This window comes from Temnothorax longispinosus, chromosome 5, assembly GCF_030848805.1.
Source record: "Temnothorax longispinosus isolate EJ_2023e chromosome 5, Tlon_JGU_v1, whole genome shotgun sequence".
NCBI lineage: Eukaryota > Metazoa > Arthropoda > Insecta > Hymenoptera > Formicidae > Temnothorax > Temnothorax longispinosus.
Genome location: NC_092362.1, coordinates 14,287,707 through 14,392,245, shown reverse-complemented (window position 1 = coordinate 14,392,245; position 104,539 = coordinate 14,287,707). Strand labels below are relative to the sequence as shown.

At 36.4% G+C, this 104,539-nt stretch overlaps 2 protein-coding genes across 7 annotated transcripts; both read left to right on the top strand.

Annotated features, from left to right (window-relative positions):
- The first annotated feature begins 18,678 nt into the window (after positions 1-18,678).
- LOC139813803 (sodium-coupled monocarboxylate transporter 1) lies at positions 18,679-46,859 on the top strand. 5 transcript variants are annotated; one of them, XM_071779554.1, is made up of 6 exons: positions 18,679-18,820; positions 37,084-37,486; positions 38,062-38,236; positions 39,165-39,319; positions 39,792-39,932; positions 44,170-46,859. In XM_071779554.1, exons 2-6 carry the CDS (start codon positions 37,131-37,133, stop codon positions 45,320-45,322), a joined length of 1,980 nt encoding a protein of 659 aa, XP_071635655.1. In that variant the 5' UTR covers positions 18,679-18,820; positions 37,084-37,130; the 3' UTR covers positions 45,323-46,859. The 5 variants fall into 5 exon arrangements, with proteins under 5 accessions (XP_071635655.1, XP_071635656.1, XP_071635659.1 ...); XM_071779555.1 differs by having other exon boundaries at positions 37,068-37,486; XM_071779558.1 differs by lacking the exon at positions 18,679-18,820 and adding an exon at positions 28,089-28,141.
- On the top strand, positions 18,680-65,597 carry Dip-b (Dipeptidase B). 2 transcript variants are annotated; one of them, XM_071779560.1, is made up of 9 exons: positions 47,639-47,783; positions 47,988-48,286; positions 52,934-53,215; positions 56,709-56,817; positions 60,912-61,059; positions 62,712-63,058; positions 63,544-63,822; positions 64,306-64,545; positions 64,629-65,597. In XM_071779560.1, exons 2-9 carry the CDS (start codon positions 48,270-48,272, stop codon positions 64,776-64,778), a joined length of 1,572 nt encoding a protein of 523 aa, XP_071635661.1. In that variant the 5' UTR covers positions 47,639-47,783; positions 47,988-48,269; the 3' UTR covers positions 64,779-65,597. The 2 variants fall into 2 exon arrangements, with proteins under 2 accessions (XP_071635662.1, XP_071635661.1); XM_071779561.1 differs by lacking the exons at positions 47,639-47,783; positions 47,988-48,286 and adding an exon at positions 18,680-18,820.
- Positions 65,598-104,539: the final 38,942 nt, after the last annotated feature.

Below are 104,539 nucleotides of genomic sequence, written 5' to 3'. Positions count from 1 at the left end.
TTTTACTTTTACGAATGTTATTTAGCTTTGATATCTATAATGTATTTGATATGTAATTATCATTATACATATACGTATTATAAGTATTGTTCTTTTTATATTCTACTAAATGTACAACTCATACGAATATGTCTAAATGCCTTTTATATTTTGTTCATGTAAACATCTCTGATGTACTGAGATTCTACTATCGGATAACGAAGTATAAATGTGACATTCAAATGCATATATTTTAAGTATAATATATTTTATTAAAATAAATCTGAGCTTTGCGTAAGCGTAAATATTTTTTACAATTCAAATTTATCTACTTTGATATACGAATATACTCCATTTCTGCTGATATTAAAACAGATAATCATAAAAAAGAATAGAAAATAACTTTCAAATTTAAAAATTGCAAACTCATGAAAGTGTTTTCATTTTAAACTTATACAAGCTCATGTTTTGTGCATTATCTATCGCGAGATATGTTTCTTTACGTCTCACGAAAAGTGCATGCAATCGATTCTCTTATAGGAACAGCACTCGCCGATAATCTTAGTAGCTCATCCGAGCAGAACCTTATTGATCCTTGTTTATAATCTAATTCCGTTGAAGAAAACTCATCAGTATTATTTTATCAAATAAATACTGGATTCTTTTACACTTTTCTTTAATAAAAGTTACTTCGATCGCATGACTAGTTCGAAGGAAAGAAAGACCCTTTCCGTTGAAAATGGACAGTCAATAAAAAGATTACCGTCGAAAACTATTATTGAGAAAAATTCGACGACATCTTTCTGGTTCAATAGTACTTCTCTCAACCCGCAGAAGAGACATTTCTTTTTTGCAAAAAAAATTACATCTTATTTCAAATGATGACAGGTACTTTTACGTTTGTATGGATATTGAATTTAATTAATTGAAGCTTGTTTCTATGATTTATTCCAACTATTTCTTCTTGCAGAAATGCTTAACTCTTTCAGCAGATCTAAATGCAAATATGAAAGATTCACAAAACTTTCAACGTTTGAAATATTTTTTTCATATATTTTATGGTTTCGACGATATTCGCAAGTAATCAAATATCTCGATTTAGCATCGAGGGACTATTCCAATTCCTAAACCTATATATAAACGGATACATCAAATATGCACAAGAAATATATGTCTCTTATTTTGTAAGCCGCATCATATATACAAAACTCATAAAAAAAATTGGAAAAAATAAGTCCGACCTTTCTCTTCTTAAAATAGCGCCATTATCATGTTTCTTTTAAATCACAGCTGTCATAATCAATAAATCTTGATATCTGATTATTATCACACTTTAACATAACATTTTGTTATTAAATTTCAACACAAAGACAATCTGTCAATAGATTAATTATAGAACGCATAAGTATGAAAGATTCAGAAAACTTTCAATATTTGAAATACATTTTTTCATGTGTTTTATGGTTTCGGCAATATTCAAGTAATCGAATATCTCGAGTTAGCTTAGATCGAGAAACTTCTAAACCTATAAACGGGCCCAGAAAATATGTACCTCTTATTTTGAGTTATCGCACCATACATCTTACTTTAGTATTTTTAGTATCCACTTAGTATTTAATATTAACAAACTCTTTGCTTCCTTTTTTAATTAAAAAATATATAAACTCAGATAATAGTGTAACATGCAAGGATTTTTTAAAACGATTATAATACAACTATCTTAATAAGTAAACGATTTAATTTAACGATTTGGAGTGCCATCTCATTCGAGGCATCAATCGAAAGATTTGAAATCTTTCGATCATTAATTGGATGTAGATCGGGCAGATTGAGAAGATAAGCGCTTATTCCCCTCCTACCTTCCTGTTTCTGCCACGTCAACTCGATACTTGCTCGTCTGTCACCCTCTTACCTTCCTCGGTCCTTTTGCCCGTCTCTTTGCCGAAAGTTTCTCGTGGGTAAGTTCGGGATATCGTCGTAACTCTACCGGTCGACATGCAAGTCCGTGCCTCCTTTTGCGCGTTGGCTCGGTTATTGATGAAAGACATGTACGTGTATCGACATTGTTCTCACTCGAGGACACGCGGCCATCGTAGTAGAGAAACTACTAGTTACGAACTAGTTCTCCCTTTCGGTCCTGTCTTTACATCGAGATACAGGTACGCGCATTGACTCGTCCTTTCCTTGAATGCTACCAAATTCGATTGCAACAAAGTGCCAGTCGGCAATTGTGCTGATTCGTCCGTAGTGTCTACGAACATCAAGCGGGACGCCTTCGATGTATTTGAACTTTGGCGACGTGGATATTGTCCGGGATTAATAATAAATTAATCTGAGAATGCTTGAAGAAACTTAATTAACAGAAGGAAAGAACTGTAAAAGCCTACGATTGTTGATGAGTTGAGAAACGATTACTTCAAATAATGCTACAAATATTTATTAAAAATCAACTCCGTAATTTTATTACGTTATTAAAAAATCTATATAATAATTTCAATCGATTATTTCCCAATGTGCAAAATAAATATAAAAATATGCAAATCTCACGAATATCAATCAATCAATGCTTTAACACCTTGAAACATCCATGTTTAAATCCGAAGAATTTATAAACTCCGTCAGTTATTATACTTGCAGATGTTGCCAAGAATATCAGAATGTAAATACTGCGCCCGGATATGTGAGACAAAATTAGATCCAGGTAGTCTCATACAGTTTTCATTAAGTACGAAATGTATAATAAGTTACGTGATGCATTCATCTATACACAGTGATATGAATTCGAAATGTAATTGGCTCAAATATTAGCTTCAATTTATTTTCCGTGATTTTCGACATAGACGCTTCCATAATTAAACGATACGTAAGAGCGATTAATTTTTCAAACATTACTTTTTAAAGAATTTATATTTGTTGTAGTTATACAGAAAAAGGAGTATTTAGTTACACTTTCATAACCAGGATATTTGATATTTATTCAACTAATACGCACATTGCATATGCCATACATGTGTAAAAAAATATTGCATATCGGATTTCGTATATTGTAATTCTAATTGGTACACAAATTTCACAGCTGGCTTCTCGGAAATACGCGCGAATGGTAGAGGCAATAACACAAACAGGGCGCGCATATTTTAATTAGCACCTGTCAAGGAAAATTCCGTTCTGCCTATTATGCCAATATTTTACACGTGCTAAAACTGTTTGCAAACATCCGGGTCCCATAGCCTGAATATATTATAACATGAAAAACAAGAAATATCACAGTAAATAGAGATTAATATCATAGTAACATTGGAAATGTAATAAGATCTAGCTATTTGTCATGGTAATTTGATCATTCACTCTGTTTGATGACGAAGGTATCAGAAATGATATCAGAATACATAATTCCTTAATATTATGTATTATCGAGAAAGAAGAGCGACGATGTGGTATACCTAACTGGATCATCTCATTAAACTTTCAACTGCTCTTTAATCTCTCGATAACTCGCACGTTGACCGCCGTCTTTGATCAATAGAGATAAAACATAAAACTGTAACGACAATATATCGCCATTCTTCGTGGTGGAAAACATTCTAAAATATTATTAAAGCATGCAAATAAATATTCTTTCTTTTTGCTAAAAAGAAAATGATAATACAAACGGTTTATTGATCTATTTAATACAATCTTATGCAATTCGCTTCCAGTAAATATAGATCATAATCTCTTTATATTGATCATTGCGCCATCCTTATGCAAGCCTTGCCAGTGCGGTAGAAACTTGTATACATTTCCGCAATAATCTTGCGTAGTATTATAAACATAGTATAAGGCCTGTTCGTTTTCGCTGCACTTCTGAACTAGGGCAATAAGTTAGAATGAAAGAAAATATATTTGTTTTCTAACTTATTGCACTATGTTGCACTAGTTCAGAAGTGCAGCGAAAACGAACAGACCTATTGTTTGCAAATATTCCTGTATTCCTGTAAAATATTCCTTGACAGTTATGTTTGTATCAATTTTGCGAATAGTCTGTTATAATATGCTTCCAGAATGGTGAACAGTTGTGTGTTACTTAAAAGCTAATTGTAAGTTTTTTAACATTCCAATTACAAAGTTGATATTTTTTAAAATTATTAAAATCACGTTACATTCATGTGCCGATAAGAATAATTCAATTCGTAAGACCAATAAATTGACACAACTTCAAAGAGACGAAAGAAGATACCCATGTATCAGCAAGAGAGTTGTATATGTGTTTAAGAGATACTATTCTACTATCCTTTCCAGCAGAATTATTCCGAGAGGCGAAAAGGCTAAGGTCAAAATGCATTTATATCGTCGGTCAATAACTCATCCGTGTTTATAAATGTAGCTTGTTAAAAATTCAGTTTTATCCTGTACGCTAAAAACTTTGCTATCTAAACAATTGGGCATCAATATGGATGCTATGGTTTTTAATGAAAATATAGGAAGCATAGAGGCGTAATGAAGTGCGTTGTTTTATATTCTTTTTTTTTCACGCAAAATCGACGCGACGAGATTCATCCATTTTCACATTCGTGTGAGATAAATTTTCGATACGATACTATCGAGATAGAATAACAATAATATTGGGATCTACCTTTTATACATATGTGGAAAAGCAAAATCTTTTCTCAATTGTATAAAATACATCTTCGAAGAAAGGTCTCTTTTATTAAAATATTCAAAATTGCGGGAATTTATATTTTTTTAATCTCATTGCTATTAAAGATTACAGTAAGCTAATTAAATGAGAAGTAATGTTAATTGTTAATCAAACCATGGTAACAAAGATGGGAAACGTTAGAACGCGAAATCTCTTTCCTTTTCCGTCTTTCCTCGCTTCTCTCTCTCTTTTTCTCTCTCGATCCATTATTGCATCCTTGTGTCTCGAAGCTTCAGATACACACTCGAAACAAATCATCCGTTTCCGCGTCTACTACGGAATTTACTTCCGCAATTGCACCGCAATCGTCGTCGAGCTCGACGATGCCTGTTTCGTGGGTGTGATCGTGATCGATCTTTCGGTGTAGTTCCGCGGATGCACCGAGGATTCCCCAACATACCTCTTCGTGGTCCCTGTAGAGCGATCAGATCGCAGTCGATACTCGTACCTATGTAACAATGTAACAGACCGATTGCGCTTTCCCGTGGCGTACATAAGTCGCCGTCCGTTCTAAGAATTTCGAACATCCTGCTAAGCGGGATTCCTACTACGATTCCGTCTTTCGATCCGTATGTGCCCTTTCACACGTATGATGTACACTAGATGTGCCTAATGTGCTATCGCGACATAAGCCCCTCCAATCTGTCGCGCGGATAAAAGGTAGAAAATTGAAGCCCAATTTCGATAGACGCACTGACGAAGTACCTATAATACTCCACTGTCGAATGCAGGTAGAAATGCCATTAGACGGAAAACGGCTCTCTTCCGCCGCAGAAAGAAATTGTCGAGTGCATTTACGGCAAACGCCTTGTGCTCGGCCGTCTTATCGCGTTTGAGCTCCATTTTGCCGAAATCACGACCAAACGTGATTCCAAATTACACGCGACGCTTCGCTCTTGAGCTAGAAAACTTCGTCTCTATAGTTTCACGTTTATAAAAGAAAAGAAACCGTTCGGCGCTACAATGGTTCTTTCATAGAATATATTCCGATATTATTTTACTTGATCAAAGCAAATATCCAGCCGTAATAACAAATTATAGTATTAAAGTAATATATTCTGCGTGAAAATGTCACCCCCGCAATAACCTCTTAATGACTTCATAAAACGCGGCAGGGTCTGCACATTCAAAGCATCTGCTATTAACTCTGATTCTCGCGCAACTGCCGGGCGGATCAAGACCTTTTTGCGGACATTTTTCGCCCGCAGAAGCAGTGGCCGTGGTTAATTTGCCATTAAGGACATAACGAGAAATAAGAGAGGCCGTGGGACAATAGTCCGAGGGTTGTGCGGCATGCCTGCTTCTCTCGAGGATAACGATAGCACACGTGGCCCACTTTTCACCCTTGACGGCAAAGCATATCCGCGTTGTCGCGACTATTTGCCGAAGGGCAAGGGGGTGTTCTTCAGGAGAGCGACATTATTTTTCAGGACGATACTGGCGACGATGCGTCGGTCGGTCGACCAACACACCACCAACACCCCATCCCACATGTTGCACACCCTTTCGCCGTGCGACGATGCAAGCAGAATGCCTTTAACGAGAGAACCCCGCCCTTGTGACGTCATAGTAGAGGGCGCCCCTGTGTGCGTATATTGCGTTCACACGCAGCCACCTAAGCCAATATACGTCTGGGCGTACGCCTTAAGATATCCCTTTCATCTCTTTCATCTTTCGTTATTTAATCATTTCAGCCTTTTTCCACCTTTCGACTCGCTGCTCGTTTGAGTTATATCACTATTTATTCTTTACTCTACTATTTACTGGGATTAATGGAAATACATTATTCACACTTGAAATCGATCTCTTATCCATCGTCTCGACCGATTTTAAAGTCGAACGTTTCTTTAATTTCCTTCGTGAAAAATTATCGAAAACATATATCTTAGCTATCCTGTACGTAGAACAAAATCCATCAAAATGTTAAAATCTTAAAGTAATTAATTTGTTGTACTCCATTAGAGAGAAAGAGAGAGGGGAAGGGAGGGAGAGAGAGAGGGGGAGAGAGAGAGAGAGAGAGAGAGAGAGAGAGAGAGAGAGAGAGAGAGAGAGAGAGAGAGAGAGAGAGAGAGAGAGAGAGAGAGAGATCACGTAAGTGAAGGAGATATATATCTTGCTGCAGACGCTGACTCACTATTCATTCCCAATGTAATCTCTTTTTTGCTGCGACATTGCCCTCATTTAATATGACTCTTTCGTCGCCTCCACGCCAGTCGCGACATCGTGATCTTTTCAGTGCGGTTCTCCCCATTTTTCAGCTATATAAGAACGCGCCGAGATTCGAGATTCATCTTGCTTTAATCGTTGTTTATGCGACGCTTTAGCATCCGTTTACTCGCGTCAATTCCGACGCTGTTCTCTGCCGTGATACTCTTCATCTTTTCGCCCTATTCGGATCTACTTTCTGATCCTGATTGCTTTCTCTCTATCAGCTCGCTCACACGCGATCACGCTAATGCTATTTATTTGTCGATATGGAATCATTCCCTCTCCCGTTTCGGTTACATTTCTCCACTTCCTCATATATATATTCGCCAAAAATGATTTTTCTTATGTTGGTCCATTTGGATCGGTTCCGATTTCGCTCGCTTACACACACGTAGCACTCCGATAAACCTTCGAGAAGCGCATTACGGATATTTATTTCCCTTCAGTTTCCTCTCGCTCGCTCATTTTAATATTCCGCCTATAAATCGCTCCACTTGTTCTAACCCGCCTGTCTCGCATTATCCGCACCTTAACTTCAAAACGCCCTGTTTTTCTCTTTAGATTACGTCCTTGTCGAATTTTTGAGCGTGCAAGCGCGCCGCGCCGAGGCTATAAATTCGCTCTTCTCTCTCTCTTTCAATTTCTTTCTCTGTCTCTCATTTATCCGCATCAATCGTTATGTTCTTACCTCTACCACTGTCCCTTGATTCTCTTCGTCCTTAACCCTTAACTGCTCCGTTATTCGTAACTTTCTTTCTCTTTCTCTCCTTCTTATCGTCCCGGTGGATTTTCGAGTGCTAACGCCATTTATTTGTCTTACTTTCTCTCCAGTGTGCCAGCTACTCTCCGTATGGTAGACAACCCTTCGCCACCCGCGCGCGTTCCCCGTTCGCTTTGCTTCAAAGTTTTCCTATAGGTATACACACCATACTGTTCACTTGTCTTTCACCTTCCCTCTCGCGTATGTATCCTCTTTCTCTCGCTCCTTTTAGCAAGCTTCTCTATTTTTCTTCTTCATTGTTGGAACACCTCTCGCTCCTTCTCTCGCGTCTTTCTTCTCGCTTTTTCGCACACCCCTTTCTTTTCCTTCTCTCTCTCTCCCCCCTCTCTTCCTCTTGCTTTCTCGCAATCTTTGCGTACGTATGCGCCTATCCATGTGTGCGCGGCTGAACCGCGCAGGGGCGGTCGAGATGGCAGGATCGTGTGAATAGGGACAGGGGTGTATCGACCCCTGCCAGATTCGCGATTCTTTCTGCGACAGAGAGGGCAAGAGTGCAAGCGAGAGGAGTAAAATGGAAAAGGAGCAAAGGCGAGAGAGAACGCGGGAAACAGAGAAAGAGAGGGTGCAAGACGAAGACAGATCGCCGTGGGTCGAAGTGTGACCGAGTGACTGTGGTAGGGGTAGCAATGACGTCATGGATGTGCGAAAGAAAGGGTACGGGGCACAGAAAGAGAGGTAGAACAGAACTTCGCCGACTAGGCCGACGCACACATCGTCATAGCGGTTCGTATAGAAAGTACACGCGATGTCTGCATGTGTGCTCGTCTGCCCGGCACCGCAATTCTCGATCGTGAGCATCGATTTTACATCATCGTTGCGCGCGCCGTGACGCACGATGCCGAAATACGAAGATATCGAATTTGTCGAGGAAACATATATCGGCCTCCTGGGAAATTGTTGAACGTCCGTGGTACTACGTTTATTATTTAGTCGCGCAAATTTATAAGATACAACTGTGCCACGAAGATTTACGATTATGTACTTGTAATCCAATTTAAATTATAAAATGCAGCTGTTCGATTAACGAAATGTAATTGCACTGACGGAGAATCGCACCAAATTAAAATACCCAATAATATTTTGTTATTTAGGATCAGATCTGCTTTCGAATCAATAACATGAATATTATTCATCATAAACAATTATTTCTCATGCAATTATATCTTTGCAAATTACTTTACCAGTAAACTTATAAATTTTTAATACTTCGTAGATGAAGTTTTGAACCTTCAAAGTTATCTTGGAACTCCAAGAAATAATTAATAAAGCTCCAACATTATTGTGGGAATTATATACGTATCAAACTGACACAGTAACGTAAACACTCAGTAATGCAAGCTTACTGTTGCTAATATAATGTGGTGACTTTCTAGCATATATATCACACTTTACCTTATAAATGAAGAGTATATATATATATATATTTCTAAGTAGAGTTAAACTACCTTCGCACCAAAACTTAGAACTTAGTTATCATTGTAATAACAAAACATCAATATTACTTGTTATCTCTCCATAATGTGATTAATTTAAATGAAGCGTTAATTTACAATACATTTTTAGAAAGTGTTTATTTTACGCAATGTATAAATATGTATCTGAAATATGTATAAATATCTTTAAAAAAATATGTGTGTGTGTGTTGCGTAAAACCTACAAATTTTCATAAAATTATCATTTATATTGTGACAAATATACAGTTTGTACTATAAAGAAGAGAATAAAATGGTAAACTCTTACATCAAATACTGATATTAATGATAATTAATACAATGAATGCTATCCAAGGTTTCCTGTGATTTATGGAAGCACATTTGTGAACCCTGTGTAAATCTTACGGAATCCATTATAAAAGATGCATTTTCCTGATTATGTTTCATTGCACATGCACAGGAAAGTATACAGTATGCACGACAGAGGGGTGCTATTAACAGACGTAGTAACAGTAACATTAGCAATCCGCGAAACAGTGCGTGACTGCACGTAGCTATTTTGAGCTTCGCTCAGAAGCTAAAGTTCAACATAGCGGATGAAGTTCGATAGAACAACGCGTGGCAAACACCGTGATGCATTATGTATGCAGCGACATAAACCGCTACGTCCTGTATTTCTTCAAAAACTCAACGATTAATCCTGACGAGAGATTAAAACCACAAATAAATATTATTATATCATTCTCTTGTACAAAATTATGTATTTCCATCTTATTGCAGCGTCATAAATTTTAATATTTTTTCTGTTATCCATCTAATGTAAACTCTTTTATTTTATATTATTATATAACAGGATGCAAAAAGTAACCTAGTATACATGTAAACCAGCATACATGTATTGATCATTTTTTATGTTGTGTGTATATAAAGGATGAATTTTATCGCCGAAAATGAGATTTGTATAATATATTTAGCATAAAATCAGTTTTTGTATGTGTGCGCGTGTGTGCTATCTGATTACTTGTAAAATTTTTCTATCGATCATTTCGGCTCATCCATCATAGGTAGATTTTTAAGAAAATGTTTGGATTCTTACACTGTAATTTCAAAAAAGGCGTACGAATGAAGAAGTTCTGTTACAAATAAAACAATCATTTCAAAATAGATCGTAAAAAGTTCCAGTAGAATTCTTTATATTAAATCCATACAAGAACAAGCGTTTTCAGAGCGGGAATACATCCGACGATCCTCTCTTAACCTTTCTCGGATAGAGCTTCAGATATATTTACGCGTGATCCAACGGGATCTCTTATAGCAACGGCTATATACTTTCCATAAAAATAAAATGATTTATGAGCAAAGTATATATGTATCTTTCATCTTTCATTTACCTTAAAGTATGATGCCTTAAAACATGACGCTGCATTTAAGAAAAGCTTTAGAGATACACTAAATGTGCGCATATTCTTGCACGTTTTTTTACTTTCGCGTATATTTAAATTACTCTTTATATCCGTTCATTATATAATTTCAACGATTCTTATATGTATAACAAATAAAATGAGATTCTTGAAACGAATTATGAATTATTCTCTTGTCGATATGTCCTTCGTTTCAGGACTTGGTACGCGAAATATCCATTAAAGATATTCTCCACGAAATCTCTACACTCGCCATCAAAAGGGGATCGATATGTATTCCAGCAAATTGCTTAAATTCATGCGATAGTACAACCTTTCACTGAACAATCCTAGTGATGAATACCATGCGATACCTGCATAGCTATGTTCCTGTAGGCATCATAAATCGTGATACATCGCGCACAGCGGTACTATGCCTGCGCGGTCAAGCGTGTCCCCAAATGACTATTCTCACGGGGAAATAGCCACGATCGAAGTAATTTGATACGATTTAATAGTAGCTCCTGTTACCGTTAAATTTCGTTGTTTAAACGAATTATTGTCAAATCTAATAATGGAGTATCCCGATAGGTCGTCAATTGCGCAGAATTGATTTCGCGTTGCATTTGTATTACTCAATTTGCCTTTTAACTGCACAATTCGGAAAATACATGTACACGCTCAGTTGCGCGCTTGTTATAAGAGTGTTTACGGACATACACAAATGTTCTTTAAAGTTATAGTTGAATAATCTTCTTTAATATTTTCAAAACGTATAAGGTTATTTCGCAATGATAAAAATATTTTATAATTAATAGCAAAAATAAATCAGTATCTAATAAAAATTCAATCATTTAAATATATAATTATAATACTATAAAAATATATAGCTGTATAAAGATATTGATATATTTTTAGATTTCAGAGAAATTTTATACTAGATAAATCGCTTTATCTTTAACATATGAAATATGTCCAAGATCTAAACATAAGCACAAGATAATTTCCACTTGATTCGCGTCAGATGCAAGTAACATCACATGTTAAGCCCTGTTAATTGCGTTCTAAATGAAGAAACAATAAATTGTTGGTATTATCCAAGCAAGGAACGCAGCAGTGTACGACAGGAAGGACAATGGCTCATCCACTATCCACAACACGTGACTAGATGGGATTTATAAGGTTGTAAATTATGTCTGTAACAGAACAGTAGTCGATATACCCCTAGTAACATGCGCGACTGGACGCTGACATGAGTTGCTTCACAAACAATGCGTATTATAGTAGAATAGAAAGTAATAATAATATAATTTTATTTTCACATAATTAAAATACCGCGTCATTAGGATTAGAATTTCCATGCTAAAGGTCGCCCATGATTTTCAAATTCCATTTAAAAAATGTAATTATACAGTTACAAAAATACATATACGTATATATATGTATGTATGTATACTTTATATTAAAAAATAAAAAATCTAATATTTCTCGATCATATGATTCAATAAGAAGCTCAGTGTTGCCAAACTGTCGAAGATTGGGATATGATGACTGATAACACATATAGTCTAATTTTTCCTGAGAAAAAATTAATTTTTAATATCAAGTGACAAAATCTGGCTGCGGATTTGGAGTTTCTGCATGTGCTCTCTATTTAGCATATATATAATCGCGCGTATTGTCAACAGAGAGCTGTCGTTGCCATCAGTGCGACGTGTGGCAACGTCAGGCACGAATGCTCATGGATACGCTCTACCGGTCGCAAACGTTTCGGAATATAAGCACGGAGTATACCTCAGGAAGTCATCTTCACTCCCTCTTCGCAGCATGAGAAATCACGAATGACAATTACAGATGACACCCGCACATAACCAACAAATTTAACTTAACGCGGCGCAATTAACGCTGACGGATAAAATTGCTGGAAATCTCAATTAACTTTTGAGTAATGTAACGTAGAATAATGTCCTACATATTTTGAAAAACTTGCTTAATATATTTTAAAATGCAATAAAATATGATATAAATTCTTAGAAATTACAATTAAAATTCAATAAACGCAAAAAATGTGGTACTACAAATAACTGAAATCGATATAATCGTAAATTATTTAAAGCATAAATATAAATGTAAATTTTCAATCGACTATTAAAAACCTCATTGAACATACATATGCAACAAAAAATAGTAATAACCAAGCATATAGTGCATCTCTATATTCGGACAAGAGATTGATAAATCTAAATATTGTAAATTGTTGAACAAAATTGTTGAAAATGCATAATGCATAGCGTAACACAGTCAAGATAATATTAAATTGTTGTAGCATCTCTCTCTCTCTCTCTCTCTCTCTCTCTCTTATATCCTTTTACATCATAGTATGCTTCAACTTCAAAGCGAAGCATATTATGATTGTGTGTCGACGTCTTTATCAAAGTACGAAAACAATAATTCTTCCTTCTTTCTTTTATTCTTTGTAATCATGGTGCTTTAATGATGAAAAAAAAGATAATATGATGTGATAATATGATAATAATGATTATATAATGTACGAATTTCATTCTTCACAAAATACAAGACAAAATAATTGATCAGTAGTTTAATAAGTCGCAATTATAAGAGTTTACATACCTTTAATTTAATATTTTAATTTTCTAGTGAGATTTCCTTTTTGTAAATAGTATTGATGCATTATGCATGGTATTGACATAATTATATAATGTGTTTTGTACAGTTACATAGTTAGTTATACAGTTTAATGATAAATCGTGATACTACTATATGTATTTGATTTCGATTGTTTGTGGCTATATTGCGGTATACACATCGGTTTTGTATCATATTTCCGTTTTCTGGGTGCAGCTGTGACATGCTGTGCGTTATTCCGACCGACGAAACTGTGTGTTACACGATTTGAATTTCCTAAATAAAGAGAATATTTGTTGAAATAAAAGTTGAATATTATAATAAAGAAAATGTCAAGCATGCACCATGAACTGAAAAATGTACATTCTCTGGCAGCGTTTTTGTTATAAATAGTGCAAAAAAGTTGATTCTTTTCATAAGCTATAATACTGATGGCAATCCGTGAAACGTAATATCGTATATATACAATTGTAACAGCTCACAATCAGTATAAACGTTACAATGTACGTGCGATTGTAACGATTTTTGCTACACAAAATTTTGCAATTTAATTTTCAGCTACAACATGTACGTTAAGTAGGGTGTAATAGCAAATGTATACTTCAATACGCAACTCGTGAATTTGTGTCCCGGTGAGAGCCGAGACCCATTTTGCGTGGTCGATTGCTGACGTCATAGCTGTACTATATGTACGTAAGAACATACACTCGCTTATATAGCGCGGTAAAACGATGAATGGCCGAACGTATGTACATTCAAATAGATGTTTTTATTTTCAAAGTTTTGCAAAATATTCTGTACCATGATAAGTACAGGTCACAGGATATAATGCTATTACGGATTTTCGCTAGAGAGGTCATGCTAGAGAGATCTGTTTGTAGTTGTAGAACACAGCAAAATTCAATAATTCAATACCGTGCAGTATTTATGGCCGTATTTATGTTTGCCGGATGGTAAACATAAAAGTATACACTTGTTGCAAAATTTTGAAGTATTAAATAAAGCGATACGACCAATAGATAATAGTAACGAAGGAGCAAGTTCTTCTTCTTCTATATCGTTATCATAGTGTGAATGTGGCGCAATATGCAGCCGGTGTATGCATGTAACTCAACCTTATCGGATTTAACCACCTGTGCGTAATGGTACCTGCTGCAGGCAGCATTCGATTATCTATCTGCAAACTCCATGTATCTACAAGCGCAATTAATCATAAGCGCCAAATATAAAGCACGTGACGAATTGACGTCATGGGAATCTCCTAATGCTGAAACAAACAGTTGCAATCTCTCGCTGCCGCCGTTTTGGCAGGAGTTTTGGGACACGCCGACGTCTCTGACTACGACTATTGCTGTCTTTTACGCAATGGTCCATTTTCGAGCGCGAGTATTTATAGAACATGTAAGGTACCTTACTTACTATCATCTTCGGCTGCAGTGCGGCAATTGTCAGGCGCGCATAATGGACTATTTACCGGGTACGGATATATAAAATCTGAACTTCCGGGCTTACGAAATCACTGTACGTAAAGATATCGGCGCATCTGTTACACAAGCAAACGTGAAGTAAGCGCAAAACAACAAAGTCACGAGGTGGAAAGAAGCGAGCGTTAACGCGAGGCTCAAATTGGTGCAATCATAGGATGTAACGACAAGTAAAACTACAAATTCAATGCTACTTGCATAAGTGTCTATTGCTACACAGAGAAAAATAATCATTCTACAGCCAAGAAAAGCACTTACTTATTTTATTTTACTTCTTTTAAGTAAGTTTTTTTACAACCAAGAATATTTTCTTACTAATAGTTTTCAAATATCTTAACACAAGTCGAGAATATTGTTTTGAGTAAATGTAATTCTTACAATGACTTTGTGGTAGATTTGCGAATATACAAGCTTACCATTTACTCTTAATCTGCAAATCTACCATAAAGTCATTGTAAGAATTACATTTACTTAAAACAATATTCTGGTTTTCAAAGCCTTATGTCAAAATATGTAAAAACTATTAGTAAGAAAATATTCTTGGTTGAAAGAAAATTTACTTAAAAGAAGTAAAATAAAATAAGTAAAATGCTTTTCTTTGCTGTAGAATGATTATTTTTCTGTATGTACTTTGACGCATAAATCTCACATTGATTTATCGTTTCTATATGTAACTATCATGTATAATCACGAGTAAAACTACAACCCACTCTCTAATGTAGCATTAAAGTGTTTTCGATAATAAATCGATCATGACAGTTATCTATATCTATCTATACGAAAATCTATCCACTGGTCCAAATGCTTTGTTGATACTGCAACGAATAGTATGCAAACTTTATCACGGAGCTAATATTCGTTACGCAAGGGTGACTCACAACTTGCCAAATCCAATCCCCATAATTCTACAATTATATTATGGAAATATAACTTTCGCTCAAAGTGGATTACGTGATTGAGAGTCTGTTCACATCCGCTACTTCGTTCGCGAAATTTCGCGCGCTACTAAATGCGCACGTTAATTAAATAATCCGGTTATCCGTACTGAGCATTCTGTACATTGTTGCAACAGATTTTCCGCGTTGAATGAATCGTAAAACTCTCAGCATCAGCAGCATCGGTACGGATATCACGAAATTCCAGAAACGTGTCAATCATCTCCGAAATTGCGGCGTCGAAAAGGAGGAACCGCGTGAATGAGCCGAAGAACAACGAAATTTGGTGAATTCATAGGCACCAGCCGCTCCATTTCGCTCGCCAAGCGCTTCCTAAACTCGTATCAATCTCCATTATTATACATAACTCGGCACAGTTGGGCTGCTGAGATGCGAGTTACTTTCCACTTCAGACGCGCGTTTTAGGTTTCGTGAACAATGCAGCCGCTATCCTTGAGGAGCGTTTGCGCATCATTTGCGATGCAAGCGTTCTGAATCTTTCAAATTTTTCCCTAGCCAGAATACAATAATCCCAAATTTTTAAGTATATACCATAGCCTAAGAATTTTCAAGTAAGAGGAAGTTAAATTTTCAAGTAAGAGGAGAGTTAAATTGAAGAACTTGACATTTCATTTCTGGATAATAAAACTATGACATACTATAAACTAACATAAACAAAAAATCAATGATATGTAATTCATTGAATAATATGATGTATGTTTTATCGCTTTTATCCTGATTCTTTTTCATTTAAACAATGCTTCTTTTTTTGGCGTTTAAAATGTACGATCATAATTTAGAAAGAGAAAAAAGAAAAGAAAGGCAAACAGAAAAATAAATAAAACGAGAATATTAATCGGCCTGACTGGCAAACAGAAAAATAAATAGACAAATTGTAAATCGAAAAACAGGCAATGAGATAATAAGAATCACAATGTTAATTACAATACTTAATAGCTGGAATCATTTTGTAGTATCTGACAATAATTACGAATTCCTTCCTTATCAGAGATAAACTAAATAATGATGATGAATCGATGAAGATTTAACGAGACTGTGTAATTAGTATGTGCATACATACATATATATAAGTAATGCAAGTAAATGCAAAGTGATATCAGTTATTTGAAAAAGTAAATAAAGTCTGATACGTATCTGTAGACACTTGTATTTGCTCATGTCATTCATATATATGTACAAAAGGTAAGTGATTGCGTACTCTTTATTCGTTCAATCTTTATTAATTTATCATGTTTTTGCCGTCTCTTTCTACCACTGATAACATATTACCACTGATAACATCTAGAATCACGTGCTACAATTTGCTCAAATGCACAAATTATTTGCACAAATTAACGCGATCTTTTTGCCGTTCGTTTGCATGACTATGTCAACGTTATTAATTGAAGACTGTACGATGATAGTCTTTCTTGTAAAATTCCATTCGTGATCAGTTATGTGAGTTTATCTTTTCAAATATATCAGCTAAATAATTTTTCTAAAAAAGAAATCAAATCTCTCTTAGGGAGGTATAGCTAATTTAATATTATTTTAAGTTTAGAAGTACCAAAAATAAATAAAGTAAAATAAATACATATAAATGTGATTCATTCTTCTCTCTTTCTTTCTGTCTCTCAATATTAAAAGCTTGTAATAAAATTGATTGGAATAAAAAATTATTTAAATAATCTTCAAATAATTTTTAATAAAAATAAATAAGGTTGTTAAAATTTATATTAAAAATAGAACCGGATGCTGAAGAAAAATTGGCTAAAGGCAATCTTAAAACTGGCCCTGAATAGAATACCTATATGAATGTGCAGTCTACTTGAAGATGCGTTGGCCGATTTATATAGCAGTGCGAGAAATAAAGTTCCGCGATTCACTTCAACGAGCTCGTACAATGAAACAAAAAGAAACTGATAAGCAGTCACGTAGCTGTGAGAATTCACTATTGACAATCAGAACTAACTATTTTAATTCCACAATGTATTTATAGATTTTTTTTATTCTGTTCCCGCACGGATGAATATAATCCGCCGAAGGAAAATTGTTCCCCGAACAATTTCTAACAATTGTTGCTATTCGATCAACCGTAAGAATAAAACTCTTTTCGAGATATAGATTGATCATGCGCGCGTATCATTGCTTTCAAATTGTCTCGTTATATTCGTATGACGAATAAAGTCAGCAATTAATTAAATCAATAACAACATCAACAATTAAAGTTTCATAAATTAAAATATGTATGTATATAAATGTATATAAATTATCATAATTATAATAATATAGTAGAAAAGTGATTTTGTTATTACATTTTGATGAAAATAGACCATAAATTGTCATCAAACTCGCGAAAACTGCATGGAAAAAAAAAGATTAGCTACTATAGCTAATATAGTCATAATATATGGATGACTAAATTTTTTGCAACAAGAGCTATAATTTAGCAATAGTAGCAAAATCTTTTGTTCTCGCTGCAAAAAATGTAACTTTTAAAAAATATAAAATTTAGCTAAATCTTTTTCCGTGTGAGTCATTCCAGATATGTGGCCTATAAAAATAGCAACACATGACTGATAAGTATTTACTGACGTAATACAGTTTCTGAAAAATAAAATTATCTGTCATATATCATATATGTATACAAATGACATATATGTATATGTATTATATATACAATTTAACATTCGATATTGTTAATCTATCAATCAGTCGTTCTGCATCCGACGTCATCAATGGACGCGCGCTAGCCAGCTACTGATACTTTTTAAATGTAGCAGCCGTACTGTGTGGACTTCCCAGTATTACGTCGGCGGCTGACCACGTCGCATGGACTGCGAATTCGCTTCGGAATCGAATTCAGCTGATCTGCGAAACGAAACGTATAGAGCGTCGAGTGCTGTGAATGAACTTGTGAACGTCATATGGTGATTGAATGACGACCAGTCAGTTTAGATTTTCCACGACGTCTTATCCTTCATCTCGATCGGAAATCTGATCGAATTCACTTGGCCGTAATTTTACGTCGACAGACAGTCAATCGCGAAGCCGACATCTGCGTGTCCATAAGTGTTGCTCAATCACCCAAAATTTATCACCGTCGTGACAAAATAATGTAATGCTGTTTACGAAATAATGCTTACGTAATATTAGTATTATCAGACCAAGTGAAAGAAACGCGTACCGACCTTGGCAAACAACACACAATATCCAGAATATGTGGATAACGCAGATATTCCATCCGACATCACCAAATATGTGATATTACAGGTAATGCAAACTTTTTATCAACAAAAAACAAGTTCCATACATTACATACATTAATGAAAATTTTATAACGCGTCGATCTTATCTCCTAAGGATTTTAAGAAATCCAATATCGTGTTAAAGCACAATTTAACAGCTTAATCCAAATGAATAATAACTTGCAAAATTGCATCTAAGTTTAAAAACTTTTCGACAGCAAGTTTCCGCGTAAAAGGCAAAAGATAAAACTTGTAATTTTGCACTTGTAGAAAAACGTTCCATTATAATATTAGGCGAGCGTTCCACGCTAGAATGTAAACGTTAGATATAACAGCAAAAATAACGGAAATTGAACTTATTCTTTTTTCGAACCATCCGGACTATCTTTTTCAAGTTGGTCCATTGAACAAGTCTTGCAATAGTAGGATTCTTAATAATGATATTCAGCAATGTAATGACTTTCACAGTATATTATTAATTTTACTACGATTTACACCCTTTTTGTGAATCGTGATAAAAGAAGGGCGGGAAGGGTACTCGTTTGCTCCTTTTAGTAAATAAGTAAAAGTCCCGTTGACAACTCACCTCCCGTTGATAAAATCTAAATCAAATTTACGAACTGTTGTGAGGTAAATCCCTGAAAATTTAAACTTTAAATTTTTATTTGTTATACAATTACAATACATACTAATGGGGCTATTCAGTAATTCTTAATGACAGTTTCGTTAGCGTTATATATTCCGTTGCGCAGATATTATATATAGTAAAAAAGCTGCGCAACAACAATATAACGATAACGACACTGTCGTTAAGAATTACAGAATAGGCTTATAAGAAAACTCATATGAGATATATGTATTAGTTTCTGCCTAGTAACGTTACCAGATTAGCAATAGTTAGCAGTTAATAGTTAACAGTTCCTTACGCAACTGTTTGCCGCTATGAACAATACGTAATATAGCGCTATTATTTTTCAACACTTTTTATGCAAACTCAAGATCGTCTTAATTGTCTGTAGAAGCACTGATATCATGTTGCTTCAAAATTCATAATTGACAATTTCACAATATACACAACTTTATCTGTCTGATAATTTCAATATTAGAATAAAATATAGTTTCAAAGAAAGATAATTTTTAAGCACTTTTTTTTAGTATCATGGCAACAGATAAGCGGACAAAATCTCTGCGTTCAACCCAGATGTTTCATATATGTATACATAAGATCTCACATTTAAAAAATGTAAAGATAACCCATGCTATATATCTACTACTTTTTTCATTAAATATATATACACAAGTATTGCATTGTAATTATATATTTTTACTATTATATCGGTGCTATTATGTTTTACGTTGTATGTAATTCACTGGCTGAAGACCGAAATGTATGAGTTTCATTATAATTGCAAATCTGTTCGATCGCTGGATATGAATTCATTCAAGGAAACGCTCGGATATTACCCATTTAGCATCAGAAACGCGATCGGACTATGGCTGTATTTGAAAACGCTGTGATTATTCGTATCACGATCATGCATTTTTATCGACGATACCCGAGCAGCATCAAGAGAGTTCGAGCGAGGTGTCCATTGATCTAACTGTTCGACATTAATAAGAAAAACTTACATAACTCTTTATGAAACAAATATGAAAACATCAAAGGCGGAGAGAAAAATATTTGTCATAAAGCTATTTTCACAAATGAGTGCACACTTGCATAGCTTTGATATATTTTGCATCCATATATATATATATATATATATATACACACACACATCACACACCGACAATATCATATACATTCTATGGTCAAACAAACTTAAAAGGTACTAATTAAATAAAGTTATTCATAGACGGAATGGGTTCTTGCTGGTATAAATTCTATGATACAACCTATAAATACCTATACAATAATTGTTAGGTAAATAGGTAAAAACACGCAAAGATCTCTTAAGAGTCGTGCGATTGTGCAATACACGGAACAAAAGTCGACCTTTGATAAATGTATCGACCTTGCTTCTAAGTACGGTGATTCAATCATGTTTCATGTCGCTTAAGATAGATATGTTACTTGTTTTCGCGTTGCAAAATTGTTTTGCCAGACGATAAAAATAGTCCTTACCGCCAGCGAGGTCCACGTTCGAATGAAGACTTAAGCGTGCTCACACGTAGAAGTAAACTGTCTTTTAATACCCGGATTCATCTAGCTTCGTTTTTTCCCGAACCCAGCTGCACGTCAGACTATAGAGATACGTGGAAGAAGAAGGGGGGAAGGAAAGAAGAAAGACTAGCCGAAGGGGTATCTTCTCGCAAAACTTTCTGCAATAATCCGGCGCAAAAAACGCAGCATCTGACGCTGTCAAAAAGTCCCTAATGCGAATTGGGGGGACCTTGTAATACGGCAGGACGCGACCCGTGCCGCCACGCTCGGGTTTTTTGCTGTAGCAACGGAGAACGCTTTCCTTTACCGTCATCAGCAACTACCGCCACGAGCGACACGGAGAACAGTCCGGGTCATGGCAGCTGGATTTGCATTGTAAAGTTTCCCGTCTCTCGCGTCCTACGTGCGCAATTTCGCTCAATTGCGCCGTCGCTGCTGCTAGCTCTTCGAAGCTACCGGGTAAAGCTAGTTACAAAAGCTCTTTCGCTTCTTCCCACCCTCGTCTTCCATCGTCTTCCACGATCTGATAAAGGTTCATGCATTCCACTCCCAGAGGGCCCTCGTCCCGATTCAGTAAAATGCGCGCAAGAGTTTTGGTAGCGTTACAACGGAAAACCATAACGTTAATGTCAATTACTATCTTTAACGTCAATCATTCTTCCAATTAAGTCCCAATTATGCTCTAGATTAAAATTTTCTTAAAATAAGATTCATATAAAGTCAAGATAAAAAACAAAATAATTTTCAAGAAAAACGTCGGCTGTGAATTGGTAATAGAATTCGTAGCTGAAGCAAGCTGTAATAATTTTAGAATGCATGTAGTAGTCACGCGCGATCAATCACGATAAATTCCAGTTGAATTAGAATGCAAGGTATCAAAGAAACTCAGGTGACAAGATTTAATCTTGTACAACTTCACATGTTAATTGGATGTCTTCATTTAAGTAACTGATCGATATCACGTAAAATTAACGTTGATTTAACGTCGGTTCTCGATGTCATACAGAAGATAAACAGTACAAATAAGAAAGTTTTTTACTAGATAAGAAAACTGAGTATGTTTCATGATACATTGTATCATGAAAACATCGACGATGTTGATTTAATACATGCATATATGTATATAGAGACATATAGCTACATATAGTGTTATAATATTAATTTTTAATTCAAGTATATATATCTGGTAATTTCTCAAAAAGTCATTTTGGTTTAATAAATCAAATAAAATAGTATTATAAACTCGACTGTTCATTTTTCTTAAATTATATCATTTAAAGAGCGAAGAATGAGCTCAGCTTTTATACTCAGTTTTCAAATAATTGTCCATTGCTTTGTAATAATGCGATATATAAAAATAGAGACACGGCAGTGTCTCGTGCCAAGTATACGCGAAGCGAGACCGCACCGTGACTCTTTTACGCGACGCGACGAGTTGCGAGTACCCGAAATTTTGAGATCTCGTATGCTTTTACGTGATACTATATAATTAAAGATTTTATAAATTTCAAAATCTTTTTATATAAGATAAGTAATTATTAGTATTATTATCGTACACTTAATATCAAAGGTATGATTGAACTGATTTTTACTCTTTTTTACATAACAAATTTAAAATGTCTTTATTTTAGCTAATAAAATTGATAATATCACTCCGTTATGTTTAATTAACTATGAGAAGAGATCATATCATATTATTCGAGAAAAAATTAATAAATGTGGAAACGGTACAAGTGTTCATTAATTATCTACTGATTGTTTAATATATAATTATCTACTACAATATACAAGACTGACATGCGGTAACGAAATGTATGGGTCAATTGATGATAAACTTCACGTGGTAAACAATTTTATCTTATTATGCATGATCATCCATTTTTCACGGAATTGTCGACGGATATATAGACAGGAAGAACCACAGCGATTAGATCAATTATATCATGCTTGACGAAACATACATCGGGCAACGCGACACAATGTAATACACTAAATATGCACAAACACACGCGCGTATTTATGGGTAATTTGTGCAAATTGGTAATTAAAGGAAATTGTATTTATGTCGAACACAGGAATCGCAATTACATTTAAATTGTAGAATCCATAGTACTATGCAGTGCTACATTGCACCATTGTATTTCCAGAATTTTTTGTTATTAAAACATTTTTGTTTTATAACGTTTGCTCTTCTCTTGAATTTTGTAGTTTGACACTTTTGCAATTTAATCTTGAATTATATTAAAAATGATGTCCTCTCTCTCTTTCTCTCTCTCATTCGAGATATCACCAAAAATTTATAAATTTAAAGCAAACTTATTTTTTTTCTTAAACAAAGACACAACACTGTCATCTTATCCCTCGCGTAGATCGCAAAAAGCAAAACTTCTTTGTACGGGCTAAAAGCAGGAGAGGGTGGAGTTTTTCAACGTGCTGGTTCGCGAGCTAGTTCGTTGATCGAAACAGTAGTGTTCGAAACTTTGTTAATTCCAAAACTTTGTAATTAATCCACTGACAGGCTATCCTTGAGCTATATTAGTGTGAAAAATATGCTAAAACACGGTGGATATCTTGATGATATGAATTGACAATCAAGATAAGCAGGTAATAAATTTGCAAAACGGGCAAAACAATAAATTTTTGAGGTAATTATGCAGAAGCCAGCGACGAGCAACATACGCTTATACTCGGTAGCAAATATGTCGCAATTATTTGACAAATCTTATATAGTATATGACCATGACAAACGCCACGTTAATATACATTGTCTCATTCGCACACGGTCAGATATTTGTACGCTCGACAAGTATCTGTCGAGTAAATACATTATTTGGAACTGTTGTAATGGTTAGGTAACATGAACTCGGTATGGAGTCAAGTGGACAAATTACTTGCTACAAGCTACCTGTCGCGTGCAAAACATCTGCCTACCTAAAATTAACGACGGCTACGCACAAGTAGGGTTGCGAGCCAAACAAAATTGATAGGTCTTTCTTTATTTGCGCGATAAATAGAAAGGTCTTCTATTTTCAAACACATATTTTCAAACACATATGAATTCTTCTACTATGCTATATCTCAAATGTCAATACAATTCCAGTCTGCTTTTGTAAATTCCTATCTTTCTTCATAAAAAATGAAAGATATTACTTTGCCGCTTTCGTACTAGGAGCACAGGTCAAAATAAATTACAGCAATCGAGAATAAGCGAAATTAAATTTAAGATGTTTAATATATAAGATACTTTTTTAGAAATTACTATGTTATATACATATAAAATATTTTTGTAAGCAATATTCTTTTTAACGTTAGGAAAAGATTTCTCTATAAGTTTTGAGTGCTCTAATTTCGAAACACAGAACAACACAATATATAAATCTACGAGAATTTGTAAAAGATACCGCTACGAAGGATATATAAGGATATAAACATCCTTATTCCATTGTGGATTCCGAAACGTCGCAGTAACTATAAGGTATATACGCTATAGGAAGTCATGCAGTTTATGTGATATTTCAAACAACACGGCCGCGCGCAAAATTCACCAACGAATTTGAACATTTTGTAACAGCTAGCTTTTTTGTCATGAAATCAATCTGCAGTGTGCAGACCGATGGAGCGTGTACGTCAGCGAACCGAAACGGCGATCGATTCTCCGTTCGGACGAAATGTAAATCGTCAGGCAGTCCTGCCGAATATATATATAGAGGACACTTCGTGTTGGCTGAAAGTCTGGCACAATACTTCTCATGTTCCGTTATTCAACGATATACAATATGTTCGCCGTACGGTACTGATACTATGCGACCGATTGACTTTCATGAACACGTCAATCACGGCGTGTGACTCATGTAACATCGTCGCGCGGGAACTCGCGCGAGATGCGACGGTAATAAAAATAACCGCAGAAAATTGTGGTTATCGCACTTAATTGTGCACCGTTCTGAGAAACTTACGGCGCCAATCACGTTAATCAATAGGCCGAGATATATTACCGGCGATGAACAAGGAAATATTTACATAACGCAGGCTACAAACACTTTGTGACAATTTATTCGCTTATCCTCGAACGATCTCTGCAAAGACGTAATTTGGAAAAACCAACGTTCGATGCTTCGCAGAAATGCATGTATATGTAAAATACATGTATATATAAAGCGTTGTAAAAACATCCGGTTCTATTATTTTAATTATTATATTCCTGCAACAAAAGCTAAATTCTCCTACTAATAAATGTGTTTTGCTAATTAGTTACGTATTGCTGGACTTATTTTCTGCAAAATAAAAAATAACGAATAATTATGTAAAATCACATATATCAAATAAAAAATAACAAATGATTACGTAAAATCATATATTAGTATAATAAATATATGATTATTGCAACGAAATATTTTCCTAAATGCCTTTCATTTTATCCATACTCGACATATATTTATTATACCTAACATTCGAATAGAGTTAGTTCGAATAATGGTATTGAAACTACGATATCCAACATAATTTATCAGTTTAAAATTAATATCGAATTAATTAGAAATGATCTAATAACCAAAATATATCACATAATGCAAACATATTATATATTAATTTATCATTATAATTATTTAATGCAAATAAATGTAACGTAATACGATAAACTTGTTCAACATAACTTCTTTAATTCTACTCATTCAATTTCTATTTTTATTTCAATTCTACACTCACTAAATATCATTTCAAATATTTACAAAACTTTTCATAATATAACTTGGCAGAACAACGGCGATCAATAATCACTTCGTGAGTAACGCAAATTGTCATTTAGATGCTTTGTAGATTAAATCGGGTACTCTGAACTTACGTGTTCCGCCAGAAACTTGCTAATTTATGTTGTAACGTCACACGTGACGAGCATCCAAAGCTACTAACTTTAATAATTGTGATTTAATAATTGCTTTAACAGGAATATGCACAAAATATATTCAACATTAAAATCTTAAATTTTTATTTCTTTTTATTAAGTCTACATTCTATCTTCTATTCACAATTCTGAAGGATTATTTAACGTAAAAAAAAAGAAAATATAATTTTGAAAAATTTAAATTTTGCCTCAATAAACTCCGAATTAGAGAGAGCATTAATCTCAAATTGCATGAGAAAAGTCATAAATGGGCTATCTAGATTTTGTAATGTGTTTTCTCCACTATATTAGAAGGTAAATTATATACCAATTAAGGAAAAGAAAGCGAAGTTTTCAAGAGAAAGAAGTTATTAGGATCACATTGCGACTGTTGAAATTCCAATACGAACCGTAACAGAAGATGATAAATAGCATCACGGATCTGTCTTCTTATATCGACGTAATCATTGTTACTGGCAGAAACATATCACACTCACAATTTCATTCTACTTCCTTTATACGCGCCCTGTACATTCCCTTTTACATTCGCAAAGATAGCGCGCGAGGAGAGAGAGCAGCCATTACATACGCTCCATTTTTATCAATCCAAACGATTTACCACTGAAAGAACTGTAATGCGGAAAAATGCCTCGAGCGAAATTCTCAACGATTTCAACCGGGCGAACCATACTGAAATGCAACGATTGAGAACGATCGTCCTTTTCTCTCGTTTTTTCTTTTTGGTAAGATTAAAGGACTGACTGGTTTTTCGCCACGGGCAAGATCTGAATCAGAATTGCAACAACAATCGATTTAACACCAATATCTACATCGTGTCGATGATTTGATCGCGGATTACCAAGTTTGGCGGTAGTCTAATATAGTCAACTCTCTCTAGTCAAGTTAAGTTTATATTCCATGAAGTGCAGAGAAACTTGGTTTGCAAACCGGTTACTAATGCTAAATTTACTTCGCCAACTGTGCAAACTCGTTACTGAAACATCGGCACAGTCCACCAATCCCATTTATTTAGATATTAGAGCATTCGTAATTAAGCTAATATATATATATATATATATATATATATATATATACATGTATACATATATATAATCAAACGCTTTAATAACAAATGCAATTCAGTTTTTTTTTTAGTAAGATTATACCTATTGTATGTCCATATAACATAAACAATAGTATAAAAAAATACAAATGCTAAAAAATAACTAGTGCTCTTTGCATGAGTAATAAATCGGAAAAAAGATGTGATTATAATAACGTCACGCTATCAATTAAGAAAAAAAGGATTAAGATGATCTATCGTAAATTAGAAACAAGTATAACGAGGTGTAGAAACACAAGTAATATGATATAACACAGTAATATGATAAACAAAAACACTCTGTGATATTATTTGTTAATATAGATATCGTCTTATCAGTTTTGTTTGGTCTTTCACTTCTTAAATGATAGCGTTTTCCTGTTTAGCTATTACAAACATGCTAGTTTATTAATTCAAATATTACGAGCATTATTCGTTGACAGGCATCTTCACAATTTAAGTCATTTAATTGCACGCTAATTCCATGGATAAATTAATCAAATATTCTTGATTATTATCTGATACAAACTATCAAATACTATATACATGCTTTATGTCAAGTTCTAGGAAAGTTTTCACCTGACTCTAGAAACGTAATTTTCCACTAACAATTTCTACATATCTAATGGAATGTAGCAATAAATTTAATATTTATAAATATAATAAATATCAATTTATAATAAAACTGTTTATCAATTTAATTTTTATTAAAAGTTGTGCATTAATATCGATAAAATAATTTTTAAAATATCAAATGGAAAAACAGCGATATTTTATACAGCAAATTATATACACATTTTTTGCTGAATATATTAAGTTTTTAAATATTGCGACTATAGCATTGAAAGCAAAAATTACGTCACGATAATTTATGATATGCAGCTTTGCAAATATGCGGTAACTCATAAAAATGTAGCACATGAAAAATTGCTTAGATAGTCAAGAATGACATTTATATCCAACGCCTTATCCTACAATGACTCGTACTATAATAACCGCGAGTATGATTAACGGAATGCAACCATATTTGTGGTGCCTTGAGGTAACGATATCGACTAATGATATATCAATAATGTGAACGCGATATGACATGCATAAAAGAATATTTAGACGCGCAGCGCTGGGCAGTGGCCAGCTTTCTCACAGTACGGCTGACGGGCTGATAGCCGCGCACTTGAAATCCGCGATCGTTCACGAGGTAAAAGTGCCAATGCATCGAGTATGGAAAATTGCGTCATTTCGATACCTATTATTACGCCATATAGGCGCCATTTGCAATTAGTGAAGCACACGTGACGAAGCGTTCGTTGTTTGCAGTCGAATTCGAGAAACAAAGAATGGGCAGGATAGTGCATCGTTCATTTTCAAACCAGTTTAACTTAACGGTAATTTATTTCAGTCCTTCGACTGAAAGGTTTAGCGCAAAAAACATGTCAAAACAATTCTTCATAAAAATGTGAAGAAAGCCAGTCTAAAAAAAAAATTAATATCTTCAATCTTGAACTTTTTTCTTTTTAAAGACATGTTGCATTAAACTCTTAATTATACAATAAAATGCAGAATATGTTCATTTATTTTAGGATATAAGTTAATTAGTAAAATTATTATTGCGTCATATGTCTTAAAAAGTAAAGAATCAACATCAAAGATCTCTCAGTCAACACATTTCTAATCAAATATCTTGGTTATTTAAGAATTAAATGTCATAAATCGAATGATGTTTCGGAAAGACGGCGTCGCGACTCGTTATCAATCACGTGATTATCGGGAGAATCGCAACGTGAGAGTATAATCGTGCAACCACACCTGTCATACCATACTCTATTACGTATGCGACTGAGTCACGTTCCGAATCACTTTACAATTTTACGTATAATGAAATAGCATCTTTTTTTCGCAACGGCGACAGACATTTGCATACTCCGCGTGATAAATGCAGCTGAGAGTCATTTTAAATAGTTAATGAATGATTATCGTTATGTGCGCGACGTTCATCATTCATAAGTTATTTTTAACTTCTATACTATTATTATTTTCTGTAGTTTCAACGACTATTAACATGCGCGTTGTTTCTTTTCATGGAACAAGCTACAAACTTCCGGGTGCCATCTTTTTAGAAATCACACATTTACAATCTGACGTATTGTAGATTAGATCATAAAGAAGAATGTACATAATTAATTAAATTGCACATCGTCACATTGTCAACCGCAATTTAACCGCAACAAAGCCTAATATATAGATTTTATTAGATATATAAATTAGACAATAGTATCAAAGAAAAACACTAATTAAAGAAAAACACTAATTAAAAAGAGAATATTGCAATTATTATTGCCAATATCACGAATTTTCAGCTATAAGTCTATTGATTTTTAACTATGTTAAATATTGGTAAACAATTAAATATTTTATTTTATGTGTGTAATTTCACAAATAAACAACGCGTATTAACACGTATCCGATAAAAATGATGAGATGATACGAAGAACGATAATAGATTACATTTCTCATCCACGAAATTACCTATGTAAGTACCTACATGTTTATCGGTAATATCAATAATCACGTTTTGCTAATATATCACGTGAAAATGATTTATCTAAAAGATTTATCTAATCGTACATATATATCTGTCTACCACAGATATGTGTAGTTGATAAATCGATGCACATCGTTTTGTTTCTAAATCTTTGGATACTAAGTTGATTTCTTTTAAATAAAGCAAGAAAAAGCAAATTTTTATTTTTATCTGATAAAGAGTTAACAAAGAGTTGCTCTGGTAATATCAAAAAATTAAATTATTTTTATCAAATTTCTGTCCGTACATACACATATTTTTCATGAAACTCAAAAATAATGATTTGTGATCTAAATCTTATTTCTTTATTAACTTGCAGCAACAATCAATTAAATAGCAAAGTAGACTTTGTTCTATCATGAGAACGTGACGTCATGCACGTAACGATTAGTATATCGTTTCCGTGAATTAAATAGATCAAGGCTGTATTGCAAAATATATGTTGCAGATGCTGTAATTTGCAATTAGTCATAAGTATAATATTTTTGATGAATATTGTTTTCTTATGAAAAAGAAGATAATCTTTATGATGTGATACTTCATGGATATTAAATCATTTATTTCCAGAAGATTGAACTGTGCGACGCATATTTATTGTAAAAAAATTGCTTTGCGGTAACATAATAAATGACATTGTCAATAAATGGTCAACAAATATCATCACGATTCCACGAACTTAAAAAAAAAAAAGAAAAGAAAAAAGGAAAGAGAGAAAAGAAAAAATGAGAAAAATGTTATATCTTGCGATAGGAGATTTGATGCCGTGATGAGCACGTGCCGATTCGCTTGTTTGTATGCAATGGGTTTAAGTAGCAGAAAGCCGAAAGAATAGCACGATAGCACGAGCCACGTGATGAGGCGCCATATCATGTTTGTAAACGGCTTTTAACGCCTTCACTTTGTCGTTGCCTTCTAAATAATGATGAAGATTTCGCCAAATAGGTTCATTTTATTAACACGTCTTGCACTAGAGCATCTCTCTCGCACTGGCTCGTCTCTCTCAATCAAATTAAAAAAGTGCATTTTACTTAGAATATCGCCCTGCATTTTATTCCAATTTCTGTTTGCAAAATATTATCTATATAATATAAAAAAAAATAGAAAATTTGATAATAATAGACCGGATAATAACTGTTTTGTAAAGAAATTTATATTATCCTATAAAATCGTATAAATCTTTATATCGACATTAGACTATTGTAAGCATATGTAAATCGCGATCATAAATAATAATACGATGAAAGTGTGTGGATTCTCTAAACTCTGATAAACTCCGATTATTCCGCAATAACAGCTGAGGACGGTTTCAGAGTATGCACGCAAATATGGCGATAAATCTGAAGGTAACGGAAATGAGAATATATATGTACGCGGAAGCGCAGCATGATTTAAATCCGCTCGAGCCAGCGCGAGTGAATTAGGCTAATGGTGCGAGCGTGTTTTGTACTCTGCGTTATAATAAACTCAATAAAATCAATAAAATCTGAAGTAGTAGCAAAGCGGATTTTCCTCAGGCGGGAAAGAACGGAGGTAATGTACGCATAAAAAATTGCTCGTTGCGCAGAACTTAGCGAACATTGCGTTAAAACGTGCCGCTACTACAGATGTATACTCGCTACCGACGGTGTGAGAAAAAATTCTTGGCACGCTTCGTGCTGTAGCTAATATACGCTGCAACGGTAACTGGATATTCGGCTGCAAAGAATTCGCTTCGTACTCAGCTCACGGAACGGAACAACCCTGTAATCTGGATGTACAATCGGCAAAAGCAATTATCACCCCATTCATCCTAGTCTCCGAATATTTATTTTTTTAGCAATTAGAATGAGCAAATTTACAAAAGTTTTATAGCTGCTCAATAAATGTTATAACAGATATTTCAAATTCAATCATTGCTTTTTCTCTTTTCTTCTTTTTACACATACACTCGTCTTACTATTTAATAGTATATTTCATAAATTTATTATAGTATTATATGCGCGTTTATACATATATTTGAATTTTCCTCCTATGATATTTACAACATTGAATATGCTGCGATATTGAATGGATCACATAAGGAAAATTGTTAAGTCTAATGGAGTTTTTATATATCATAAAATTTTTACTTAAATGGTAACTAGTACTTTCATATATCACCTACTGTATGTAGTTATACCTTATATACTTATACGTATAATATATACTAATCGTAATTGCCTTGTTAAACTGATCTTTGATATATATGCTCGTGTTTATTCTCTCTATGAGATCTTTCCTTTCCGAGCTAGCGAAATATAGTTTGTTTAATAAATTAGGATAGCCCTACAACTCTGGCAACAAGTCGCATATTTATCATAGGTATCCCTGGACTTAAGCTTTCATGTAAAGTGATAACAAGTAGATGAAATTTGCAAACCAACCGAGTGTTTACCGAGTATTTCTTGCGGTACCGTATAACCGGTTTCGCAGAAGTCCTAACATATTTGCTCATAGATTGCTGCGCTATGACTTACGTTTCAATGTTGGCAGTAGCAATTCAGACAAACAGCACATCTAATGGATAAACGAATGCTATTTTGTGATAAGAATGTTGACATTGTAACATCACTTTACTCCAAATTGATATGAATTAACGTACGGATTAACGACAAATATCTGATGATTGCAAGATCATGCCGAGAGCAATAACTCGTGTCTGTTAAGAAAACATGAAACGTATCTTGTAACTAGTTTCTCAAAAACTTAGTTTATACAATATACACACGTAGAATTGCTAAAACGTATTACGTCATGATTTATTACCTTAGTTTCTTTACAATCAAGCAAATGTTTGGTTTGTTGATATACTAGCTTGAAATGTGTCTTCTCGTCTGTGGTAACAGTGCAAATTAAGAGTTATCTTGATCCTGACTTATGTGATCGAGTCAATGGAAAATTTTGAGGATTTGATATCATTCGCGATAGTCACAGTTGTTTAATTAAATTCGACCATGGTCGTACATAAAAGTGTTATATGACATATTATAGCAGTTAATTCTTAAGTATATAGGTATGGATTTTAACGAAAAGCCGATATATCCTATCCGATATAATGAATAATGGTGCTCAAAGTTAATAGATATAAAAATAAAGATTTAATACAGATAAAGGACTTTATCAAGGTGGTGATTAATAAAATGGAACATAAACATATCTGAAGTAGGCATGTTCATACTTGAAAGTTAATTTTGCCTCACTTTTAACGGTATCCTCTTCTTCATTTTTATCAGTATTTTTCTATTAATCGCATATTACGGAAGTGCTTCCGTTATTAAAACTCTCTTCGTTCTCTCCCGTCTCTTTTCCTCATCAAAAAATTTCCCATATCATTCGTTTATCATTCTATTAGGCAACACGAGATAGTCATTAAAATCGTTTGTTTTTCTTCGCATGACATTATCGTGAACGACATGGTACAAGGTACGCGAAAAAACGAATAAATTCAAATTTTATCACCAAAATGTTGATAATAACTAAAAAGCATTTCGTGCTTTTGCATTCGATTTGATTTATAACATTTAATGATTTATTATACTCTCTGCTTTAAGGTAACGAGAAAATCATGTTCTATAATCGAGCAGTATAAAATCAGTAAGTACACGCGAATAATATTCGACGTCAATGCATCCGCGCAATTTTGGTGCATCTGCGCAAATAATGTGTAGAAAAAATAGTGACTTACCGGCGCCAATATGCGCCCTAACAAGTTTTATCGACTGTCCCATTAATGGAATATTAAGTGATGACGTGAGTCTCGTGACATTCTTATTTTCTTTTTCATTATTTAAGTCAACAATGTCAAAACGAGTTCTCAGTCTGAGTCACAAGATAATTGCGACACCAGAAGCTATTCCACTTATTGTTGGATCCGTCATTATGACGTATCACCATTAACATATAGATAAAATCAAATACATTGTTATAAACTCATCAATTTGTTGTCAACAATGTAAGGAAGACTAATTCATGGCATTAATGTCGATTTATATATTTTAAGGTAATAAACTTTGAAGTCTTATAAGAATTATTGAAAAATAAAACTTTATGTGGTAAGCACGTAGATAAATTAACATTAATTTAGTAATAGATGGAAATATTTAAGAAATTAGGTAATAGAGAATAGTCAATAGAGATTGGCCGAATTATATATTTTTTATAGAAAATTGAACAAATCTCCTGTTGATGTCACAGATATATTATTAGACATCGGAAAAAATACATAGTAAAAATTAAACATTTCTTTGACCGATATCATTATTCGGAATATAATCCGAATTACATACCCTAAAATTGATAATCCGAAGGAGTCGTGAAACGGATAGCATTTCCCTGAATTTGTTTCGCTCGAGTTGGCAACAACCTCATTGGACGCTTACGGTTTACAGAGAAATTTAGCTGCGATTTTTGCACCTCACTAGCTTGCGGTTTTTCTTTTGTGCATTCATATGCATTCATACATCGGCGTCACACGACACAAGCATTTTACGAATTTCTTGCTGTACACTCTAAATGCGCCCTGTCATTTTTATCGACGATAACGAATGTCAGAAATGATTTTCGATTCTGTAAGAAGACAGAAAAATGGAATGAATACGATAAACTATAAAGCTGAAAAGACGACGGAAGAAAGGAGATCGGACATGAAATGAAAATAGACGTCGTGCAAGAATAGCAAAAGCTGAGTTTGCCAGGAACGCGGACAAACATGGAAGGAACTGTCACATTCCCAGAGAAAGCCGGCGAGGGAAAACGAGCTAAAAGCGAAACGGAAAATAGAACCAGAACGAAAGGGAGTGGATGACAAACGATAGAGAGAGACAGAGATAGAGAGAAGAGAGAGGTTCACGAACCCATTGTTTCCAAGTGCGATACAATGGAATCTCGGTTGTGTTAGCTCCACGAAGGCTGGCACTTCATTGGCCACTCGCGTTAACGCGTATACCACCCGGCCGAGTCCTCGTTGTCGTTTTGCACACCAAATGCATATCGCGTAAATGTGCATTGTATACTCAGCATTGTTCCATGCTGAGCGAACTATAGTATTGCACGGGATAAGAAACGAACTTGAATGGTGGAAAATGGAAAGTGGTCCACAAGCTCACGAAGAAGTTACTACGAAGAAGTACCGAGCACAATTCACTGCTTTCTCGTCTCAATTTTCCGAATCTTTGTAAACGCTCGGCTTGTGAACGAGAGAAAAGCATTGTTCGTCCTCAATATGTCAGAGAGTTGGCGGTTCCATAAGGTTTAATTGTGGCTTCTATTGCTATACGAATTTGTGGAACGCACATCCGTTTACCATGACAGAAAGCTGTCAATTTTTTTTAAGAGAGATAACTTTCCAATTTAATTAATGTTAATTAATTAAATTATTAACATTAACAATATAACTATCATAACTGATAAAATTGTTTTAAAGTCAAAATAAGTATTCGGCCGTTCTAGTGTGAACAAATCCAAGTTTCAGATGTGATTAGATAGCATAATGTATTCACAGATCTGTAATTGCATATAATTGTTAAACGCTTGAAGGAAATCATAGCATTAGTCATTCAGCAATACAAAGTTCTTAGGCATCATCTTCGCTTAAAAATTTTGTAAACAGCTTTATCAAAGTCGGGGAATTATAGGGATAGGATAATATAAGAATACCGTAGCAAATGAATAACAAATAACAGTTACTATTACGTTTCGTTTTTCAGTCTGTCTGTGTAGTACATCACAGCATATGTCAGAATTTAAGTACTTCACGGAAAGTGCCTATTATAAACGATGCTTTAGGAGAGAACCTTTTATCCAAGGAAATTCCCGGATTAACCGTTTCTTACAAACTATACGGGATTTTATGGCTCCTTCGTAATAAACGCGTTGAGGCAAAGTAATAAAAAGTTTGAGACACTAAAATAAAAGGACTTGCAAACAATCACCCTAAAACTTTTTGAGATATACTGCAATTGTTTTACTCTTTTTGGAAATTTCAATAAATTTAATTACATATTAGAATTATAAGTTATTTGTAGATTTCTCTTTTTTATAAAAAAAACGGTAATTTTAAAATATTTAACTCTTAAACAATGTAATGTAAATTATAATAAAAGATATTACTTTTAATATGTATACATATGTATGTATACATATATGTAACGTTCTGTTAATTTGAAATTTATTGACGCAACATCACGAAATTATTTTGCCAATTACATTTAAAAATCCAGGGCATCAATTTTATTGATTTGTTTATGAAGAATAAACAGCAATAAAACGTATAAATAAATCTCATATGACGCAACATACCAATTAATTTATATTAGTAACAAGGTTTGTCGAAAAGCTTTAATTATTTATATAAAAATTTATCGCATATACCTAGGCAAATCCTTCTCTATAGCAGGTATAATAGAATAGGTAATATTCTCGTGTATTATATAAACTGCGGTTGATTTGACGCTACAAATGCTTTGAAGCGTTTTTCCTCTCCTTCCTTCTCCATTGAAAGAAAGGAGAAGAAATGCTTCGAGGTATTTGTAGCGTCAAGTAGACCGCAGCCAATATATATAATAGAATTGTTATTCATATTCTCTCTCTCTTTCTCTCTCTCATATGCAAAAAAATCATACTTATTAGAACATTTTTAGCAAAATAAGCCGAGAACAATATTGTAATAGCGTGTCTGCAAAACTACAAGTACAAATGTCTACTTTTCCTTCTTTAGGAATGAATGCCTTCGTGGATAAACGTTGCAAGAATTGACGTAAGCATCGACACTATTAAAATTCGTAAGCATCTTTACGGCCTGTTGCATAAATTTATTCAACAATAGGTCACATTATAAACAATTATGCTCTTTAAAAGATCAGGTGTCTTCTTCTTTTGCAAGAAGTGAACGAGATATAAAGTCAATGAAAAGAGCTTATACAGGAGCGCCGGCGCGACGCCGATAAACAATAGCGGTAGAAGATAAGAAGCTACCGTGTTCTTCCGGACTCCCTCCTTTCGTCAACATCATCCCCACTACGTCTGCTCTCTCTCTCTATCTCTCTTTCTCTCTTCTTCGAGGTTATTAGCATAATAACGTCAAGTGCTTCACCACGTTGGTAGTCAATACGTGCTGTCGCTCCGTTCGCGTCGCATTGATCGTATTGAGTCATATTAGCGTATCTCGTGAAATTGCATAACGAGATCCACGCGCGCGTATGCATACACGCGAACGCGCATATAAGCGTACGTTATCGGCGAGTTTCCGTTATTACCCTTGCCGGAACTTATCACGCTTATTATCTTCGTGAATACGAATCTCTTCGCGACATTTCAACGGGCAGCGATCAGGCGAGGATCAGGCAAGAATCGCGTTAGAGGTATATAGCATCCAAGCGCGCCGAGCTGACACTTCCGATAGAAACAATTGTTGCGGCACTCGACAACTCGAGCGTCTCTCGACGAGCCACTCACCTCGTAATCGAGAGCTTCGAAAGTATCGAGTGACACACTCCTAATACGAATCATTGTTGAACTTGGAACTTAGCATCTTCAATACGCAGACGAACCTCGATCACGGAAGGAGTTCCGAAGTAATCGTGGATCCGGGATGACGACCCATATCACATCTATGGTGGTGGACTATCTGGTGTTCATCGGGTTCATCGTAATTTCCTTCGTGATACCGCTATGGGGAAACTTCAAAACGAAAAAAAAGGAGACGAAGGCGAATTACGTGTTCGCCACCGGCAGCGTGTCGATGGGCGCGATGATGCTATCAATCGCACGTGGAACTCTCGGCGTCAGGTCCTTCCTGGGTTATCCTTCGGAGCTGTATTATCGAGGCAGCGCCATGTGGGAGACTCTATACGGAATGCTCTTGGCGTATCCCATCGTCTGCTTCATCTTCGTACCCGTTTACTACAGCCTCGGTATCACGTCAGTCTACCAATATTTGGACATGAGGTAATTTTTACGGTTGTTTTTTCTTTGACTGCGCAATAATTGGTATGTAATATTCTTCTTTGTGTTTTATATAAAAACATCTATTGATGGAAGATAAAGATTGAGTTCCATTGTTTCAATGTTTCGTAATATTTTACAAGAAATAATGAATATCTAGATATCCGATACATTATAGTAAATAGCGCAGTATTCGATTTTAATATTAAGGTTTCCGCTAAAAATAAAAACGCAAAAGTGAAAAGAGATTATGTTTATGCAAAACTGTTCTTTGTTGCTCGAAAGGTAAGGATCTGAGGCGCCATAATGAAATTTGCATAAAAACATGAAAATGTTCAACATTTAATTTGAAATGAGTACCCGAGTATCCGTGTATTGAAGAGTTAAAATGATAGAATTTCTGGAAAAAGAAATTGTTTCTATACATGTCGTAGTTACTAATATTTAATAAAGCGCTTTAAAAAAACGTGAAGAATGTTACATATTATAATATACAACGATCATGTTCAATTAATACGAAGATAATTTATCACGTCGGATCCTTCATTTCAGCTCTCTTAATTATGTAAATTCCGCAGGTTCAAGTCAAAACTAGTCAGATGTCTGGCGAGTTTCTCTTACGTCGTACGGAGTCTCCTGAACTTGGCGGTCACGGTATTCACCCCTTGCGTCGCTCTGAAAGCGGTAATAGGACTTCCATACTGGGCTAGTATTGTGGGAATAACGACTATTTCTGTGGCTTTCACGATCATAGTAAGAACATGTATATTATGTTATATACTTGTATGTTTCACAAATATCTATATTTACTCACCAAACAAAATTTTTAAATACACATTCTCTTTCTCATTTTTCTTATTTAGTATTTCGTTTAAAAATTAAAGTTAAATAATCAACGTTGAGATTTCCTACAAAGAGCGTAGATTGAAATCATAATATATGCAAAATATAACGCAATGCAATATTTATATAAAAATGTCTTTTATATTTATTCGTGAAAATGCGATAATAAACGTAAACTATATTTTTCGTTATAGCATACCAACATCAAGTGGCATATTAGCAAATGCCATTGCACTCTGTAATTGGTATCCATTTATTTAAAATTGAAATTATATCAATTTCAGTCTGCGAAAAAATAAATTATTTGTGACGGTTCTCGTGAAAGCAATATTTTTGGAAAGTTCAATATTTCGGATTTAAATGAATAGTAAAATTACGACATAATTTTGATTAAGTGAGCTTTTCGCGCAAATTACATTCCAGCGGCAAATTACTTATATTCGTCCCTATATATACACATAGAAAATTGGAGCAATCAAGCACGCATATAAATAGGGCGCATTGAAGGGCGAATAATGACAGCAAGCCGCGTTATTATAAAAAATAATGAAAACCGTATGACTTTTAATATTAAACTTTGGAATAATGGGATATCAATGTGACGTAGAATATATTTGTTATAACAGCAAACGTATATTTCTAACAACAGATTACTTTTCTATGCAAAAATAGTTTAGCACTATTGAAATATCTAAAAAATTGAATAATTGATATTGAGAGAGAGAGAGAGATTTGATCATTTAAAATAATTCATTACTATTCACTTAATAACAATAAAAAATTATGTTATTTCACGAACACTTATTAATATATATTTATATATATGTTTACTTTTTAGGGAGGTTTAAAAGCTGCTATTCTGTCGGACGTTATACAAGGCCTGACAATGATTGGTGTATCTGCGGTCATCATCATTCAGGGAACTATCAAAGCTGGCGGACCGGCTAGTGTCTTCAATGTAACTTACGAGCGCGGACGACTAGATTTCTTCAAGTATGTCACACTGATAATTCGCGAACATTGAAAGCATATAATTTTGATTTCAATATTACGCTTGAAATTAATCGTGTACGGAATTCCTATTGCGTAATTTCGCATTTCGTCTCTGAACTTTAGAATTATTAATCTCGACGAAAATATACAATTCCAACTAACTGTCAGTAAATTGAATAATGTTAAAATGCGATTTTATATTAAAATTCTTCGCTACACATTTCACAATTTAAAATTATTAAATTCCGCAGCGGCGCAAAATTATTTCACGGGTTGTGCATTTTCTGCATCTTTGAAATTTTGGGGAGACAATAAAACATTCATATTTTTTTTTCAAATTGCGAAAGAATTTAAATAATTGAGTGTTTCTTTATAAAAAAACGTTTCATATTTTGAAACTTTACAAGCATATTTTACGATGAAGTATTCCCTCATTCAGTAACTTATTTTTTTTTTTTTTTTTTTTTTTCAGTTTTGATATGGATCCGACTCTTCGAGTAACGACAGCGTCGGCGACACTAGGTCAGCTCTTCATGAGTTTATCCATTTTCGGATGTCAGCAGAATTTTGTTCAGAGATATTGCAGTATGTCCAGCCAAAGAAAGGTTGTCAAGTAAGTAAACTTTTTATGTCGGTACGAAACTTTGAACAAACCTATCCACACTTTTAGCGTACATCGATAAACGACAGACTTGTATGACACATTATGCACAATTCGTCGAATGATCTGAAGGATAATGTGATTTATGCAAAGTGTTCTACGAATTATCACTTTAAACATTCAAGACAAATGAAAAAATTGAGTACAAATGCGTATACGTAATGCATAAAATAGCTTCAATCAAACGGAAAAAGAGATTCAATAAGAAACTTTTCATTTTTAGAAATTGTATTAGTCATAGTTAGATAGATCGTATAGAAATTATGATACAAAATTCTGCTAACAAACACGCGAGATTTCTTAAGACACTAAAATAAATATTTCGTTCTAAAATATTTTACTAATTTTTTGTTACAGAAACATTATTATTAGTAATTATATGCATTGGCAATTGTACGCAAACTTTTATGTACATAACATAACAAAACTTAAATTTTATTATTAAAATTAATTTAATAGCAAAAAATATATATCATACGTTACTATACTATAGATTCAAATTTAATATTTGATATTTTGCTAAAGTGATAACTGCATTTTTTTATGCTTAATAAAAAAACTTTGCGAGAATATAGAATTTCATAATATTCTACATGTAAAGTGTCCCCCTTTGTAATTCATAATGATATATTATTTAATAGATTTAGTACATTATTATTTAATATAATTTTATTTTAAAATAAGATAGATTTTAGAGATTTTTGGCCAAGATTTAGATATATTCGCTAATGGATGTTTCATCCTTTTAGAAAACGAAATTCTTTTTGGCTGTTGGCATGTATTTCAGTTACATCTGATATGTACACGCATTTGCTCGTGACTTGTTGAAATTTTTCGCTGCAGCCACCTGAGTTTGTTTAATGATTCATTAACATGCGCAATGTAAATTATTATTCACACTAAATCATGCAAATAACTCTTATCTTATATGTAAACAGTTTCAATTTGGAAATTAAAATAATACGAGAAGAAAAAACAGAGGTAAAAATATAGTAGAAAAAAAGTAATCTTATAAAACAAATATAAATTATAAGTATATATAATATTTTAAATAAAAATTATTATAAATTATTATAGATCCATGTTTTACGGCTAAAGAATAAATCTGAAAAATATTATAATAGAATATTATAGCCGTAGAGTATTATACCCATCATTTTACAGTGCCACATTTTTTCAGTGCCGCGTTCATAAATCTAACAATTAATTGACAAATGGGCATAATTTATCATGCACTTGAATCAATTTTTTAATTACGACAAAAATTTAATAAAAATAGTAATATTTTAATATCAGTCTGATATTTCCTGACATTTATTCAAAGTTCCAATGTAATTTTGTGGCTTCCATTGCTCGCTTGGTCAGAAATGAAATAACTTCGAATAAACTTTGATGAACTTATTAACTAAAAATTCACTAGTTTTATTGATTTAATAACGTATCTTTTTAACAGAAACCATATCAAAAAGAAAAAAAATTTTAAAGCATGCATTTTCTCAAAATGTCATATCATTATCATGATATACGAGCACATTCTTCATCGTAAAATTAAATTCAGAAATTTCCGTTTACAGAAATTGTGTTACATTTAGCCTTAGGAAAACGTTTCTTTTTAGTGAATTTTATTTTTAATGTTTTATTATGTGAAACTTATTCCGCTTATAACGTAAACAAATACAGCTATTTGCACAATTGAAGTAGCTCACACACTGGCACAATTTTAACCGTAGCGAAACATTGAGGTGCATATACAGTAGGTAGTTAACGTAAAACCGTACATTTTTCTAGTTCGAGGTCTGATGGCAATCGAAAGCGTATAAAAGCTCACGGCCACAAATTTGCTGCGGTGCCACTGCACTCAAATTGAAATATTACGTGGAACAAATGCATTACGTTGGTCCGTAAAATTTTATTACTCGCAAATGTATTGTCAGAAAAATCTAAGCGGATATTTCTGTGACAAAAATAAAATTTTATATTTAATCCAGTGACAAGCTTGTGAAGTTCTCGACATCTTAATAAAAATATATCATTAGAGATTCAATAACATTTTACTCAAATTTAACTCAAATTTTCTTTTTATTATTTTATATCTATTTTCGAGCATCTATAAAACTTAATTTAAAATCAGTTTGGAATATTGCGCGTTATTTACATTCTATTGATAAGACTTTGCTTTAGAACTTTTTTTCTAATAACCATATTTATATGCGACAATAGATTTAAAATAAAGAGGGTTTAAATTATTTATAAAAAAAAGTTTTCATATAACTATTGTACACGCATAATATGATTATTTATATTTCATATCGTTACTATTAAATGTAGTTAATATGTCGGAAACTATAAAATAAATTTCTCAGCGTGTGATGACAAATTAATAGATTTTACATCGATAATTTCCCGTGCCGTCGTATCGGCGATAGAAAGTTTTTGGGAAGTGGCACGATTGAACCGATTTAGGAAATTGTGCCCACAGTTACTATTACCACATAATCAATGAAAGCCCCGTAGGGAGCCGAATGGCGCCGCGCCAAACTTTTAGTACAGAGATTCTCTCTATTCAATAAGAGGTCTATAATATCGGTGCAACAGTCGTCGACGTATGTTAGAATAAAGTCTGTTCTATAAACAATACATTTACTAAAATAACTGGATAAATATCTCGCCGAGAGAAAGCGAAACTAAGTATTCAGAATGATGAAGAATTAAAACCGCTTAAAACATCATTTGTTATTGTAGACAATGTAGACTGCTACAAGATACCTAGCGACATTACAAAATGATAATGAATGACTGCGTCGTCACTATCGGCTAGCTAAAAATATATGTTGTTACAGAATTTACCCGTGCTAATGTATATTAATGTTACGCATTACGTAAGCGGTTATACTCGATATTCTTTCAGACTTCCTTGATGGGCATTTTAATTAACGTCAAGATACATTATAATTGATTTAATTGCCATGGGTGTTCATTAATGCAAATTACAAGTATCTGCTATACATCTATCTGAATCATTCTTATTTTATATTTAAGAATTTAATCACTTTTATTATCTTATTTTCCTCCAATTATTTTTTATCTTACTTTTTATCTTTTTCCGTTACGAATTATAATGTCATGTAAATGGGCTCCATTATCTCAAAAAGTTGAAAGAACAATTATTAGAATGACTATTGCATTATATAATTATCATTTGCACTCGCGTTCATTTGCCTTATTGTTCTTTCATCAATTGTTCGTTACTTTCCGTTTTATTTTTGCTTACGTAACAAGTTCTTCCGACGTGCGTGATACTGTCATATGCTATTCAAGTTAAATCTTACAAAATAATATTGTTCGCATACAGATGAATATTGTTGGCATATAAATGCATACATTATCCTTATATGCTTGCATTAAAACCATTTCAAGTAATTCATTTTAAATATGTGTCTGAAATATATAAAACTTATTGCAAGTCTCATATTTTATTGTAAGAATAGGGTAATTAATGACTAAAAATAAATATAATAGTTCTTTTGGGTAAATTCAATCTCTTGCTAGGTTAAATAATGTGAAATAATTTACAATAATTATAGAAACAATAAGCATTTGACAATAAGTACACCTATACAAATGCAAAAATATATATATGTATATATGTATATATATATATATATATATATATATATTAACCACTTTATAATATTATACATCCGATAGATGTGATATGTACGCATATTATATTGAAACAAAATCCATTGGATTTCTGCTAAATATTTAGTTTGACGTCACTCGATTACAATTATTGTCACAAATCGTTGTTGCGTTATCAGTCAATTACATCAAGTATTACTGTGGTTAACAAATATCAAATTTATCGCAATCATTGCGTGTAACAAGACCATAATGCAAGCACAAAAACCTGTTGTGCATGCATTGAAAGAGAGAAATAGAATTATTAAAGAACTTGCAAAACAAGCATGACAAGCAAATAACAATTATATAACATTAATTTTTTCAAAAATTATGTCATGCGTTTATATAACAACACAAGTGACTCTTGTACTTCTTAATCTATTTTAATACTATTGCTATCTTGGACTCAGGACTGTTATATCAATCTATCGTAAATTCTTATATAAGATAGTTTAATATTTCGGTCTCCGACTTTTGTAACCAAAAAATGTGTTTTTATTTTCAGGACAATGATGGCCAACATGCCTATAATTGTGATCTTGTTCTCATTATCTTGGATCGTTGGAATGGTGATTTTTACTAATTACGCCGACTGCGATCCACTCAGTCTGGGATATATTTCCAAAATCGACGAGATTGTACCGTTCTACGTCGAAGACAAATTCTCCAATGTACCCGGAATGCTAGGTCTGGTAATGGCAACTCTTTTCAACAGCGCCTTGACTTTGGCGGTATCGAATCTCAGTTCTCTCGCAACGGTGACTTTCGAGGATTTCCTGAGTCACATACCTGCGATGACTGCTCTGAAAGACACGCAGCAGCTTTGGACGATCAAAATAATCGGTGTCATCTACGGTTTGCTAATAATCGGTATTAGCTTCTTGGTAGCCATGTTGTCTGGCGTAATAGAATCTTCTATGCTGATGACGTCGGCGACGTCTGGACCTCTTCTCGGTGTATTCCTCCTCGCCATGTTGGTACCTTGCGCCAATTGGAAAGGTGCCGCCGCTGGTATGATTTTCAGCCACGTAACGACGATGTGGATCACCTTCGGTCATCTCAGTTTGGGTACCGTGGTCGAGATGCTACCTCTATCGACGGAAAATTGCCAAAACGAGACGTTTTCCTCATGGGATACCAAACCAATTAGTCTAGAATATTCTACACCGAACGTCTCCAGCTGGACGACACCTCAGGAAAACATTACGTTATTGCCCGTCGATGAGAGCAATAAATCGTCTAATCCTTTAAATGTTCTTTACGGGATTACTTATATGTATTACGCTCTCATTGGTAGCATAACGACAGTCGGCGTCGGTATCATCGTGAGTTTAATTACGGCTGATGCCGAAGCTGATAAGTACGAGGAGCACTTGCTACATCCTACAGCACGAAAGATAGCGGGATTATTTCCCGGAAAGCGGAGGCTCTACGCCAGCAACATTCGTCTTGGGAATAAAAATGATACGGACGTCACGAATGCCACCCTTTCCTCGGTGATGTCTATTCCCGATAGTGTCGAGAAGATAACTCCTCAAATATGTGTCGATGATAGAGGAAAGCAACACCTACATGATAGCTATATGGAGAAACTGAACGCGCTAAAGAACGTTTCCCTTGATGTAACCAATGAGATTGGCAAGCACACTAAATTATAATACTATGATGCAAGATCGGGATAAAAGTTCTTCGTGCATTATTCGCACTATCACCATTGGATCGACACTTGCGAGAATAGGGATATACTGTGATGAACTCAGCGAGCGAACAGCTGTGTATATGTTAGTACCAAATTTTATTATCCGAACATGGAACGCGGGTTTGTGACCTGTGCGCATACATGAAACGTAATTACGTGTAAGCAAAGTTTCCCTCGATTACAGTACTCGAGCTACACTCACATTCAGCTCAAAATATCACTCAAATGAAGGCAATTCAGGGATGCAATTCGCGAAAACTTCTAACTTGCGTGTGCCAATTAGAGTTAACTACGAGACACGCGTGACGTAAGCTGCATTTAGACATGAACACGATTTACTGGGAAAAATTGTCAAGTACACACGTGTTTGCTGAATAGAATTCACATCACCACTCACAGTGAATGATTTCTGTAGCTGAGCGAAGAGAACAGAAATAGAAATCGGTATAATTATCGGTGTAATTATTACTAACAATTGGTAAAAAGAGTCACGTTTGGAATAATCAAAAACGTGGATATATAGTTCTGTAATTTGATTACAGATAACGAAAAATAATCAAATTATCGGTTGATAAATTTTTTCACTTTTGTTGCTACACGATATTTCGATTGTATTGTCGAAATAATAATATGCATTCAAGTGTATTCTTGTTACGCTTCTTCCTGAATTATACATATATTCAGTAGGATTCTCCTTTCTCCCTCAAGGAGGATTAATTTCTTGAATCCTATTTATCCATCAATTTTAAAGATATATTTTAACAATAAAAGTACATCTTTCAACAATATTTCCATATGAAAAAATAAATCAAAATGGTAAAAAAATTCTTATCGGATTGTTTTCACATATTTGTTCGTGAAAAATTCATGTCTTTTCAAGTTATATTATTTTTATTTTGTAAATATGCTAGGAAATTTTTCTCTTTATCGTGGAAATAATGAAAGTACAATTCCATCGATCCTCTAAAGTCTAAAGAAGTTAAATAAAGAAGCAGTATAGTCTGAATATACTAACACAGAAATACATCAATATTTTTAACTTCATATGAGATTCAATGATTGGAATCGATTCTGTGCAATAATATATATCTTCGTATTATATTAAAGATGAAGATATATTAGATTGCGAAACAGCAATCATATGTAAGGGTTCCTCTAACGTAGTATTTAGATCTTAAACGAGTTTCGAACTTTCCATACCAATAAGTAATATTATATTTTGCAGAAAGTTACGCGTATCTGACATGTGTATGTGTGTAATTCGCGTGTGCATTACTTTTAAGTCTTTTAGCACTAAACTTCGATATTAAAGTCAATTTTTGTACTTCAGAGAGTGTGAGTTATTTTATAAGTAGAATGTTGTGCTCTTCGAAATATATGATAATGTAGATTTGTAAATGATGCCAATCCAACGACTGTGATCGTTGATTTTATTTGTATACCATAGTGCCTACATACCTATTTATTATTTCAATAATACAACTCATTAATTTTTATTCGTTTTACAGTTATTTGCAATCCTTAAAATAACCTCTTTCGTGCAAATGCTAATCTTAAATACGATATACTTTTAATACGATATACAACAAAAACTAGTTTAATTTTATTTAACAAGCGTATTTTCAAATTATTAATGTTTATAATCTGTAAAGTCTTTGCATATCTGTAGACGATAATTCGACAACTGTCCAATAGATATTAACGTAATTAAATATGTGGTATTTAAAATTTGATATACGTTATTGTAAACGTTATTTTCTTACATATATATATATATATATATATATATAATCTTCTCAATGAAGATAAAGCCCCTTGCACAATAGGCGATAGCGATAGCGATAGCGACAGCTACTATAGCTTTGTCGGCAACCTTGTTGCTGTCGCTATCGCTATCGCTATCGCCTATTGTGCAAGGGGTTTAAGAATCGCCTCTGTCTTGCTTTATGGTAAATAATATAATTTGAGTAAACATGAGATAGCCGTTGTTCTCGTTCACATTTGTGTGAAATGATTGTTTGCGTATATAACAATAAGGCATACATAAATAAAATAAAGATTACGAGGAAGTCAGACAAGCACAGTGCACAGTCCTGTGAACCTATAGACCTATGGACCTATGGACAATCGGTGATCTGACCATCGACATTGCATTTCTTCAGGACTGGAAATTCAAGTTCGAGGTTCGAGGTGATCCGGTATCCAGACAAACGCTGGCAACGTTGCAGCGATTTAATGGTAGTAGTATCGCCAGTACACATCCTACCTTGACAGAATAGCTCTGTAGTGGTGAAGCAGCAAGACGGTCGGTTATATGCGCAAAAACACAGGCTTTAGTATTGCGCGCGTTCTCGAGTTGGCTGCTCGCAAATCTCATCGCGCGGGAGATGATAATATCGCTGGCACACCGAGCGATAACAGTATAAAGTTCCTGCTTTTATCGCTCTTCTATTTCCATCTTCTTTCCCTCTCTCCCCCTCTCTTTCTCTCACTCACTCACTCACTCACTCACTCACTCACTCACTCACTCACTCACACACACGTTCGCACACACAATATATATGCATAATATATATTTTTCTTTCTTTCCCTTACTCTTCCAATTATTTTCTGCGCTGTTACAGTAAATCGCCGGATTTCAAGTTTGAAGCGTGCCGCGAGTACGGCTTCGATCCTGCGCTCTTCGCTTTTTCGAGGCGTTCGATCAGGCCGCGAGACCTCCATTTTGACAGTACGTCAGCAAGATCGCGTAGAATACGTGGAACCGCTGCGCGCCTATTTTCGTCGGTCATCGAAGAGCGTACGGATTTCACGTTATACGGTTGTGCAGAAGATAATACATATACATTTCCGTACGGTATCTCACACGGAGTATCTTTAGGAGTACGGCGTGGGCGCGGTGCATCATGGCGGTGGAATCGAGGTAAATGTACGGAGAGCCCTGCACGACACATGCTCCGATCTGATATGCGCCGGTATACGACGCTCTTTACTAAACGCGAATGATCTTTAAAGGGATTATGCTAGTTCAGTGCACAAGGGCACGATCACTCGCGCAGATGATTTGGGTCCAATTTACTTGGGATCATCAGCCATCGTTTAAATTTTTTAAAATGATAATAGAGGAGATAGGTAAAAATACGAGGTACGTTGCGCTTCGACTTATCTTTACAAAAGAATAGTTGCATCGCGTAAAATTAAATGCCCGCGTACAAAAGATGTTTATATATTTGCATTTCAATGCTATATATAAACACAAATTCACCATGCTTTCAAAGGTTTTACGTTTTTCTGAAAAGACTCGAGTTTATAAGTTGTGCTCCAAATTTCTATCGTATCTCGTATTCCAATTTTCCGCTGTACTTAGAAAATGAGAATTCATCGTTATTCTGGTCACAGTAGATATCAAGTACTATATTGAATGCCCAAGTTGTGTTGTTACCATCAGATGCACTATAATTAGCAGGTAATTCGTAATTCATTGTAAATTGTAGATTCTTGGTGAATAATTAAGTAGTTTACGTCGAAAACGTGACGTGAACATATTTGCTTGCGAATTCGCGCGAACTCATGAGAAATACGAATTTCTCTGAGCCAATGCTGGTTTGTTTCGCACTGTTACGCGAAACCCAGTGGTGCCCAACTGTTTTGAAGCTGCAAAGTTTCCGACACCATTAGCTCGCAGCTTAGAATACGTTCCTGATTGATTGCATATTGTGCATGCACTTGATAGAAGCTAGTTTCATTCATCAGCAGCTGAGATAAGTCGATATCAAAGTTTAATATAATACAGAAGTTTCCGTGATATTATTTTTAACTCTTTCTTAACTCAAATTATGCAAGACTTAACAAGTGTTTCTTTTGAAACTTATGAGATACATATCTGTTGGTTTTATAAAACATATTCAATATCGAGTTCAATTCCAGCATGACTAGTAAAACTAATAATGATCATATGCGCAAAATCAAATATCAATAATAGTATTTGTGTAGTGATAAAAACGAGATTATATATAGATATATCAATATATCATGCGCCGCACAAAGTAGCGGTCATTATAATTTCTTGACATTACTTGTGCCTTTCTGATTTTTCCACTTTTTAAGTCATTGTTAATTTAAACGAATGCCAGATGCAAATAGATAATGGTAAATTATTAGCGCATCATGCGTAAACCGTACGAAGCGAGGCTATGAAAACGCCTGATGGCAGCAATGATCGTAGATCTATAAGGACTTCATTATCACCGCGTGATATATATATAGATGCGTTCACAAGAGCGGGAAAGCATTATTGTCTGTTGGATTATGTTCACGATCGATCGATGTTCGATTTACCGCGTGCGCGATATCATGTGTACTCTTGAGATTTATTATCTTCCATAGAATTCGACGTTATTGTATCCGAATTGTGACCAGTCAGCATTGACCGGGTTGATTTCGCGAGCGGAAAAACCTGTTAACGTTAGAACGTGATATACGAATATGGAAAATCTATCATGGATTAAAACAAAGTCTGCGTTAATTGTTATCGTTGCAAAAGAATATTTCGAGCTTGATAAAGCATTTTCTAATTAAATGTGTGTACATTGTGTGTACATCTTCCGATTGTGATATAGAATCTAGAATAAATCTAATCACGGATTTTAATTAACGGGACATTTCACAATCATAACAATCATTATAGATAGCATAGCCAGGATAAATATTTTTTATTTGTGGCATAGATAATTTTGCGTCGATGCAGTACAAAGATACTTCGAAAGATGTTATCGTTAGATGATCGTAAGAGAGAGCTCACTGTTTTCATAGCGACTCGCTGGCACCGTTTTTCGGAATTACCTTCGATATTTTCGTGCATTTCATGCAGCACATTTCTTATAAGTGTACGTGCACATCTGCTTCTCTAATATTTTCTTTCCTCTTACATAAAAAGGACCTTTGTGGTATTATGGCGAGAGGTTTATGTGGTCTTTTTATTTATAGCCATATTTGTATAGACTTTCTTACTTGTCTGGGATATGAACATATATATGAAGGGATAAAAACCACAGTGGTGTAAGTCAAATTTTTAAAAATATTTTCTCGTGTGCATAGATGCAATATGTACAATATATAAATTGCATCTATGCACACAAGAAAATATTTTTAAAAATTTGACTTACACCACTGTGGTTTTTACACATATGTGTGTGTGTGTGTGTGTTCATATTCCAGACAAGTAAGTAACTAAAAATAATATAATTGTAGAATATGTTCGTTGATATGTAATCTATATACATATCTCCATATAGATAGAATAAAACACGCATACCTATATATCTCCATATTCAAATGTATTATCCATATAAATAGAATAAAACCAAGATGCAAACATAAAACATATTCAGTCATTTTTTATCGCATTGTATAAATATTAGCCACGTAAATATAATTTTAACAATAGCAATTTTCGAATATTCGTATCTAAGCAATTTAGCAACAATGACTTTCATCTGTAAAAGCGATGCTATAGATATTGTTAATGTAATGCAAATGTATTCCACGTGGAAGGTACCGTTGGTAATCTTATCTAACGGTTATGCGCTGTCCAACTAAAACATTTTCCAAGGTCTCCAAGTCGCACAATTAGTAATATATCTTCAATTTATTATTAGTGCTAAATATAGAAGCAGAAGATAACGATATTTATGGTTAAATGTCATCGATAAGAATGCTGTCTTTTTTAGAATATTTATATAGCTGCAACACAATGCTCATATCAATTTATCTTCTAACAAATATCATGTATAAAATATCATTTGTTTATAGATATATCTATAAACAAATAAATTAAAATAAGTTAAAAAAATATCAACAATGTACTTTTGTCAATATTTTATGTAATACATTGATTTTTATATTTAATAATATAATTAATGAAAACAAAATAAAAATAATAATCTTTTAGCTTCGGATTATTATTATAAAATAAGAATGCTTGTTATAATGACATAACATAATCAACAAAAAAAATCTATACTCAGGACTAAAGTCTTATTTGATCATTTAGTTATTAGTTTATGCTTATTGGATAATAATGTTACCTTACATAAAATGGGATAATACAAATGTTCGGGTAGGCAAAACGTGTGTATGAATGGCAAAACTTTGAAGAATAAGTGAAAATAAGCAAAAAATAAAGTAAAATCAAAAATAAACTCTGGATTGCTTAGACATTACGTCCGACAGTTTAATAGCAGTGTAAATTTTATACTGCAGTGTTTATCTCAGTCCTTTAATGTATGCGTCACTAACTCGCCATAAAGTGTTATCTATATAGTAATTTTATTTCTTTTTTAAATGCGAATATTCAGTTATCCGATCTTACTGCGAAAATAATAAGAAATTGCAAATATAAAATCACGAATGTGTGTATGGAAAAACATTCTCGCAGTGAGAATCAAATGCAACACCCATAAACACTGCAGAATATATCAAATAAAATTTCATATCTTCCGTGTGATTCGCATTAAGAGATTTTACAGACAATTTTATTGAATAAAAAACGCGCAAAATTTCATGTATAATTACAAAAATAATACAATTACAATTTTCATATCGATAATTTGAGAAAATTTTGTTTTCATTATTGCTATGATTAAAAAACAAGATAAAAATGGAATGTACAAATATATTATAATTATTGATAACATAAAAAATTTAATATTCTAACTTATGTTAATATATTGCCATATATTAATGTAAATTACCATTAACGTCTGCAATAATATTTCTTCTTTTACTTCTTCTTCTAATATTACCTATGCAATAAGATATAAACTTCTTCCCCTCAGAAGACAATTTTTGACATATCCCGTTTATAATGGAAATGGTGATAACAAAAAATTGCATGTTTTGATATCAAAACATATATTAATATTCAATGTTTAGAAAAGCGCACTTTATGAATAGATTAATACATCAATATCGATCGAAGACATATCAATAAAATAGACTGTTTTCTTTTTCCATGTTCGTGTCTCTAACTTATACTTTTATTTAAAAATGAAATTACACAGCGTTTGCATTTACTTTTCTGCATAATACGAAAGTACTCGTATTCATCATCGTTTCAATAATACAAATATGTTCATTATCATATTCATCATCGTTTTTAAATCTAACAGGCCATAATTTTAGCAGATAGCAGATTTTAGCTCTCTCTCTCTCTCTCTCTCTCTCTCTCTCTCTCTCTCTCTCTCTCTCTCTCTCTCTCTCTCTCTCTCTCTCCCTCTCTCCCTCCCTCCCTCCCTCCCTCCCTCCCTCCCTCCCTCCCTCCCTCCCTCCCTCTCTCTCTCTCTCTCTCTCTCTCTCTCTCTCTCTCTCTCTCTCTCTCTCTCTCTCTCTCTCGTGTTTTCTTTTTTCTTGAAAATCTTCATTTTCCTCCACTAATTTGTATTCTACTGTAATTATGTTGATTTCAATGGACATATCGTGTTCTCGTTAACGAGTAATCTTGCTTTTGTCTAATCGGATTTACTAATAATTAGTGAGACGTCCAAATAACAAGCATAATGATTCATTTCAGATGGATGCCATGTCAACTGAAAATTGAAACAAATATCTGCAGCGGCGATTACGATGGCATTATTCTGGTGTCAGGAAGTGCCCCTGGATCCAACGAGCCGGAACCCTTCAAAACCGTCCTCTACGCCGCGGCCCAGATCGATGCCGCACTGGGCGTGATCGGCGCGGTTTTGCCCATCAATTTGCTCGCAAAAAGGTTCATTTACAGCCCAACGGGTCCGCTTAACATGGATTATCACGATGTGCGGAGTTTCGCAGAGGCAGCCACGAAGGGAGTAAAACGGTAATTCTTTTGTATAATAATTCCATATACGCTTTTCTTTCTCTTTCATTTCTTTCTCTAGTCTTTTTTTTTTTAATACGAACACTACAGTAACAGAACCGTCGCATTATTTACACATGTTAGTATGTATTATATCGGCATGTGTCATCAGTATACCGAGATATACTTTTTACAAAATTAAATAAAAATCAACGCGAAATCGCATATCACACGATTTTCATGTTTATTTTATTTATACAAAGTATTGTATTATTATTATTGTGTCAAGTATTTATTAATGTTATATAATTATAATGTAATAAATAAGTTTCGGATTTAGACAAGATTCGCAACTATTTTGTACAGTGTACGACACAGTCTCAGCTCTTCTTTTCTTTTTTTTTTATACGAGGACTATTGCCTTTTTTCGTGATCGTTATGATTTGACATAATCAGTAAAAAAGGACGCATATACAATAAATACTGCTCGACAATTACACATGTAAATAGCTAGCATATTTGGCCAACTTTGGTCTAGAATTAAATATATACTCTATATTATATATATTGTATTCAATAAGAATTATTCGCCAGTGATGAAAATAAAAATTCGGTATAGTTAAACGGCCTGACTGGCAAGTTTTATTAGTATATCACAACGACGTTTCGACCACTAATTTGGGTCCTTTTCAAGTTATTTTAACAATGATGGATCATTGTGCGTCAATTATATAAAATTCGTGGCGGATCGGAAAAATACGACGGTCTCATGTGAAGGCCGAAAAACTAATGATCATTAGTTTTTCGGCCTTCACATGAGACCGTCGTATTTTTCCGATCCGCCACGAATTTTATATAATTGACGCACAATGATCCATCATTGTTAAAATAACTTGAAAAGGACCCAAATTAGTGGTCGAAACGTCGTTGTGATATACTAATAAAACTTGCCAGTCAGGCCGTTTAACTATACCGAATTTTTATATATGTATATTGTCTTTAGATCTTACAAATTTCGGATCTGACACTCCTGGGTAATTGCTATTACGGGCTAACAATTACTCGTTAATTCGGTGCTTTATATGCTGTCGGTGAATTAAATCATGGTTGCCGACATAGCTAGATAAGTCTTGGTTATCTGTCGTTTTGAGGGGAGATGAGAAATGCTCTAGCGATGACAAAGGGAACAACGTACAATGGCACGACGCTATTAAAGCAACGCCGCGCACTTACCTTGCCATAAATGTCTGTTTTTAATTTCAGTTTAACAAGACTTCTACATGTTTGTCGATTCTTTATCGATAAACGAATCAACATTTACTGCGAAAATTTTTTCGCAAAATATTTTTTCAATTTCTTGATTCTTTAACAATATATAATTATTAAAAGTTCAACAATATTTTTAATCTCTCTGGTATTTCTAATAAGCATTCTTCAACTATATAAGGGACACTTTACTAAATTCCACAATCGAAGCGCGCAAATTCCAGTGTTTTTCATTGTCCGGGTATAATTGGATTTGGCGAACATACCCAGAGGAAGTGACGTTATATCTACGTTCTTATGTCGGCAATTTGCATATATCCGAAAAAATCACCGCATTTTTTCGAGTTTTTTTTGTAATTAATCGAAATCAGTACCGGAGTAATTAATCAAAGGCTCTTGATTGTATGTTTACAATTTCGAACATCTTCTCACCCGCATACCGAGTGTTCATTCACTACAGCAACACGATATGGTCTTGTAACGAAACGAACCACGAACGATTGTGAGCATTTTGTGTACTCCAATAGCTGCATAGGGGAAACGCAATGATGCGCAAACGAAATTCCGTGCGAGCCATATGCCTGCCTGTCCCGAAATACGATTGAAAAATGAAATTCCTGTCCGCTTGGCGTAACTGTTTTTTTCACGCGGCAGTAGTGACGTTAACGGAAGATTGGCATGGAGAACGTTCCACGCTAGGCGAAAAAAATTGGAGACCGTATCTTGTAACGCATATCAGTGTCGCAATATTTTGCCTTAATGATATTTTTTGAGTTTAGTCGCGACTTTGAACTTTGTATAATATCAAAAGCTAGCTGATAAATAAGATAAACGTCATACTAATATCACTCCGTATCACTATATAAAAAAAATATAACGATTTCAACAAGTGTTTAAGGTATATTATTAATAATATAAGCAGTAAACAACAAAGTAATTAATTAAAAATAAATAATAAAAAATTATAAATTATAAAAATATGAAAAATTATAAAAAAAATTATTTTGAAAACTTAACTAAATATCTAATAAAATTTTTTATTGTATTTATGTGAATGTAACCAAATTTTGCCTAAAGCTCATAAACTCTTGGATGCCAGCTTGCCGTTCTGTACAATTATTTGTAAGTACAATTTGCTTACACTTGCAATTTATTTTTCTCCGCGTGCAAAATTTCGCAGTATTCTATGGAGGAAACTCGTTGGAACCTACGAATTTTAATCTTTTAGTCTGCATTTTAATTATTACCAATGTTTTCCGCGGACAAAACTGCTACCATGCTCCGTTACACACCTGAGCAATAACGCAGTATTTGCAGTCCTTTTGAAATCTCGGAATAATAGCAGTGCACGGTTCTACGCGACATTAATACCAAACTCAAATCAGAAGTACTTTGTTGAATCGAGAATAGAATGAGAGATTTGAGAACTGCGATATAACGAGAGTTTCTCGAAATTGCCAAGTGCGAAATATCGCACGCATCGGGAACGTAACGAAGTTTAAACACGATAGTGATATACTTCGGGAATAGATTAATAGTTCGTGATTCACTCGTGCAAGAGTGAAAGACATCCTCGGCTACGTGGTTACGTTTGTATTACATCCGACAAGACGAAAATTGGACACGAAGGAAGCGAGAATGGCCATTCGTGTCTCGGGGTACTCAATGAGAACCGCACCTTTCCCCAGAGAACACATTTCTCTTCTCCCTTTTTGCATGAACGTTCATCTCTTGAAGTGTAGTATTACTGCAAGTTTTATGATAGTAATGTTATATTGCGTAGATTACGACAATCACCGAACATTGACAATATGTCTACACCGTAATTACGGTCAGCCTCCTCTCAAGTCTGTGCATGTCTTTCTATACCTTCGAGTTCCATCTAGGGTATCTCTTAATCCTTTACTAGATTCTTAGATTGATATCCTATTGATCATCAACCTGTCAACAGGAGAGCTTCTTGACCGTTTGAGTTTTCTTCAGTTAACATTTCTTTTTTAATAATATAGAGGGCTATCAAACTTGTGACAAACAAGAGAAAATTCTTACGTCACACATACACACATCACATACGCGCGCACACACATACAGTTTATTTTATATTTATTTAATAATTTTAGATTAGCAATACTAAAGTAAAATATGACCTTACTCCAAAGTTCATTTTATTATATGATTGAATATTAATGCATTATAATAATAATTCATAATTTAACTGATTTTATGACTTTTTGAATTTATTATATAGGGCTTTGAAAGCTGGTGTGAAATGTCCTTTATTGGTGCTACTACCGGATGACCGTTTTGAAAACGTTGAGCTAGTTACGCTTCTTGGTGCTCTGGAGGGTCTTTACGTGGTGAGTTCCGTCACGACAAATTATTCATCATAATACTACCACGTCGAAATATGTTATGATAAGTAGATCATATTATATATTTTTTAAATGTCTTTTACCCTTGGAAAAACGGAATATTAAATAATTTCAAATACTTTCAATAAAACGGAATTTTTATGACTGCATAGGCGCATAAAAATTTATAGTAGGACCAAAATAACCATTAGTTTTATTATTAGAACCTCAATGCACGAAGATGTTTAAGAAAAGAATCTCAATTACCTCACTTGATTTAATTCAGTAAAAATAGCAACCACAAATTTCCCACTTACAACGATTGTTAAATATGGAAAAGTTGAATCGATTTAATATCTCAAAATAACGATTAGTTATTAAGATATTAGAATTTAAAAAGACAAATCGGAAAAATTGCTGGCTAAAATCGAGAGAATCAATGAGCGAACGTTATTCAATTGTGCCAATATATCCGGTTAAGGTATTTCACAGATAGTTGGTACAGTTGTGGTTATACGAAAGCCGTTTAAACCAATCAAACAGATACAATACAGCTTTGTGCGCATCTACATTGGCAGAATAGGAAGCCTGTAGTTGTATCTAGAAGGAATTCATCTCCGTGTTTCAGCCGAGTTTGGTACGCTGCGGTCTGATTGGCTACCCCCAAGTTGCTCACCATACTCTAACTCTAGTAAATCCGTCTACCTCGCCTCTAAACTAAATTGCTACTGTGATCTTAATCCATAACTAATGACTGTGCGGGCCGCGCGACGCAATTCAACTAATCCATGATATTTTACAGAAACAGAATTAATTCCGCTTCATTAATATCCGATTCATTCCCAATAAGACTCGATTTGCGAACGGCCACAATCGAGCAATTACTCGAATAATATGAACCTTCGTCCAGAATAATCATTATTTAATAATTATGAGAAGTTAGGGTACGCGGATAATTTGCAACCATTTGCGTTTCACGACTTTAATACACAAATATAAATATCGTAATCCAAGCATCAAATGCAGACTGATTAGAATTACTCGGTGCTGGCAGGTCGACCATATCCGAGCTTTCAAAATTTATTTTTCTCGGATGCAAATGTATATGTGACGACGGCAAAGCACATAATTATAGTTTTAACGTACGGCCGAGAATAAGAGGGCACGTTTCGATAAACAAGCTCGTTCAACGTCTTGAATAAACGATGGCTCGATGACAGATACCGACGGCAAAGAGTGCGGTCAACACGATCATCAAACAACACCTGCCACCGACAGACTCCGGCACGGGCTGGGCTTGATCGATAAGTGTCTTACAGAGGATATCGGATTGCACAACTCGATTGCAAGCTCCATTGTTCATTAACCTCAGCGCCGTCGCGGTTAATTACGATCGGACGATAGTATCCGTGTTATTATGCGAACTTCGAAGTCGGAAGTTATCCGGCACGAGTATACGTGGCGTGATCGATTTGCGAATCCTATAGTAATCGCTTTACCAGAGCGAGCCGCGCGCGATCGATCATGTCACTCACATACATTCGACAATTAAGCATATTTAATTGGATAGAGAGCCATTGAAAGAGCTCTTCAATAAACGTTATAAATACTAAATTTCAGATATCTTGCTATAGCATATAAGAATAATGACTGACAACAAAAAATTTTTTGTAATAATTTGTAACAATATCTATATTATATTAACTATGTCTTTACAAAAAAAAATCGCGATATTATTCCAAAAGATTAATTTTCTTTGCGACGATATGACAATTAAAGCGGACTTACTGCCTTTTTGTATTATACAAAATAAAACAATATCTTTTTTAAAAGTAAGAAGTAGCGTTTTGTGTAAGTGCTATAAATTTTGCGCTTGAACTGTTCTTTTATTAAATTGCAATATCCGATAATGTATAAACGTTAACCTAGTATTGATTCTTATTCGTCGTAAAATGTTGAAACAGCTGTTGAAATAAAGACAAGATCTGGATACTCGTCTCCTGACGAATTAAAGGAGAAACGATAACTTTAAGCCGATAAAGTATAAAGGTACTTGGAAAAGAAGAAGGGCTCTGCGCTTGTGATCAGCGTAGATTGCATGTTAGACAGGACAAGAGATTGCATCATGGAGAAAACGAGTCTTTTGGAACAACGCTGGAATAAACTTTTTTTATTATACAGAATATTTTAAAACATTCTAGATTTAGGAAGTAAATAATATTCTTCAAAAAAGTAAAAAACGTCTAATCAACATATATGTTGAAAAATCGTCTTTATCGGAGATAGAAACCATTTAATTTGGATAAGACAGATGATTTACTTGCATTTTTGCTTACTATAACACTTACTTTTTTGCATAGATCGATTTCCTTCATGTTGCATAAAAAAGTATAAAAATTTAATATAATCATAGAATAAATTAAAAAATTAATACTTTACGTGATATTTCACATCTTATGTCACAATTAATATATCGGAATAAAATGATTTGAATATGAATTATCTTGTAAAAAATTTATTTCTCGATTATTTTACTTTAATATTGTTACATACAAAAAATATCATATATCTATGTAGGTATGTTTTCAAAAAGTGAATTATTTTTTTCATTTATTTGATTCATTGGTAATTTGATAACGCCATTCAAATTTTGGATAAAAATAATATATATTTATATTAAAAAATTTAAACCTTTTGTTTAAATATTGAAATATTGATTGTTTTCTGAGAAATAACTACAACAAAAAGTCGGCATAATTAATATTGACACGTATCACTGACAATTGATCAAACTGCAAATACTAAACGGTGATTTAATTGGATACTACACAGCTAATTTTTATCTGAAAAAAAATTGTTATTTCATGCATTAGTATCATATCGGTTTATTTATACCTTTGTTGCGTTCAACTTTAAATCGAGTTCGAATTATTTTTTTCGAGACTACGCGCAACAAACTTTATCTAATAGTGAATGTTCTCGTAATTCGTTGCACATACATAACAGACATTCTTGTCGCGTAAGTTCAAGGACCAAAATTCTAAGTTCGAACCACCAAGGGAGAAGCAGTCGGTCGGGGCTTGTTTGTGGGTGGAAGCGGGATGTAGCAAGGGGTTAGGAGAACGCAGGGGGGTAAGCCGAGTGCTCTGCCCTATCAAGAGTAGCAAATGCTTGGCGTTCCTGAATCCTGGCGGCCGGCGAGGCGACCTAATTAGCGAAATACTCGGGCTCTCCCTCGTCTCCCGTCACCTCACCGACCGCTCAGCCCGCGGCATCGGAGCGTTGTCGGCACCAAGCTCATACGCTTCTTTCTTGATAGTTCCCTCTTCTGACCCTCTTTCCTCTTCTGCATCGCTCGTTCCTTCCATCCGACGCAAATACGAGGCATCGTTTTCCAAATACCAGAAAGCACCCTCGGAATTTCTGCGCCGCGTAATCGGAACACCACGTCGTCGCGAATCTCGCGTCGGTCTCTTTCTCGCTTCTCTTATAGCTAACAGTTTTCCGACTTTTTCAATTCTTTTCACCCGCTCACAAGTTGCACGAACGCGCGTCAGTGACAATGCAAAAAGTCGCCTACGATAAAACGACCCGCGCACGTGTCAAGTCGCCGAATCTTTATACATTTACAGATGAATAATTAAATGCAAATGCATTAAAAAGAGAAAATATTATATGCATTATAATGCTAGGATTTTTAAAGCAAAGAGCAAAGACAATGAAAGTTGGCTTTTGCCGGATGTATAAAACTAGAAAATCTTTCAACCGATTTATACATAAGTCCATAAGAGTTATAAGCCCCAACTCCATTATCTATGAAGTGCTCGTTCGATAAGAAGATTATCATACTTAACGTTTTCAGTGCAGACAAATAAACTTCTCTTTCTTCATTAAATCTGATGGCGCATAAAAAAAGTAGTAAATGATGTATAATTTGTGTATAACAGATTTTAAAGAGAAATATAATGTAGTGTACTATTTAAACAGTATACTAATTGTAAGTGTAAGGCAAACAAAAAAATTTTCTTATTTTTCATTGTTTGCCATAATCGTATCTTAATGATTTATAATCTTCAACCGGCGATGTTATATTTTCACAGCCTTTAGAGGTGCGTGAGATATGTCCAGATCGGTGCTACAAAGCGTGTCAACTTGGAGTGTGGAGTCCGATTTGCAGTAAGAAGCTTCAGGGTATCGTGAAACTCGCCTCGGCGCTCGAGAGTGGTAGATACGTCGCAAGGGACATAGGTAAGTCCTGTTCTATCCCAGGCGCACACGGCTCACGGAATTTTATCGAGTGAGTAAAGCAGGTTTTCCTGTCCGCGTGAGAGAAGAGCTCGGGCTCGGGCTTTCGTCGCGAGTTTCCGCTTTTCGCGGAAGAAATAAGCTTTGGTGGGGAAAATCGCCCGCGGCTTTCTATAACTTGTCCAAGAAAGGTCTTTTGGCTCCTGGTTAATCGAGCACAACTCGCCGCTCTTCCAATGTCCAAGTTCAGTCGGAATAGCCCTCGGGAATTATCGAGTTTAAAGTTTAAGTAGCTGGCGATTTGGAGAGAGTTTAAGTGTTCATTTTTTATGTTACGCCTCATGAACAACGTAGAAGGAAAGTACGGAGCTCGTTCCCTGTGGCAATTAATAACAATTGGCGTTTCTGCGATATTTGCCTTAACGTTTCAAGAATTTGTCCTTTATCGTAGCATTTATACTTTATCAAGTATATGGCTTTTATACACACAAACTTTCATTCCCGCCTAACTTGGATATAGAATTTATATTATTTATTCGCTTGCTTGTAGAGCAAAGCGAGGAAAGTGGATAATGCAATTTCGTAAAGTAAACTTTGATGACCTGACCGTTGCCGCAGACTGCAGACTATTCTCTCAGGCTAGTGTCTCATGGAGCGGATTACGCGGAACGGAACGAACGTATCACCAATCACGGGATCGTTCTGATAGAACCCTGTCAAAGATTCCGTCGAAACGGTCCCGTGATTGACTCATTCCGTTTCCGCGTTATCCGCTTCATGGGACGCTTGCTTCAGTCGAGTCCGAATCATTCGCATGTGCCAGAGCAAATAATAAATAATAAGCAGAGCACGAATTTTTTAATATTACTAATCAACACGGATCGGAAAGACATTCACAATTGTTAATTTGAGATTTATAACACATTTTTTATATAATTTATCGCAAAATATGTTAATTTCAATTAACATTATATAGTAATATATTAAAATTTATTGAATATTAATTGCAATATCAATAACAGTATTTTTGTGCATATTAAAATTTATTCATTATACTTTTCGATCAAATAAGAATAACAAAGTGCAAATAATTAAACAGCAGTCTTGTGCTAAGCTTGTCAAGCAGTAAAAGTAATTGCTGATGAAAAATATCGTATTAGTTTGAAAATAATTGGCATGTTTTTTATAATAAAAGGAAGAGTTCAATCTATTCAGTTTAGTTTTTCAGTTTCATATCTCAATATATTGAACAAACAGATGCGAAGCTTATTTTCGCAACTGAATTACGTGTGTACATGCATGTGTGTGCGTGCACGCACGTGTATAGATTAATCAAAATAAATTTTAAATAAATTAAATGCGCTACATGAACGATTTAATTACCTACTACCAAAAGTAGCATTTTTTAAGTAAAACTGACAATTGCGGAAACATATCGCAAAGTTTTATCTTTATCGAATAAATGTTATGAAATAGTGAAATATAATCGTGAAATATAAAGAATGGATATTTTGTATCCAGTTATTAAATAACAAATCTATAGATTTTAATATATTAAAAACAAAATCTATTTCTTTAAGACACGCATTTATTCAATCTACATCTATCTATATCCTATTAATAGCCAGCGGCGCTTTTACTTTGTGTTAAATTAGGCGGTGCAGACCCCGAAAGAATGGCGCCCCTGAGAGTGGAGGAATACCTGGCGGAGCTGTTTTGCGGATCGAATATCACGATGCAAGTGGTATCCGATCAGGATACGCTACTTCAAGAATACCCGCTATTTGCCTGTGTAAATCGCGCCGCCTCGGTAATACCGCGTCACGCCGGTAGAATTATATTTTTGACCTATGAGCCGTCTGCCTGCGTCTTAGAGACGATCATGATCGTGGGGAAGGGTGTCACTTACGATACCGGTGGCGCCGACATCAAGTGTCAGGGCATCATGGCTGGCATGTCGAGGGATAAATGTGGCGCGGCCGCCTGTGCCGGATTCATGCAGGTGCTGTGTAGTAATATATCGTCATGCACGGCATTATATGCCATGCTGGAACAATCGCGTTTCACCTCGCGTCTATTAAAATAATATAGCGTTTTAATAAGTTTCCTGCTCGGCAATATATACGAGCTGGTAAATTTTTGAAATGATCATCGTATGCGAACCGTAATTCTATTCCTTATGCCTTATGGGATGGTATAGTGCATTAATGGTCTCGATGCACGCTTCTCTCTCCGGCGTATATAGCGCATCGAGCCTATTACTATTCCTTTGATGCACTATGATCGAGATAAAGACTTTGAACAAATAAATATTCAATCGCTCGCCGCTATAATATCAAGAATCAAAAGTTATCATTTTTTTACACATTATAATTTTTGTTAAAAAGAGAGTAAAAATTCGCGAGAAGTAACGCGATTTCAAAAAATTTAATAATGCACACTTAATTTCATATGTCAAAGTAAGAGCTGTTATGTTAAATATCGTAGGTAGTGAATTTATTGCAACCACCGACGGTAAAGGTCGTCGCCGCTTTGTGTCTTGTAAGAAATAGCGTAGGCGAGAACTCTTACGTCGCCGATGAGGTGATCACGGCAAAATCCGGTGCAAGGGTACGCGTGGGTAACACGGACGCCGAAGGTAGGATGGCTATGGCTGATGCTCTCTATTATCTCAAAGAAATGGCTCTATGTTCCGTGAATCCGCACCTCTTCACGATAGCTACGCTAACAGGCCACGCAGTATTAACTGCAGGTTCGGGATATTCCGTAAGTACCGTCAAGTCACATTTGCTTGTTATGCTTTTAACCGCATTTTAGCGAACGTTAAGATAACACATGCAGCTGCTTGAATTCCTATTGCTCGAATGACGATATAGCGTACCTTGAACGAGAAGAGAGCAAATAATCCCATTGCACTACCATCGCGCGTAATAATAACAAACCTAGACGTTAAAATCTAGGTGCGAACTGGCAGGAACATATACAGACAGTTACGTGTTTGTTGATTCATTGACGAAAGCGTAATTGGACAGGTTTATAAACGATCTAGATGCAGCGCGCGCGCGTTCAGTTTTCTTGTATTATATTGAATTATGAGCGTGATGTGTGAGATAACTTTGTTATCAAAATTGCTCGTAGACATTAACCATAATTCATCCTCCGGTTATTCTCCCGATAAAAGACATTTTATCATTTATTGATATTTACAAAATTTACAAAAAGAACTTACGTTTATATTCATTGCTATAGATTGCGATGGATAATTCCGTGGCACGACTAACCAGTAATGCGGAAAAACTTCAAGCTTCCGGCGAAGCTATTGGCGATCCATTTGAAATATCGCGAATACGTAGGGAGGATTTTCTCATCCATCAAGGACGTGCGGAAGGTGACGATATTCTTCAGGCACTAAATAAACCTAGCTCCAAAACTCCACGAGGTCATCAGGGACCAGCAGCCTTTTTAATTAAGGCTTCCGGATTGGACAAGGTGCCATATGCTTGTTATTATTATTATTATTTAAGTTTAAAATGTTTCCAGGCTAACATTGCTTAATGATTTATAACTTTTAGCATGGTATTGAGTCAGAGAAGCCGTTGAAATATTGTCATTTGGACGTAGCCGGTAGTGCCGGTGATCTTCCCGCACAACCAACCGGTTCACCGATTTTGACATTAGCCAAAGCATTTCTTTTTGATAAAATAGAGATCAAAGATCCATGATACTAACATAAATTATTTATAATATTCAATATACACAATACACATCCTTGTATAATATCACATCTTTGACTGGCAATTAATATTCATAACTTGCGCAAAGAACTTTGGATATTAACCGGAAATGCAAATAATAATTAATTAATCATCTCCATAAATCCTTGATCCTCCGAGTTTCCATAAATTGTACAGCGCGGATTTACTTGAAACATAAATGATTACACTAGGGTCATTACAGTACCGGATTTGCTAATAGACACGTGTCTAGGGTGGCAGCAAGATTTTAGGAACGACAAATTTCTAAGATGTCTTTTTAATATAAAATATTGACAAATAAAGATAAATTTATTTTGTTATACCATATTTTAACGATAAGAGGTAAAAATCTATTATTTATTCATTTCGTCAGTAATCCCTTTTTTTGTATAATGAAAAATTTCCTTATGACATCGTGATATTAAATATAAATAGTGACCATAGGCAATATCAGCTACTAAGTAGTTAAATCTAATCCTACATTAATAGTCAAAATTTCTCTCAAATTATGTTGCAAATAAATACGTGATATATTATTATATTAATAGATTTACAGTTTTTTTTTAATTTTTAGAATTTTTATTTATTTTGCATTTGTCCGTCAAAATCACCTATATTATTTACTTCATTCTTCCCAACTAAATACAGTGAATCTTTTATGAACGATCGAATTAACGCAGGCATCGTGAGCAGACAATAATTACGGATTAAGAAGCTTTTCCATTACAATAACCTTTAAAGACATTAATTTGCTCTGTATCGCCCCCCTTCTCTCTCTCTCTCTCATTCCCTCTTTCTCTCTTCCTGACCAATTTTGTATCGATTACAGCATGGAGTTTGTAGCTGTACCCCTTTAAGGTACACGCACATCGATTTGTACGGCCATCTACCTCAGTCTCATTGCATCCCGTATAGCGGCAATCCCGTCTTAGCTATGTCCTATTGCTATCTGATCCAAGGAAAATGTCTGACACTGCGAAATGATCTTCCCTACGAAATGCAATACGTTTGCGAACTCGACTGTAAGCCCGTCTGTATATCGCCCTGCCCGCCCTGCAAAGTTTCCTGTGATTCCCATGGAACGCCTTGTCCGCCGATCACCAGATGCCCCACTTATTCAAATACGAAGTCCTGTGAGCGTCAAGCGCAATCCTATCCACCTGCCCAATCTGCGTCGTTGTGTCAACCCTGTCCATCTAATACAGAAACGATGTACCAGGGAGCAATGTGTCAACCAAATGTCCAAAGAAACGAATTGAACCCGCGCGCCTGACAATATGTCAAGTTACGAGATATTCATGTGATATGAAGATTTATGAGGACCATTTGTGTATGGCGAGTCGTTAATCTCGCTATCGATCGAAGTCGATTTTTACTAACGTTTTATTTGATTTACTTTATAGCATGTTATTTGATATAATGTATACATTTGTGAGAATAAAAAATATATTATGGATAAAAATTGTTGTCTCATCTTTTTTTGCCGAGAATATTTCATTTAATTGAAAAAAATATATAATTGTTTTTAAAAATTGCATTTATATCGAATGAGTACTTGATATCTGCAGTCAGTAAGTTCTATATATTTGGTATCAAAAGTCTGGTATATCTAAAGTCAGTGATGTATCTTCAGTAGGTATATACATCTCACAGTATTTTCTATTATCAAAGAATGGTTATATTTTAAGACATAATGTTATATGTTACTAACAGTAAATATATAAAATAATTTAACATTTATAGTAATCCTCATGTATAAATATATCGATTCTTGCATAAAAATGTATTTTACGACACTTGTATACCAATCAATTTCTAAATTAGAGCTTATATGTATAATTATTTGTAATTTTTTGCTCAATAATATTTTTGTGTATTACGGTGAATTTCACTTAATAATAATGAATAAACGATTAAATACAATTATAATTTAATCTCTAAATTTTTATTTTATTCGATTGTCCTAAATACGAGTTATTTATTCATATTGACGATAACATACTGAAAAATCAATGTCAAATAACTTGCTTTAATAACGTCTATATATCTGTTTCTAATATTTCTTTTATCTATGCAAAGGATTGTATTATTGCCTTTATGAGAAACACCGATAAAATACTTAAAAAATACATACACGTACTGAATAGTACATTCACATTATCAACTGTAGCAAATTTATGTTAAGTCACTCAAGCTACATGGGAATGTTGCTCTATGCATAAATATATAAAACAATTTCAATAAATATATTAAAGTCATGTTTAGTTTTATCATTGCGTGTCTATCGATGATTAAAACCGCATTTGACAATTACTGAGTTGCTTTATAAGCTTGATTCGAGCAAAAGAATACCGTGGAAGGGAAACTCAATTAACTACTACGTCCTTTCTTAATTAAGAGAAAATGTTTGGCGTATCTCTCGTAGAGATTACTGCGAACGAAACAAACTTCCGTTTGCGTTACCATCGCGCTTGCTTTCTCACGATCGAAAGCCGATCCAAAACTAATCATGGAATTCTTTGCAAAAATATTGATGTTATGTCAAATAAATGATATAAAGACTGACAGAGTACAAATGTTTATATAATTTTCGTTAGATTATTAATTAAAGTCTCCTCAAATAACCGTATAGAGATGTAAGCTACAATGAGCGAATTATGCAGCAATCTAGGTATTAATACAAAAATTACTTAATAAAAAATAAAAAAAAATCTAAAAAAATATTTTATAAAAATTAAAAAATAGATTTAATTTAATGTCATTAATCCGAAATGTCTCATGCATGATTAAGTATATCAGTTTGATTATTTATATTTTGTGTCACTAATATTCAATATCAATCATTTCATATATATGTATATATGAAATACGGATATCGTCGTATACAAAATCGACATACGAAAGCGTCGGCCGCGAATGATAGCTCTAGGGATACAATACAAGGGAAAAGAAGCAAGGGATAGTATACAATTCGCAGGCAGTAACATAGTGACAAAAGAAGGCAGCATTATCAGTGCGGTGATACATACGAGTTGACATTGTTTGAAGAACTTGAAGGCAACGCGAGTCACCGATTGCAAGAAGCGCGACGCGAGGTTCGCAAGGAGGTAACATACCGGATGGGAGGGACGAAGGGCGTAGAGGGGTGAAGGAAGAGAGTGAGAGAGGAGGGGGCGGTAGGGGGCAGTGTGGCGGGTTCGACGGCCGGCTGGTGGCCCAGTGACCGGGACCGGTTCCCTCCGCGGTTCCTCCTTCCGCCTTCCTTGCAAACGCACAACTGCATCATCTCGACTCACCTCGCTTCGTCTCCGCCACCGTTCCCCTCAACATCCCTCGTCTGCTCTTTCTCTCCCTCTCCTTCCCACTCTCCCTCTCCGCCTCTCTCTCTTTCTCTCTCCTTTTCTGTCTTTCTTCACTGTCTGTCGACCCTCCGCTTACCTCCTTCTCGATCCGACCCGATGCGCGCCTTCGCACTTGCGCCTCTCTCGTCTCCTCTCGTTCATCCGACCGACCGACCGGCCGATCGACCGTTTCTCTCTCTTCATCGTCATATATCCCGTCTCCTCTCGTCTTTCGCACGAAAGAGTTGCCACACGCGCGAAACGGCCCACCGCCTTCTTCGTTCTTCGCTGCTTCTCTCCGTAATGCCAATGCGATGCTCTTCTCTCGCTTGCACCATTCTGCCACTCGCGCTCAACAGCATCCATCTCCTCCTCTCTTTTTCTCTTTCTCTCTTTCTCACCTTGTGAAGCAGAGGTCATGCCGCGTATTCGCTTCTTCATTCTTCCTCCTCCCTTTCCTCTTTCTCCTGGCTGCATCGCCGCCGTCGTTTCGTTCTCTTCATTTTCTTTGTATCTCGTAGTTCGTTCAGTGATCAAGTCGGCAATACGGGTGGATACGCAACTATTTATCCCACACGACGTGGGCAGTCCGCGGATAGGAAGGACGAAAGCCGAAGATAAACGGACGAATGCCGGTTTTGAATGCTGCGGTGTATCGTAGCATCATCGTCGCGACATCAAAGGGGGATCTTTAAATTCAGGATGGGCCTGGTCGAACACCTTAGTCAAGGATTTGAAAGGAAAAGTAGTTCTATGCAGAAGAAAGAGAAGGAGAGAGAAAGACAGGGAGAAAGAGCCGGAGGGAGAGTTCGTGAAGGAAAGAGGAAGAAACGGAGGAAGAGGAGAGGACGGGGGAAGGGAAGGAAGTGAAAGTACGACGGAGGCCTGTGTTACCAGCGCATCCGAGATTTCGTGCTACCGCCTTTCTTCCGTCTTCCTCGTCTTGTCATCCCTCTCCCCCCCCTTCCGATCTCCGTCCCTGTCATCGCCACTCCTCTCCGTTTGCGTTCATACCTAACAGTTTACGAGGACTCGCCGATAGTTTGTAGGTTCGCATATAACAAGCGCACCCGCGTACATATACGGAAGGACGCATCGTGGAACGAAGATAACTGGCTATTACATTCGCGGAAGGAAAGTGATTTTCCCAAGGGCGCACTGAGCCCCACCTATGAGAGACCATTCTAGCTTTTTCCTCGGAACACAATTTGGATTGATTTCCATTAAATTCATACCCGGAATTGTACATGACTCTGCATTTCCTCTCACGAAATAATACAAGTTACGCAAGAAAGCCCGAAGATAACAGAAAATTTTAGAAAAAAATGCTAATTTCATGATATCTTTTAGATCTTATAAAAACTTGTATTAGTTCTTATAAAAACTTATAAAAACTTCTAGACTCATATTTAAAAAAAATACGATTGAAATCCTAATAAAACTAAAAAATATATATCCTATTTTATACTTTAAAGCAATTTGAGGTGTACATATAATTGAATAACTCGTCTGCAATTATACTGATGCAAATATGAAGTCTACGTGCTTACACGTTACTTACACGTTAATGCTAACTCTGCCGTCTAAGATACGTCGTCATTTATGATTAATTGCGATAGATAATACTACTGGCATATCGTCGTCTTTTTGCCATCGATTAACCGTACCGATCGTGATCGTCCATTGCGCGTCTCCCGATCCCGTTCCTTTGGCCTGCTTCCTCGAATGAAAAAGGTAATCAACGAGTGCGAGCAACGCGGTTCCGTAAAGGAGGGCGTCCGTTAGAAGGAGGATGTCGAAAATCCGTTGGAAGAAGCCGGAGGACGAAGGACAAAGCGACGAAACGGGAGGTGAGGACCCGAGTGAGATGTAGGTGAGGAGGAGAGACCGAAAAAAGAAGAAAATGGGCCGTGGTCATTCGCGCCAAACTATTCTTGGACGAATTCGTAACGGTATATTCGATGAGACCCAACTCACGAATATACTTTAGGCACGCGGCCCTTGTCCGGTTGTCTCCGAACAGTTCCATCCAGCGATTCGCAGAGGTTCACCTCTGATATGGGCCGTACGTTGGCTCATACTTTTGGTTCCCGCTCTCCTCTCTCTCTCTCTTTCTCTCTTCCCCTTCATAAAGTCAACATGTAGCGAATTGGGCTGCTTCTCAGGACAGTCACGAGACCTCTCGAATATTCTTGGGCCAAATAAAACGTGACGCGAATGGTATGTGTCTTATGTCAAGTATATGTACGTTGCGGCGGGGTTCGCAGAAATTTGCTCGTTGATAATATAATTGAATATTGCCATAGAGGGGTATGTGCAGGCCGATAACGAAGACTGAGACGGTGTTATTGATTTCGCATCAAATCTCACTCTTATTATCGATATAGAAATCTATCTATCGATGTTCCTTCAGAGTTATACGAAGCCAATCATAATCATATACCTCATGAATGTTTGGGATCTACGTTATTCAACGATTATCTTTTCGTGCACTTGACACCGCTTTATTAAACTCGTAGTTCTAAGCATTTCAAACATACTCGACATATTTTAAATAATACATCGCGGAAACTCATCAAATATTAATAGAAATTTCTCTGGAAATAAAAAATCTTGCAAGACAAGAATCTGCAAAAATCCACGTCCGTCACGCGTCCTAATACACGTGCCTAACTTACAATTAGACTTATTATTAGAACTACGTGTTATTGACCTTTACGCTCAATGATTCGCCACAGGCTAGAATCGATTGTAAAGTAATTGACGTAATTGACTGAATAAATTATTGTGATTCGTGATAGTGCAAATTGCGAAATTGTCTGCGCGCGTTTGCATTATTTATGCTGCTGGACATCTAATCACGCTTCGAGATTATGCGCTTTTACTGAAATTTTAGCGAAATTATTTACTAAAATTATCTCAGACATTAAAAGATGGTTATTTCTATATTTGGACATTTAATCGATTCAAATCAGCAAGCATCAGTAAAGAAATAGTTTGCTCGACTCGACGATACGAATAAATTACCCTAATATTATTATACGTAACGCAAGAAACTTTTCATAATCGTAGAAATCATAAAACGTAATCAAAATATTACTTAGATAATGATTATAAATAAAATCAAAATGGAAATAGAACAATGACATGCAAATCATACACGGAGAAAATTTTATAGTAAATATTACTATATGGTGTCGCACTAGCTGCGGACCATCGAGGAATTTTAAGTTAAATTACTATGTTTATGGTAAAAATTACGTTATTTAATCGTTTTTAAAACAATAATTATAGTATTTTAACTTGAAATTCCTCGATGGTCCGCAGCTAGTGCGACACCATAGTAATATTTACTATAAAATTTTCTCCGTGTATTTGTTGTTATATAAGAAAAAACTTTTCATGCAAAGAAACTGCATTAGGTCATACGTCACCAGTTACACAAAACGATTCAGCATATGGTAGAATCTTTATATGTGCACCGACTGGAAATGCACAGAGAGAGATGCAATATATCCTTCCCTGATTTATCGAGATAAAGTCGCGCTCGTCTGAATATCGAAAAGACCGCGTCATCTCGCCGAATGCTATATTACGACGATAAAGTTCCATAGCATACAATATATCACGAATGTGGTAAATTATGTGGTGGATTATAATTAAATTATATTAGTAATTATTTTTATACAATGCAGGAGAAGATTGAATTTATTGAATTCCAGGATTTTACGCATTGCGTCGAGAAAAAAGGCGAATATTTTCTTGAGCCATAAATCGTTAACGTTATTGGATTCGCCTTGCGACTGACTTGCCTTCTTTTTAATGCAAATGTGGATTTCAGGAATCCCTTCTGTTGCCATTTGGATTCATCTATTCCACGATGAATGTTTGCTATCAATTTCTTTTGAATTTTCGAATAAATCGTCTTATCACAGAAATGGACATAAAACAGAAAATTATACAAAGTAAAGAAAAAAGAGAAGCAGAGCAAATAATCACGCTGCGAAAGAAAATAAGGCGTGCCCAGAGAGTGCAATCTATTAGTCTCGGTCCAAGGGCCTTCGCACAAAGCGGTCACAGTAATCCGGGGAATATCGCCAAACCAGTCTCTGGACGAAGATTAATGAGTTGAGAAGAAAATTCGTTCAATCTCGAAATTGAGAAAAGTCGCGATTTTCTCTGTCTCTCTCTCTCTGTCACACACACACACACACACACACACACACACACACACACACACACACACACACACACACATATGTATAGTGTCTGCGAAAAGCAGATATTATCAATTGGATTGTCGAACTGAAGTAAAACGAATTACAATCGCGTAACTCTTGACCACCAGGACAAACCAAATATACTGATCAAGCGAAAAAACGACAGCTTTGCAAATTGTCACTATCCGCGGATCGACATTTTCAAGGGAATAGTGAGAGAATCTCACAATCAGTTCATCTAGTAATCGCTTCACGGGACACGGGGCAAATGTTTCTCGTGGTACAGAGCGGGGCATCCCAATACAGAGAAAGAAGGTTAACAGAGACAGAGGAAATAGAAAAGTCGCGGGAGACGAAGGTCTCGCGAGGATGTGAGCGAGTCTCGAGCTCGCGAGCGAACGCGCGCGCGCGAAAGGACAAGCTTCTCACTCGTAGCACCTAGTGTACATCGTGCGCGCGCGCGCGCGCACTCGCGACGAGGAACCGGAGAACACGCTCTTCATCTCGTTTTCTCCCTTTCCGTACCTCCTTCGTTCGTCTGCTTTCCACCTACTGTCCTCTCTTCTTCGCGCTTCTTCCCTCGTGGGCCCTCTACCTCTCGCCCCGCCGGCCGCCCCCCCTGCATGTTTCGCTCTCCTGCTCGCTCTGTGCAAAGTAAAGAACTGCCTTGGGTCGTTGGCCGCAACTCGCCGTGACCCAGTCAGAGCGCTAGGACATTGACTCTGCCATCGCCATCGCCATCCGCGATACCAACTTCCCCCATCCCTGTACCCCGTCGCCTTCTCCTTCTGCTGTTTTCCTCTTGTCCCCACCGACATACCACCACCTCCACCTCCCCCTCCCCCTCCCCCCGCTACTCGACCTCCCCCGCTCCTGTATCGCCTACTGATTCCTCTATGCCCCGTTCGGTTTACACCAACGACTCGCACCCCCTTCCTCCCTTCAATGGCCCTCCTCCTTCTCCTCCTCCTCATCCTCCTCTTCTTCCTCCTCTTCCTCCTCTTCCTCCTCGTCTTTCTCCTCCACCTCTATCTTCTTCTCGTCTCCTCTTCTGCTGGTCTTTTTGCCCTTTTTATTCATTCGCTTCCTTCTTTACTGTCCCATACCAGGACACTACCACGATCGATTCGCACGATTCCCAGTTGAAAGAAGCGGGACGCCGCGCTGGTGGTAGCGTGGCACGCCGGCTGCATCGGACTGCATGCGCGCCGGCGACAATCACGTGTGCATCCGCATACAAGTTCCGCGTGTACATTGCCGGGCCACAGGACCGCGTTGAGCAGTCCCCCGTGTAAATTGGGCTCTATTTATGGCTAAAGGTTCGCCGATGGGGTCGGTTCGCGGTTACGGTACTTGGATGAGCAGGTGACGGAGGCGTAAATCTCGTAAAAACCGTGGCGAGAGTCGTCCGATATCGATGTGAATTTCAGTAGTAGTTATCAGTCTTGATTTTTTATCCATATAAACTTAATTCTTATTCAGTATTTATAGAGAGAGAAACATCATGCAAAATTATTTTACCTCAAAAGAAAAATTTTATATATACATATATGGAATATGGAATCAGTAAGAAAATATATCAGTTTTAATGAAATTTTAGTAGAAAAAGATAATACTTAGTTACACAATGTCGAAATATATAATATTATAAATAATGTCAAAAACAAGATTAAGTTGCTTATCTATTTTTGTATGGAAAATGCAATCGGTTAATAATCATACTTTTAATCAAATAAAAATTTCTATGTTATCACGGGAAGCCATTCGATTCACAAGTGCGACAAGTTATTTTACATCTCGAGTCGCTAAGTCCTCGCTCAGCACTCTATCCTTAATTACTTAGAGGCGGTAGTTAGTAACGATCGTCGTAAAACGATTTCCAGCTGTTTCTCCCGCTCGCTTATGACAGTGAACCTGTTCGCTTCGTTCGTAAAGTTTCGTAAAGCTTGAGTCGGTGAAACTTGAAATTTTCTCAAGGTGCTCACGGCTATGCGGTTCGACAATCCAGAAGTCGTGGCACGGGTCGAGAAGCAAGAGAAGTAGGAGGCAGCAAGGAGGAGGGATTGACCCCCGCGTCGAGTACGAGTCGCAGTCAGCTGACTCGAGCAATCTCTCAGCTGAGGCGGCGTATCGAGGCCTTCCGTGAGATATTTATCGGACTCTGGCGTAACAGCGTAACAGCGCGCCTGATCGTGATGATGATGACGACTATACCAAAATATCCCTGTCATTAACCGGTAACTAATGTTCAAACGCCAAGTCCCTGACATTGGACATTATCATAACCGGGCACTATTTGATATCTCAAAATATTAGACCACTACAAATTTAAATAATACTTAATAAGCAATCATTAAAAAAAGCTATGCGAAGAGGAAAAAATAATATTCAAAAATTTACATACATATTTTATAACGCACAGTTGTAATTTAGGAAATAAAAAAAGAATGGAACTAATTAAAATATTTTTTTAAACAAAAAATATGTTACAAAAATTTTTACTGGTTTATTTATTCGTATATTCATTAAGGACTATTCTTTAGCAATAATTATTTAGCACATCAAAATAACACATTTCAAACAGTTTTATCAAGAAAATATAAGAGAAAATGCAGAGATTTTCATAATAGCATTTTATAGTACACGTAGACACATAGTAGTCACAAAGTAAGATAAAACTTCCTTTCATATTATCGTCGATAAATCAAACGCAAATTACAATAGTCTTTATTCGAATATCATTCTGCATCAATAGACAATGCAACTATAAACAAACAGTTGTTTTGCGCGCAAAAAAACAACGATTTATCTCTTCACCTTCGTCTTTACCTTCGTTCAAAGGGAAAGATTCGAAGGCTCGTCTTCGAAACCTGATTTTCTCCGTTTCACTTTCACGGATGCGCAGCAAACGCAGGCCATGCCGAGCAGGCGTTAAACTTCCTCATCGGTGTGTCGGATGAAGGAAGACGAGAGGGAAGGTCCGAGAAAGGGAAGAGAGAAACAAAGAGCAGCACGAGCGGCTTTGTTGCTCTTCGCTGATGAGAATCCCGGCTAGATAATCGATGCGAGAAGGTAAGAAGAAAATGATGGAGAGAAAAAAAGATGAAAAAAAGGTACTTGTCGGTCTTTTTGCTCTATTTTTTGTTGATTTCTACCCTATAATGTTTTAAAGATATAGAATTTATATAGAGTGTCAATAATAAGAACATGGTCGAGCATTAAATTGTCAGAGAAGTTACCGAAAAATATTTAGGACTCAAAGTAACATATAAATCAAATCTCTCAAGCAATATATTTTTTTAATAACGAGTATATATCTAGTAAAATTTTATGGAAAAAAATAAAGATTCTTTTATAATCACACAAATGGTCTTATTTATATTTAAGAATACATGTATATAAAGACCAACAATTGAAGCATCTTATGAAAATCTGTCAGTGAAACACGGGCAACTTATTGTTAGATATCTAATCTGGCGTAACTATACTTTCTGCCTAATCTAACTCGTTCGAAGGAAGTCGGTGACTCAGTTGAATCGTACTAGGAAGCGAGATGTCCAATTAGGCACTCGCCAACAGGAAGCCCCTTACTTCCCGTAAAATATCGTAAAATATATCTATCCCGATAAGCGGTTGGGTCCAGGCCGGAGTGTCCTAATGAGATGCACGGGAAAGGTCTCGGTTTTCGCGTCACGTTTCTCCATCCTCGTGCAACGACGCGAACTCTAAACGCACACAGCCGACACAGCGATGCCCACAGCCCACCGCCGCGCGCCGCTCTCGCGCAGGATCCGAATTGTCAATTCACGGGGGACGACGCGTCGCGACGCTATCTTCCGCTTATCGTTTTCTTTCACCTCATCACGAGCTTACGTAGACAATCTAGTTCCGACCCGATCTCCCTTTTCCTCTCCAGCTGAAAATTTATTTTCGTTGAAATGCAGAGCATATAGACGCGCAGTGAATCTCGAGCTCCGAGCTGCTCCGATGCCACGCACGTTCCCCTGGAGTCCGTTCCACGTCCGCGTCCGCGTCCGCGTCCATGCCGTATGCCGTGGCACATACCGTTATGCATTTTCGGTCGGAAAGGCGGAAAGGACAAAAAACGGGGGTGGGACGGAGGAGAGAAAGAGAAAGAGAGAGAGAGAGAGAGAAGCGTCGTCGTACGCGTGGCAAAAAATCAATGCATCCTGTGCTCTGACCCCTCGCGGTTTCTTTCGAGCAACGCGCCGCGGTGCCGGGTAGCCGGGTATACCGTCCGGTCGAACGGTCGAACGGTCGGATGGTCGGTCGAGCTGCGAGAACACCCGTAAACGTTCTATCCGGCGGCTCTTCATCGCTTTTTTTTAAGCATCTCTTTTTGCGCGTCTCGTCGTGTGCGTGTATCACATGTTCTATCTCGTTTGCTCGCGTATTCGATTACGGGTGTCTCGTGTTACGGCATCGGGCACGTGCAACGTTCGCGTCCCCGGCCGCACCTCCGCTCCGGACTGAGAGCATCGACAACTTCTTCGATGCGTCCCCTGTAGCGTATCACGTTTCACACGTTTTAATTCAAAAGACACTAATACACACGTCTTAACGCGATGAATAATGTTGTTGAATGAATCGAATTGTGGATAAAATAATTCATAATTTTATATAAGAAGAACTCGAAACAAGAAGAATTAAAATACGTCCATGATTATCCATTTTATGTACGCGTCTCTCTCTCTTCACATTAAAATAGACTATACAAAATTTAACCTACTTTATATTTTATTTTACGGTGAGAAATATACTCAATATACTTATCCTGTAAAATCTTAAAATAATGTAAATCACGATGGGGAAGATATAATCATCTTTTAATTAAAGCATCGGGACGCGTAGCCGTGCTTTACGAATTCATTCATATTTCTTATAAGTAATGCGCAGTAGCGTCATCTTCATATATTAACAATAGACACAAATTTTCTGATATTTATTAGCTTCTTATTCCGGTAGCGCGTACTGTACGCATGTGTTACGAAAATACGAAAAATTTCAGTTCGCTCAGTTCGCTCAGTTCGATACAACGAGAACTAATATATGATCCTTAATCATTTGTATAGCAATAATTTATGGAAATTACAATACGTGCGCGACGTGCGAGTAGAAGTACGAGTCTATAGATACGCGTGTATTTGCACCTCGAGTATCTTCTTTGCGAACATGTTCGGGCATCGGTCCTCGTAAAAGACTTTTATGTGTTTGCGAACCGCCGAAAATAGCTACACAATCGGAACCGGTTTCGGTAGAATCTTTGCGACGATTTCCGTAGGATTACGCCTTAGTCAAGTGAAGCCAACGTTCCGTCTCGCTAATATATGCGCGATACAATTACGTGAACACCCTAAGTACGATGGAAGATGGAAGATGGAAGATGGAATTATTAATTTTCGACCGCGCCGGGGATATTTCCGCGAGTTCCGTTGAATATCTCTCGAAAACAATTCTCGAAGAATGACCTTTTCTTTATGCGCCATGGGAACGCGATGAAATTGCGTCATGAGAAATTTAATTTGCCTTTCGACTGGCTCGCGCGTAAACAGACGTAATATACTCTGCGGTTAACATAAAATTCACAAAATTCGATTGTAAGAGTAGAGTCAAGTGACTTGTCAAGTACCTCTTGTTCGAACATATAGAACGTAACGCGCATTTACAGCAATAAAGCTGCGAGGTTAACGACGTCATTAAAACATGCGGTGTGTTTCGAGTTAAGCGTTGTTTCTATTATCTCGTCGCATGACGAAAATGCATATATATTTCCTCCCTCCTCACGTATTCACGTATTCACCCACCCATACGCGTTTATATACAGTATCGTTACTTGTCGAAATATGCAAAATACGTTTGTAATATTTTTCTGGTATATATATATATATATATACGAGAACTGTCAAAAAGTCGATCAAAACTGCCTGCGATTCATGACTTTACTCTTGTGTGCGGTGCCAGCGGTCACAGTAAAAAATTGTTAAAAAAATATTTAGAGGCCGGAACAGTTGCTAAAACCTATAAAAACTGTTGGAACTATGCGAGAACTATCGAGAACTGTCAAAAAGTCGATCGAAACTGCCTGCGATTCATGACTTTACTCTTGTGTGCGGTGCCAGCGGTCACAGTAAAAAATTGTTAAAGAAATATTTAGAGGCCGGAACTGTTGCTAAAACCTATAAAAACTGTTGGAACTATGCGAGAACTATCGAGAACTGTCAAAAAGTCGATCGAAACTGCCTGCGATTCATGACTTTACTCTTGTGTGCGGTGCCAGCGGTCGCGGTAAAAAATTGTTAAAAAAATATTTAGAGGCCGGAACTGTTGCTAAAACCTATAAAAACTGTTGGAACTATGCGAGAACTATCGAGAACTGTCAAAAAGTCGATCGAAACTGCCTGCGATTCATGACTTTACTCTTGTGTGCGGTGCCAGCGGTCGCGGTAAAAAATTGTTAAAAAAATATTTAGAGGCCGGAACTGTTGCTAAAACCTATAAAAACTGTTGGAACTGTGCGAGAACTATCGAGAACTGTCAAAAAGTCGATCGAAACTGCCTGCGATTCATGACTTTACTCTTGTGTGCGGTGCCAGCGGTAACAGTAAAAAATTATTTAAAAAATATTTAGATGCCGGAACTGTTGCTAAAACCTATCAGGAACTGTAGAACTCTTCGAGAACTATAGAATTCCACGATAAAAATCAATTTTTTTGAAACTTGAGGTGCCAGCGGTCAGATTAAAAAATTATTTAAAAATGCTTAAAGACCAGAACTATCGCTAAAACCTATCAGGAACTATAGAACTCTTTAAGAACTATAGAATTCCGTGATAAAAATAAATATTTTCGAAACTTGAGGTGCCACGGGAAGTTAGCACCTCATTTTTTTAAATCGTTATATTTTTATCTAAATCGACGGAACTATTTATGAAATACATCAGGAACTGTAGAACTATTGTGGGTGCAAATGGAACTCTTAATAAAATTTCCGATTTTTGAAAATGAGGTGCCAACTTCACAGACACCATGTGTACGAAGTTAGCATATCAATTGTCAGCATATCAAAAAAAAAGTAGAGTTCTCTTTGCCTACAACCGAGTTCTATAGTTCCTGATAATTTTTAACAATAGTTCTGATCATTAAATATAAATAAACGGAAGTTGAGAAATGATATGCTAACTTCCCGCGAAGTTAGCATATCATATAATTTTTTCAGAATGAATTTTATAGTTCTTGACGAGTTCTATAGTTCTGTAACATAGTTCTGACCATTAACTATCTCTAAATAATTATTAACAATTGTTATCAGCATATCACTCGTACTAGAGTGATATGCTATGCTTCTGCGACAAGTTCTCGGCTCGTTCGAAATTTTAAACAATAGTTCTGAACCCCCTGACGATAGTTCCGTACAGTTCTGACCCCTGGCAACCTTTAAATAATTATTAACAATTGTTATCAGCATATCACTCGTACTAAAGCTTCTGCGACAAGTTCTGTTGTTTAAAATCTCAAACGAGCCGAGAACTTATCGCAGAAGCATAGCATATCACTCTAGTACGAGTGATATGCTGATAATAATTGTTAATAATTATTTAAAGGTAGCCAGTGGTCAGAACTGTACAAAATTATCGTCAGGGAGTTCAGAACTGTTGTTTAAAATCTCGAACGAACCGAGAACTTGTCGCAGAAGCATAGCATATCACTCTAGTACGAGTGATATGCTGATAGCAATTGTTAATAATTATTTAAAAATTGCCAGTGGTCAGAACTGTACGGAACTATCGTCAGGGAGTTCAAAACTATTGTTTAAAATTTCGAAGGAGCCGAAAACTTGTCGCAGAAGCATAGCATATCACTGTAGTACGAGTGATATGCTGATAACAATTGTTAATAATTATTTAAAGGTTGCCAGTGGTCAGAACTGTACGGAACTATCGTCAGGGAGTTCAAAACTATTGTTTAAAATTTCGAAGGAGCCAAAAACTTGTCGCAGAAGCATAGCATATCACTCTAGTACGAGTGATATGCTGATAACAATTGTTAATAATTATTTAAAGGTAGCCAGTGGTCAGAACTGTACAGAATTTTCGTCAGGGAGTTCAGAACTGTTGTTTAAAATCTCGAACGAACCGAGAACTAGTCGCAGAAGCATAGCATATCACTCTAGTACGAGTGACATGCTGATAACAATTGTTAATAATTATTTAAAGGTTGCCAGTGGTCAGAACTGTACGGAACTATCGTCAGGGGGTTCAGAACTATTGTTTAAAATTTCGAACGAGCCGAGAACTTGTCGCAGAAGCATAGCATATCACTCTAGTACGAGTGATATGCTGATAATAATTGTTAATAATTATTTAGAAATAGTTAATGGTCAGAACTATGTTACAGAACTATAGAACTCGTCAAGAACTGTAAAATTCGTTCTGAAAAAATTATATAATATGCTAACTTCGCGGGAAGTTAGCATATCATTTCTCAACTTCCGTTTATTTATATTTAATGACCAGAACTATTGTTAAAAATTATCAGGAACTATAGAACTCGGTTGTATGCAAAGAGAACTCTACTTTTTTTTTGATATGCTGACAATTGATATGCTAACTTCATACACATGGATATGATTGGGTTTTTGCGTATAAGCTTTGCGTAAGTTATTTCGTGCAGAGAGTCACAAATGTTAAATGCAATATTCCAATTTGGTATGATTAATGCTAAAAAAAAAACATATAATGGAGAGCATTGCAGAGAGTCACTGCAAGTACTGAAAATCAGAACGCACCCAGAGTAAAAGTAAGTCATGAAAGAGCCCATGCACAAAGATTGTCGTAAACGGTTATGACAATCCTTGTGCTTTAGCCCAAAGGCTCTTGTACAATAAGCTGCGATAATTTCGTCAAGCTGCGATAATTTCAACTTCATAAGATGTCGAGAAATTAACACAAGTGTGTAATCAGTGTGAAAAATGTCTGCTTGACCGTCGCGCGTCGGTCACCCGCAGTATCGGCCCGTCGAACGCTACAAGCCGCACGAAATCCCAAATACGAAAAATTATTTATTGCAATATGAATATTTTTATTTGTTTCGTTAAAATATGATGGAATCAAAGGACATAAAATATATTTGAGACTTTCAAATCATGAAGAATTGCATTGTATAATTTATACAAAATATATGTATTTTAACGCATAATTTTATAGTTCATACTTCACAGAAGTTCAACTTTAAAATAAATAATTGAAAGTTTGCAAAGAAATTCGCTAATTTTTTAATTTTATTCAATTGCAACATTATATGCAAGGATTATAATAAACAATCAACAGCAATATTCTTCCAACAAAAGATATTTAACTCTATTACGGAAGAACCTTCGTCTCCTCGAACCTTTCACTGAGAAAAGATGAAATCAATTTCCCAGTATGACGTAAGATTGGAATATAATATCCTGACTGACTTCTTATACACACAATTCGATATAACTTTGGCATGGATTATAATCTTTGCTATAGCATGAAGTTTGTAGTGCGCAATTAGAAACAACGTACGTTACGTTAGACATTATCGAAGAGGAAAACGGAAAATTTGGAAAAACAGTGAAATAGGGATTTAGTATTTCCATTTTTACAAGAACAGCTTCTTTTGTACTAATAACATTATTTCTCTTTACGTTCTAATTATTATGCAAGATCTCAGTTCGGAATGCATATTTCGGTATTTTTCGTCAGTTCTTTTTTCAGGTGGCGCCCAGAACCGCACACCAAGGGCACAGAAGAAACCAAAAACTACCCGTCGCCACCTCTCACTCCCACCTCGTGCAGGGAGTCACAAATGCCAAATGCAACACTCCAATCCGGTATTACCAATGCCAAAAAGGAAAAAACACATATAATGGAGAGCACTGATATAGAAACACCCCTCAAAAATAAGAATTGGGGGTGTCGAAATTTCGCCAAGGGAGACCCTTCTCCGGACCGTCAACGACCCGCCGCCAGACGAACTCACGATACTCGGCGAAGTCAAAGTCACACTGAACAATGCAACATCCAAGACACCACGTCGACACGAAGCACCGGAATGTAAGCCCGATGATGTCCCTAAACGGCCCTTTAAAAATTCGAAATTTTCCGACGTGACGACCTCCGTCGATGGAAGGGAGACTCAGGCGCACAAGCGCACTCCCGCCGAACAAAACCGCGCCTTCCCGGCAATGCTCGAGACAAACATGACAGAAAAACGAACAAGCAACGTGAACATAAAAGACATGAATCACGAAACTATAGTACTATAGAACCGCGGATAAAAAAAGCTGGCAATGTTCTGTACGGAACACATTGAGTCAAAAATTCATTAAAATAAAGAAAAAAAAGCTGGGAAAAGGTTTCTTCTGGAAAAGATACATCCAGACGATTTTTGAAAATGAGGTGCCAACTTTACAGTGGCACACGCAGTATGCATATGTAAATAATTTAATTTAATAAAAATTTCAAAAAAATTTTAACAAAACGGAACCGGAAAAAAACTAAGTTGCGCATATATTATAATCTATTGCCTTGAAAAGAATAGGCTCGGAAATGGATAGATTCTAGAGCCTAGTAGAAAATATTTTTATAATTTATGTAAATGAAAGTGGTCAGCCACTTCCCTCCCCTCCTCATTACTCAGGACTACTACGTGTCAAAATACAAAACATATGTGAAAAATAGATCTATAATTTTAAATTAAAGTCCATTAATGCTTTGCACATAATTATTGATACAATTATTATCATAATTACGTATTAAAAGTAAATCATTAAATAAAAAACTGATATTATGTAAATAATTTAATTTAATACAAATTTCAAATAAAAAAATTTTAATAAACCGGAACCGAAAAAACTGTATAATTTGCGCAATACCGATACTTTTGTTAGCTAGAAAACGGAAACAGAAATCGAAACCTTTATTAAGTATTGAATGGCATCTATTCGTATATCATTGAGCAGCATTACCCGTATTATAGAACCGCGGATAAAAAAAGCTGGCAAGGTTCTGTACGGAAGACATTGAGTCAAAAACTCATTAAAATAAAGAAAAAAAAGCTGGGGAAAGGTTTCTTCTGGAAGATACATCCAGACAATCATTTTTAAAAATATAAAGTGCCAACTTTACAGTGGCACACGCAGTATGCATATGTAAATAATTTAATTTAATAAAAATTTTAAGAAAAATTTAACAAAACGAAACCGGAAAAAACTGTAAGTTGCGCATATATATTATAATATATTGCCTTGAAAAGGATAGGATCGGAAATGGATGGATTCTAGAGCTTAGAAAATATTTTTGTAATTTATGTAAATAAAAGTGGTCAGCTACTTTCCTCCCCTCCTCATTACTCAAAACTACTAATTGTCAAAATACAAAATATATGTGAAAAATAGATATATAATTTTAAATTAAAGTCCATTAATGTTTTGCACATAATTATTGATACAATTATTATCATAATTACGTATTAAAAGTAAATCATTAAATAAAAAACTAATAATATGTAAATAATTTAATTTAATACAAATTTCAAATAAAAAAATTTTAATAAACCGGAACCGGAAAAACACTGATTTGCGTAATAAAACATTAAACTAAAAAATAACTCACCGGCCGATGCGCAACAGCGGAGTTGTAAGTTGTAACCCTGCGTTGATCTGTAACATAAAAATATGTTTACATTAAAGTAGGTGTCTAAGATAATATTATCTAATTAACGAATATCATGTAATGGACGAATCAAAAGTTGCGCACTTGAGAAAGTGGCGGATATTCTGTCACAGGACTGACAGGACTGACAGGACTGACAAGACAGCAAAGTAATAGACGAATAACAATTTAACTACTCACCCCACGGTTGCTCCGCCGTCGCCCGATGCCTCCCCAGGCCTCCTCCTCCTCTCCACGATTCGCCAGGTCCTTCTCCGTTGGCCGGTTGGCGCACTCACTACTCACTCACCACGTTCACGAAAATCGACGATAAGATCGCGTCGCTTATGATATGATCGCGCGATATTTTCGACACTTTGCACGACACTTCCGGCATTAATCTCGCGACGCAACGGAAAAATTACGGCGGAGAAGCTGTATGATCCGCTCGACGCCATGTCCGTCGGCCCGTGCCGCGATCTCCCGCAGGTAGACGAACATGGTGGAATTTCGTAAATCGTCACTTCACTCGCGACGTTCACGAAAATCGACCGATATCGTCGCTTATGATCGCGCGACACTAAAGGCACGGCACTCCCGGCATTAATCTCGCGACGCGGACGCGGCGCGTACTTCATTACACTTATTATAGGCTGCGTTCGCTTTGATTGCTTTCGGAACGTAACCGATGGTCCAATGAGAAAAATTCGTTATCGAAAAAGAAATTCTCTCATTGGGCCATCCGACTGATTGTATTAGAACCGGCCTTAAATGAACATTCGATGTATCACATTTTTCTGTAATCTGAATAATCGGACCTGGCGATTCGTACTTATATTACTCTGCGATGTGCGATCCGCGAGCAACGACATCAGAAATTAGAACGGGCCGCGGGCGCCTTGGTAACATGAGCAGTGGGGATAGAGAGGGGTAGGCTTTATGCGATACGCATACCCGGCATACCGAACTAACCGACCGCGGCGAGGCGGCGACCGCGCACCGTGTGTATTCACCTTACCCCCACTCTATCCCCACTACTCATGTTTACCGCGACGCCCGTGACCTGTTCTGACGTCAGACGTGTCGTTATACTCCCGCGCCCCGCGCCCCTCGCTCCAGTTCCCGTTCCAATATCGCGGAGTAAATACACGAGTCGCCGGGTCCGATTGTTTAGCTTGCGAAAAACTGTGATACAAGTCGCGTAATCGCGTTCTCGAGACAGTTGCTCCGGGCGAGTGAAGTTAGCCGTGCGCGATTTACGAAATTCTCTCCGCCACCTTCGCTTCACTTGTCGTGTCTACCTGCGCGCGGGAATCGCGGGATGTCACGGTGCGGCGTCATGGCGTCATGGGGGTCAAGCGGATCGTATAGTTTCTTAGTTACCGCGTCGCGAGATTAATACCGGGAGTGCCGTGTGCCTTTAGTGTCGCGCGATCATAAGAGGAGACGATATCGACGATATCGTCGATTTTCGCTCGTGAACGTCGTCGCATTGTGAGTGAGTGCGACAATGGACCAAGGACCAACGGAGTAACGGAGGACGATCGAGGAGAGGAGAACGGGGCCTGGGAGGCATCGGGCGACGGCGGAGCGACCGTTGGGTGAGTAGTTGTTAATTTTCTTATATATTATATTTTGCCGTCCTGTCAGTTCTGTGATGGACTCCGCCACTTTCGTGGTTTTTAACTACGGTGCAATTTCGGGTCGAGTCTGATCTCCGGCGTATGCGAGATATTACGTCGCGAACGTCGCGTCTCTCTCTTATTCGCACGATCGCAGTATTATTTGCACAATTTTTCGCGGATGAATTATGCGAACTAGTTAACACGGAAATATCCAGCCGCTTATTGCGGCGCCGGCGCCGGCGGCCGCGATTGTTTTTTACATTTTAAAATCAGATATTTGTTAAAATAATGTTTTAAAAACGGGCAATAATTATTTACTTCGATAATTATTTACTGTCGATTATCTTGGACGTAGCTTTAATATAAAAATATTTCTTTTGTTACAGATCAACGCAGAATTACAACTCCGCTGTTGCGCATCGGCCGGTGAGTTATTTTTTGAGCAGAAGGGATAAATACATGTATATTAAGTTTATTTGTATGGTACAAATTAGTACAAATTCAGTCCTTCAAATTTCTGTATTTAATTTTCTTTTTTTCTTTTTTTTTCTTGTGGTCTTTCTAGCTTAATGCTAAGGTAGCACCGCCACGATTTTCTCCGAAATGGCACGGGATACAAAATTGTTATTAGTGGTACAAATTAGTACAAAATGGGTACTAAATATTCTGATAGGTCCGGTTTGATTCTGCCGATTTGGTCCTGCTAGCTTAGAAGAGGTTGATATTTATATGGGGGGATTGACGGTTACGGTCAAGGACTTCGTGACGTCAACGGTAGCGGTTGTTAAAGAATTTAGGTCGAAAAGTCACTGTTGTTCTGCCGACCGGCATACGGCCGCAACGCGGCGGTGCAAGAATTCGGTGCCTCCGATTTCGTGGGGCAACACGCGCGAGCATCCCGCCCTTCCAACGAGAACGTAAATTATCCTGCTACGGTCTTATTGGAATCGTCATTCGCTTTTCGCTGAGCTTAATAATTATTTAAATTGCAAATTCGCGACACTAAGAATGAAACATCATCCCGTTACTGGGGCATTAGGCTCCACGGCTCGAAAATTATACATATATGTGAAATGAACAGTATATACGAGAGAGAGAGAGAGAGAGAGAGAGAGAGAGAGAGAGAGAAAGAGAGAGAGAGAGAGAGAGATCATGGAAAGAAAATTGTCACGCTACGCTTGACCGCATATAATTGGTTTAAAAACGTAAATATTTAAGTAAATAATACGTTACATTGTCGCTATGTCTTTTGTTATATCTATATTCTTAGTAATATGTAAAACATATTTCAGAGAATATTTTTAACGCTGTTTATGAAGAAAAAAATATTGTATAATATTAAATAATTTATAAACATACATTAATCATTTATTAATCGAAGGTAAATACCAAGAGGAAAGTAAATAAATTCGCATACGTGATCGCACGCGTACGCTGCTGCTGTTACCTGCCTCCATTGCAAAGGTCATCAGAACCGGCAGCCCTCTCTCCTTTTCTTCTTCTTCTTCTTCTCCTTCTTTTTCTTTTTCCAACCCTTGGCACTCTTCGTGTCGTCACGGACGCTCGTGCTCGTGCCAGCCCGTAACGCGCGAAGCACAGGTTACATAATTATTCCGGCCGTGCCTCGCAAGCGTTTCTTGGCCAATAGGACTGTGGTTCTATGGGACAGTGGATGGTGTCCCCATAGAAGCCACGCCTCGTGACCCAGACTCCCACATAACTGTTCTCGAAACATCATCGGCAGTCGGAATGAATCGACGCAACGCAGAAGGAAGAAAGTAGCGTTGCAGTAAGTAGTAAGAGAAGCAGAATGGAAAAAGATAGGCGCACGCGTAGCGCCGTCGCTGCCGTCAGTTCTCTCTATCTATCGCAATTACGATGATAAAGATACAAAATTGGCATTACGGATTCTATCATCATCGTACGGTATCTGAACGTACATTATTATCATAAATATCGGAATTCGCAATAATATACATCTCGATACTGTAACGCGAACACGAATAGACTAGAATTTATATTACCGTACCGCTGTTAGTCGCAACGGTAAACTTTGATATCGAACCGCATACAAGTTACTATGCAAATCGAATTGTAACTTTATGAGAGCAAAAACCTTCGTTTCCTTGACGTTATATACATTATAGACATGTATTTGTCTTTTCTGTACATATCGAATTTATTGCAATAAGTTTTTGATTAGTTCTTATTTAATAATGATTTGTGAGTATCTAAATATTCTGCCAATGTTATTCACACAATAACTATTTAATCTAAGAACATAAAATACTGCAAGAAATATATATTATAAATAGTTATAAAATTTGTCTTAATGTTTTAATATATTAATATAGATTATCTGTAAAAATTAATGGAATCAAGTAATATGTTGTAAAACTCGATGACAAGGAAAATATTAACCTGGTCATCTACTTTATGTTTGTAAAAATGTAAAATAAGTATCTCCTAAGTCGTGCAATGCCAAACACTTCGAGTTCCAGTGCCAAGTGGCCGGTTTAATGGCACGTCCGAGGTGTGTCCACAGCAATTCAAGGTCCGTGATATGCGGTCGCGATTCTGTTATCACTTCCTAAAGTAACAATCACTTCCATTGTTTGTCTGACAATATTTCTTCGGTCGCGCATTTATAAGCACGTGTTCAATTGAGATATCACTTTTCCAGGATCAATCGCGTATTTTCTAATCGGTCAAGTCGCATGCGTGGGCGATATAGCAAACATAAAAAAAAAACAAGAAATAACAAGCTAATTTATCACGCAAACACAATTTTCGGACATTCTGAAAAGAAATCATGAAGAAGTTAAAAGAATGGCGTCATTACGGCGCTTAATAATTATTTTAGATATTTTAATATTCAAAATAATCCAATTTAAGTACATTGTTTATTTTTCTACCATAAATAACATTTTATAGACATAAAATTTCATGAATATACAGTCAAGAGTTTTATGTTATTGGTGACGAAAGGCACATGCACGCCTCGAAAGTATCGCGGACAGACAAGGAATTCTCTTGGCGCGCGTACGGTCATCCGTCAAATTAAAGGATGAAAAATGTATAAAACCTGGATGTTTCATCTTTCAACGTCCTATTTTTCTGTCACCCACGCGCGCCCTTTTATTCTTTTTGTTGCTCCTGGCTTCGCGCCGCCACGGGTCACTACTGCGTGTGGCCACTCAATAGAGAGTGTATACCGGCCACTCGGACCCGCAAAACGCGTGTCCAGAGGATTATCAAAGAATGCTCGGACATTGATAGAACTTTTAGGACCTTTTTAGTTTGCCGTCCTTTGAACCCATTCACGTAGCCATGCACTCGAGCGTGCCCACCATAGCCTACGATTCGCGCGATTCATCCGCGGTTACATGACAGCTGGGAAAGGACATACGACGCGTCTAATTGCCAATTAAAAAGACATTTTTCGCCGCAGGCAAGCTGACCGCTTGAATGGTCAGCACTATATATCCGACCACTACTAACACTCGGACATCTGCATTTTGGTCAGTATAAAACCACCATTCGCAGAGCTAAACGTTTCTTTCATCACTCTCCGTGGTTATGGGGCTCGCTCGCTGCGGGTAGCAAAAGGGTTGTAATGTTGAAAATTCAAAGAATACACAGAAGATGCATTGATCATAAGTTGAAACAAATTGAAATATGGTCTTGCTGTTAATACTATGTTGGATTAAAGAAACAAAATTTTCTTGTTAATCAATTCTGCTTTAATCTATAAAGTTATTACTAGTTGTTGTTAATTAATTTATTAGAAATATGCTGAAATATCTTTTATTACTTTTATATATAATTTATCTTTGAATATCCATTCATCCGGTAATAATTAGAGCAAAATTTACAATTCAATAAATTTCCAAGAGCACATATAACCGACAAAATATAATAGCGCGTTACATTTTATTAATATATAAAAACACAATTTATTTAATAAAAAGTTTCTGACAAATCTATATTTGATTTTTCTTCAATTTTTGTTCGATTTTTATTTTCCATTATCTAATTTTTTGTTTATTCGATATTTTTTCATTTGTGCATATATATGTAATTGATAAAATGATGACATAAAGTATAATTAACGCAATGTGAATCTCAACGTTTATCTCGATCGAATATCGTCTATTTTTATTTATTCCGTCTTAAGATGTAACCAACGCAAGTCTTTATTTCTCGGTAGAATAGTCGACGCACACGCGTGCATGCGTTGCAGTCCATGTCGCATCGCGTGGGCCGTGAGTTACTTGGCAACTTCCGGGTCGATTTCAGTCGTCGATCTCGTGGATGAAATTCGACGGTTACCAGGAAGCGGTCGATTCGCTCTGGTGGAAATACGTGCAATAGCCGTCCTTGTCGAGTCCATCCGATCGTCATTGGTGGGTCAGATAGGCGTGGATGGCGCGGCATATGGGCACAAAAGGAGCCGAGGAGAATTCTGCCCGAAGAATTTCTCTTTCCCCTCTCGAGATCGCCATCCTTCTGTTCGCATCTTTTTTTTCTCATCACTTTTACCCGTCTCCTCCTACTCCCATTTTTTTTTACCGGAAAACCAGTTCGAGGCTAGATGCAATGCGAGATACGAACACCCGGAAGGAGATCTCGCTACCGTACAAGCTGCGGCCAAGAAGCCCGAAATTTCGTAAAAAGGGTTCGGGAAATAACAAAACTGGCGGGACCAGCTGCACTCTATTTCACGTTAGAAAGAAGACGGACCTGAGAAAGAAAGGGGTGAATGGCGGACCGACGAAAGGGGATACCTTTCACTTCAGGAGTACAAGGGATACCTTTCCCTGATGTACACTTCCTGATTCTTTCCTGTTTGTGTTGGAAGTCGGGAGAATCGTGAGGATCCGGAGTCACGTGTCGCGTGCCATGGCACGCGAACGGCTGGATCCATGGCACGCTTCCGTAGGTTTACATACGTTGCGACGACCATCGTTGCGTATCGATCGACGCAGGAAAGGAACTTTAGAAAGGAATCTTGAAAAGAGTCGACTTCAACGATCGCCACCGTCGTCCAGCGCATTGCTCCTGCACCGCAAAGTCATGATTTACTGAGATTTACTTTCAATCTTTCGAGCCTTCGCGTAATTCGCCGTTTATCGCGCCTTTCGCATAGCGACCACAAATCATTCGCCCTTTCACGTATATACTACTAAGTCGTCAACGTCCCCCCCGCGTCGTAAATCTTTCTGATACTGGTCTGCCGGTGCAAATTCGTTCCTTCGTCCGTCAACATTTTCGAATTAAGCGAAGCGCGTAATTCTCGAGCGATAATTTTCTGGCGCACGCGAGCGAGTCGCGTCAGATAATTATGCGCACGACAGAATTCACCGGTTAGGCTTCACCGAGACATCCCACGTCTCGTTTCCATCTGTGTCCAGATCGCAGGAGTGTTTTGAGCACGCACCGAGCGAGCACACACGAGCATAACGTACGCAGCTCATAATTGTTGTTCACGAGTTTGAAAACCAAACGTCGCACATGACATGCGTATGTCAATCTTTCGCCAATGTGGAAGACGCGAATATGATGATGCGATGATCATATTACATTATTTATAAAGACAGAGTTCCGTGATAACCACGGAACATTTTTTTAATAATACATTCTAAAAGGAAAGATATAAGAAAAATAGAGCTCGAATATATAGAAACTTGTTTTGTTCTTTTAACATGACTAAATAAACATCCACGTTACAAATATCATACCACTATGAGACTATTACGCAAAGACATGGAATATGAATTAAGCATCGCGATGGCTTCGAACATGTAGCAAAAGCTGATCCAAATTAATATATATGTAATACCTATATGTTTTATGCTACGATTGTGAATAAAATTCAGCTCGCAATTCCGAAATTCCGTTCGCGTTAGATCGTTCGATAAAAACGTTCGCATGCCCATGAGCGGCCGAGTGCTGTTGTAGAACGCGTGTCGTCCCCTTCTGCATGCGCGGCGAACGCGGAAGAGGAGAGGCCGCGATGCCGTCGCTAGTCCCTTTCCAAGTAAGAGTGGGTTAAGGCCCAAGGTCCTGCTGTCGTCTCGAAGGCGATCCCCCGGATGCGAAGGATATACACGCTCGGGCTGCGCGTCCCGTGCCTCCGACCTACAGACTCGAGTCGGTGGGCATCTTATACCTAACTGTACCTACATTCACGGTTGCAACGCGAACGAGCGGACGTACACCGGACGCATACGATAAACCGCCACCAACGACTCGATCTTTCTCTTTCTTTCTCTCTTAACCTTTCTCTCTTTCTCTCTCTCTCTCTCTCTCTCTCTCTCTCTCTCTCTCTCTCTCTCTCTCTCTCTCTTTTCTCCTATTTCTCTTTTTCCCCTCTTTCTTTCCCGGCCGTCTCTCTTTCTCTTGGCGCGCGTTGCTCATCTGCACACGCACGTTACCTATACCGTATCTGTTTGGCGGTGCACACATACGCCCACCAGCCATATAAGTTGTGTGCCGCGTGACGTATATACGTGAGAGTACCTTTTATGTAGGTATCTACATGCGTAAAGGCCTGAACCGTGCCTTCGAGATATGGCCCGTTACTCCGGGGTGTCGCACACTGGAGCCAGTTACCGTGTTACCGCAATTCAGGCCACAAAGTCAAAATACAGTTAGCCGTGGCCGCGTGCGAGAACCGTTCGGCTGCACGAAAAAAGAAATCCGGCTACTCGTCTTCGTTGTCGTTCTCGTCGTCATCGTTATCAAACGTTCTTCTCGCGTCGTGCGCGGGCACGATAACATCCGGCTGCAAACCTACTTGCACGCCAGGGTACATCCTTGTGCATGACACGAAGATGGCTCGCCAAAACTGACTGGAGCCCGCACTGGCATTACTCGCCAACTGACTAATCGTGAGAAATGAGCAGATAATCAAGCGTACGGGATTTCTACCAATATACCGTTTCTCCGGTATTACTCTTGAAAAAATCTAGGTCTCGCCTGAAACCTTTCTAGCACGCCTTTCAATACTTTCTTTCTGGGACGTGATTCTCGGGTCGAGGAGAACGTTCTTTCAAGCATCCGAATTTATCCGTTACATCGGACTATAACGGGGCGGCACAATGTGTACATTTAAAAAATGAAAGAGCATACTCATCATTTGATAAATTGAATATATACGCACACACGTACTGCTTATACGTATAATTTAATTATGCCATTTCTCTTAATACTAATTTAATTTTTTTCTCAAGCGTTTAAATTGCAAAGTATGCGTGTGTTGTTTTATCTCAATTTGATAAAATGTATTTGGCCTACAAAAATAATATGACAGTATAGATATTCGAAATATGCCAGCTATATACGTGTTAAAGTATATAACTGCATTCGCTATTACCACTCAATCCTGTATATATTTCTCATCAAAGTTTAATAGCGTGTGTTAATGTTACAAATCTTGTCATTACAATCTCGTTAGGACATTCGAATTGCGAATTAATACTATACGATTTTTTTTCACACTTTGCCATTCCGCGTATCCGTATCTAAAAAACTAGGCCAAGAAGTTCAATGTTGGCACTTCAGGCTTTTAATAGAGTTATCAGTCTCGGCAGCCGCGGACCCTGACACCATAGATCAGTACCGTGAGTTAGTGCACGTTACCGGCGTGGACAGTCGAGCTCGTTTCGCGTGATGTTTCTACTATACGGTGCCGGTGTTACACGCGCATGAGTGGCCGTTTGAAGTAACTCGTGTGTTCGCATTCTACGTAATAAATGTACGAATAAATGATACGATCGTAACACTTTTCATATTTATTGCTATTTTTATTCTCTCACAATCAGTCGATAAGATTTCACGTATGCACATTACTAGCATACCTTGTTATTTAAGTTATTTTGCCAAACACATATTTTTGGAATCTAGAATCTAGATTTTACAATAAATATTTAGAAATTATCTAGTATAATTTTTAATATTAAATGTTAGATAGTTTCAAATTGTGAATTTAATTTTTCTCGAGATAAAATAAAAATTATAAAATAATTTTTTGAAATGTTGCATCTTATATTTCTGACTGAACACTTGGTAAGTTGGAGAAATTTTATAGATATTTAAAATAGAATTGATAATAAAAGCAAATTTAAAAAACTGTATTGTGTGTAATCTGAACAATCACAAATCACACTCTGACATTCGCTTCAGGGCTTGAAGTTAACATCAAAGCGCGAGCATTTTTTACTTCTTACGACCGTAGTATACCTTTTCTCTCGTGGGAAATACACAAAAGCATCTTCGACATCACAAAGAGCGGCGCGGGCGCGAGGTCCGAGGAGGAGGAGAAAGGACAAGAACGGAAAGGGCAGAAAGAAGTCTGACTGCAAGATTGCAACACTACCCGACAACGGGCCATCCACGTGGATCTTGAAATTTTGAGAGTACGAGCACACGGTTGTGCCCTTCACTTTGCCGTTGTTATCACGTCCTGCTCCGAAACCCTTCTCCTCTCCATTTTCCCGCGCTCATACAGCGAAACACACACGAAAAATCTGCCGAGGTGGGAGGAAGGATGATGCTTTCGGTAATCGTAAGCTGCGCCGACACGCAAGGGCCCCCACGTGGCATTCCACATTTCCTCCACGTCCGTCGGACGGCTGAATCGGACGGACAGCAAGGAAAGGCGGAGGGCAACGCCCAATTCGCAACCTACGGGACGCATTGATATAGTCCCTAGGGAGTGGGTGTCCGGGACGACGCTCGCTATTTCTAGACCGGGCAATTGTTTCGCCGCTTCCGAGCGAACTGCGCGGGAGGTTAACGACACTCGTCGTCTGTCGAAACATACAGCTGAATATCATTTCGTGACTCCGCGGATTTGAGTTACCGAGAGTTCGAGTACCCTTCTCTCCCTTCTTGAGCTGAGGGACGTGAGGGTCCCTGTCCAACCTTGTCTTTTGGTCGTAACGAAACAATCGACCCTCTCTCCGCCCGTGCCCGCCCGCCCTCTTCTTTCTCGCTGTGTTCATGGCAAACCGGAGAATCGGCACTGTCCCGACAATCCGACATGCACCTGCATACATCGAATTCATTACTCACAACGACTCACAACGTCGCGTCGCTTGCACAGTAAAAGCCGACTGGTTTTAGGAATGAGGAAGTATCTCACGAATACTATCACCCACGCGCGCTCTCGCACAACGTAAAAGCAGATGTTGCGCAATCGGCTGATACGATTTCTTTTCACTGTTGAGGTACGAACTCGTCGCTGAATTCAGCCGATTTTTCAAGCGATTAGAAGAAACAAAAAGTAAACGTACAGAATCAGCCATTCTAATGTCGACTAATCGTCGAGTGATAGTTGAAATGTTGTGCTAATGATAACACATTATATTACGTTTTAGTCTTAATTAAAGTATCGAAACGCTCATAGTTTTTGTTATAAATATAGTTTCAATTATAAAAGTCGGAAAATGAAAGATTTATTATTTGTTTAACTTCAAGCAGGCTTTAATCTAATGAAATCTCTAGGTTTCGTTATAAAGATGTTTAATGTTGAACACATATCATAATTTTAATAAGAAATACGTAATCAGTTGGTCGACATGATTTACTCTAAGATCACGAGTATAGATATATCGAAGAAATGGCGTGCAACTTTCATTTGTCTACAGGAAATTGCGAATGTCACGACAATCGTGTTGCGTTTCTCCTCCGATAGATAATGTGTGTGCATGACCGCATATTCGTGTACGTTATCTGTGAGAGAATTGCGTCGCAAGTTGATCGCTAAAGAAGAAAGCCTCGTGAAAGTTAACCGGTAGTGTGTATCGTGCGAAATAATTGTTCAGCTTACCGTGAAGGTAAAAGGAGAAAGGAAGAAAGATGATATAAAGAGAGAATCCCTCGTTCGTAGCCTTTTGATGCCCGTATTAATTTAGTGCTGCGGCGAATCAGTCCGCGACTGATACCTTGACACTGTGCCAGTTTTGGTATACCCGGCGATTGCCTCCATATCTCCGTTTACTTTTTTTTGAAGTAACGTATTCTGAATCATAAAGGTCAATACACGCCTGAGAGCAATGTAAAGAACAAATTCTTGGACGCAAAAAACCTTTCTTTAACCCGTTCATATTTGAATTTGGAAAGCATTATGTTTCGAATGACAGAAATATCACTTTTCTCTTCATATCTTCCTAGCTGTCATATTATTTAAAATTTATCTTAACTCTTCGTCTCCAAAGCAGATTTAAAAAGATAATTATCCTAAAACTTTTGCACATCGCTGTATCTTTTCACGAGTCTAATCATTTCTATTTCGTTCAACCTAGGTCGCACCATAGACTTTCGTTTCTTTCACTCTCGCATAATCGGCATCTTTATTGTTACGAATTGCAAACTACATGTCAATCCCCTTTTGTCGATGCTATGCACGCTTACGTATGCCATACCGCACGCGTACTTCTTGATCAAGATTCGAATCGCGTATCGATCACGCGTTAGGGATGATACGTACGTGCAGTGATACATACGTGAAAGCGATCCACGCGACTAAAAGTAGCAGTGAAAGCATACATGTTCGACTTACGCTATTCGTTAAATGTAAATGCATATAATATAAAATTTTGATATATTTTTTCTCACAATTTCTTTTTTTTTTAAGATTGAAAGGTCATGGATAATCTAAAATTTTAAATGCTATATGAAGGTTAAAATACCATTCTAATTTATGAAGATTATGTTAGATAATAGCTTTGACGCATGAAAACTTTTCGTAAATTTATTCATGATCGTTTCATGATAAATTTAAAAATAATACTAACAAATCAGAATTCTACGTATTGACTGTTGAAAGCAAATGTGTGTGTGTACAGTGAGGAATAATTAACGCGGATACCAATCTTTTTCATCGAAAAATATCAGTAAAAAAAAACCCAAAATGAATACACAGTTCCTCGGTTTTACACGCGCGATATACTTCCTCTGTGCTATCTCTTTTATCTCTCTTTACATAGTAGCTAAATTAGTGCGTTGCATTATTAATGGTAGCATTGGGCGATCGTCCTTCTGATTTACGCGACAGGTAAGAGCAGTGAACAAGATGAGCACGCGTGCAGACGTACAGGTGACTGATTTCACTTTCCCCGACGAGGAAGGTGGTTCTCCCTCTACTCTTTTTTTTTCTACAGAGAAAGTAAGAGAGAACCGTGAGAATGCACTAAAGCTGTTAAAAATGACCCGAGCTCCGGATATGCACCGAGTTTCTTTTATCATGACGCGCGATAACGCAAGTTTCTCCTTTTGCGAATATTATTAGGCATGAGAATGTCGTTAGACGTATTTTGTTTGCCCAAAGTTTCGATCTTTGAGAAATTTAAAAGAGAAAGTAATTTCAATAACAAGAAGCACGCATAATTCTCAGGTACAGTTAATAATTATCTAAAATTGTATTAATTATTTCTTTTATTAATGAATACACATTTGAATAAAAGTAGTTTTTAAATAATGTTTATGGAATCGATATATTATTATAATAATTAACGACATGACTGTTTCTATTTATATCCTTCAATACTATTAACTATCATGCGTATATAAGTAAATATTACATAGAAAATAATTTTGTGATCAATGTCATTAAAACATAAAATAATCAATATCGCAAATAACTTATAGTTAGAGACAAGGAATTTCTAGAAAGCGCGATTTCTCTTGCGAGATTTCTATCTGCGACTAATCAATCGGATTACTTTCGTTTAGTGGCCAATTACTTTCGTAAGCTCATGTGCGATGACTCAGAATCTATGAATAACTAGTTGTGTTCTTAGTCACATCTCGAAGAAAAAACGTGTTGATTGATGTGTCCCTCGGAAGCATCAACAACTTCATAGGCATGTATTAACTTTTGATAACTCAAATAATTTTTGCAGCAGAAATAAAAATTTATTTCTTGCTAGCTTTGATTATACAACATTTATGAGATAAATATTAATTTATTAAATATATATATTTTGTAAATATTACATAAATATATATTATGGTAAAACTTCTATTGCATAAATATGTATATATCAAATATCCAGAAACGAATAGTGAAAAAATATGAAACATTTGACAAAATCTTTATTTATACACTCTACGAATTATACACATCAAGAAACATTCTAATACAAATATTTAGTGCTTCGATGATTTAACTTCAATCATGACACGATGTTCCATTGGTAGATGGTTAAACATGCTAATCTTACAATAGCCAAACCCGTTCAGAGACCGAGTTCAATGATCTGTCAGTTTTCGACTGTACTTAGGTAATTTAAGAATTGACGGAAGGATCGCGAACTCTACATCTCATCGGCGACCTCTCTTCCTCTCTTTCTATTTATCTGAGCATCGTTCTTTCTCTCTCTCATTTTCTGCATCCCTTTTTCCCTCTACATCTCTTTTCCGCTCTTTATCTCTCTCTTTCTTTCTACACTTCTATTTCTCTTCTATCTCTCGTTGAACGTTGGACACGCCGAGAGGGTCAACGCACCTAGCCTAACGAGCAAGCAGTCGACCAACCTATCTATTCTGCCTACCTACCTACCCATCTACCTACTTATCGTCACTTATTCACCGTCGCTCAAGGTGCTTAGATAGCACCTCGAATTGGTGGATCGCCTCTATACATTGTTGGATAGATGCCGTTCGTTTTGGGCCAGGTAAGGCACCTTCTCGCGTGCCACGCATGACGGTAAGGCCCCCCTGGACTACACGGGCCCGCGATAATTCGTAAGCCCGTATTGGAGGAGCAGCGTGGCGCACTGTCGGGTCAGTGATCCAGCTGGAATCGATTTGCAAGAAAACGGTAGGGGCAGAGCAGAGAAAGGGAAGCGGAGTTCTTGAGTGGATAAACGGGAGGTCTAGCGTTGATGGGCGGCCTTTTTTATCTCTGAAATAAAAGAATTCATTATTATCAATCAATTCGAATGGACTAGCTGTCAGTTATCATTGATCAAACATCGTAAATTTCAAGATGGCTGGTTAATACTGCTGACAGATTTTTAGTAAGATAAATTTGTAAGTAACTCTTTTTTAATTGGTGAACTGTTTTTTAATTGATGAAGACGACTTTCGTAATTCGTTCTCGTTCTCGTTATCTGTTCTCTATGATGCTTAACGATTGTGTAACTCGAGACTATTGGTAGAAGACGCTGGGGATGAGTATTTGCATTAATTAAAACGTCTAGTCTACGAAGGGCACGAAGTTATATCGCGACACTTAATGACTGTTAGTCAAGATTTTAAATTGGTCAATACAATACAAAATGTATACAATATTCATCTAGGAAACATGATATTTTGATTGTTAATTTTATCCGCATCTAGTAAATGTTAACATTTCACTATTTACACTGTTTTCACATTCACTGTTTATACTGTAACATATTCCAAAATTACTATAAATGTACAGTGTCTGATTATATTTAGATATTGTTAATAGTTTGATTATAGCTGCAAGATTTTATCAACACACATACTTATACACACACATATAATCATGTTTTAAATATAAATATGAATATAAAATAACACAATACCAAACGCGATATTAATTATAATATTTTTCCTTCTTTTATATTTTGTATCATATCTATATCGTTCAAAACCTACTGTAATTTTACTTGAAGTTTAACTGATTTACATAGCTGGTAGCATCAAAAAATGCTGTTGAAATTAAATCGCGTTTGTTATCAGAGAATGAAATTTGCGATCGAGATTCAACATTCGCGAACGCGAGATCGTCTCGGGACAGGGTGAACGCCCGACCTAGAGGCTGCGCATTGCGTCGCGCTGAGAGCGGCTGCGAGCTCTCGCTGGAGTTTCAACCGAAGCGAGAATGAAGCGGAGCAAAGCAATGAGAAGGCGCGTCGCCGGTAATGCGAGCCATGCGATACGTAAACACGCGACTGTCGTCGAGCGTATCATCTCGATGTTGCGACCATTGCGACGCCTCACAAATCGAGGATTACGCACATTCAAGCACGCATCTATACGCGTGCATATGCAAAATAAGCAGATTTTATGAGGGTCAATGTAAAAGCCTTTTCGAGATATAATACAACGCTCTTGAGAGTCTGTTTCAAATTGTTTTTTTTTTTTTTCGGCCAATTCGACCAGAATCTTCGCACCTCCATCCATGGTGACATCCATGATTTACGATGCAAATATTACGCCATTGTACGAGATAGTCCTTAGGAAATAGTCGACTAGTCAGACCGTGCTACGACGAAGTCGACTCGAGACGGGAGAGGCGGAGTGGTTAGGTCAGGGAGATCCCGACACAAAACTTTGCCACGCACATCGGCACAATCGCCTCGACAACTCGAGCGAGCGTCTCTGCATCTCTTTCTCTCTTTTTTTCTCTATCTCTTTCTCTGCCATCTCAATTGCTCGTTTGCACTCTAGTTCATTCTCCGTCCTTTCTGGTTCCTCCACCTCTCTCATCCTATGCCTCCCTCTTTATACATTCCCCACTTTTCTCTTCTATTCTCAGTTTCTCCTGTCCTCCCTCGCCTTCGCATCTTGCCACCGACGTCACCCTCTTCGCGTCGTCTCCTCTTCCTCGTTCCTTCTCGCTCTATCTCCTTTCCTTTCTTAGCATCGCCTTACCTTTCTTTCTTCCGATTCTTTTCTCTGTTTCTTTCACATCCTTCTCTCATAATATCTTTCACTTTTTCCCAGTTGCTAATGGAGCAACTCGAAGTATAACTCAGCGTGGTCACGCGCGTCTGGACTTGGCGAGTCCTTCGATGACCTAGGATCATAGCAACGCCGACGCGATTAAGATCACCGTTCCTTAACTACGACGACTGAGATGACTCCGCCACTGCGCGCTGATAAGGTGCCGCGTTTCCTGAGTAGATCCATGTCCCACATGAGAGACTGGTTTTCTCTACTAAAGAAAATTGCCAGATACTGAAAATGCATCACATTTTACATTGAAAAGCGCTTATATTTATACACTTGAAAAATTAATTACCAAAAGATCTATTTTACTGAATATATGCAAACAAGACTAGTAAAATATTTATATGTTATGAATAGAGTTATAATAGAGTTTATTATGATAGAGTTCGTTGAACTTAAAGCAGTGCAGACATTGAAAAAGAATTGAACATTATAGTTCTTTTTTCTGAGTAATTCTAATGATTCCCACGATCTATTCCCAAAAAAATCTAAGAGAATCCAAAGTAGTTTGGCCGCGTCTACTTTAGACCTTGAAAAGGTCGATAATCCGAAAGCTTGTAAGTAGCTATCGCGAATCAACAGCAGTCATTTAAAGACTAGTGGTACATATAGAGAGGATCTATGGCTAGCCCGAATGGAAAAGATATAATGTTTCAAACTTATATTTAATTACTATCCGCAAAAGATCAGATAAGCCATATTTTACCAAAAACGACGAACCCAGGAAAGTCTTTATCGGGACATCAAGTCGACTGAATTTACTACGCTGAATTCATGGATGTTACGTGCTTATAAGAGAAGATCCACATCAGGACGGCGTTTCGAAGTTGCCTGTTGCGCAAACCTCGATAGGTAACGTAGGCAGGTTCGTATCTTGCACAATCGCCGTTGGCATATAGAAGCACAACGTAGTAGAAAAAAAAGGGTGTCTGAATTGCTGCAAGAGTCGACTACCGACATCCTTTTCGTCGTAAATTCAACAGATGGTCGTTATTTTTCAAATGTCTCATTAAACAATGATACTCAATTACAATTTTGAAAAACGATTTTGTCGAAAAATCAAATATCCAATATTGACAGTGTCAAATATTTAGTATATCAAGATTATAAACAATAGATACCGCTAGTCATTATTTAATTACATATATCTTTCGAAATATACGATTAATTATTATCGTTAGGCCTTATTATATGCTACCGGATCTTAACTGCCGCTTTTGTATCTTGATATCTATATCAATTAGGATAATACGTATGAACAATATAAGATGTATTATACAAGTATACATCTGATCACATGTCGGATTATTAATAGATAACTTTACACGATTCTTGGTAACATCTTCAATGATGTACAAGACGAACGCACATTACGAGATAACGTACAATATAAGGAGGCTATGATTATCTTGTTCGTACAATTTTATTAATACTTTCAGATGTCCATCAACGTGAAGTCTAATGTGAAGTCTACAATACCTAGTAGATATTAGGCGCGCACCACTGCACTTAATAATTTTCAATATTTTCATGTAAAAATTATTCAAAGTGATGAAAGCCAATTTCGATTATATGACGAATGAAACATCTAGACTTACACTCGTGGCACACATTGACGATGCAAGAGAGCATGTTTGTAAGCTCTTTTATTTAATAATGCCCAATGTAACGCTGTTGTGATTAATATTCGGCCGCGTGTTTCACGTGCGACCAATACGAAAAACCGAAGCAGGAAGTATACGTATGAACGCTGCTAGATCTATATTTCCTCTCAAAAGTGGCCTTAATGATGTCGCGGTGTAACAAGGAGATGCACGCGGCCGGCAAATCGAACCTTGAGGATGATCAAGTAATTTATGATCGTCGTATCGCCCTCTTTCTCTCTTCCTTTCTCGATCTTCCTCTATCTACCTTTTCTTGCCTCTCTTTCTTTCTCATTTCATTTCTCTCGTCTCTACCGCGCACGGGCATAGCAGAAGGACGCGCTACCCCTCCAAACGTGAAGCGGGATGCTGTTGGTGGGATGAGTACCAAGTAGCAACGAGTCATTCACCTTTTATCCTAGTAACACGAAGTCGTAGCTGCAAGCGACGACGGACGACAAACTACAATCTGCACAAGTATCGCGGCGGCGCGGCGGCGCGGCGTATCTAGGTATCCATGCACGGCCATAAGCTGGACCGTGCATTAATTTGTATCGGCAGATGAGACGCTGGCGCGCGTCCTCTCATTCCGTTAGAGTTGTCCCCCTCGTTCTAAATGCAGCATGTATCCGTCAACGAGCGAGCGATTTTGCGATGAGCGAGCAATGACGTCGGGACCGGTTAGTATGTATTAAACTAATGTCATGGTTAAACTCTTTAGATTATCACATTTAGATTAAATTGAAGGCGAGCGTAAAAAAAACACATATATATTAGGTGCACTGAGATTAGTGAAAAATGGTATTCTGATCTCTTGTCTATAAGATGTTACGCTGCTTTCGTGTTTTCCTTCGGCGGAAAACTCTCATTAAAGAATATATCGAAATATAGTCTTGATCAGTCTTTTATCTATATTTTCAAAATATAGATATTTTTGCGTTTTCTAACATTAACGTATATGCGTATTTATTTTTCACTTGCAATTATTTAATTAATTTTATTGTAATATTATATCATTTTGTTATATTAACATCAGTATTTTTCACTTTTAGAAATTTTTAAACTAATAATTTGATAATCACTATTCGCATTGAAGCGACAAAATTTAATATAAATTATTAAGTAATTTACTTTTTATTTTTATCTTTTTAAAATAATTTCTTAACGGAGTAGAAGTTTTTTATTACACAAACACCTCAAATTAAGGTATATATTAACCTATCAAGTTTCTATTTAAATAAAACTTTATTAAGTTTGGTATTGCTACTAAAACTTTCAAGTTGCTTTATTCAAACTTATATCATTAGAATATAATGGCAGAATACAAAGAATGAACAATGACGATAAACCGGCCTACCGGGCAATGCCTTCAGCACAAACGAGGGGACACGTTGCAGCTGTTGGGTCCTAAGGAGAGTAGCTTCTGTAGCTGCTCTTAATCCGCTTAATAATAATCTCAATATGCAACAAACATTTTAACACTTGCCGTGATTCTTTTACGATTTTCTATATCCGAACGGTTTTCTCGCCACGCAATTTTTTATAATTGAAGCTAATGCAATAAGATATCAATTATCTTATCAGTTATCTATATATACTGTCAGGTAATGAGCAAAAATTTTCTTATTGTGTTTTAGGATTAACATAAATTTTCTTATGCCGAATGCAGAAATACAATAATTTATAGCTCCGGTACCTCCGGTCAATATAGCATAAATTTATTTGTAACAATTTAAAATTTTAATCGTGGCTCTCCCCCCGACAATGTTAATAATAACAATTTTGTGACAACATATTTTTACTTGTAAGTTTGTAAAATTTGTTAGCTTCATTTACTTTTTGAAACAGCAACGTAAAAAAATGCATAATATATACATACGTATAGTCATGTAAATCAAATGTAGGAAAATCGTTAACTTTGTGGTATGCCGTAGCTCGAGGACATGGTTTCTAAAATAATAACTTCTCGATCGATTTCGCGTGAGGTCAATGAATCCATCCTACTACCTAACGCTAGAAATAGTGTTAGAGGACAATGTAGCAGTTCCGCCAACGCTTTTGATAATGAAACAGCTTCAACTCACGCAACGTATTTAAAATTTAAAATATTTTTACGTATTATTACAATAGCATAATATTTGTGCGAGTAACAAATATGAACTAAATTTTTTATTCGCAAAACCGCAACAATTGGAAGTGAATAAAAATATCAGGCTTATATTACTTTAAATTATACGTCGTTCTTTTATGCATTCAGGCCATATATTTCACGACCCATATATATTCCGTTTATTCGAAACCCGAACAAAACAATCCCTTTTCTGGACAGATATTTGGACATTATATATGGCATATCGGATCTTAAAATGTGCTGATAGCCTCACGTCTAACTATCTAGTCTAATAATCATCGTTTACCGTTGACGACTAATTCTGATTTGAAAAATTCCTGTGGATCCATCCGCGGTACCTCCTCTCTTTCGAGAGTTT

What these genes read in the sequence shown, in the direction of transcription:
- Dip-b (XM_071779560.1), top strand. An exon ending in ATACGTCGCAAGGGACATAG is followed by an intron (nt 61,060 to 62,711) that starts GTAAGTCCTGTT and finishes GTGTTAAATTAG; the next exon opens with GCGGTGCAGACCCCGAAAGA. An exon ending in CTGCAGGTTCGGGATATTCC is followed by an intron (nt 63,823 to 64,305) that starts GTAAGTACCGTC and finishes TCATTGCTATAG; the next exon opens with ATTGCGATGGATAATTCCGT.
- LOC139813803 (XM_071779554.1), top strand. Translation starts at nt 37,131, where the DNA reads ATGACGACCCATATCACATCTATGGTGGTGGACTATCTGGTGTTCATC. An exon ending in TACCAATATTTGGACATGAG is followed by an intron (nt 37,487 to 38,061) that starts GTAATTTTTACG and finishes TAAATTCCGCAG; the next exon opens with GTTCAAGTCAAAACTAGTCA. An exon ending in AGCCAAAGAAAGGTTGTCAA is followed by an intron (nt 39,933 to 44,169) that starts GTAAGTAAACTT and finishes TTTTATTTTCAG; the next exon opens with GACAATGATGGCCAACATGC.